We start from the raw sequence: 141,841 nt of genomic DNA on the forward strand, positions 1-141,841 counted from the left end.
TGAACCCAATTGAATAATTTAACAAAATAAATTTGAGAAAAATGTTTGAAAAACGTTTTAATTTTGGTCGAAATTGATGTTACGAAATCAAATTTTATAGATGATCTTTTACGTATTTTAAAGGTATATATATGTGCCCACGTGGACACATTAATATTTATAATGATACAATATTTGTGATGTCCATGTGAATATATATATATATATATATATATATATATATATATATATATATATATATATATATATATATATATTTAAAATACACTATCAAATAGAATAGGGATAAAAAATTATTTTCAAAATTCAATATTATCACAATAATCTCAATTAAAATTTGAATATATTTCAAAAAAAAATTTCAATAAATTTTAAAAGTTGGATCAAACGTGTTACTGTTAATATGAACAAAGAAAAGAGTTCGTCGTAATACTACTGAATTATTGTCCTAAAAAAATGGAGAAAAATTATTGTAATGCATTAATTACGGACAGATATTATATAATGTAGACCCACCATTATATAAATTGACTATGTGAATTGAAACAAAATGTCTAAAAAGGTTGTCAAATTCCAGGTATTTGATCTCATCTTATTATAAAAAAAAACTAATAATTGTCCCAGATATTCGTGGCATAACAAAATAATTGATACACATGCAATGTTTTATCTTCTAGAAAACACTTGAAATTATTTAATAAAATCTTCTTAACTTGTTGAAGTGTATTGATTAGATGTGATATGAAAAAGAAAAAAGAACATATGATAACACCCATAACTCTTTTGCACCTCACCTATATATTTTACTAATTTCACAATTTTATTCTTTTAGTGTTTTTTTATTTTTATTTCTACTTGAGCAAAAAATGATATAAGTTTCTGAAAGAAAAAAAAATAAAACTTTATTAAAGAGGTATTTTTTATACTATTGTTGATTAAGAAAAACTAGGCACGAGAATCACCGCTTAAATATATAATTTTTAAATAAAGAGGTATTATTTGCGTATAAAAATATTTACTTTGATATAATTTTTAAATATTTCTTATATTTAAGTTTGAAACTTAGAATTTTGGATGGTTCCATAAATATTATAGTCCACATGTGTTGGTAATTATAATAAAACTCAAATCAAAATTAAATTAATATTGATGCAAAAAGGAAATCTATTTAGCATTAAGAATGACAATAATATTAAATATTTGTTCTTTGATTTTACGTTGATTTAGACAATTGAAATACATAATTTAATTTTAATTTCCTTTAATATTTAGTCATGTAACTAATACTTATTAAACTTGTTTCAACATTTTTTTAGTACTTTTAAATTATGATCATTTTCATTATGACTTGTTAATTTGCAATTATGCAATTTTATTATTATTATTATTATTATTATTATTATTATTATTATTATTATTATTATTATATATATACACACACATTGGATATTTTAGTATCATTAATCATACCATTGTTTGTGTTATATTCAGAAACACCTTAGATAGTTGTATTTTGATAGGACTGAAGAAATATTTGAATTACAAATAAATTATATGTTTATATAAATACTTTAGCGAAAAAATTCAAAAATACCCAAGGTTGAAAACCTTGAGTGGTTTGATTTGGTTTATATATTTAAAAATTCAATACAATAGTTTGATTTGATATTTGAAAAACCCAACCAACCCGATCATATACACCTCTAATGAAACGAATAGAAAATTATGATATCTCGATTTAAATTTTAATAGAGAAAAAAGTATATAATAAATGCTTTTTTCAGAAAAAAAAAGTTTTAATATATAAAATTACCTGATATTTATATTTAACATGCTTACTTAAGCACCATGGTCATAAAATAAATTAAGAATCTTTGACCACTAGGAAGTTTATTCCAATTTAGGTGCAAATGACTAACCAAAATACATGACTAAATAAAATAAAGAGACAACCTCACAACTAAACTTGTCAACTGGCCCGGATCAGCCCGGATCTAGTTCATTAAAACCGATAAAGCCCAACTCGGCCCGGCCCAATTTGGAAGGTTTGGTCAGAAGATACTCCGAGATGAAAAATAACATAAAACAATAAATTATTAATTCAAATTAAATATTACAGTTATAGTTTATTTTATTTGTGATTCACAGTAAATATCTTTTTTTTGTCATCTCATTTGTATTGAAATATACTAATGCAAGATTCATTTGTGTACAAAAATATACAAATACAGGACCCATTACAGGATCCATTTATATACCGAAATATATAAATAGATCGATATACAATTTTTTCGTGTATATGTATATCAAAATATAAAGATTAATAGTCATATCAAACATAAAATTTGCTATGAAACGCAATTATATAAACTATAGATATAATATACAAATATAATTTTCATGTTTGCTATATGTGAAAATTGCTCATCCAGAAAAGGGTCTGGACCGGTCAGACCAACTTGGAGTTCGATCAATTCGAGGTCATATCAATTTTTTACACTTTGATTATATTTTTTATTTACTTTTTAGATAATCTGATGATATAAATATTATTATACGTAGGGGTGTACAAAAATCAAACCCATAAAAGTGTTAACGGTTTTTTCAACGGGTTTTTAATAATTTTATAAAAAAATTATTGAATTATCAGTTCGGTATTGGTTCTTAATATTGGGTAAATCGATAACCCATTAAGACTAGTAATTTACTACTTTTACTTGTACATAATATTATATATTAATTTCAATATCTTACTAGTTACTATATTTGTCATTTAACCTTCAATTTACACTTCATAATGACTTTGAGTTCACAAATTCACATAATACAAAACGTTAAAATCTAAAGTAAGAACCTTATTCTTCTTAATCATTTCCCTCCGTGTTACACATTTATAGTTCTTTTCATATTTATTATTATTGTTTCTATTTTATGAGTATTTGTAAAATTACATTATTGTGTTTTCGCCTCAAATTTATTAGAAAAGTTATATATTTATTTTATAAGTATCTTCTGATTGATTAAACCAAAAACTCTTAAACCAAAAATACATGAAAAATTATTAATTTAATTATTAATTTTACACATTTAAAAATTAAAAATTAATTAATCAAATTAATAATACATAAAATCAATCTCCGTCAACATCTATAAAGTATTAAAAGAGTGACGCTAAATAAATTAAAAGGATAGTGTGGAAGCAAATGGTGGGACCATAAGCGTAGATATGAATAGGTACTATTAAATTTTAAAAAATCTAATAAACAATTAGTGTATTATCTTCTTGTTTATGAAGATATTAGGGAGATCTCAAAACCCTAACTAACGTATCTTCTTCTTTATCACCTTTCAATTAAAATACCAAAAAGAAGATCAAAATATATCCATTAGAGCATAATTAGTTCAATGGACAATAATTATCTTTGGGAGATCTTCACTAATAACAAACAAAATATTAGTGAAGATCATGTTGATCATAACCACCACCTACTTCAGATTCAGATTCCTAATTTCCAATTAAATGGATTTTCCCAACAAGATCATCAAGATCTCATAGAAGATCATGTTGGTTCGTCAATTATTACGTCTCAGTTCCAAACAAGTTGTGATCAGCCGTATAAATCTTCAACCGTCAGCACAAATACTTCAATTATTATGCCTCAGTTTCAGAGAAGTAGTGATTATTTATGTAAATCTTTGATTAGTACGAAAAGTACTTCAATTATTACGCCTCAGTCCCACACAAGTTATGATCGGCTGTATAAATCTTCAGTAAATAGAAGTAGTACATCAATTATTATGCCTGGTCAACTCCAGACAAGTTGTTGTGATCGACTATATAAATCTTTTACTAAGGAGGGGTTAAGTAGTCAAGATGAATCAAATAAGCTCAAGAAAGCTGTGCATAGAAATATTGAAAGGCATAGAAGGCAAGAAATGGCAAATCTTGTTACTTCTCTCAGATCTCTAATTCCCATTGAGTTCATCAAGGTGAGATAACTACTCCTTTTAGACTCTGGCGTTACGTTTGTCAACAAACAATGATTAATATAGGTATTTTACCATAAAATTCATATTAATTGATGTATACTTTTTGGTTTCAAGAAATGATTTGGAAATAAGTAATTAATATTAAGGTAAAAAAAATGTTTTTAATATATCGACAAGTAAAAATTAAAATTTGTTTTTAAAATACGGGACATAGTTTTATTTTCCTCTCCTCTTTTTTTCTTTTTTTGAAAAAAAAAATGTTGAATATATGATCATTGACAAAAAAAAAATTGTTTCCAAGATAAAGTATATATATCAGCCTGTGTTATTTATTAATTCTAGTTTCTCTATATGTCTTTCTTTCTAATTTTTTTTGTAAGGGTTTCATTATATTGAGTACAAAAAAATTGAAGAACTTTTGCATTGATAATATAAATTTTTACATTATCTCTATAATTTAACATGTTATTTATCAATTTTTTTTATCAATGCTTACTACTAAAATTATTTGCAATTACCTTCTAATTATACTATGTTATTTATCATTTTTTATCAATGCTTACTGCAAAAATTATTTGCAATTACCTTTTAAATGACTTGATTATATAAATATCTTTTATTTCGTTAGTACACACACCATGAACTTTTTTATTTTTAAATTATAACATGATTTGAATTTTTTTTATAAAAATAGGGTAAACGTTCAGCATCAGATCATATGCATGCAGCCGTGAATTATATAAAGTATCTTCAGAAGAATATACAAGAGTTGGATAATACAAGAAAATGTATTATTTCATTGGATAATCAAAATAAAAGTTCAACAATTGTTGATACTTTTCAACAAAATAATAATTGTGTCACAGTGAATAAATGTGAAGATGGTATGGAAATTCTGATTAATGTCAATAATAGCAATAAAGAGGATATATTTTCTTTATCCAAAGTGTTGAGATGGCTACTTAAACAAGGGCTAAATGTGGTTAGTTGTGATAATTCCAAAAAAGATGAAAGGACTTTGATCAGGATCCAATGTCAGGTAAGAAAAAATTAATATACATATTTATATATTTCAATCTTGCAAATAATAGTTTGGTTATTAGTATTTAAAATATTAGTAAAATATACTCTTTTTTGTTTCAATTTATACTACTAAAAAGAAGCTATATATTTCATCGTTGATCCGTCTTTGTAAAATATATCTTTAAATAGGATTAGCAACGAATTTTTCTATTTAACAATATAAATTTATCCATCGCTAAATCCAATATCTTTAATTTTTATATATTTTATTTATATTTCGGTTCTGTGTATTTAAAATAATCACATTTTTATGTTAAATTATTAATTCAAAGCTTTCATTCTACATCAAATGGCTCTAAACATAGAAATGACATGACAATTGAGATGTTTTATACTATAAGATTCAAAATATATATGATGTGTTATACATGATTATAGTTTATAATGTCACAAAATTATTTAAAATTTTCTTTATATTCATAATTTTTTGTGTTCAGCCAAACTAAGAAATATGAGACAAAACGAAAAAAAGTTGATATTATGTACATCATAATAACACAAGGGGGGTAATTGGGTTAGCCTAATTTTCTCTTAAGCAATGGACTAGGTTGCTTTATTTGTTCCTTGGTTCTAAAATGTAGAATTATGAAGTGCATTAAAGTAAAAACACAATTTTTTTACGTGAAAAATATCCAATTCTTTTAATTATAAATTTCAAAAATGGCATGATAGTTTTTATTTCATATTTTATTATATGTTCTCTAAAATAATCAAAATAATATCCGAACAATGTCATTATAATTTATATAAAAAAAAATTGTGTTATATACCTCTAGAATTAAGGATACAAAATGTTGTGTTCATTTATAAGGAATATATTTACTCTTCAAATAAAATAATTAATCATTTTCTTGCAGGTGAGTGATATATCATCAGGTCTCACTGTAGTTGGGTTGCAAAAGAAACTGACTGATGTGATTAATTAAAAAAAGGTGGATTCAGAATTTAAATTTGGTAAGTTCAATTTTTAAAATTCTTAGCACTGATTTAGCTATATTTTTGAAGTCATGAGTTCGAAATATGTATTCCTTATATCATTTGCTACACTTTCATAGTTTTCACGTGTATATATCTAAACTTCTAAAGGATGAGTTTATTCCATGTAAGACTTTGATTAATTTTAGAATGAATTTATCTCGATTTGATTGGAGATTACAGAATCACAAAATAACTTTTTCGGAACTATAATGTTATTTTTATTTCATATTGAAAGTAAGATAATTAATATCAAGATAACTTGTTCTTCATCTAAACAACCCCTTAGTGTTGTGTTAGTATTTGGACCTATTATTGCATGCAGTTTTTTTTATTATAAGGACTTGATTTTAGTGCTAAAAATTGACAGCATATATATTGCTAAAAGTAAGACACCTCCAAGCTGGCTAACGTCCTTGCTTGCTTGTAAAGTTATATAAATACCAACTTTGTGTCTTAGAATTATTTGATTGCATAAGATATGGGCATATGATGAACAATTAGTGAAAGTGACGTACACAAATTTTTTTTGTAAACAGTGTCGATAGTGAAAGAAGTTAACAACTCAATAAATCACTATAATGATAAGCAGTGTCCTATGCTATATTGTTTATATTCCAACATTTTTCTTTGGTACCAGCTATCGCGACTTGGTGGATTATAGAGCCAGGGTAAGGACAAATGGGTGTACGAGCCTCGACAGTACCAACATTGATGAAAAAACCAAAAACTTAACCCCGTTGCATCTTTAGCCTATGTAGGATTTAAGATTAAGTCCAAGATTCAAGTCAAATGAACCTTCTTCCTCATCTCAGGGTTTGTTTCAAATGTTTGTTGTTCAATATCTCAGTACTCAAAAAGTTTAACTAGTTTCTCTTCCGACCTAGACTATTCTCGAACTTAAAAAGGGTATAGCTGTGGATATATATCATGTACCATTAGAGACAACTCTGTAGTTTAAACCAAAGGTCAACAATTTATAATAGGATCAAGTTTTTTCAATAAATTTCAAATTACTTGCAACAAAGTGATAAATTTTCTTCTTCATGACTTAAGCAATTACATTAAATGAAGTTGAACTATTATCATATAAATAAAACAATACATGTTATTCAACAGAAATAAAAAGTACGTAATATAATTTTCCGACAAATGATGTTTGTCTGACCACGCCAAATTAGTAAGGAAAAATTAAAACATACATATTACACACTAAGAGAAAAACACAAAGAAGATAGTATTTCTATAAACTATTTATTCTTAGATTAATTATTATTATTATGTATGAACTGACAATCTTTTACAAGATATTACAAGGTAAAAACAAAAATGTTTTGCTAGTCAAAAACAACTACACCTATGTTGTTTTTTTATCTAGACATATCTTGATCTTCTCTTTTCTTTGAAACAAGAAAAAAACAAAATACAAATACTTAGCTTATTCTCTTACAAAATCAGGCTTAGCTTAGCTTATCTCATACAAAATCCAAACAAACAAACAAATTGAAAACTAAGAAATTAACAAAAAGAACATTATTTTTTCTTGTGCAAGCACCTTTTGATGATGGAAGTTGAAACATATATGGTGCCTTCTCCCTTGTTCCCTTCAACTCTATGCACATTTATTTTAAACCTTACAATTTTTTTTTAGAGAAAATAATCACCCTAAAGCTCACATGTCATTCCAACTTTGAGCATTCGCTTCGTTGGGATATCGAATACTTTGTTACTACTCTGTCTTAAGTTCCTCTTGAGGAAATTGTATGCGTAGTTGATCACCATTCTTTTGGTTACACCAGACCCCTTGCACGCGACAACGTCTTGTTCTCCAACCAAATGAACCACTCCCATGTTGGAAGCTCTCTCAAGTACTTCGACGTCTTTCTCAATCAAGGAAGCAGTTTCTCCTTGATTGTCTCCATTTGCTGCAACTGAGAACATGTAATCTTCCTTGATGTAGTTCTTTAGCCTTTCTACCAATAACTTCTCGATAGGCTCTTCCTCATTGCGCATTTCATTGTATCCATAACGTATCACACAACGGAACACATAGAGGTCATATGGTTTCACCCTTCTGAAGAGGAACCTTTCTTCTAGTGGAACTTTGCTTATGGGAAGTGATTTGACAGAAGCGAACACGAGGACAGAGTGTAAAGCAGGTACATTCTCAACATAATGCTTGAAGATTGGGGGGATTCCGTGGACTAGTTCAGAGTAGAAAATGGCAAGACCTGGAAGGCGATGTGAACAGGTTGCATCCAATGTTTCTTTAACTTTTTCGGGAGAGATCTTGTGTTCTAGCTCGTAGTGATACTTCTTACGGTACACATAGTTCCATACGTACATGATAAACATTAGGAACAGAGCTAAAGCCACAGGGAGGTAACCACCTTGTTCAAACTTGTAAAGGGCTGCGCTTAGGTATACAAGCTCAACCGAAACAATGATTAGAATATAGACGATAATAAGAAGAATGTTGGTTTTCCATATCAAGATCATGACTAGTAAGAGGAAGCACGATGTTAGGAACATCACAAACACCACTGCTATTCCTGTAATCAAGCAATAGAGTGATCGAGTTAATAATATAGAAAAGAAGGCAAGTCCCCTGCACTTTTTACATGTTTATTTCACTCCGTAGAAGAAATAGAGTTAAGTGGCCTTTACCATAAGCATTGCTAAGCTTTTCAGTAGTCTTGAATCCGATAGTGGTAAGAACACAAGCGATCATGAGAAGGTTATTGATTTCAGGAATGTAGATTTGTCCATGATGTTTCTTTGATGTATGCACGATTTTAACACGAGGAAAGCATCCTAAAGCCAGAGATTGCTGGATTATAGCGAATGTCCCGGAAATCAAAGCTTGACTTGCAATGATGGCTGCGAATACAGCTATGACAAACATTGGCCAATATATAGGTTCTGCATTTAATAAACACAAGATGTCAATTCATTTCCCAAACATAACTACTACACACAAGTAACTGATGATATAAAGAACTTTGACACTACCAATGCAATTTTTACTTACTTGGAATGGACGCGTAGAAAGTGTTAGCAACATCACCAGAGTTTTTCATTAAATAGGCACCTTGACCGAAATATGCTAATATGAGAGCCGGGTATGTGACAAAGCACATACTTATCTGAACAGATCGAACACTGAAATGACCAACATCAGCAAATAGTGCCTCAGCTCCTGCAATTTGTTTTTGTTCAGATGTTATTTCATTTCTCTTCTGAATTAGTACTCAGTAAAAATTTCAAGGTTGTTGGAAGCAAATTGTTACCTGTTATACACATAACAACTCCGCCAAGGGAAACCCAAGCGTCTTTTCCATTTCTTTGGAAATAGGTCACGATGTACATAGGATTAAGTGCTCGGAAAATAGCTATATCATAGATCACGAAGTTGTAAACTCCAATACCAGCAATCAATACAAACCATAAGCAAAGTATAGGTGCAAATGTGTAACCAACTTTTTCAGTTCCAAATCTTTGAAACATGAACAGAAGTATCAAGATGGCTACTGCAAGCCAAACGATCCTGTCTGTATACCACGAAAACAAACAAATGATTAGTAAATCGAGAATTAAAACAGATAAAGAAGTTGATATTTTCATTAACAGATGCAAAATTTACCTTCAGTCATTGCGTCTGGAGCAGCTGCTTTAACTCCTCCAATTGCAGACAAAACTGATCGCATAAATTAGCTTATTAGTATCATAAACTCTGTTAATCTCCAGTGTTCTAATTCGTATTATTTCTGTTAGAATAAAAGAGAGGGAAATCAACAACGTGCCTGAAATACAGGGCGTTAGGACACCATCACCGATAACCATGGAAGTACCAAGCATTGTTGCAATTAGCAGAAAGAACTTCGCGAATTGGCTGTTTTCTAGCATCGACTTAAGTTGTGATGCCCTACGTGTACGTCTATCAGGCATATCAAGTTTAAAAGTCGAGACATCGCTGTCTTCTGCCATTGTACTCGGAATCAATCCCACCTTGGAATATCGGCATATCAATGAATATAAGGCGAACGTACCACCTGAAATTAAAAGACAAAATCATGAGTTAAAAAGGAAATTAAAGCATAGTAAAAGTGTGTAGGTGAAAAGTACTTACCATCTCCGTTGTCATTAGCTTGGAGAACGATGAATACGTACTTGACGACAGGGATCAAGGTGATCGTATACAAGATGAGAGATAGAGCACCAAGTATATCCTCTTCGTGTTTTACTCCTTCGAGAAAGATGGTTGAAAACACGTACAATGGTGACGTTCCAATATCTCCATACACCACTCCTATGCTTTGGAATGCAAGTTTTAGTAGCACAGACATTCCGACTACCTGCTCAACCACAAAAACATAAAAGGGCTAAATCTCAGTAGATCATAACAGCAAGGCCACTCTGCTACTTACAATACCATGTCTTGTATTTAAATAAGGTGAATCATAACACCAAGGCCACTCTCCTACTTACAATACAATGTCTCGTATTTAAATGAGGTAGCTAGCTAAAACACACCTTTTTGGCATCGGGCAATTTGCTTGCTTCGACATCCAAAGAGTCATGTCGTTTCAACTTTTGGCTCGAAGGCTTCTTTCCCTTGAGTTGTAGCTCCATAGGAACATCATCTTGGTTATCCTCAATGTTGCTCCCCATCTTCTTCTTTTTTTTAATTTATGAAAACGATTTTAATTTTTTTTTGTTTTGTTTTGAAAAAAGCTGATCAAATCAAGCAAAATTAAAATTGGTTGAGTTCCATTGACATGTAAACTTAATCACCAATGAATTGGTTGCTTAAAAAAAGAGAAGAAAAACGAAGAGAAACGTAGGTGGGAGAGACCAACGAAATGCAAATGAATGATTGATTGAATTCGAAATCAAAACACCTCAGAACTCAATCAACTACGAAATTTGTATGATTGATTGAGTTCGAGATCAAAAACCTCAAAACTCAATCAATTACAAAATTTTCGCAAAAGCGTTTCCCAACACTACAATTCTCTTATTACACCAATCTATAAAGTTGATACCAAAATCGACTGATTTAAAATATGTGAAAAATATATTATAAGAGAAAAAATTGGCCTAAGAATTCATATTGACCAATAAACATATCAATGGACAAACGCGTCTGACGCACCTATCTAATTTCTCAAACTCACATATGTCCTGTTTTTTTCGAATCTCATCATATGTTTTGTTTGTTAACTAATGGTCAATGTATGTAACTAAAATTCGAAAAATAACTAACTTATTGATCGATAAAAGGAGATAATTCTATGATAAATTTTTAGTACAATTTAATACATTGTTTAGTTATAAAGCTTTGGATCACTTATTTCGTGATTAGTAATTAGTATATCGTCTTAATAATTTTGGGATAACTTATATCTATTCAAACTCTTTTTATACATCACTTTTCACATTGTTGAGGATATTTTTTGTAAACAAACAACTTAATCTTATAAGTTATGCAAGTTAGTATTATTTTTTATACAATAAACCGAACATTCACTAATAAGTAATACATGGATACCTCATCTGATCATAACTAAATATTGCATAATCTCATCGTAACTTGCATTCAAAGTAAATGAACCCTTAGTGATATATATTCTATGTGGAGAATGGGAGGATTTGACTGGATTTGGGCGGGTCAAGATGGGATTGAGTTTATAGATGGACGGATTACTGATCCACCAAAAAGTTACTTGAGCCGAAATGGACTGAAGTGTGAGTCAAAACTCAACCATGTCAATTCTTTCTAAGTTTTAATTTATTTATTTATTTATTTATTTTTAATTCCTATAATATACATATTAGTACCTAAAAAATATTTTTTTTCTTTATTATGAGTATATATACAACATGTCAATATAAAAACCCTACCAATCAAGGGTCTCTTACCTTCGATTCTTCTATAAGATTTTATTTAAGTTTGAATCGATTCTTCGATTTAAAAAAAACGCGCGCCAAAACCCCTAACAAAACTAATTCGATTTGATTCGATGCCCCTATATGCTTCAAATAATGAAAATATAAAACTTTCAAATGTTTCTTCTTCTTTAAAGTAGTTAAATTACAAATTCTTCACGTATATTGTGCTATTATTTGTGAAAACTTTAATTGTCCAATTAGGTTCATTTATTTTAGCTAGCACTTTTTCATGTTCTTCTTCTTTCTCATAAAAAAATATTAATTGAGGTAATTAATTGTATTGATTAAACAAGTCATCAAATTCGTGGTAATTACAAACATCTCACATGCATTAAGGTTTGTTAAAATTAAATTGAAAAGGTATCTTTAATCAAATCAAATTTCACACATAACTAATATTAAAAGTGTCACACCTAGAACCCTCATCTAATTAACATTTTTTTTGTTCCTTTTTTTCACTTTGCAATTAACACATTACAACTAATTAAGAAATTCAAACACTAGAACATTACAAGATTGAAAAAAAAAAAGATCACCTATTTAACATAAATTTAGAAAGAAAAATAATGAATACTCATATAATTAAGAACACTAATATCCTCAAAAATCAAAATTAAAGAAGTTCATTTTAAAGTCCCTTTTAAAAATAGTACAAAACAATACAATCAACTTAACTAGTTATATAAGCAAATAAGCACCAGTAAACAAAAAATAGAAAACAGAAAAAAAAATCACAAAACATTTGAGATAAAAAAAAATAGAAAAGAGAAAAAACACTGACCTATTATGCCTATATAGGTGGAGTTGTTGCAAGTAAAGCTTAAGAAGTTTTTATTTACCCTTTTTTATACCAAGGTAGAGGGCTCAATTTATATATATTTGTTTCCTCCTTTTTTCCACTCTAGGTATTTTGTGATATTTTTGTTGAAATATTAAAAAATGTAATCAATTTATATAATTTTTTGGGAAGTGAAATAACGCGTATTGCTTTAAATAAGTTTGAATGGTGTTAAGATTGTGTTTTACATATAAAGAAATAAAATGAATGCATGGTTGAATCTTAATGATTAAGATTCAGATCATATAAACAAACACTAAGAGCCCGTTTTGATTGGATTTAAAAAAAACAGCTTTTAAATCAAAAATAAAAAGTCAAACTGAAATGATTCAAAAAATGAAAAGTAGGGAGACCTACTTTTGGTCTGACTTTTTTAAAGTTATTTTGAACTTATTTAAAGTTATTTTTCACCTATCCAAATACTTCCCAACTTATTTTAAATTATTTTTTATATTTATCGAACACTTATTCGAACAACTCTTAAATCAATTCAAACAACCTATAAATAAGTTGAATCTTAATAATTAAGATTAAAACCGCTATTAAATACAAACAGACGAGGCCTAGGTTCAAGACTATGTTCAATTCATGTGTGACAATTTTGTTTTGTTTTATTTCCATGAGCTAAAAATATTCCCTTGATAAATGAAATATTTTACTTATTAATTGAAAAAAAAGGACCATGTGGACAAAAAATGTCCTTGCAATAATGAGTTCATATCATACATCCTTGGGTTGAGATAGATAAAAGGAGGTATAAGCTATCATATAGACAAATATATGGGATTATGAGGATAAAATTTAATATAAGTATATATCGAAGTAAAGGTGTAAAGTTCATGAGAGTAGCGAAATATTATGTTTTTTTGGCCGATATAAAAAATTCATAAGTGGTAAAACTATTAAAATTATCCTAGTTCTTCATACAATTTTATCAAAATAATCAATAGTTTATAAAATTGCATAATATGCTATCATAAAGCTATTCTGAAAAAATACAACATTTATTAATCAAACTTTAGTTCAATAAAAAATAAAATTGAACATAAATTGTAGTGTACTGGTCTTTAATATAATTCTCCCATAGTACAAATTATCTTCTCTCGTTGAACTTTCATTTCTCGATGATATGATTGAGTTGTTATGTTGAATCATTTGTTGGTCAATTTGGTTGGTAAATAAATTTAACAAAAATAATGAAATTGATGAATATAAATGGTAAAGTAAAAATTGATTGAACGTAATAATAAATTCTTTAATTGTTACATGAGATATCAATGGTTTGAGAAGTAATGATATGAACTATTAATTTTATTTTTATATAAAATAAATGGTTGTTAGATATAAGAGCGTGTTTGACATGTCGGGAGGCGAGAAGCACTTATTTTGAGAAAAAAAAATTGTTGAAAAATTAAGTGTTTCATAAATTAATAAGAGTGTTTTTAAATGAAAGCAGAAACAGTTTTTCTGCTGTTGGGAAGAAGATAAAAGTTTCAGTTTTTTTTTCAAGACAAAAATATTCTTTTCATATTTACATATTTATCAATATATTTATTATTAATTAAATAAAATATTACATAAATTTGGTCAAATTTCATTTGAGAATTTTATTTTATTTTATTTTTATATAATAAATCTTATAATTCATTATTATTTTATAAATTATATATTATTTTGCGTATTATTTTGTAGCATTAGAAATAATGTAACAACAATATTTTTACAATTTAGAAAAAAGAAAAATAATCAATTAAAGAGTTCACCCTCCCAAAAAGGTATAATATTGATTGAAAATTTAAAATTTAAATATGTAAATTTTAATTTTAAAAAATAAAAATTTAATTTTTTTTTTATAGTAGACATTTAAAAGGGTAAATTATGTGGCTAAGCAAACTTATACTATTTAATTACTCATCATAGTTATAGTTTACTATAATTACCACCCACGACTAACATTATACATTAATTATATGGGCTGACCTCGAGTTTGTATAAGAAAAAGTTACATGAATTAATACATTTTAAAAAATAATTACTGATTTTAGCGATATTTTGTTTATGACCATTTATAGCAATACTGTGATAAATCTGTAATATGTATTAAAAGTGAATTATTTATGCAATATATTTGAATTATAATTGTTTTTTAAATATATTGTATTTGTTTGATAAAAAAATAGTCACGTTGTATTATAAGTGTATTAAAATGCGTGATAAGTGTATTATCCATCATTAAAACTTGTATTATATGTAAATAATAAATTATTCTTTGTAATATGTATTAAACTTGTATTATAAATCAATTAAAAGTGATCAAGTGAAAAAATGTCATTGCTATAAATGGTAAATATTTTTTATTATAGCACATTTATATAAGTTTCTCTTTGTATAATTAGTCAAGTTTGTATATATATAATTCGCCAAGATATACAAATACATATGTATAATATACAATTATTTAACCTACATACATATACAATTTGCCTCTTTCCCACTCTCTGCCCTCTCTCACTCGCATCTCTCCTCCCTCTCTCAATCTCGCTCATCTCTCTCCTCCCTCTCCTATTCTCGCTTGCCATATATACAAATGCATATGTACACAATTATATACATATACAATTCACCTCTCTCCCACCCTTTGCCCTCTCTCCTCCCTCTCCTAGTCTCGCTCGCCTTCTCCTCCCTCTCTCAATATCTCTTTCCATATACAAAAATATATTTATAATATACAATTATCTAATCAATATACTTATACAATTCACCTTTCTCCTACTCTTTTCCCCCTTTCTCTCACTTCTCTCCTCTCTCTCCCAATCTCGCTCGCTTCTCTCTTCTGTAACATGTAGCAATTTCAAATTGTAATTATCAAATTATAGCTATGGAGAGTAATTAATTATTTTGAAGTGACTATAAGTTTCTATATTTAAAATAGTTTCTCTATCAAAAAATTTTAATACTAGAAGTACATCAATAGTTGTCCTTTTTTTTTTTTTTGGTAATTTGACTATTAAAAGCATTTCTGAAAAAAAGATATTTAATCATACACAATTTGCTCATTTTTCAAATGAATAAGCCAAACAAATTGCTTTTTTTCTAAAGCACTTTTCTAAAAAGGCATTTTTAAAAAGTGCTTCTAAAAATGTTTTTTAACATCAATGTCAAACAAACTCAAATGTAATTAAATAATCTAAAAATCATGATTTTTGAAAAATTCATGTAATATGAAATTGCATGTCCGATTTCATTTTATGATTTGATGTCGCTGTATAAAATCACATGCCTAAAAATAAATAATATGATTATATAAACAAATGTATTAGATAATTTTAAGATAAATATGAGATAAATTAGTGAGTTTCACAGCGATTTTAAATGTGAAACCGTAATTTCCTGTTGAGTTTTGTAGTATTTTCCATCTTGAGAAATAGCAAGTGAGTCTAAACTTGCCATGTTTATGTAATAATTTTACTGGTGATTTATACAAATCTGAGTTACCAAAACCAAAAACCAATACTGAATTAATCAGCTTAAAAGCCACCAAATACCATATTTTGACATACAAACCACAGTTTGCAGGTCAATTAGGATACAACATTACATTCTTGATATAATATTTGGCAAAAGTGGCACCATCAAAATGGGAAAATTTGGTGCATGAAGCTTTATCTCTATTTACAGAAATGGCTATAGGTCAACACCAGAATGCTGCATGAGATACTGCAGCTTTGAATTCTGGGTCTTTGGCAAAAGTAGCAATCGACAAATCCCAGAAAACAGTGATTTACATGGATATCTACTTGTTGGAATTTCTTTGCCATCTTTCAAAGATTGGATTATCCACAACGCCTTTTGCAGAAGGACGACGTGTTGGATCTGGGTCCATCATTGCCTGAGAACATTTACAATTTGGACATAGAGAATTAGCATTTGCCTCTACAGATGACTATGGATTAGCGTTATCATACATGGCCACAGACAAACGAAATATATCATCTAACTACAGTTTAGATATACTCGGATTAAAATATATGGAATATTGTGCTTCAGATAGCGTGCTGGTTGTACAAGATGATAGATGATCAAGGCATATGAACATGAAGCATAAAGGAAAATACAAATCCAGAGACTTTTTAACATAGTAAAAGGGAAGAAGTTAATACCTTGAGTAGATTCTGAAATTGCAAGGAGTGACCCGGAAGAAGAGGCAATTTCCCCTCCCTGAGGTTTAGAAAATGAGGCCCTGATTCTGGCAGTGAAGACCCTCTAATAAGTTCATATATTGCAGCGCCCAAGGAGAATATGTCAACTTTGTCAAGATGATCATAGTTCTCATTAAGTATTTCTTGGGGCATATAACGTGCATCACCCTCTTCAATTGGCTGGCTCTTATCAAGAAGAGTTGCACATCCAAAATCACCAAGCTTATATACACCATTTTTCACATAAATATTATCTGGCTTTACATCTAAATGAGCGACCCCTCTCTGATGTATAAACTGCAATGCCTTGGCTACCTGCATATCAGAAAGCATCTCAAGTATCAATATTTTGACCTCAATTTGAACAACCATGTTTCCTCAGCCTTCCCACCCCACAAATAAAATACCCAGATACACGAACAAAAACAAGCAAAGGGAAGTCAAAAGCAAATGAAGTTAGTAGACAAAGGGTGAACTCTTAAGCATTTTGAAGAAGATCACGACTAAAAGCTCAAAATAGTTTACTATACAGGTCTTCGGCCTCTCAAAATTGAAAGCCAGTTCCAGTCATATCTCAAGCTAGAGGATAGTAATAAATCCTAAGATACATGATATAAAACAGCTCCCCTACCACCTCAAAGAGGGTTATTTGGATCACATATACAGTCAATGGTATCAGCTTCTATAACAGATATAAAACTGATCCTCTCTTTTTCTTTTTTTATACAGCCTATAGTCTGATCCTCTTTTCTCGTGTGAAAGCAACAAGCACCAACTCAATGCAGGATTTTTGGGTAATATTATATGCATTTGAATGAGAATCAAGTTACAAAAGTACAACCTACCAATGTAAATAACAAAATGGAACTAGATCTGAATATTGTATTTCCATGAAAACCTTAAAACATTATGAAGTGTTGCATCTTGTGTGCTCCATGTTTCAAGTATTAGGAGGGTGGATTAGGTTCTGACTTTGCTACAGTTGTTTTCCCTAAATAACAGATAGAAATCACAGTTATTTTAGCAGTTGAAGTTTCATGATTGATGATATGCTCATTGGTTATGTATATAGTAAGAAATTATCTCTTTGGTCGATGAATTATAATTGGTTTGCAAGATATATATCTTCCTTCTAACTTTATTTCAGACTTATAAGACAGTCATACTCAGTACATGACACAAAGTAGCTCTTAAAGATTCCAACAAGAGCCGCACCTGATACATTGCTTCCAAAACTTCTACCTCCGAAAATAGTTTACAATATTTTTTATTGGATAAGCTGTGGTCACAGAGCTCCATTTGGATGTAAAGGTGTTCATTTTCAAACCAAGATGAATAATAACCAACTACGTTCTCATGAGGTCCTGTAAGTATAAATAACAAAACATGTTTGAACAATAATCTCTGGGGTAGTTCAAATAATAATATCAGGAACAGAAGTAGATCAGCATGCTACCTAAAGCAGCCAATGCTTGCACTTCCATCAAAGCCTGTCTCCTGGAAGAACACAATTTAAATGCATAAGTATGACTGAACTATATTGAATATAAACAGCATGCTTGGCATCACATAAGATTCACCTTATGAAGACATTGTCCAAAAATACGTGCTCAAATCTATTGAAAATGTTTTACTTGGAGAAAACACAGTATGCCAAATGTAAGAAACAGTACACATAAATTATAGATGTAGAACATTTCCTATTGCATTCTTAATTCGTATATCATGCAAACCCCATAGCAATACCACTAAAGCCTCACCCCAAACTTCCACTGATATTAGATGCTACCAATTATATGGCCAACAGGATATCAGAAAATAACTAAGGAAATGTTTCTTTTAGTTATATGATATGTCAAGAAAAATATGCACACTCTGTAGTGTCATACCATAAAGGCCAGAGTGTTGAAAGAAAGGAAATATCACCTATCTGTGTCTTGATGTAACTGTTTAGTGCTATGTTTCACTGCATACATACATCCATCAATTCTCTTAAAGACTTTGAAAACACGGCTGAAGTTCCCACTACCGATTTGCTGAAAGAATGAAGGGTCTTAGATAGGTCCAGAAAAAAATTTAAGAAAGTATTAGTAGGAGTCAAGAATACACGCATCAAAACATGCCTCAATTTCGTGGAAATCAGTACGATACCGTGACAGACCATCATTACCAGAAATTGCAGGGTTAAAACCTACAGATCAAAGAAAGAGTAACATCAGGAACTTAACAGAAAACAACACAATAATTCTGCCATGAAGAACAAAAGATCACACTCTAATTTTCTTTTGAAGTACTAAATTGTTCCAAAGAAAATAGAATCCACCAATTATTCAAACTCACTGACCAGTACCTGGGTACTTGGATCTCCTGTTACCAAAAGGATCAGCATCTATCTCGGAAGCATCCCCGAGATAAGGGTTTCTAATGCACGGAGGAGGCATGACTCGATATCTTAAAGCAATAGCAGATTGTGACACATAACTGGGACCCTTTTCTGACTCACTTATCTTTTCTGATTTCATTTCGTCTGTCCCAAAAGTATCTGTAGGAATATCTACTGGCTGCTGCTGTCCAGATAAATCGGAACTAAAAGGCCTTACCGACGCTGTAAAGATGGGCATCACGAAAGGACCACATAAGAAAGTTAATTTACAACTTTACGATTAATTATGGAAGATAATTGTGCAAACAACAAACTTCAAAACATGCTAAAGTGGAGAGAGAGAGAGAAAGAGATCTCCAGATTCAAAGGTGTCCAACAGTAACAAAAAGAACGGCTAAAAATAGAAGCTTGATAATGCAAGGGATATTCATACACAATATAGTTTCTTAAACTTTCAGAGATTATTCTGTTCTAATTTTCTTCAATATCCGAATGTGCTATTAGTTTGTCCCCTTACCTTACTCGACGCCTTTGTCATGCCTCAATAGTAGAACAAATATAAGAAAAGAAAGAAGAGAATTTACATGATAAAAGTTAAAAACTTGACAGAGCCAGTAACGATTCCACAAATGAAAAATGAAGTAAAATGGACACCAAAGTACGAAATATTTCATACCTAGTCGCGGCCTCTTTCTTGATACACTTAGAAGCTTCTCGGGTGATTTGGGACAAGGAGTATAATCATCCTAAAAGAAATAGAGGGAAACGCACAGTATGACATACTGAAACTACAGCCTGTCATAGAGAAAAAAAGTCACAATTTTTAACACTCTGGTAAAGAAATTACCTTATCACCATCAAGCCCATTACAAATTGCAGGTGCATCTGGCGTTAGATAATCCGGGGTACTGCATTCCAAAAAATTATTTATAAGCAGAAAACAAAACTAGAGGATACAATGTGAATATATGATCTTTTATATTTATAAAATCGGGGGAGGAGATTACAAGTTGGGAATCAAACCCTTACCAACAAGGTGCAAGTTAAGTTAGTGAACCAACTAAGCTACTAAGATTCACCAATACCAAGATACGATCAGGAATTGGGGGTAAAAGTTAAAAAACAAAACCTAACCAATATAAAATTGAACAGTAAGCAATCAACTTATTACACCTTAATCAGTTCCCGGTCTCATATGGAACATCAAGGGACCAAAAAAAGGGCACAATCGGAACCAGTTCAAATCTCAGTGGCTACTCTACATCTTATTCCATTCAAACCCATATCCTTCTAATCGAAAAAAAAAAGGGAAAAAAGATTTACCAGAAGAAATCTTGACTGAGAATGAAGTCCTTTTCAGCAACATCGGCAACATCAGCATCATCATCAGCATCGAGATTCAACGGCAAAACTGAAGAGAACTGAGATTGAGCTGGCGGAATGTCATCAGAATCCAGAAGTTTCTGGAATCTAGAAGGATTCGGTAAAGTAACATTAGAAAGTGAGGAATGAAGCTGTTGTTGATTAGGAAGCGGAGGTTTTGCAATCCCAACAGTGAAATGCCTAGACAGTGAACCCTTGTTCATCCTCTTCTTGCTTTTTTGGTTGCTTCTCTGCTTCCTCCTTGTTCTATTTGGAGTTTTCCTCTCCATCAGCTGGAAATGGATCTTCTTGTAGAGAGAATCTGGAGAGAGTTCGAGCTCGGTGCTTCACCTCTGTAATGGTGTCAGAAATGGGGATTTGGGGAGATTTCAAATTTGAGCGGGTTTATATAATTGGGTTCATATTATATTTTGTAAAAATTTCATATATAACAAACTTATTACGTTAAATAACATTATATGGGAGCCAGGCGTGCTGTGTAAGCTTTTTTCATGGGCCAGTAAAGCAACTTTTAGGCCCAAAGCTTCGCTTGGGCCCAGTACCCACTACACCTTGTCTTGATTTCAAGTTTTTGTACAAATTGTTCTTATTTCGGGATGATCTTTAATTTTAGTTATCGTTTGATGTAAGAGACAAAAATAAAAGATAATGATAGGATAAAATTGTGTAACTTGTTTTTGTTTGTCATATTTGAGATAATTTATTCCACCACTCATATCATAGTAATATATAAGTTATTTTACGTACATGGTGAGATAAGTTATCCCAAAATAGCTAACAAGTTATCCCAAGATAGCTAATCCGGGATAACTAATTCTGGGATAACTTATTCACAACCAAATGACACGGTAAAGTTGTGCTCTTTAACTTTTGTTCACACTGCTCATTTGGTTGATGTGTTGTTGAATTATTAATAAGTTTTATCGAACTGGTAAAATTTTCTTGAGTGCTTTTTTGTTTGTCTTTGCTACTCATTCGATCAATTCGTTATTGTATTACCTTGAAGTTTTGTTGAATTGAGAAGATTATTGTTCACAAGATATGTCGAATATTTAAGTCTTGTAAATGTTTATAGTAGATTATCAAAATATACTTGTAATGTTTTATAATGCATATTATTGAGTTGCCTTTAAATTCAACTAGATTATCAAGACTTGTAATCATTTACATTATATGTTGTGATTAACTTGAAATCTATCCTATTGGTAAGACTTGGTTCTTGTTCATTCTGTTCACGTAATTTGAATTGATATGACTTTGTGTTATCTATATATTGTTTATCTTGTTTTCTATTCACAAAATCTATTGAATAAATATAATGTGTATGTGTTATTCAACAAGACATTACTTGAATATTAATAAAAAAAATACTTCAAATAAGCTCACATTTAAAACAAATCCGTTTTACACCACCATTAGAATGCAAATGCAATTTCTACACATGTATAACAAAAAGTGAGGGAGGATTAGGCTTTAGAAAAATTTAAATATCACCATTTTATGTAAAAATTTGAATGCTTTATTGAGTTCAGAAATTAAAATTTTGTGTAATCCTCTAATTCTAACCTCAGTTGATATGTAAATCGAGATTATTGCATTGTTACATACTTGAAAAGTTTAGTTCTTAAATCTCATATTTAAATGTTCAAAAATTGAAAAATTTAAATATGTTTAGATGGTGCTGTTTGAAAAACTAATTTAAGAAGAAAATATTATATTTTTCATAAGGAAATGTTTATGTTTTATTGGATAATTTAAAATTTTAAATATGTTCATATTTGAGAAATTCGTTACTCTACCTATAGTTTGCTTTAATGGTGCTGTTTGAAAGACTAATTTAAGAAGAAAATATCATAGGAAGTGTTTATGTTATGTAGAATAATTATAGTTTTGATTTGATTATATTAGGGAAGTGCAGGGATAAAAATTTGATATCGTAACTATAATTTTATAAAAATAAAATATTTTTCAGACGTTTTTGCATTATATTATATATAACAAATTTTTTCACGACTAGCTTTATTTAACTAAAAAAAGAAAAAATGTAAATTACAGTAGTAGTATCAGTATATATACAGTTCAACTCCACTCCTCACTCTAAACTTCCCACCACTGTTGCCCCAATTAGCTCCGCAAAATTGCGTCTCTGCTTGTTACCAGCTATGGAAGAGAAAGGTTCAGCTGCTAGTAGAGTATTTCTTCAGGTATTTCGAGATTTTCCTAACAATTTTCATCATTTTGCTCAAAAATCGGAGATTATCTCATCAGTATTGTAGTTTTAGGTTACCTGCAATTGTTCAGACGATTTTTTGTGTTGATTTTGAATGAATTTCGATGTTTTCTGTAAAGTTGAACTTGATTTCCTCAATTATAATGCAGGAAAAGGAAGATTCGAACCAGAGTTTTTCCGGTACCTTTCTTCTCCTTGAAAGAAAGCTTCACAGTAATAACCTAGGTCTGTTTGTTTGTTTGTTTTAATTGAATCTGCTTTGCTTTGTTTTAAATTGTTATTGTTAGAAGAGGAAGATATGGACGATGACGAATGGATGACAAATGACAATTGTTCCTTAGAAAACAAGGTAATGCCTAGTTAATTTTCTTGCTTACATTTTGAAATTCCTCGAGTTAAAACGTCAGCTGCCTTCTATAATGTTCTAGGTAAGCTGTTACTTTATTTTTAGTCTAAGACAAAATTTGTTTACTGTTAGCAGAATGGATATAGAGGAGTCGTATAGCCAATCCCAACTACTCTTATTGGCTGATTGATTGTTAAAACGTTATCACATAATTGTCTTGCTTACTATTCGTAGAAAAACAAATCTCAAAGTGGTTTGGAGGGTTAAGGTTTATGTTTTGGCTTTGATCGTTAGCAATTAACTTATAGTTGTGAGATTGAGTGTTTAGTGTTTATTCACAATGCAGGCATGTTCACTGCACAAATTTCCTAGTTATCAGTGAACCCCTTATTTTGTATATGAATTTGCTGATGAATACTTTATAATGCCCAAGACTTGGATGTTTCTTGTTTGTCAGGGAGGTTTAGGAGTCCTTTCCCAGCTTGAACGACTCACAGGTATTCCCAATGAAACTTCTCCACTTGATTTTTCATTCATCAGCACCCCCCTGCAAAATATTCAAAAAGATAAGGACATTTGGGAAGTTATCCATGTTAATCTTCTGCAGATGTCAAAAGACTTCATCATTCAACCGATACAGTGAACTCTGATCAGCTGGTACAGGTTTGAATTCACCTCCTTTTTTTTGTCATATGACCTACCTTCATTCCTTCTTTCTATTGTTCCTTTGGTCCTCGTCTTTTGCTCTCTGTTCTTTTTTTTTGGGTTAAATATGTCTCAAATAGTTCCTAGTTGACTTTAATGGGTCATGGTGGTTAAGAATTCAACATGGAAATTGACTTTTTGATGGGGATTTCAAGAAAAAGTTGCTCTCCACTTCTCCCGTTTCTTTTGAATCGTGCAGTTTAAGGAACAACATGTGGGGCTAAAATAACCTGGAGATACTCTTAGCATGGTGTAATATCGTCCGCTTTGGGCCAAAGTCGCACGGTTTTCCCAATAAGGGCTCAAACATTAAGAGTATCCATCCCTATACCTTTTATGTAGCTTCTTTTTCCTTTCAGCTACCAATGTGCGACTACCTTATCAGAAAAAAGAAAAAAAAATACCAACGTGGAACTTTGTTCAGATACGCAACACATAACTTATTAATTGATGGGGGAGGCCTGTATTAACATTATGTGTACCCCATCTACAAAAGGGATCTATTAGTAAGTGGAAATAGACAAAAATGATAAGCAGGAAAAAGTTCAGATGACAACTTCCTCTTACAGTTGCGGTTGCATTTTTGTCAGCAGAGGCGGACAGGTTTATGCGAAGAAGATGACGTTGAAGTTCCTTTGTTTAAGAGTCAGGATGGTAGCCTGATCAACAAAAATGATCAGGATGGTAACTTCATCAACAAAAATGATCATTGGAAGGCGTTGTCCTGCTCCTTAGATGATGAATTTTGTCACGTCACTAGAATTACATCCACTTGTAATTCAGAAGAGGAAATTATGTCTGATGATGAGGTATGACTGCTGATCTCTATGTAGATCGATATCACTAAAACTTGAATAATTAATATTTTGTCCAACCTATACTAAGTGGATCTTTGGAGGTTAAAAATCTGGCAGATGAGGCCTTCTACTGATGGAAAATTCAAAAGAGATGGTAAAAGTACAATGCTTAAAGTAAGTGCAGATTGCAAATCAGGAGCTTTCTTCAATAAAGATGCTGGGTGTTCATCGGTATACGGGGCCTCATCAAAATTGAACAGATCATCTAAAGGTATTAGTATTTCTGTTGACTTCATTTCCCTATTTTGCATTCTTTGTCTTGATGCTAAAGATGTCATCAACTCCCCCAACGAGAAGAATGATCTTAATCAAGCATTGCTGTTACTGACAAGCATAACAATGTAATCCCCCCCCCCCCCCTCCCCCAGCATAACATGTGTAATTGTGGTGTTTCTCAGGAACAAGTGAACTCCAAGTAAAATAGAAAAGAAATGGATGCATCTCAATATTGAATCCTCGAGTCTGACATCTATGACGGCTCTTTTTTTTTCCTTGAGATCTGTGATTGAGTTTTCAAGCTGTAAATTTTTGAACGACTTTTGATATCAACTGCAGGAAGCCCGGGCAAATCTAAGGCCAAATTTTTGTTCCAATCCCGGCCACAGAAGAAAGACTATGCTTTGGTTGTCCATGATAGTTGTGAAACCTGCATGCCCTTATCTGTGCTTCCACTAAATGCAGAATTAGACATGCAAAGAAAAAATATAGAGTCACTGGATGACTTATTGGAGAATTATGGTGGAAATGAAGTACAACAGTTCGAGGAGAATTTGGTCTCATCTGAAGTAGCGGTTGTACATGATCCAAATGAGCATTCCATGGCTGAGGTTCTGGATCACTTTCAGCATACAAGTTCCTCACGAGGCAATCCTAAAATGGTTTGCTTTCTTCTTCTCCAGATCTCTTTTCTTAAAGATCTCAGCAGCGCTTCCGTATTACCATTTTTACTGTTTCAATTATGTTTTTGAACGTAAGAATCATGCTTATCCAACAGCTGCAAACAAAAAGACCTGGATCACGGTTCTTATGGAAGAGAAACTTATTGCTGCTTGGTGACAGAAACATGAGCAATGGCGAACAACCTGAGGAACTAGATAGTGATCCATCTAGTGATGAGGATGTAAATGTAGTTAATCTTTTACTGCTTAATCATCACGATCAATTGCCATATGTAGTTCTCTCAATTCCTTTCTTTTTGTTTCAGGAAGTTCCCCAGATTCTGAAGTCTGCTATACCTCAGAGGACCATGGCTGACCAATTTCATCTAGCGTTAGGAGCTGTATCCACAAATGAGAGGCTATGTATTGCAAGGCCTAAGCAATTCGGGTGAGTTATGGAACTAGAATGTATCAGTTATGAGCATATTCTGCATGTTTTCTATGAACAGAAACAGAAAAATATTCTTCAAATTTTATCTTTTCTTACTTGTATTGATAAGTCATGCAGTTTATCTGGAAGGTTGCAGCACGTGATGCAATGTGAAAAGGACAGAGATACATATTTTTTGGAGAAGTCACAAACACATGCTGCTTCAAGTGGTAAAAGGCCAAACTGTGTATCTCCTGTCTCTTGCTTGTTTCTGACCTTCTCCTCTGCTGTTAATTCAGGTGCAGAAAGCTTCATTGATGTGAGAATTTTGTCAAGTTCTTTGGAGGCCAAGCTGACTGTTTGTTTTTGTGCTTTACATGGAGATGAAGAGGTACTTGAACTAACTATTGTACATTTGCTAAACAGAAGGTTAAAAGTATGAGTATGTCTACTTTATTGAGGATACAACGTTGCTTTCAACTTTCTGAAGGTCCTTAGCGTGCTTTTCTTGCTCTCACTAGTTTCTTAAGTAGAAATTCCCAGTACTTGTTTTGATGATAGCCAATTTTTACTTGGTGCCTGGAACATTTACCATTCTCATATAAATGGACAACTTCTAGAAATTCAGCATGTTGCATGGCACAAAAAGTCGGGTAGGGTGGCCTAGGACCGTGGATACTGCGGGTAAAGAACTTTTACTTTCCATTATAGGTGGTAGCTTTTGGGTGAAGTGTCGTAGTTTCTTAACTTACTATACACCATTTCCATCCGAAGCACTGTAAGAAATAAGCCTGCAAATTAAACAAACAATGTGGTAGTTAGTTTTTTTTTTTTTGAAATGTGTAATCAGTAAGGAACTCCCAAAATTATATTTATCACAGTGTTCAATAATTGCATATTTCACTTTTTTCCCCAATAATTGCAGTCGTTTAATAATATGGCATTTACTGTGATCTGTATAAACTTTTTCAGAAATGTATTCCTTGTAGTATCTACGACTTGACTCTTACGAGCTTCAGATAATTGAGGGACCATGGAGACGTTATATTTGTTCTATGATTTCTTTCTTCTTTTGTTTTAGATCAATATTTTTCATCCTTTGTGCTTAAACCACTTCTTGGTTTCTTCTTTACCTCGTCCGGATCAATATTATTTCTTAATTCACAAAGAAGCTTGCAAATTTAGGGTCAGAATATGCCCATGATCCAAATGTCTAACCAAGGACGTTCGCTGTCACTTACGATCTATATACGTAGTTTGTACTGGAGGATTATCTAATGCAAGATTGAATAAATTGATATATGTTTAGGTTTTATCTGCTTTTGTTTAAATACAGAAGGAGGGAAAAAAGTGATCTCGACAAACACAAATCAGTACTCATTCCCCAAGCACATAGGTCTAGAAGGGAAAAAAAGAAGTTTCATACCATCTGGCTAGTCATTTTGTCATATGGGAATTTTTAAGAATGAAGGTTGGGGTCTTAACATTTATTAACTGTTTATTTTACTCTAACTGGTGTTGATGGTTTCATTTACCAAACAGAATAGATCTGTGGTGTTGGGTGATGCGATTGTCAATTTTATTTTTCTTTGCAGGGTTCTGAGTGCCTGAGCAATCCTCGAGAAAGGAAGGGTACTGGTAGAAGGGAGTTTACTATCATTTTTAACTCAAGAATTTGTAAAGATGTCGAACTTGAAATAGGGAATGTTATCCGCATACATCAACCTTGGTAGGAGCAGCTCAAATATTTTCTTTTTTCAATATTTGTTGTTTTTGTTTGTTTGGATAATACTCTTTTCTCGGTACCGGTTTGAGTAAGATGGCTCTTGGCACCCAACCTAAATTATTGTGATTGAAACGCCTAGAAGGCTAGAACAACTTTTTGGTAGAAGTGGAGTAACTCTATACATTAAATTTTCTAAAAACAAGAAGACAAAGCTAGATTGATTTTAGTCCCTCATAGCATGGAGGAAAGTTCTGATTCTGTCCTTGTAAATTATTAACTGTACCTTTTACTAAACTTTCTTGTATTGCTTAACAAATACTAAGTGATTCTTTAACAGACTGACTTTTTCTGGTGCAGGAAGGAGGTACATGTGAACGAGAAAGACGAGGCCATCATTTTGTGTGCATATTTCTCTCAGATTTAGTCTTTGGATCACATTTTATACCAAGGTAATAGCAAGGTTCCTTGAGATAACTCTATTGTTGTACTTTGCACTTGCCCTATATTTTCTAAATAGATAAAAATATAGAAGTCTAATTTATCCATTTTCGCCATAAATATTACTCATGACTACTGCAAAATGTATGAATGCCTTGAAACAAATTGGTATGCATCTGCAAGTTTCCTGGTACATCCCCATGATGTATCCAAGATCCTATAGTTTAAAAGGAATTTTTATATTTTAGGAAAGAATAGAGATGGAATGTAATTAACTCTAAACACTGTAGGATTTATGTAATTTTTACAGAAAAATAAAAATAATTCTGAGTGTTGAAGTTTACACCTCCCATAGTTTGAAGTAGTCAGTCTGTATTATCCAGCCTGTTTGTTCAACTTTAAAATGCACTTAACAAATTGGTTTAGTCAACATATAAATATAGTTGTGAGGTCATTAATTACCTAATTAGATTATTAAATTGTTCTTTCTCCATCTTATAATCATGGTATTACTTAGCCTCTAATCTTGAAGCATTTTGAAAAAGGTTTGCTTAGGATCCAAGACTTTTTTGGATATATTGATTTTTTTAAGAATGAAATCAAGAAAATTTTACCCTATATTTTACCCTATATATACCCCTCCATATAACTTCATTTCATCAACTTGGAGCAATCTATCATAATCCTAATTTATTATTCTTGAAATAATGGCAATCAAAGTCCATGGTATCCCCTTGTCAACTGCAACCATGAGAGTTATTTCTTGCCTTATTGAGAAGGATTTGGATTTTGAGTTTGTCTTTGTTGATATGGCCAAAGAAGAACACAAGAGGCACCCTTTCCTTTCACTCAATGTAAGCATAATTTATTATTCTGTAGAACAACATAAATATTTAAGAATTGTTTTAAATCATAAAATTCGAAAGTGTTTTTTTCTTAAACATCGTGCAAGTCAAATGGTGCTACATAAATGAAAAGGTCGAAGTACATTATTAGCATGTTTGATCAAGTTTTGGAGAAGCTAAAAGTATTCATTTTTTTAAAAAATGTTTATTTTAGAAATTTGAGGTGTTTTGGTGTTTTTTAGTAATAGCAAAAACTGAAAAAAATATTGTTTTTTTCTAAAAACACTTTTGAAACTTTGGTCAAACACAAATGTTGCGGTGACAAAACATTTGCCAAATTGATGGCAAATTTTAATTGTCATCATCCAAAATACTTTTTCGAGTAACACTTTTACCAAATACAATACTTTTTAAAATTAATAATTTCTAAAAGTTTGGCTATACAAACTATAAATCTATTTGGTAGTGATTTTTACACATAAAAATTTATATTTCGTGTCAAAAATACTTAAATCAGTTGACTTAAACTTCTTATTAATCCAATTTTTTTTTTTCATATTGTAATTTGAGATCATGAATTCATATCATATATTAAAATGACATTTCTCAATGGGTGCAGCCTTTTGCTCAAGTACCAGCATTTGAAGATGGGGACTTGAAGCTCTTTGGTAAAGTCTTTAGCTATTCTTACAACTAGTAAATTTACCTGCGCTTTGCGCGGGGATTTGATATCACAAAATTTATAAAATAATAATTTAAATCTATCAGTCATTAAAACTATAATACTATATTATCTTATATATAAGATTACACGATAACAAACATTAATAATGTAAAGAGAGATGAAACTTATTACATCTTATCATTTTTCTTGAGATAAGTGTAACTTATCTTATCATTTATCCTTAATAACATAAGTATAAATTGATGACTTCAAAAATACATACCAAGATTTGTAACATAAGCAATGGTGTCAGTGAGTCACTCAACACAAACCAAGTACACAAATATTTAGTTGATAAAGGTAACTTATCTTATCATTTATCCTTAATGACATAGGTAGAAATTAATGACTTTAGTAATACATACCAATATCTGTAACATAAGCAATGGTGTCAGTGAGTCACTCAACAGGAACCAAGTACACAAATATTTAGTTGTGAAAAAGAAGAAAAAAAGAAGAAAGGTTTAGAATTTTTGTTGTTTTAAAATAAGAGAAAATCCCTCTATTTATAGACAACAAAGGGTGACCTGCACAAATGTTTATTGTGCTTTATCGGAAAGGTTGCAACTCTTCTTAAAGGTCACAACCTTTCATAAAAGTTGCAACTCTTCATTAAAGTCGCAACTTTTCACGAAAGTCGCAACTCTTCATTAAAGTCGCGACTCTTCATAAAAGTCACAATTTTACACAAAAGTCGCAACTCTTCATAAAAGTCCCAACTTTTCGTGAAAGGGGAAGGCTAGTTTAGGAAATAAATAAATTTAAAAGGGAATTCTTGTTTGTGAGAGCGCCATGTAGAGGGACCTAAGATTTTCTTTTATATATATATATGATATGATTTATAGTATATGTCAGCACCAAGGTGTTAAATTTGAAAAGATTTAAGTTATCTATACATAGACATTATAAATAATTTTTATACTATCGATGTAATCTATCATGTTGTAGTAGGTTATTCATTATACTTACTAGTTTACTAGTAATTATTAATGCCTGTAATATAATTTTTTTTAGCATAATATATAAAAATGCCTTTTACTTTGGCCTTATCTGGCTTATATGCTCTCTAATTTGAAATTTGCAAAAGTAAGACACTTAAATTTGTATATATATAATTGAATAAGTAGACACACATGTCATACATGACAATTTGCAGTCTTACGTGGTGCCTTAAGTGTATTTTGCCGCGTAGAACATGTGTGTCTACTTGTTCAACTTTATACAAGTTGAAGTGGTTATTTGTATACATCCAAAGTTGGAGAGTACACATGTCAGCTGAGTCCAAATTAAAGAACACTTTTATGTATTGTGCCAATTTCTTTTATATTATAATAAAGTTGGGCCATAGCTAGTAAAACAGAAGGGGTTCAACTAAATCCTCTCCGCCGAATAATTATATTTATGCAAATAGAGCAAGACCAACTGTTATATCCATGACATAAAAGGAAGATTTTACTAGTGATAAAGGGGTTCATGAGTTCAATCTTAACTTTGACATCCTAATATATATTTTTGAACCCTTTTTATATATATATATATAAAGAAGAATTAACTTAAGTAGTCACCACCCAATCGTTCAACACATGTATAACTTATGTATATCGGTTGGGAAATGTAGACAAGTGAATCCATACAGTTAATTATGTAAAGATTCCTTATATGAATTCTTGATTCTACCATTGCTGATAAGTGACCTTTTCTTTAAAACTTATCAATTGGAATGATAATATGTGCACTTGTAATGCAGAATCAAGGGCAATCACTCAATACATTGCTCATGTTTATGCTAGCAATGGCATTCAACTAATACTCCAAGATCCAATGAAAATGGCCATTATGTCAGTATGGATGGAAGTAGAAGGCCAAAAATTTGAACCACCAGCTTCAAAATTAACATGGGAGCTAGTCATAAAACCAATGATTGGCTTGGGCAGTACCGATGATGTTATTGTGAAGGAAAGTGAAGAACAATTGTCTAAGGTTCTTGACATCTACGAAACTCGATTGACAGAGTCAAAATACTTGGGTGGCGACTCCTTTACACTTGTTGATTTGCATCATATACCAAATATATACCACCTGATGAATACAAAAGCTAAGGCACTGTTTGATTCGCGCCCTCGTGTGAGTGTATGGTGTGCTGATATAATGGCTAGGCCAGCTTGGGTGAAGGGGTTGGAGAAGATGCAAAAATGAAAAAAAGTCATGAATTAATGGATGATCATAATTCATATATATGTTTTTGTTTTGAAGCATTTGTGTCTTAATATGTTGTGTTTCTTGTCTGAAGATGTTTGTCTTGCAATACAATAAACAGTGATCTATATCTATGTGATTTTACTAATTGTACTGATGTAAAATATGCTATGTTCCGGTCATTTATAAAATAATTGCGCGCTATATTTCTGTGATAACATCTTTTTACACTGTCGGGTGTATCTTACTTGAAAATCTTATAATAATTTGGCGTTTCTAGATTCAACTTCGTCTCTTTCCCTTTTCTTAGGTAAATAGGCAAACTGTTAGAATGGGTTATAGTTTCATATTGATTGAGGAATGAACTGGTAGTTTATTTATATGGATTTGAACAATTTTTCTACATTTTAGGGTTTAATTAGCTCAAAACAACATATTTTTATGTGATATCAGAGTCAAATACTCTACCATTTGAATTTTTGATTCACGTTTCAATCAAGTCCGAACATGAAGGGGGTGTTAAAAGTGGATTATAGTTTTTTGAGATTATGCTCTTATCTGATATCTGGTGGCATCTAATCCACAACAGCATCAATTGGAAATAATATTCTTGTTCCACTAAAAAGTACTTTTCCTCCAACTTTGTTATCTGGAATCCAATATGTTAACAACTATACAAATAAATCATCCAAATTTATTGCTTCGAACTTATATTATTTCTGCACAAACACTCATCACAGAAGATGGGATTTTTACAGGAAGATTAAAAATAAAATAATTTATCGTGAATCAGTGAGAAATTTGTGTTACAAAACATAATTCTTTCACTATACCAACTCATTAGGAAAATGCATGATAGGTTACAAATTCTCATTGAAATATTGAAAAACTTCCTATTTTTTTATGTGTGGAAATACTACTATTTTTTTCTCTTCTTACTGAGATCAATCAAAATATCTATGGAATCACGTTCTAAATATTTTTCAACAGAAAATTACAACGATAAAATAGTGATTTTTTATTATTGATAAAAATTTAACCATATAATTTTCCGACGAGAGGGGTTCAAGTGATACGAGCAAATACTGATATATACACCATCCACATCAACAGACATAAGGAATATATGCTTAATAAATGGAGATATCTATCATATATTCCATCTCTAATGCTTTTCTCATTTCATGAAGTTTTTTTCTATAAATTTGTTTGTATTTTGTCCACAATTTATAAGAAGCTTCAATATCTTAAGTAAAACATTTCAACACACCAAAATATAGGATGAAGCCTCACCATTTCTCTGAAGATGATAAATCTTTGATTCACAAATCAAAGAGAACAACCAGAGAAAAGCTCTCAAAATCAAAACAAAATTCCAAAGAAAATCAAAATCAAAGAAGAAAGAGTTCAAACATGGAAGATCCCATTAGAACTATCATGTTCTTGGGGTTTTGGACCCATTCTTAAACATTAAAAGGGGATTTTCACACTGTATCGCCACCGTCCAAAATAATTATCTACGGATGTATAATATACGCTAAATTATACATCATTAGTGTATAATTTATGTATATTTATAAGTTATAATTATTTTCGGAGGACGGTGAAAACCAAAAAGAATCGTATTCCCTGTATTCAAAATATGTACTCCCATATCTATTTTGTACAGTAAAACTATATTTCTTAAAAACAGACTCTTTCTCTGTAATTTTCAATTCAAAAAAAAATCTTTAGTCATTTCATTATATAGAGAACATATATACTTATCATCCTGCTTGACAAACAAGTGAATAAGCATACAGAATCAGGAAGCTCTAAAAAATCAATAAGATATCCACAGATTAAAAACAAAGCACCTAAAGAAGATAAGAAACCTTTGATTTGTCATCACAAGTCAACAACTAAAACAAAAACCTAATTATTCCATAAAAATTGCTCCATCCATTTCAATTTACTTGTCTTGTTTTTATGATAAAGTTGCCACATGGTTTGATTACGCATAGATTAAGATGTTATAGTGTTAGGTGAACACTCCATCAACAATTTCACGGGATACCTATTACCTCTCCATCGGCTAAATAAGAAGACAGCCCAGAAGAAAACCCACAAATACAGTGAGGAACATCACTCTAGCAGTTGACTGTACCTTGCACTTTTGTCTACTCTATGACTCATTTAGCAATATTCTCGACCTAAAGGGTTGCATGCAAATTTTAATGCCAACTAATTCAGGACTATAAACCACAAAACAACCAAAACTAAGAAGAAATGGGCTTATATAAATCACTGATTTATGATATTTCCTCCCATAAAGAAATTAGGTAACTGGGAGCTCATATAACAACGCAAGAGAGAACAAAAATCTGGGAATAATATCCTCCGGATTTTGAATCATCTGACCAAATAAAAGTGTCCACAAAATTTAACCCATAAGTATCCTTTATTAATCACTTCTTAATAATGTGCATAGTACAAAATTTTCCATGCGGCAACTAAGTTGATTGAAGGGATTGCAATTCTGTAGCACAGGCTTCAACAATGAAAAAGCAAGATAAAATCGTAATGGATGAACACTTATCTCCATGTTACTTGAGTTTTTCAAATAGCTTTGGGGCAACCTGTGTAACAATTCCATAAAAAGTTTAGAAACAAAACGAAATGCTAAATAGAGCAACAACGGAGAATAGAGAAATAGAGCTTACACATTTGTCAATGCATTGCCAATAATCAAAATACTGTCCAGTGCAATGCTTGCTCCCTGATTCATCACCTTCTATCCTTCTAGTACATGCCTGTAGGATGCAAAATACCCAAATAAGAGCCACAAAGTATGAAAGTCAGTACAAATTTTAAATACATTTGCACAAATTCAGAACAAATGAACGAGACATAAATGTTCAGGAAGTGCACAGAACAGTTAAATGCAATTGTTCTGAAGATCAAACGAATACTACTGTACAGTTATCTAAGGTGGTAGTTGTCACAAATCAATTAGATATCATCCTTCAAGCATAACACACAAAAATCCCAGATTCCCCATGTCCAAAGCACATCCTTTGCACAAACCATTAAGTTGATTAAAAGATTTAGGCAGAGGGAGTAGATGAATAACAAGAAGTTGAAAGCCAAAACTAACTCGGAAAGGTTTAACGGGATCGAAATTAAAACTCTGAGTCTTTGATAATCAAAACCTTACAGCACTGTGTTCTTCATAAAAAATTGTTACAGCAAATTGTTGGCAATAGAAAGAACAATGGACCCGATAGACACATATGGTACAGAAAAATGAGCAGAGGAAACAAAAAAGATCATAGAAATACTAGCATTCTGCTGACCAGTTGAATCTGGAGAGCCAATATGAGAGGAGGTCGGTGGGTGTACTTGGAGGCCATAAACATGCCTTTTTGGCTACTTGGAAAGACCAAGCAGTTACAGATTAAGTCTCTTCGTCACATGTTGGTTCATCCCATTAGAGTGACATAACAAGAAAATTCTCCTGGCTTACTATATCAGTTGATTTGGTAATTAGAGTAGCTGAAAGTTCAAGTGATACATACTATGTTAGGTCATATGTCGGCCATAGTACTTGATGTTTTCCAAATTTACAATTTTCAGGTCTAACATGACATTGCCAAGACATTTTTGTGTCACTCTGAGTTCTTGTGGAGACCGTACAGGATAATGTTAACAATAATAAAAATTAGCCTTCCACCACCGCAAACAATCAAGTCCAAGTTACAGCTCACCCAATAACGATTATATAAGAACAAGAAAATCCCTTTGATATAACTGAAAGGCTGTTTTGTTATGGTGGGAATCACCTGATAATCCTTTAGTTGCCTTACACACTTAGGCTTGCAAGATACTTCCATTGTCGCCTTTGGGTCAACAACTTCCTCGTCCGACCTGAACAAAGGAAACCAACAGCAATTTATCTTCAAAGAGATGGCAATACTTGTGTGTGTGTGTGTGTGTGGGGGGGGGGGGGGGGGGGGACTCACTGAGTGTCACTTGTCATTAATTACAACAGTCTAACTCTGTGTTTGTAACATGAGCTCGATATTTGTAAGTCATTGAGGACTATCGTGTAAGAATAATATCAGATGCTTCTGACATAATAGTTACTCCCTCCGTCCCATTTTATGTGGCACCATTTCCTTTTTGTGTCAGTCCCAAAAAGAATGTCACATTTTCTTATATGGTAAGTATTTAAAGGTGCAATTCCTCTTTTACCCTTGTTGGTCCCACTTAATTTTACATAGTACTCTAATACGTTTATGAGAAAAGAGAAAAGTGAGTCTACTTTTGAAGGACAATTTAGTAAACAATTCAAAGTTTTCATTTTTTTAAAACTCCGTGCTAGGTCAAATTGTGCCACATAAAATCGGACGGAGGGAGTATTAGGAAATATAGCATGAAAATTTCTCTCCACCTATAATGTCTGCAAGGAATACAAGCTTACGAAGAGGGCCAACACTATTCACAAACATCTCAATGCAGTGCTCCTTCGATTAACTTAATGTAAGCTAAGTAAAAATGGACAATGGTGTTTCTCGCCAACTAGTTACATCAACAAACACACTGAGAACATGGTATATCACAAGCAAATACTTGTGCATAAAACAAATTTTAAAAAAAGCAATCACAAAGAAGTTGAGCCTTTGACAGAGCATTTATGGAAGGTTTCAACACGGAATGTACACTCCAAAACTTTACTTCACACTAAAAGCAATATAATACTATCCACTACGGGCTAATAAATGGATAGAGTTGTAAACCAATCAAATAGGGTAGAATATATAGTTGCGTACAAATTATTAGAATTGACACATGAAAGTAATCTTTAATACATGAAGTTACACCAATGAATGAATAAGGTAAAAATAATTAGCTGTTGCATCAGAGGGAGGATAAGGATTATGTCAAAGGCTCAAAGCACTTCTGATTAACACATGAAATCAAGTAGTATCTGTAGAAGTTCGGTAAGTGTGCATTTGCTCAGCATAGCGCCATATACATGCTAATTGCCTGATATGCGCATAAATACATATATATCTGTTGGAATCTGTGGCACACTTGAAGTCTGTGCATATTATTTAAGGAACTTCCACGTATTTTTCATTTTTAAAGATAAATGTCTAAGATCTAGAGAATTGAAATTTTAAAATGTTTTATGCAACAAAAGAAATAGACGATAGCAAGCTAACATGGTTGAAGACTTTAGTCCCATGACATTGATGTTGGACTTTATTAACCGAATCCAAAATATAACAGGATAAATTGGTACTAGGACACTCGCACCCACTCTCCAATCAAATCCAATGAAGGTATTTCAATAAATGACGTACTGCTTCTCGAAGAGATACATAATTCATCCTTCTACTTCGGAATATTAGCTCACTAGTCAATACTTTTTAAACAGACATACAAAAAATGGTAATTCTTTGCACATTAGAAAGCAAAAACATTTTGAGTAAAATCAAACTATTTTTTCCTCTCTTTTTGGTGGCTGCAAGCATAATTGAACTACTATTTTTCTACATTATATAAACAATGGGAAAAATCACAAAAAAATAATAATATTACAATAGGATTTCCAGCAACTTCATTTCTCTCAACATAGAGGTCCAACTAACACTTTGCTCTTTGACAGAATAAAGATGACCATTCTATTTGTGTTTTTTTACTGTTCTAGATAGAATTTCCATCAACTTCATTTCTCTCAACATAGAGGGTCCAACTAACACTTTGCTCTTGGACAAAATAAAGATGACGATTTTATTTCTATTTTTTTTACTGTTCCAGATCAAAATTCTATATAAATTATTTAGGGAATCTCAATTTCTACAGTGTATAATTGAAAAACTATTTAAAAATCACTCACATATATGGTAAGGAGAATAAATTACTCATAAACAGTGAAATCCTATTAGAATAAATGGATTATACAAACGAAACGAAACACATAAATCACATCAAAATTTAATTACTTTAATAAAGAGAGAATAGTTTCATTATAAATAGATCAACAGTACTCACATGGCAACGAGATATTGGATACGAAGACTTTGATTCTACAAAAAAACCTGCAAATGCAATTTTTACACTAATCAATTTTGGATACGAAGACATTGATTCTACGAATTCACCAGCAAATGCAATTTTTACACTAATCAATACAAAATTAACCAGCTATCAAGCAAAAAAAACACAATTCTCCATGTGTGCGAATGCAACAAAACAAGATAAAATAGCAAAACCTAATATTATGCAGATCGAATGAACACATAAAGAGGAAGCAGATCAAATGCGTAGAAGAGGAGCAACCTGACTTTTCTCTGAATGAGGTGCGAATGGTGAAGAGAAGACAGAAGAGAGAGAGAGTTAAATTAAAAAGGCTTTTTTATTGGGCTTTTTGAATTGGTCTTCTAGCTTTACCCATTAAAGGAAGTAGAAAACTTATGTACATATATATGATAATAAAAAAATATTTATCATTTATATTAATAATAATATTTTTTTATTTGATTATTTTTAGTTTATTTATAAAACAAGTTATAATAATAAATAATACATTTATCACATATTTTAATATATTTATAATACAATATGATAATTTTTACCAAACAAACACAATATATTTCAAAAATAATTATAATTCAAATATATTGCATACATAATTCATTTTTAATACATATTACAGATTTATCACAATATTGTTATAAATAGTAATAAACAAAAAATATCGCTAAAATCAGTAACTATTTTTTAAAATATATTAATTTATGTAATTTTTCAATGAGGTATGGAGTAGGTTGTACAAAATCGAATCGAATTGTAAATTGAGTCAAATCTTTAAAAAAAAAAATTGACTAGTGATTTAGTGTTGAAAAAAATCGATTATATTTGGGTTGGTTTGATTTCAGCTAAAAGAAACACAACCCGGGACCAAACCAACCCGACATTATATATATAATTTTAAAATTTTTATTTTATACGTAAAATAACTACTTTGATATAATTTTTAAATTATCTCTTATGCTTTTACATAGTTTTAATCTTTTAATATATTTATTTCATGTTTGGAAGTTAAAATTCTTAATGATCTAATAAAGATTATAGTCCATACATGTTGGTAAATATAATAAAGTTTAAATAAAAATCAAATTAATACTAATACAAAAAGAAAATCAATTCAACACTAAGAATGACAATAATATTGAATATTTATTTTTTAGTTTTACATAGATTTAGACAATTAAAATACATGATCTAATTTTACTTTCTTTTAATATTTAGTCATGTAACTAGTACTTACTAAACTTATTTTTAGCATGATTTAGTACTTTAAATTATAATCAATTTCATTATGACTTATTAATTTGCAATATTGTTTTACGCGATTTTATTATTTATTTTTTTGTTGGATATTTTAGTGTCATTAATCATATAATATTTTGTGTTATTTTCTTGAGAAATAACTTAGATAGTTGCATTTTAGTAGAAATAAAGAAATATTTAAAGTACAAGTAAATTATATGTTTGTATGAATACTTTACTGAAAAAATCCGAAGTTGAAAACCTCGAGTTTTATTGCTTTGATTTGGTTTGTAAATTCAAAAATCCGACACAAATAATTTGATTTAATATTTGAAAAACCCAAACCAATCCGGTCATGTAAAAGTGTCCAATTTTGTGTATTTTCGATAATTCTTAAAAATATAGTTTTAAGTTGAAAATAAATTGCAAGAAAAAATTTGTGTTAAGTCGAATTTATGGTCAATCGAGTACGTTCACTATCTCAAAATATTTTAAATTTTTGACTTGTAGGAAAAAGAAAAGTTAAGGAACTTTGATGGACAAGAAAAGTTTCATCTATATGTATTAAGTATTAACTTTTGTCTGGGAGGTACAACTTGTGATATATTTAATTTCGTTGTCTTCAAATATAATAAAATTATATTTAATAGTAAAAAGTAAAAACTAATTTATGCCCGATGAGCAACAAGACCTGCGCGTCTAACGAATTTTCTAGAACTAGTTTTTTCATTGTGAAATTAATCCTTTACCGGATATTAAAAGACCAGATTGATGACTATTGTAGTTGTTATCAGTCCATCTCCAAAGTAAAAAGTGTGATATCCAAAGTAGAAAGCGTGATATGAAAGACAATAGTGCCCATATTCGGATTGTTAAAATGTAGGCTCACTCGTTCTAAAATCATTTGCATTGTCCTAACGATGTTAAATTACATCAATAGTCCAAAGATTAAAATTATTCTATCAATTAGAGATTAAACAATTTAATTTATTGATTTGCCACAATTGCATTTGAAAGCCTATCATGTGAGGGTAAGGTGGTGATGTCCATTGAAAATTTGGTACTTCTTAGGCCGTTTTATGTACTTCCTATCAATTTGCACTTTTCAACCATTACTTGAATATTTTCCTTCCCAACATCAATAAAGTAAATACGTAGGCTAAACTTTCTATTTGCATGACCATATTTTTAGCCATTTTTGAGACAAGACAACCGATTCATTTTGGATAAGACGTCTCCTCTGTCTTCATCTCTAATGGCTATTACCCCTCCCGCAGCATAGTGAGAATATAATCATTTCACTCGATACTTGTTACCTCTCCATCGACCAAATAAGAAGGAACATACGGTATAACGAGTAAAGTGCAAACAAAAACGCACAAATACAGTGGACAGAACAAGCAGCTGACTGCATTTGCACTTCTGTCTACTCAAAGCAACTCATTTATCAATATATGCGCAGGATTCAGTGAGCACAAGACGAGACGTTTTCCCCCATGAAGCCATCAGGGAATAACATCCAGGAGATTCTCAATAATTCGAACGAATAAAAGGGTCCAATTCAACCCACGAGTATGATTTATTAATCACTTTTTAAGATGTGCATAGTTCAAAATTTTCCATGCAGCAACCAAGTTGATTGAAAGGGTTACAAGTCTTCAGCACAGTGAGGAATAATATGGTAATGACTTGTTCAACAACCAAAAAGAAGATAAATTGCAAGGGATCAACAACTTATATCCTTGTTACTTGAGATGGTCAAACAACTTCGCAGCAACCTGTGCAAACAGTTCCACGAAAAGGTAAGAAAACAACAAACGATAACAACGGAGAAAAGAATCAAGAGGCAGCACACCCTGAAAACCCCAACACAAAAATGCCAAACAACCGGAAAAGGGAGCTTACACATTTGTCGATGCAGTGCCAATAATCAAAATACTGTCCAGTGCAATGTTTGTGCCCTGATTCATCACCTTCTATCCTTTTGGTACATGCCTGTAGGATGCAGAATGAGACCCATAAAGTAAGAAAACCACTACTAATTTTGAAGCAACAAAGCTGGCCTTCTTCAGAAATTCATTATCCACCCCCACCCCGCCAAAAGACAGGAAAAAGGGAAAGAAGGGGGATATGACAAACAGAAAGATGAAAATAATCAAATATTGCAAGTTAAAAGTTTTTGGGACTGCAACTAATGACAAAGTGCAAGTAATCTTGTCCTGTTTAATAAACATTAATGTGACATTTGCCAAAAAGAATTGTCAGATCAATAAATAAAGCAGGTCAACAGTTAACCATCATAGAGCAGTGGGAACGATGTGCACCCAATAAATAACCAACCCTAACTAACACTTAATGTGTTTTTCAAGATAGAAAATGATACACCTCGTGGACTAAATATCCATCAAACTTAATCCACAAATGAAGTCCCCTCTGCCGGACAAAACAAAAACACAAAATATACATGTATATCTTGATGAAAGTAATATATACTTCCCAGGGAGGTTAGTGAAGGAATATCACCTTCATTCTAAGGTGCAATACTTCCACATCCATTAGTTAAAATTAAAAAAAAAAAACAGATCATACGCAATTGTTCTGAAGATCAAATATGTTACTGTATTGTTATATGAGGTGCACAGTTGGCACAACTAAACGAGACATCATTGTTCTGGAATCCTTCCAAAAAAAAAAAATCTTTCACTTCTTGCAGAAAGAGAGACCAAAATCCTTCCAAAAGTTAGAAACTCAGACTCCCCAACCAAAGCACATTCGTTGCACAAATAATTAAGTTGGTTACAAAGATGTTTGCAGAGGTAGTATATGAAGAACAAGTAGAAAAATAAAAAATAAATTGGAAAATGTTTAATGGCATCAAAATTATATTAGAAATCAGAGTCTTGGAAAAAGAAAACCTTGAAGCAACACTCCTCATCATCAAAAACTCTTACAGCAAACTGTTGGCGATACAAACAACAAAAGGACCCCATAGAAAGCAATCAAACAGAATAAAAGGCAAGGTTGAAGAGAAAATCTGATTGATGTCTTGCAATTCCTCTTGGATCTAAGAACATGCTACACACAAAACAAAGAAACAAAAAATCATACAAATACTAGCAACCGCTAACCAGCTGAAATCTAGAGTGCCTAATCTAAAGAGCGAGAAGTATTTGGAGGCCAGAAACATGTTTTTTTGGGGGGCTTCTTAGAGAGACCAAATAATCACAGATGAAGTCCCTATATTGGTTCATCCCATCAGAGTAACATGCAAAGAAAATTCTCTTGACCTGCTATTTTAATTGATTTGAAGTAGATCCTGGAATCAGTACATACTTAAGAGTAGTAGGTCCTGGAATCAGTACATATTATGTTCATAATATTTGATATTTTCCAAATATAAAATTTTCAGGTCTAACATAACATAACATAATGCAAGACATTTTTGTGCCACTCTGAGTTCTTGTGAAGATCATAATTACAGTACAGAAGAAATAAAATATGAAACTACACTAGATTCATGAAAGATAGAAAAGGTATTAACTTACTTAGTTCCAGATTTGTATTTTTGTAAGAAAACACTTTGTTTTCAATGTTTTAGGGAGGATTGTTTTAGGTCTGATTTATGGAAAATAATGGTTTTGTGGTTCTTACTTGGAAAAATTTATGTGTATTTCAATTAGTTCAGAAGAAATGGTTTTAAGGGAAAAGGGAAAAGTGAACTAAGAACTGATTAAAAAAAATTGAGGCAGAAAAAAAGATTTAATAAGTTTGTTGTCTTCTACTTAAAAAACCTAGAGGGTAGTTGACATAAACAGGCCCACTTACGACAGCGAGCCCAGAGCTGCGAGGACTGCAAATCCTTTTCTCCCTGTTCAAATCCGAGTGTCGCATGATCAACGAAAATTTGTCCACATTAAAATTTACCATCTGGGGCTGTCCGTGTGATATCCATAAACTGCTCAGCAACAGTCAGATAAATGGGAAGGTTGGAATGGAAACATAGGATTGATTGAACTCTTCTTTGATATCAAGGTAACATAGATATGAATAATCATAGACTTTGTTTGGAGAAGAGAAGAAGAATGGGACCTATCATGGGACATACAATGCACTACAGACATATGATCATTACTCTACCCTTCACCACTTAAATACGGGGCTTCCTTTTGCATGGTGTGGAGCTTCAACCTACGATCTAAGCCACAAATCCTCCCTCTTTTGCCATTCGAGCTTTTGATCTGAATACACTTTAAACGAATAGCTTTGTAGACGATCCATCTAGAAGAGGGGTATTCTTACAACCTTTCTAGTTATTTTGTTCTTTGTTTCTATCTAATAGGATCCTGAGGAAAAAGAATTCATTTCCACCAAGCTAAAACATTATGTTGATGTCTCTATATAAACGATGGTTTAAGGCTAGACTAACAATACCAAGAGCAGTCATCCATAAACCCAGATTACTAATACAACTTATGTAAAGAAATGTATTTATTGAAAAAAGCAACCCCAAAAAGACGACGAGATAAATTCCCACAACACTAAATACAAGAACTTACGAAAGAACTAGAATCTTGCTAAGGTATCTTGATTGAAATCCTTGTAAATAGTATTTTTTTATTGAAATAGTATTCTTGCTTATTTCGATGATCTTTGATACACAAGAAAGAGTGTGGGCATTACTAAATTGTAAAAAAGTTTGTCCTTGTCAATATAGGATTGTCTTTCATTCTACTTTTTACTAATTTTTCAGAAAATCTCTCATTTTCAAATTTTTTTCATTGAATTTTGAACTATAGGAAAAGATCAGATGCATTGGTAAGAAACATACCATTGTGTTCCATTTGAAGGCACTTATCACTAGAATGTCTCGAATTCTCAAACTAAAGGAAGATTCAACTGCTATACCCATCTATGAAACAGTGTATGATGATGCTAAAAATTACAAAAAAAAAAAAAATAGCCTTTCACTAACATAAACGATGTCATAGCTCATCCTGATATTGGTTTAATCAGTGGAAGTATTGAACACCCAAAATAAAGGAGATAAAAGTTCCAATAATTAAATTAGAACCAAAAGCTTTTGAAATAACTGAAAGGTTATTTCATTGCATTGGGAATCAACTGATACCCCTTTAGTTGCCTTACACACTACCCAAAATAAATGAGATAAGTAATAGTTCCAATAATTAAAATAAGAACCAAAAGCTTTTGAAATATCTGAAAGGCTATTTCATTGCATTGGGAATCACCTGATACTCCTTTAGTTGCCTTACACACTTAGGCTTGCAACTTACTTCTAATGTCGCCTTTGGGTCAACAACTTCCTCGTCCGACCTTGAACAAGAAAAAAAAATCAGCAATATATCTTCTAAGAGATGATAATATTAGCAAAAGCTCAAACTTGGAAGAAACTATCCTACAAGTATTTTTTTTCTTTCATGCAGAATTACTTTTTTTGGGTGTAAATTAAAATATCCTGAATGTAAATCACAATATACACCAAAACTTGAAGAGTAAAGCATACTTCAAAAATTACTTACCCATATAAAATTACAGATACAACTAGAGAAGTATTTTTTTCTTTCATGCAGAATTATTTTTTTGGGTGTAAATTAAAATATCCTGAATGTAAATCACAATATACACCAAAACTTGAAGAGTAAAGCCTACTTCAAAAATTACTTGCCCATATAAAATTACAGATACAACTAGAGAAGTGGTATTAGGGGATTGTAGACTAATCAAATTTGCATTCAAGCTTTTTCACGTATCTTGCCAAAACAAATTCAGTAGTGACTGAGTTGTCACTTGTCATTAATTACCAAAACGCAGTCTAACTGCCATTTTAACAACGGCTGAATATTTGTAAATCATTTTAATGATTAGTCTAAGAGCCTGTTTGTTTGGGCTTAGTCTTATAAGCCAAAAATCACAATTTAGGAATTCTAACTTACGGACTATTTTACTGAAACACAACAAAAGCGCTTAGAAGCACATCAACTAAGCAATTCAAACAGGCTCTAAGAATAATATAAGATTCTTCTGACACTAGTTATCAGGAAAGCACCAAGAAGAAGAAGACTCTGACAGAATAGATTTATCGGAAGCTTCAACATGGAGTGTACACTAGAAAAGTTGCTTTTCACTAAAAACCAATAAATATAATAATATCTATAGAATAATATGCAGCTGTGTCCAAAATATTAAAATTGAGACATGAAAGTATTTTTTAATACATGAAGTTGCACCAAAGAAAGGATACGTTTAAAAATAAGCAGTTGCATCAGAGGAAGGATAAGGATTATCTCAAAGCACTTCTATTTAATAAATGAAATTAAGTAGAACTTGTTGTGTTTTCAGTAAGTAGCAGTGCACCATATTTCCTGATATATGTATACATACATACATACATACAGATGCGCTGGAGTTTGTGGCACTCTTCTGTGCATATTGTTAAAAAATCTATTAAGTATGTTTCATTTTCAAAAATAAATGGCTACGCGTTTAGAACAAGTTGAAATTTTAAGTTCTATGCCAAGAAAGAAATGGGAGCATGCTACCATGGTTGAGAGATTTTACCCCGATGACATTGATATTGAAAGTAGAAACTTGAAAAAGAATTGACTTCTAACATTTACAGATAACACCAGGTTAGTCAATACAGTCACAACGTATAAGCTGATAGTTATACTACAGAATGTCGTGAAAGAAGCACACTGGACGGGCGTGCTTCGACCGTGTCTCCGACGCACGGTTGAATAGATATCATGAACGCGAGGTGCAGGATTAAAGGTAAAGTAAGTTAAGCTTCTAATTGTTGAAGGCTATGGTGAAGTCCTAAAACTAGTAACAATCCAAATATAACAGGATAGGTTCGGGTATGGATACTCACACTCACTCTCTACTTAAACAATTTCCAGCCATGACAGAGAACATAATTCATCCATCTACTTAGGCTTGGCACTTCTACTGCTTACAAAGAACATGACATGTCTCTAGATAGGAAGATATGAGATTAAGGGCAGAAGGTAAGTAGGTGGTCTAACGTTGTCTAATTTCCTTATCCGTATTGTTCCTATTACTTTCCTACTATTTTATTTTTCAATTGTGGTATTATTGTTATTTCCTTTGCTTGAGTTATCATATTGATTGTTGTTGTCACTTTTTCTCTTCTTAATTGTTTTTCAGCATGACTTTTTTTGCTATTGTATTTCCCTTATATACTTGCTTTGATAAGGTTGTGTAAACATCACCCTCCCAGACAACACCCATGGGATTACACTACTTAGGGGATTACACGGGGTATGTTGTTTTTCTTACTTAGGAATATTAGATCACTAGTAAAGCCTTAAATAAATGTATTAACCTGGTAAGTATTTGCACATTGGAAAACTAACAACGAATCAGTACAATCAAACTGTTGATTTTGCTATATTATATAAACAATGGGAAAAAATCACAAAATTTTATAATATTATTAAATTTCCGAAAAACTTCACTTCTCTCAACTTATAGTTCCAATCAAGAACAAACCACAAGTTGGTTAAGTCAAGCACTTCGCTCTTTAGAAAAATAAAGATGAACTAATGATGACGAGTTTGTTATCTTTTTAATTGCCCCAGATCAAAGTCTTCTGCATTATTTTTATTGCAATCTCAATTTTTAACAACCTAAAACCCGCACACCCACAGTTTAGAATCGAAAAAACTATTTAAGACATATGGTATGGAGAACACAAGTTACATACTATTTGTAACTTACTAGTAGAGTGAATCGATTTTACAAACTAAATGAGACAAATAAATCACATCAAAAGTAAAACTAAAATCAAATTACTAATGAAGAGGGAATAGATTCATTATCAATAGATCAACAGTTACTCACATGGCAAAGAGATATTCGAGACGAAGACTTCGATTCTGCAAAATCACCTGCAAATGCAACTTTTATACTAATTAATACAAAATTAACCAGCTGAAACACCAAAAATCCTCCATATGTACAAAACAAACAAAAATATTGAATAACAAAACCTAAATATGCAGATCGGAAGAAAAAAGTAAAGAGTAAACAGATCAAAATGCAGAGAAGAGGAGCAACGGGTAAACCTGACTGTTCTAGAATGAGCTGCGGATGGCGAAGAGGAGACGGTAGAGAACACAGAGTTTTTTAAGAAGGCCTTTTTCTATTGGGCTTTATGATAGTTCATCTTCTAACTTGGGGCAGGTAACGCCGGGTTTATGGCCCAAATTGTTGTAGGATATATATAAACAAGATTAGGATTTAGGCGTGGCCGAGTCGTAAAATTATTCAAAGTTATAAGAAATTAAAATATGTATAAATTTAAGGAATCCCTGTAATACAATAATTATATTTTATCCCGACAAATTTAGTATATACTAATAATTCCTTATAATTGTTGTGGCGTGATACATTAGTATGTTGTGATATATGGTAAATGATACACAGTAACTTAAAACTGTTAAGATTAAAAGGGGAAAAAAATGGAACATTTAAATTTGTTATCTAAATCAGCTTAAATTACGGTAACGGTTCATTAATAAGCATTAATTCAACACGTAATTGGATACAAAAATCAATTGAAGTAGACAATGTTATCAAGAGGATACGGGCCAAATCTATTTTTTGATGGAGAAAGTATACAACACAGAGTGAGCATAAGTTTTTCCTGGATTCACAATTGTGGAAGGGAACTTTGGATGATTTACAGTGTCAGGGTACATTTGAGTCTCCAAAAACAATGCTAAACGAAGCTGATATACAAATCCACCTTTCCCTTTTACATTTATGATCCAATTTGCAGTGTAGAAATGTACACAAGGCGCAGTCGCTTGGATATTCATTACTCTTCCTGATTTCTTGTCATAAACTATTGCCACTGGTTTCATTTTCTTATTGTTGTCTAGTACATAGTTTCTATCATATCCAATTTGGACTTCATCGATCCTGCTCCCTACCTTATATTTTGTCCCGACAAATTTAGTATTTATTAATAATCATTTATAGTTGTTGTGGCGTGATACATTAGTATGTTGTGATGCATGGTAAATGATACACAATAACTTAAAACTATTAAAATTAAAAGGGAGAAAAAATGGAACATTTAAATTTGTTATCTAAATCAGCTTAAATTACGGTAACAATTCATTAATAAGCATTAATTCAACACGTAATTGAATAACAATTTCAAATTTTGAAAATTCAAGATTATATCATCTAGTTTGAAGACATTTTTATGAACATCCAATTATTAAACTTATTGACTGATACATGATAACAATTTTCAAAAACTCGTGATACATAGAAAATCATATGATACACATCAAATTCATGTATCAATGCATCGTCTAAACACTATAACACACTGAGTTGATATGTATCAGCAAGCACACTTGATGGGGCAGTTATTAAACTTATTGACTGATACATGATAACTATTTTCAAAAGCTCTTGATACATAGGAAATCATATGATACACATCTAATTCATGTATCAATGCATCGACTAAGAACTGAACGGGAGAGAAGAACTGAAAACGTGATGGAGTAAGAACTGAACGGGAGAGAAATTGTCCAGATTTTTAAAATTTCAATTTTTTTAAATTTTGAAATTCAAAATTGGGTGTTTTAATTAAAATTAATTAAAATTAATAATTCAAAATTCAAAAACTGATTTAAAAGGTTGAGTGTTTTAATGGAGAAAATTCAAAATCCAAAAACTGATTTAAAAGGTTGAGTGTTTTAATGGAGAAAAAATAGGCATTAAAATGGGTAATTGTGTATTATAGGAGAGAGAATGTTATGTATCTATACACTTATACTAAAATTTTAAAAAAAAATTATGTAATATTTAAAAAAAGAAGGGAAAATTAGAGAATATAATACTTATAGTTGTGTATTTAAGTTATTTTTCCTTAAAATATTTGATTCGTTTCTAAATAGCTATATCTTTTTTTACGAGTCAAGCTTTTTTTGTAAATGGTTTTTCTACCTCGAAAGTGAAAATAATTGTGTATATTAAATTCTTTTCAAATCTCATTTTTTGGATTATATTAGGTTGTTGTTAACTTGTTGTCGACCGAGAAAATTAAGAATTTTTTTTTTTACAGATTGCTGAAATGTTTTTAAAGAAAATGGTGACTTCAAGCCATCAACTACAATATGTTCCTACTAAATACTTTTAACCTAATTAAATATACGTTCAGTTTTATTTGTTTATTATTTTAAAAGGGAAAATTATATAGCAAAGTGAACATGTGATATATATTTACGATAAATCATTATAATTTAAACAAATACAATTTATAGCTATAAGTATGATTTTGTAAGTAACAAATTTCTCTTTCCTCTCTTTCTCTCTCCTTCCACTGCGCTATCTCTCGTCTTCTCACTCCTCTCACCCCTCTCGTCCCTCTCTCTCCATCCTAAACAATTGCAGCCCAAAAACATTCTACATAACATGATAATTATATTTTGTATTATGTATCAAATGTATTTGTTTTCTATATCATTCATATATATATATATATATATATATGTATGTATGTATGTATGTATATATGTATGTATGTATGTATCAACTGTATTTCTATTCTATATCAATTGTATTATGATAAGTTGTGTTCTTTATTGTATTCGTCAATTCATATTGTGTTAGTTAATGTAGTTGATACAATTATATTCCATATATGATACAAAATCAATTGTATTTGTGTTAAAAATTGATACAACTAAAACAATATACATTTATCATCTTTGTTAAATTACAATGTATCAATTGTATTCATCCAAGTAAAGGTGAGATTTGTATATCAAATGTATACAAACAATTATTTATATTTTGTATCAATTGTGTATTTTTTATACAACAAATGCAATATGTATTCGTCTGCTTTCCTCCCTGTCGCGATCCCGCTCGCCTCTCCTCCTAACATGCTGGTGAATACAATAATTTTTTATATATTTGTATTCATTTGATACAAATCAGTTATATCAATTGTATTGTGATACAACAAATATAACAAATACACGAGATATTCAAACTCTCTCGCTTCTCTCCTATCTACTCTCTCTCCCAAATCTTGCTCTCCCTCTCTCCCCTTCTCCTAATAAGGTTACTTATTGATAGATCAAATGAATAATTATGTTTAATAATTTAACTTATCGGATATCAGATTTTAAATATACTAATCCACTAGTCAACCAATAAGCTATCAGTTGGTACAGTATCATATTAGAAATAAACACATTGTTATCTGGTGGTATATTGGTTTCACTAGTTCATGCACCCTTCGTTCACTTTGACTCACAAATATATTTATCTCGCATCAAAGGAGCTATTTTTTTTAATATAGGTCAATCGGTGTGAGAAGCATATGAAAGTGTAAATTTTGAGGGTGTATGCATATAAGTATTTACTTAATGTAACGATTCAAAAAAAAAAAAGAGAATTATGTAAATAAGAATAAATAGGTATTTAAGGGCATAATTGTCCTTTCACGTTTTAAATGAATAAATAAATAAATAAATAAAACAGATTTGTATTTATTTATTTTAATGTTATTTGACTAATTCTTGAATTAGTCTCCTAACCCAATTAGCCCTCTCTCTCTCACGCTTCTAAACTCCCTCTCTCACGTTCTCCATCTTCCTCACATTATTTCTGCCAAAATATCAATAATTTTCATGCTTGAAGAACTCACAAAAAATTTTTTAAGCAAAAGAAAAAGTAATCAAAACGTCAAGGCTAAGAGAGGTGTGGTGAGTGAGGTGTACGTTGAAGTGAATTGGGAGTGGTTTGGAGGAGTTTTCCGGGCAGCAACATTTAAAGTTTGAACATCGATTAAGGTATGGGTTTTCTTCTCTCTTGGATCCTTTCCCAAGAGGTTCCTTACGATTCAAACTATTCATCTCGAAACTAAGGTTGTTCCCCCGTTGCATGTCCCTGTCACTAGCTCCCTATGATCTTAGGTTGGGTATTCTTGTTGATAGAATTTAGGGATACTTGTTTGTGGTGATAATCTCGTTTCGAGTATGTGTTCATGATGATGTGATTATATTTTATGTTTTTCGAAAAATATGAATGTAAATATGTATGTATTTGTGCAAGATTTTGATCATGACTTTGAGTTTTTCTTTAGCATGTTAATAGATTTGAGATTACTCGTGTTTTATGTGCAATTAGAGGCTCTTAAAAATCGTAATATTCGTAATATTCACATGGTTGAAAGGCTATAAATTCTAGTCACAATAAATGATCAAATCATCCCCCTAAATTTGTCTTAAGAACATTAATGAATGTATAAGAAAAAAATGCTAAATTAACCCGTAAAAAGGATGTGAAAAATTATGGAGTAGTGTCCCAGAATCTGGAAATAAGTTTTAGACACATTCTGGAAAATTTGAGCAAAAAACGAATAAAAAAAAAATAGGTGAGGTCTTCAGGGATCGAACCCGAGACCTCACCAACACATGCCTTGATAAAATAATTAAAAAGGAGTGTTGAAGACGGGGCTCGAAATGGGGGCTGGGACCAGCGAAATTCGCCAAGAAAAGAAATAAAAAGGGGGCTGGGGGGAATCGAACTCGCGACCACCAGCCACGCGCGAAAAAAGAAAAAAAAAGGATTAAAGAGGGAATGCTGGGGGCGGGGATCGAACCCGCGACCCCCAGCTATGCGCGGAACGAATTAAAAGGGAGAAAAGGAACGCGAGGCGTGGGAATCGATCCCACGACCTCAGCGCTGAAGGGAGGGCGCAAATAATAGCGTGAGGCTGTGGGGATTCGATCCCACAACCTCACTGCCACTCTCCTATTAAATAAAGAAAAAAAAAAAAGAATAGAGGGGCTATGGGGGTTCGAACCCACCACCTCACAGCCTCCTCTCCAGCGAAAATGAGAGGAAAAATAAGGGGGCTGTGGGGGTTCGAACCCACAACCTCCCTATTCAAGCGAATTTAATTAAAAATAATAATAATAGTAAATTAAAATTCTAATTAAAGTTGGAAAATTAATTCTCTTATGTAAACATTGAGATTTAATTTAGAATTTTAATTAAAAATAGAATATTAATTCTTTTATGTAAATATTGAGATTTAAATTGGAATTCTAATTAAATTAGAAAATTATTCTTTCATGTAAATGATTGAAATTTAATTTAGAATTCTAATTAAAAATAGAAAATTTATTATTTCACGAAAATGTTGAGACTTAACTTAGAGTTCTAAATTTATGAATACTAGAACTAAAATCAATGAAAAATATAAAGGATATCCAAATAATTCAAAATTTGGGTTCTCGTGTCCAAACCTCCGTATTGATACATAAGTCATACGTGAGTGAAATATTCAAGAATAATATCATCTACTTAGATCAAAAATCAAAGATCTTGGCATATATACAAGATACATAAGTCTTGTAATACATAATCTTAGAAAAACAAGAATTCACTTAACGAACTATAAATGAAGCCTCATGGCTTGTATGTATAGATATATAAGTTTAACATACGTTCAAGAATAAGTGAACCTAAGATATACATAATGAAATGAAGAATGTGGTGACAATCATGATGTGAGGTTAATGCATATGATGAGAGCAATCTTAAATGAGCCTAAGTAAATGTTACCGATACATACTCACCAATGAGAGTGTAAGATAATGAAGAGACCAGTCTCTATGAATACTCTAATAAAAATATTGAGTTTAAAACACTTAATACTAATGATGAGATGAGAAGTCATCTATTGAGCTATGATGTCCTCATACTAGAAACAAACTTCTATGATGTATGAGTTGAATGTAATGGAACTTTATACCGAGCACCGATAGGCTAGCTATGAGTGGTGATGCCTTCTTTCGGGAAGGGCGGAGGTTCACGTAATTCTCATGAGATGAGACTGTCCGGCTTGCCGGGTATAGGTCTCCATACATCTCCTAGTCTTTGAACCTATATTGCCACTATAGGGATCTGGCGGGGTTAAATTCCCATATACGCTAGCATGTTATTGAATTGCTTTGGCCGGTGATTCCACCTCTTTTCGGTGTGGGGAAGACACTGGATTTCATGATGCTCACATGATCTATGTCGGTTAAAGTTAAAGTTCCCAATGAATGAATGAGGCCAGCCTCAAATGAATCATATAAAGAAATGAATGATACCGAAGGTGTTAGGATAGGATAATCAAGAGGTGGGCTAGATTCAGGTAATGACATTAGGTCATTCCTGATCATTGCACAGCAAACCCGATGAAAGTCTTAAACTACATCCTAGGTATAGCTGGTGTTCACACTGGCCTATGAATGAATTGAAATGAAATACGAATGAATGAGTGAAGCAGACTCTGTGTTTGCCAAAGAAGGCTCCCTAGTTGAGGTCCCATATGTTGAGCCCTCATTTTGGAAAGTCTTAAAGTTAAGTCTATGATAATAAGGTCCCATGGTATACGAATGAATAATATGAGAGGAAGTATGTGTTATATGTTATGTGTTATATGAATATGTTATGTTTTGTGTGCCATACGATAATTATAATGATGCATGTCACTCTCATGGCATAACCTTCCCAATCTCAATTTGGCAAGTCCACTGACTTGACTTCCAAAAATCATGTTGTTAGGAAAGAGCTATTCTTTCTCATGCATGTCCCTGGTGTGTACTTGCATATACTCATACTTAGTACAAGTGTGTACTAATTCCATACGAACATCTACTTTTAGGTGCAGACACAGGTGGACGCTAGAGCTACAGGTTCGTTGTCGCAGCTATCCGGACATCAGTATTCATCCGGAGTTTGGTAGGTCCTCCATGCTTTCGAGGATGCTACTGTTTTACATTCTAGCGTAGTTTTAGAGTTGAGCTAGTGGAGCATGTCCCACTAGCGTTTCTTTCCTGTTTTGGTTCAAACTTTGTATTGGTGCTATTTTGGCCGATATACAATTAATACTTAATGAATTATTTCTTTCAGTTGCTTATCTCTTAAATGTTAGATGGTTGATGGTGAACGATTACGAAATGTTAAGAATGTTCAGTAAGTATAATTAAAGAATCAAAAATTTCAAATTTTTCCGCTAAAATTAATCTATGTAAAGTAAGAATGACGTAAGCAGGCTTGTCTGCGACCTCTGAGAGGTCAACGACGCCGGTCTCGTCTGGGGTCTAGATTCCGGTCGTGACAAAGTTGGTATCAGAGCGCCAGGTTAAATTCCTCGAATAATGAGTTCACATCAACCACATTGAGTAGTTTCTAAGTCATGGTAGTGAAGTGCACCACTATCCTTGATTAGAGACTGCATGATGCGTAGGAAAGACTTCCCTTCTTCTTATCTTATTGTGCTTTTCCTAATGTTTTAATTCTTGGTGTTACGAACGTGTCTAACATCAACCTTGTTATTTTCAGAGAATGAATACCTGGGGAACTAAGGGTCTGAGGACGGGAGCAGCAGCAGCTAGGGGTAATCAGAATCCACCCCAGGCTCCAGCTGAAGGAGTGGCCATGCCAGTGAACCCAGCTGGGTTGACTGATGCGGAGGTGAGGGCATCTCTAGCCCAGATGGCACAGGCCATCACGATGCAGGCCCAAGCTATGACTGCCCAAGTCAACCGGCAGGATGTTCTGAGGGAAAACCCACCGGTTCGCAGCATAGCTGACAGACTGCGAGACTTCACGAGGATGAATCCTCCAATTTTCACAGGGGCTAAGACTTCAGAAGATCCTCAGGAATTTATAGACGAGTTGCATAAGATACTGGTGGCCATGGGGGCCACTGATATTGAGAAGGCTGAGTTGGCTTCCTACCAGCTCAAAGATGTTGCACAGACTTGGTGCAAAATGTGGCGAGATAGCCGTGTCCTAGGAGGGGTGCCAGTCACCTGGGAGCTGTTCAAGACAGCATTTTTGGAGAGGTTCTTCCCTAGAGAGATGAAAGAGGCCAAGGTTGAGGAGTTCATCAACCTCAAGCAAGGATCCATGACTGTCAGGGAGTATTCCCTGAAGTTCGTGAAGTTATCAAGGTATGTACTTCCCTTAGTATTTGATAACAAGAATGATGAGAGTACTTAACTTTGTTGAAATCATCCAGGTATGCTACTCCCTTGGTTTCTACCAGCAGGGAGGAGATGAGCAGATTCCTCACAGGAATCAATGGAGACCTGGAGGAAGATTGTCGGGCTGCGATGCTCCATGATAATATGGACCTTTCTAGATTAATGATGCATGTCCAGCAGGTAGAGGACAGCCGAAAGAGGAGAGGTGTACGTGATGTTAGGAGGCCTAGGCCTCAAGATCAGGCAGGTCCCAGCCATGGAGGCCATAGAAACACTTTTGGCGTCCGCGAGCAGCCCAAATTCAAGAAGGGGCAACAGAGTGCTGGAAATTCTGACCCTCAGATAAATACAACGCCTAGAGGAGGCAGACCCGAACCCAAGAGGGACAATGGAGGTGAGATGCAACGTCCAAGGAAGACTTGTACTAAGTGTGGCCGAATGCACCTTGGAGAATGTAGACAGGGCACTAATGCCTGTTTCGGTTGTGGTAAGAGTGGACACATGGTCAGAGACTGTCCCCAGAACAGAGGTCAGGCTGGGGGTAATGCTCAGCCTAGGCCTACCCCACATAATGCAGCAGCAGCCGAACCTCCGAAGAGGAACAGATTTTATGCCTTGAAAGGTAGGGAGGAGCAGGAGAAGTCCGCTGATGTGGTCACAGGTATGCTGCAAGTATTCTCAACTTCTGTTTATGCTTTACTTGATCCAGGGTCTACGCTTTCCTTTGTAACTCCTCTGCTTGCCCTTACCTTTGAAATACTACCTGAAGTTCTGCATGATCCTATAGTGGTTAGTACGCCTTTAGGAGAAAATGTGAGAACCGAAAGGGTATACAAGAATTGCCCAATAGTTGTGAGTGGCAAGGCTATGTGTGCAAACTTGATTGAGTTACCCATGCATGATTTTGATATTATTCTTGGCATGGACTGGATTCACAGCCATTATGCTTGCTTGGACTGTCGTAGTAGAGTGGTGAGGTTTCGTTTCCCTAATGAAGAAGAGTTAGTCTGGGAGGGGTACAATCCGATTCGTCCTAACCCCTTGATTTCAAATCTTAAGGCCAATAAAATGATGGCCAAAGGGTTATTATGTCATCTAGTGAGTGTTAATGATTTAGATCATGATGTTCCTTCCATAGACTCGGTGCCTGTAGTAAATGAATTCCTAGATGTGTTTCCTGAAGATTTGCTTGGAGTCCCTCCCCTTCGAGAGATTGACTTTGGTATCGACTTAGAACCTGATACTAAACCAATCTCAATTCCTCCTTATAGAATGGCTCCAGCAGAACTCAAGGAGTTGAAGCTGCAGTTAAAAGATCTCACGGATAAGGGTTTCATTCAGCCGAGCATATCCCCTTGGGGCGCTCCAGTGTTGTTTGTAAAGAAAAAGGATGGGACCCTTAGAATGTGTATCGATTATCGGCAGCTCAACAAAGTCACTATAAAGAATAAGTACCCACTTCCCAGAATTGATGATTTGTTCGATCAGCTCCAAGGGTCTAGTTTCTTCTCTAAGATTGATCTTCGTTCAGGGTATCATCAGCTTAGAGTTAGGGATAGGGATGTCCCAAAAACAGCTTTTCGTACCCGTTATGGTCATTATGAGTTCTTGGTTATGTCATTCGGTCTCACGAATGCACCTGCTGCATTTATGGACCTCATGAACAGAGTTTTCCGTGAATACCTTGACTCTTTCGTCATAGTATTCATTGACGACATTCTCATCTACTCTAAGACCAAGGAAGAGCATGAACAGCATTTGAGACTAACCTTGCAGGTACTTAGACAGCATCAGCTGTATGCCAAATTCAGCAAGTGTGAATTCTGGCTGAGATCAGTGACCTTCCTGGGCCATGTTGTGTCCGATCAAGGTGTAGAAGTGGACCCCAGAAAGACTGAAGCAGTTAAGAAATGGCCAAAGCCTCTTACACCCACCGATATCCGTAGCTTTCTGGGATTGGCTGGTTACTACCGCAGGTTCGTGGAGGGATTTTCTTCCATTGCTGCCCCACTTACAACCTTGACAAAGAAGAAATCCAAGTTTGAATGGACGGACACTTGTGAGAAGAGTTTCCAGGAGCTCAAGGACATACTCACTTCAGCCCCGGTGCTTACTCTGCCTAAGAGTGGCGAGAATTACACTGTCTATTGCGATGCATCTAGGGTCGGTTTGGGATGTGTTCTTATGCAGGCTGGTAAGGTGATAGCTTATGCTTCCAGACAGCTCAAGGTTCATGAAAAGAATTATCCCACTCATGACTTGGAGTTGGCAGCTGTGGTGTTTGCGTTGAAGTTATGGAGGCATTATCTATATGGAGTACACGTGGATGTGTTCACGGATCATAAGAGTCTCCAGTACGTGTTCACGCAGAGGGAGCTGAATCTACGGCGACGCAGATGGTTGGAGCTGTTGAAGGATTATGACATGAAGGTGCACTATCATCCAGGTAAGGCTAATGTTGTGGCTGATGCTTTGAGCAGGATGAGCATGGGGAGTACAGCCCACGTTGAGGATGAGAAGAAGGAGCTAGTGAAAGAGGTACACAGACTGGCCAGGCTGGGTGTACGGTTGGTTGACTCTACTAGTGGAGGTGTTTCAGTTCACCCTAGTTCTGAATCATCCCTGATAGTGGAAGTCAAGAAGGGTCAGCATCTCGATCCTGTGTTGATGGAGATGAAGGACTCAGTGTTGTTAAAAATGAATGAGTCTTTTGCTTTGGGAGATGATGGCATACTTAGATACCAGAACCGGTTGTGCGTACCAGATGTAGATGATTTACGGACCAAGATTGTTACAGAGGCCCATGGTTCCAGATATTCCATACATCCAGGTTCCACAAAAATGTATCATGATCTTAAGCAGATTTATTGGTGGGATGGCATGAAGAAGGATATTGCAGACTATGTGGCTAAGTGTCCTAATTGTCAGCAGGTTAAGGCAGAGCATCTTAAGCCTGGTGGTCTGACTCAGATTATTGAGGTTCCGACTTGGAAATGGGAGGCCATTAATATGGACTTCGTTGTTGGTCTTCCGAGGACTAGGAGGCAGCATGACTCTATATGGGTTATTGTGGACAGACTGACTAAGTCTGCCCACTTTATCCCTGTGAAGTCCACTTACAGGGCCGAGGATTACGCGAGACTCTACATTGATGAGATTGTGAGATGGCATGGGATTCCTTTGTCTATTATTTCAGATAGAGGAGCTCAGTTTACTTCGCATTTTTGGAGATCTTTCCAGAAAAGCTTAGGCACGCAGGTGAAACTTAGCACTGCCTTTCATCCTCAGACAGATGGGCAGGCAGAGCGCACTATTCAGACATTGGAGGACATGTTGAGAGCGTGTGTGATTGACTTTAGAGGTAATTGGGATGACCATCTACCTTTGATAGAGTTCTCGTATAATAATAGCTACCACTCCAGCATTGGGATGGCACCATTTGAGGCATTGTATGGTAGGAGGTGTAGATCTCCAGTTGGGTGGTTCGAGGTTGGAGAGTCATCTATTTTGGGTCCAGAGATCATTCATGAGGCCTTGGAGAAAGTTAGAATGATTAGAGACAGGTTGGCTACCGCTTACAGCCGACAAAAGTCATATGCAGACAACAGAAAGCGACCCTTAGAATTTAACGTTGGTGACCAGGTTTACTTGAAGATATCGCCTATGAAAGGGGTGATGCGATTTGGTAGAAAAGGGAAGCTTAGTCCGAGGTATGTGGGGCCATATGAGATCCTACAGCGCGTGGGTGAGGTGGCCTATGAGTTAGCATTGCCTGCGGAGCTAGCTTCTGTTCATCCAGTCTTTCATGTCTCTATGTTGAAGAAGTGCCTAGGTGATCCAGCATCGATCCTACCTGTAGAAGGTTTGGGGGTTGGTGAAGACTTGTCCTATGAGGAAATACCTGTTGAGATCTTAGACAGACAGGTCAAGCGGCTGAGGAACAAGGAGATTGCCACAGTGAAGGTGTTGTGGAGAAACCATCTTGTTGAGGGTGCTACGTGGGAGGCTGAGGCCGACATGAGATCCCGATATCCACATCTTTTCAACTCTTGAGGTTAGGCTTCCTACTCGTAAGACTATAGTTCCTTATCTCTTCATATTTGTTGCTATTGGCTGATTGTACATAGCAATTAAGTTATGATCTCATTGGCATTATGAGGTGAAATGGTAGTGTCATTCGGGGACGAATGTTCCTAAGAGGGGGATAATGTAACGATTCAAAAAAAAAAAGAGAGAATTATGTAAATAAGAATAAATAGGTATTTAAGGGCATAATTGTCCTTTCACGTTTTAAATGAATAAATAAATAAATAAATAAAACAGATTTGTATTTATTTATTTTAATGTTATTTGACTAATTCTTGAATTAGTCTCCTAACCCAATTAGCCCTCTCTCTCTCACGCTTCTAAACTCCCTCTCTCACGTTCTCCATCTTCCTCACATTATTTCTGCCAAAATATCAATAATTTTCATGCTTGAAGAACTCACAAAAAATTTTTTAAGCAAAAGAAAAAGTAATCAAAACGTCAAGGCTAAGAGAGGTGTGGTGAGTGAGGTGTACGTTGAAGTGAATTGGGAGTGGTTTGGAGGAGTTTTCCGGGCAGCAACATTTAAAGTTTGAACATCGATTAAGGTATGGGTTTTCTTCTCTCTTGGATCCTTTCCCAAGAGGTTCCTTACGATTCAAACTATTCATCTCGAAACTAAGGTTGTTCCCCCGTTGCATGTCCCTGTCACTAGCTCCCTATGATCTTAGGTTGGGTATTCTTGTTGATAGAATTTAGGGATACTTGTTTGTGGTGATAATCTCGTTTCGAGTATGTGTTCATGATGATGTGATTATATTTTATGTTTTTCGAAAAATATGAATGTAAATATGTATGTATTTGTGCAAGATTTTGATCATGACTTTGAGTTTTTCTTTAGCATGTTAATAGATTTGAGATTACTCGTGTTTTATGTGCAATTAGAGGCTCTTAAAAATCGTAATATTCGTAATATTCACATGGTTGAAAGGCTATAAATTCTAGTCACAATAAATGATCAAATCATCCCCCTAAATTTGTCTTAAGAACATTAATGAATGTATAAGAAAAAAATGCTAAATTAACCCGTAAAAAGGATGTGAAAAATTATGGAGTAGTGTCCCAGAATCTGGAAATAAGTTTTAGACACATTCTGGAAAATTTGAGCAAAAAACGAATAAAAAAAAAATAGGTGAGGTCTTCAGGGATCGAACCCGAGACCTCACCAACACATGCCTTGATAAAATAATTAAAAAGGAGTGTTGAAGACGGGGCTCGAAATGGGGGCTGGGACCAGCGAAATTCGCCAAGAAAAGAAATAAAAAGGGGGCTGGGGGGGATCGAACTCGCGACCCCCAGCCACGCGCGAAAAAAGAAAAAAAAAAGGATTAAAGAGGGAATGCTGGGGGCGGGGATCGAACCCGCGACCCCCAGCTATGCGCGGAACGAATTAAAAGGGAGAAAAGGAACGCGAGGCGTGGGAATCGATCCCACGACCTCAGCGCTGAAGGGAGGGCGCAAATAATAGCGTGAGGCTGTGGGGATTCGATCCCACAACCTCACTGCCACTCTCCTATTAAATAAAGAAAAAAAAAAAGAATAGAGGGGCTATGGGGGTTCGAACCCACCACCTCACAGCCTCCTCTCCAGCGAAAATGAGAGGAAAAATAAGGGGGCTGTGGGGGTTCGAACCCACAACCTCCCTATTCAAGCGAATTTAATTAAAAATAATAATAATAGTAAATTAAAATTCTAATTAAAGTTGGAAAATTAATTCTCTTATGTAAACATTGAGATTTAATTTAGAATTTTAATTAAAAATAGAATATTAATTCTTTTATGTAAATATTGAGATTTAAATTGGAATTCTAATTAAATTAGAAAATTATTCTTTCATGTAAATGATTGAAATTTAATTTAGAATTCTAATTAAAAATAGAAAATTTATTATTTCACGAAAATGTTGAGACTTAACTTAGAGTTCTAAATTTATGAATACTAGAACTAAAATCAATGAAAAATATAAAGGATATCCAAATAATTCAAAATTTGGGTTCTCGTGTCCAAACCTCCGTATTGATACATAAGTCATACGTGAGTGAAATATTCAAGAATAATATCATCTACTTAGATCAAAAATCAAAGATCTTGGCATATATACAAGATACATAAGTCTTGTAATACATAATCTTAGAAAAACAAGAATTCACTTAACGAACTATAAATGAAGCCTCATGGCTTGTATGTATAGATATATAAGTTTAACATACGTTCAAGAATAAGTGAACCTAAGATATACATAATGAAATGAAGAATGTGGTGACAATCATGATGTGAGGTTAATGCATATGATGAGAGCAATCTTAAATGAGCCTAAGTAAATGTTACCGATACATACTCACCAATGAGAGTGTAAGATAATGAAGAGACCAGTCTCTATGAATACTCTAATAAAAATATTGAGTTTAAAACACTTAATACTAATGATGAGATGAGAAGTCATCTATTGAGCTATGATGTCCTCATACTAGAAACAAACTTCTATGATGTATGAGTTGAATGTAATGGAACTTTATACCGAGCACCGATAGGCTAGCTATGAGTGGTGATGCCTTCTTTCGGGAAGGGCGGAGGTTCACGTAATTCTCATGAGATGAGACTGTCCGGCTTGCCGGGTATGGGTCTCCATACATCTCCTAGTCTTTGAACCTATATTGCCACTATAGGGATCTGGCGGGGTTAAATTCCCATATACGCTAGCATGTTATTGAATTGCTTTGGCCGGTGATTCCACCTCTTTTCGGTGTGGGGAAGACACTGGATTTCATGATGCTCACATGATCTATGTCGGTTAAAGTTAAAGTTCCCAATGAATGAATGAGGCCAGCCTCAAATGAATCATATAAAGAAATGAATGATACCGAAGGTGTTAGGATAGGATAATCAAGAGGTGGGCTAGATTCAGGTAATGACATTAGGTCATTCCTGATCATTGCACAGCAAACCCGATGAAAGTCTTAAACTACATCCTAGGTATAGCTGGTGTTCACACTGGCCTATGAATGAATTGAAATGAAATACGAATGAATGAGTGAAGCAGACTCTGTGTTTGCCAAAGAAGGCTCCCTAGTTGAGGTCCCATATGTTGAGCCCTCATTTTGGAAAGTCTTAAAGTTAAGTCTATGATAATAAGGTCCCATGGTATACGAATGAATAATATGAGAGGAAGTATGTGTTATATGTTATGTGTTATATGAATATGTTATGTTTTGTGTGCCATACGATAATTATAATGATGCATGTCACTCTCATGGCATAACCTTCCCAATCTCAATTTGGCAAGTCCACTGACTTGACTTCCAAAAATCATGTTGTTAGGAAAGAGCTATTCTTTCTCATGCATGTCCCTGGTGTGTACTTGCATATACTCATACTTAGTACAAGTGTGTACTAATTCCATACGAACATCTACTTTTAGGTGCAGACACAGGTGGACGCTAGAGCTACAGGTTCGTTGTCGCAGCTATCCGGACATCAGTATTCATCCGGAGTTTGGTAGGTCCTCCATGCTTTCGAGGATGCTACTGTTTTACATTCTAGCGTAGTTTTAGAGTTGAGCTAGTGGAGCATGTCCCACTAGCGTTTCTTTCCTGTTTTGGTTCAAACTTTGTATTGGTGCTATTTTGGCCGATATACAATTAATACTTAATGAATTATTTCTTTCAGTTGCTTATCTCTTAAATGTTAGATGGTTGATGGTGAACGATTACGAAATGTTAAGAATGTTCAGTAAGTATAATTAAAGAATCAAAAATTTCAAATTTTTCCGCTAAAATTAATCTATGTAAAGTAAGAATGACGTAAGCAGGCTTGTCTGCGACCTCTGAGAGGTCAACGACGCCGGTCTCGTCTGGGGTCTAGATTCCGGTCGTGACACTTAATAAATATACATACTGTAAAAATGTAACTACGACAATTCTTAATGAGTTCACGGTTTAGCCAATAAGGAAAGTGAGTAATCTGCTCCCACTTCGATAAGCCTTTAACTAAAAGTTCACTCCATTCATCAAGCGTTAATCCGATAATTCAATACCAAAAAAAGTTAATAAACCAATTTTGCGATTGGCTTATTAGTTACGTTTCATTTTGAACAGCTCAATTTCTGATCTCGCTCGCATCTCTCCTCCCCCTAATACGTATCTATAATTTATAATTAAGCGAACTATAACTATAAATCTCTAATTAAGCCTAAACCATAATCATTTTATAAGAAAAATTTCACTTTTCCTTTGACACTTTGTATAAACCAAGAAAAAATCATTTTATTCTTAACATTAATTACTTATTCTTCAAATCATATTTCAATATTTAATATTAAACCCCAATTAATATGTGTATTATGATAAAATAACATATCATTTCTCTTTTTTTTGAAGTATGCAAAGTTTAAAATGAAGAAATAAAATTAAACGAATTTTTTTTTATGTATAAAATAAACACCTATAGAAGAAATGTTAAGGAAATAATCAAACATTTTTGAATTAATATTTTTAAAAATGATTAAACATTACAAATATTTTGAGAGTGAGGAAGTAATAATAATCCCTTAATAAAACCAAATTTTAGAATTAAAGCCTTTTATGAAAACCACAAGAAGTGTAAGGTGTGGTGCGAATGGATAAATCTTGACATGGCCATTACAACTCTTCCCTCCTCTCATCACCTCCATTTCTGCTTCTTCTCTTCATCATCTTCCAAATTCTCAATCACTACACAATTATGCCTAAATTTTCCCCCGAAGAATCGTATTTCACTCGTCATTTGTTCTTCTTCTACTTCGCCCCCTCCGCCATCATCGTCGTCGCCCCAAGTCAGTGAACCCACTCCCACTGCTGAGTCCTGTGTCAATGCCGGCCTCGACCTCTTCTCTAAAGGACGGGTATTATCTTAATTCTGTTTCAATTTCATGGCAGAAGAAATTCCTTAATTATTATGTGATTGCATTGTTTTTCAGGTCTATTATAAACAATGATAAGGTCTGCATATACATTATGCTTTATGAAACTCCTCAGTATTGTTGTTGTATTGTTATTTTTGTTGATTTAGACAGAGAGTGTGTCGATTGAGGTTCGTGACCATAAAATTTTTGTTTATTTATATATATTTATTTTTTTAACAAAGATATACTTCAATTGTAGCTACGCCACTAGTTGTAGATATCAAATAAGTTAAGTAAGTAAATAAAAGGGATTCGTTTTAATTTATGCAATTTAATTTGATAAATGACAATAGAGGTTTTGATTTCGAGTTTTAATATCCCCATCATTTGATCATTTGCAGTCATATTATTCCCTTCTATTTGTTACCTAATTTTCCTCAAGTGTTCTCCAAGAGTTTGTTGTTGGGTATTTGACCTGAGTTTCTTAGCATAAATAGGTTATAAAGTTTCCGTTTTTGAGTAGTCATTTTCTTGTAGAAAAAAGTTTAGTACTCTATAAATTGAGGCTCGTTCCTTCTAACTTAATCAACATTCACAATGTAGTCATAGGGGGCTTTGAGAGTTTGGTTAGGGCAAGTGTTCTCCAAGAATCTGCAACTTGAGCAAGTTTACTAGTTTGACATGTCTATTCAAAATTTTCCTGTTTTGAGTAAATCTTATGGTAACAGTTGTACTCAGAGGTGTATCTAGGATTTTTAGTTTATGAGTTTTGAATATATCATTTTACACATAGCAAATGAACTTTTTGAAACATAACTATGAGGTTTGAGCCAAAGCTACAGGGTTTTGTTGAACCAAATGGCTGAAGGGGTGGCTCTGCTCCTACACTTAACACCCACCCTAATCATGCTTTATTGAAAATTGGTCGTGAGTGGACTTTTGACAGTGACTTGAAAAATAGGAAGGTACTTTCAGATTTTATCTGTAACAACAACTAGATTTCAAAATGCGTATGACTGGAACTTTATAATAATGCTAAGATTGTAAATTTGACATCAAACAAGAACATGTGTCACATGAATTGAGATAGATGGACTAGGAAGGAGTATAATTGGAAAGTAAATTTCTGTCTAAAACTGAAAGTGTACCAAAAGATTGATGATTCAAAGATTTTCCTACTCAACAAGTTTTTCTGTTAAATCTTGTGCACATCAGAAGCTTGAATGTCTGAGTTATAGTTTCTTGTGTATCTCTATTTGATCCTGCATAGCAAGCTTAAGGATAGTATCTAGTAGGTTGAATCACAATTATTACTGGAAAAGCTATCAATTTGTTAATGTCATTGATCAAATCTTCTTTTTGCTTTTAATCAACAATTTGTCTTTTGTGAAATTACCTATTTAAAATCTATTCAGTTGGCTTTTTTTTTGGTTATTTCTCACTTAATTATGTTTCCAATAATCTGCATTTTGGTTTGTGTACAAACCTCTTGCAGTTGGTTACAATTTCAATCTGCAATATGGGCGACATGCACCTTATTGTTCACTAAATTTGATCTTTCCAGGTGAAAGATGCTCTTGTGCTATTCGACACAGCACTTACTTTAAATCCCAACCCTGAGGAGGCTCAAGCTGCATTTTATAACAAAGCATGTTGCCATGCCTACAGGTATATCTCTCCTTTGCCTCTTTCATGGTTGAATTGATTAAGCTGGATCTTATAAACGGTTATTTGTTTGAAATCATGTGAGACATTGAGAAAAAAAACATATTTTCGACTTTCTTCTCGTGTAAAATGCAAGTAAAGGAATTTAAAATTTCTTAATCACAGTTTTAGCTTTGTGAACTGTAAGTTGAGGCACCTGTAGTTTCTTAATCACAGTTCTTAGCTTAATTGTTTCATTGGAAGGATCACTAAAACCAATGTTGAATCTTCAATGAGCGTCTACTATACTTATTTATTCTTCTTCACTCTTTTATTATTTCTCTATTTGTTTAATAATTTATTTTTCTTTATTAACTCAAGGGGGGAAGGAAAGAAAGCTGCTGAGTGTTTACGCACTGCTTTGAAAGAGTATAACCTTAAGTTTGGCACAATCTTAAATGATCCAGATTTGGCTTCCTTCAGAGCATTGCCTGAATTTAAGGAACTACAGGAAGAGGTTTGTTTCCAGCTGTTGATATAGTTCTTTAGTTTTCGTCATGCTTGGATGTCTGAATTTAATTCAGCTCCTTACCACATTGACTATGTTACAGTATCTCCAGAACTTCGTAATGCTCTAGCTTTGCTTCATTGTTTCTGAATCTCATAGTCTTCTATTTACCTCACAGGCTAGGTTAGGAGGGGAAGACATAGGTTACAGTTTCCGTAGAGACCTTAAGCTCATCAGTGAGGTACAAGCACCGTTTAGGGGGGTCAGAAGATTCTTTTATGTGGCATTCATTGCTGCTGCTGGAATTTCTACATTTTTCACTATACCCAGGTTAATCCGTGCAATTCAAGGTGGAGATGGTGCTCCTGATTTAGGGGCGACTGCAGGAAATGCTGCTATAAATGTCGCTGGTAAATAAGGACTACCTTTGCTACGAATCATTTAGTTCACTTCTAAAGTTCTAGAAATTATTTTTGCTGGCTATATTAACTTGCGCTTTTAAATGAAAAGAACTGTTTCTCAAAAATGATTAACCTCTTGAACCAGCACTCTGCAGGTATTGCTGTTTTTGTGGCTTTGTTGTTTTGGGACAACAAAAAAGAGGAGGAACAGCTTGCACAAATATTGCGTGATGAAACACTATCAAGGCTGCCTTTGCGCCTTTCAACTGATAGGATTGTTGAACTCGTCCAGCTAAGAGACACCGTGAGGCCTGTTAGTGAGACAATTTCCCCTTTACTCTTCCTGTCAATTTCTAGAAGTTGAGTGGAAAACGTCCGGAGTCCTTCAATTTTACCTTGAAGAATGAGATGTCCTGTATGAGATGTCCTGTCACTAGTCTAGTTCTCGTTGCCATGTATCCTGCTTAACAGATCAAAAGATATTGTTTACCTCCTTCGTTTGAAGAATCCATTTCCATCACATTTACATTGTCGGAGGATAATTAAAGAGAAAAAGTCAGTAACATATTTTGCTAGGTTTGCAACAAATGTCTTTGTTTCATGAGCAAAAAGCTATCCCATTACGTATTTGTTCTCTCTGTCTCTCTTTTTCCTTATTAAAAATTCCGGACTTGAACATATTCTCTCCTTGTATTTGAAGTTTGACCAATTTGCTTGTTAGGTTATTTTGGCTGGAAAAAAGGAGACAGTCTCTCTGGCTATGAGAAATGCTGAGAAATTCCGCACTGAGCTTCTTAAACGCGGGGTCCTTCTAGTTCCTGTTATTTGGGGTGAAGGTAGGGAAACAAAAATAGAGAAGAAAGGTTTTGGTGTTTCGCAAAAGGCAGTCGCTTCCCTCCCATCCATAGGGGTAAGATTGAAGATTTTTAGTAGCACTTAATGATCATTTTAAACAACATGATGCTATTGCATGCACATCAAGTCTCAAAGTGCAAAATATATATTTTTTTTACATGCTACAGGATTTTTGAAAGTCGTTTCTTGTTGCTCAACAAGCATAAGACGATAATCTTAATGGTGCATTTATCTCATTCAGGTTCTTATTTTTGTCCAATCTGTAGGAAGATTTTGACCAAAGAACTCAGTCAATAATTGCAAAATCAAAACTGAAGTCAGAGATCCGGTTCAAGGCGGAGGTCGTTTCACCTGCAGAGTGGGAAAGGTATATCTACCTGTTCCAAATACTCTTGAAACTACTCATCCCATCATGGTCATGTGCATTTATGTTTGTGCCACTTTAATTTATTGTACATCCCGTTACACAGTTTGATCGACTGAATTGTTTTCCCTTGTACCAGATCTATTGTCTGACATCAAATCTATTTCAGGTGGATAAGGGATCAACAGAAGTCTGAAGGTGTTACTCCTGGTGAAGATGTCTACATTATACTTCGTCTAGATGGTCGTGTTCGACGATCAGGAAAGGTCAGTACTTGTTGCTGCAATTCTCTTCTTTGGTCCATTAATCCTGACTCAGTTATATACTTATATGCATAGATAATCAGCACATAAATTGATCATGACATAACATAGATGACTGAATCCATAAAAGTATAATTTACTACTCATACGGGTTAATTCTTCGATTTTAATATCGACCAACTCTGCAGGGGATGCCTGACTGGGCTCAAATTTTAAAGGAACTGCCTCCAATGGAAGCAATATTAAGCAAGCTAGAAAGATAATACAAGTTCCTCTTGCTGAGTGCTAAAATCTTTTCACTACCTGGTGTATTTTCGGTCAGTCTCCTTACTTGAAATATAAAAGGCACTAATTGATGCCTGTTGAGCTTGTCTGTTTTACGTTTCCATTTTTTCACGAACATATACTGTACTATAATTCTATAAATTGATATTGATATTTGCCAGATGAATATCCAAAGGATATGAAATCCCATAGGAAATAGAAATCCAAACAATGGAACTCATAGTTATTCATCTACTGCTGAAGCTAGAGGTGGATCCATGATTTTAATTCAATATATACGAATTATCACTATATGACACTTTTTATGACACTGGATCTGATATTTAGCTTTAGTTAGCACTTTTATCATTGAAGGTTGGTTTGTTGAACAACCTTTGGCGGAAAACTATATTGCATGCATATATAGGTCAAATTATCAATCTCACTCACACAAAAACACACATTAAACCTTGAATATACTTAGTGAAATTTCTGGCTTCGCAAGTGCATACAAGTGAATCCACCTGTGCTTGAAGTCTTGGTTTTTGTTACCTTATTGAAGGTTGGGACAATCAACTGGACAAAGAAGGAAAAAACAAGAGAAAATATATCTAATGGGCTAGGAAGTAATTTCTGCTATGTAGTTGACTTCTTTGAGAAATATTATTATTATTTATTTATTTGCAGACGTTCAAACTGAGTTTTAGTTTATAATTTGTTAGTACATCGATCTGTTTTAATATTAACCTAAGTCTTTTTTAATAAAAAACGAGAAAATAAGAAACTATATAAGCTGGAATGGTTCCAACAAGAAAGATATTCTGAACCTACTCCAATAAAAAAATACCAATAACTTTGCCAGGAAGACTTTTTCATATTAAACTACAGTATAAGGTGAAGGCAGACCATGATTTGAAATTCATGTATATTAAATTTTAGTCTTTTTTGAGTGTTATCGAATTCTAAATTAATAATCTATACGTATTAATAAATTGCTTGAAATCAAAATTACTGAATTCTGTCGAACTGTCTTGGTTGAAGAGACCAAGATGATTGTGCATTATTCTATTCCTTTTAAAATTTGAGTCCCTCCTTTGCCTGCACGGTCACTCTGCTTGATGCATTTATTTAAAAAAAAAATTCAGTACTCAAATATTTGTGTAATTTTTAGTATTAGATTATGAATATTTTAAAATCTCGAGAATAAATGTGATGATTTACTATTGTACAAGGCACCTAGACATATTTTATTTCTAGTATTTCTCCCGGGACTTTATTCTAAAGAGCAACCATGGTGTTAATTTCTTATTTTTGCTTATGTAACATTTGACATATTTTAAGCCTATATAAAAAGTACTATACTACTAGGGCCGTTCAAAATTGAATTGAAACCGATAAGTCGAACTGATAAAAAAGTTATTGATTTATAGTATTGGGTTATTGGTTTAGTGGTTTTGATAACGGTTTTGATTTTTTTTTGTTATCGGGTTATCGGTTCTTAACGGTTTAAAGTTTTTTCTTAACGGGTTAATCGATAACTCGATAGTAAATTAAATAATTATATTTATACCATTTTGTATATAAAGTTCTCGACTTAGAGTTTAATTTCCTACTTTTATTTTTAATTGTCTCAAACACTTGATTATTCTACAATGTGAAAGTGTTTGCTTTTGAGCGAGATGTAACTTGTGAACTCAAGTACATGGTTTATTTGGTTTGTCACCTTGTTTCTAAGTGATTTTTAATATTTTTTTGTTTGTGTCAAATCTTAACGATTAAATCGATAGCCGAACCGATAACGATAAAAAACTGATAACTCAATATCTTAATGGTTCTATCACGGTTTAGCATCTCTACAAACTGATAATCAATAAGCCAATTCGATAGACTTTAAAATCAAATCGAACCAATCGATACATAGCCCTATATACTACTATTAACCATAACATTATTTAGAACATGTTTGAAGTCGGTGAAAAAATTGTTTGGACTCTATAAATAATACAATGTTTTTCTTTTTGGATTAGCTTTCTCGTACCTTGATTAATTTTACGGAATATCTATCACATTCCGCTATAAATAAATATCAGTTAACTCTGTCCACTAAAACTAAGACAAATTGAAAAAATTTATTACTGAGAAAACCAATATTAAGCAATTTTGCCTTCTCTTTGATTTTTGGCCTAATATTACTCTCACTATTTGAAAAAGTGAAAAGTTTTTTTTTTTCCTAAAATGTTTGTACAAAAAAGAAAATCTCTCAGAGAAAAAAATATGCGAGTGAATTACAAAATCAATTCTCGTTGAGTTGAAGTTTTTTTTTTTAAAAAAAAAATAAAATAAATTTAAACACATGGAGTATATCCATTTTGCATTGGAGCTACATATATAATAAAGAATAAAAACGAAACAATTTGCTAAAGATTAAGTATGAAAAAAGATATTAAGATAACAAAGAAAACATAATTAATTAAGTTGCCTATTATAATAATAATATAATAATTGACATCATTTTCTTTGGTAGGTTTTGAAAGGTTCATCTATTTTGATGATGACTTGAACTTTCCAACAGCAATGAGTAACGCGTTTGAACTGGTAAATAAACGAAACCCATTACCAAAGAAGCTTCATTTTTCATTTGAATTTAATATCATATTATTATTATTATTATTATTATTATTATTATTATTATTATATCCATTGAAATTAATATTATTTCTTCTCCGACCATAATAATACTTGATTTGCCTTACGTCCACTATCATTTTATATTATGATTAGGTCTAAGATTAGGACAACTAAACTCTTTTACTAAATCAATATGACCATATACTTCTAATAATAAACTCTACTTTCCCCTAAATTTCATTATATTTTATTTTTTTTATAGTGAAACTAAGTTTTAATATAAAAAAGAAATTGTTCATATTCAATGTGTATGCTACATGCATGAGAATATACATTATTCAAATAATCGAGATGCACACAAAATGATCTGAACACTATTAATATAATAAAATTACATAGAAGACATGATTTTTTATAAAAAAATTTAAGTGAGACCTTATATACCTTTATTCTTGGATTTCTTATTATTGTAATTAGCAACACGTTACGTTATTGATACAAGTGGTAACATCATGTGCCTTCATATGGTGAAATAGTTTTCGAGAATGTTGGGATTATAACCACAATGATGAATCCTTTGGATCACAACTATTAACTATTTTCCCACTATAAAATCTCAACTTTACACTTAAATCCTTCCCACATAATTATATACCAAGGAAAATTAGTTTCACATAGAAAAATTATATAAAATATACAAGTTGAAAATTATTTTTATATATATTAAATTTTAAATATCTTTAATTAAGTTTCGCGACTTTATCATTGCCTTTTCCGCAATATATATCTATATTATAGTATACAAAATGTTTATTACTCTAAAAAATAATTTTCATCCTACCAAGTACCGACCACACTTGATGTTTAAAATATACTGAGAGCTTATTTGGATTGACTTTAAAAAATAGCTTTTAAGTAATAAATAAATAAATAAATAAATAAAATAATTTTTAAGTTAAAAATAAAATAAAATTCTAACTTAAACAACTTGTAAATCAAAAAATAAAAAGTATGAAAAGGCCTACTTTTCATTTTTAACTTTTTAAAAGTCATTTTAAATTAATTTTAAGTTATTTATAATTTTATCTAACGCTCTTAATAATTAAAAAATGACTTAAAAATTGATTTGATAAACTTTTAAATCAATTCAAATAGGCTACGAGTCAAATATATTTTGTACATGTTATTTATATTTTGAGAATGGCACTTTGGTAAATACAGGCAACATGGACACCATTTCACGAGAAAGGCCAAAAATATAGTACTATTCCTAATCCCGCCATATTGTCGTTGTGCTAAAAACAGTAAGAATATACCAACAACATGGTTGCGTGCGAATGTTTCGCTCTTAATCAGAGATTTTATATATATAAAAATATTATTAACGATATTTAATAAGTAAGAATATACCAAAAATATGAATTGCGTGCTGAGTATTTCACTTTTAATCAAAGATTTTATATATAAAAAAATATCATTAATAATATTTAATATTATATAATTTAAATTTAATGGAATTTTAATATGTGTTGGAAAATTTAAATTACAGTGGGAATATGGCAGCACCAGTAGTAGTAGTTAGAACATACAAAAATTAAAAAAAAATCAAGTTGTTGTATCTCTCTATTGATATATATATATATATATATATATATATATATATGAGTAAGAGAGAAGGAAGATAACGCACCGATCAGCATTGAAAAATTTATCAACAATGGCTGCGAATTCCTTTTGTTCCATTTTCATCATCTCTTCATTATTGATCGCAGCTTTGATCATCTCCGGCGATGCTACCGGCGGCGATTTCGACGTGAGCGGTTGGATTCCGATGAAATCCGCCGATAGCTGTGAAGGTTCGATAGCGGAGTGTATGGCTGCCGGAGAATTCGAAATGGATTCGGAGAGCAACAGGCGTATATTAGCAACTACTGATTATATAAGCTATGGTGCGCTGCAGAGTAACAGTGTTCCGTGTTCTAGAAGAGGTGCGTCATATTATAACTGCAAAACAGGTGCTGAAGCTAATCCGTATACACGTGGTTGCAGTGCTATTACTCGTTGCCGGAGTTAAATTAATTAACGATCGAATTAATCGATGTTAATTAATTATTAGTAAGTGTAATTGTTTTGAATAATTTCGTAGTGTTTATATTGTATACTTTAAGTAGGAGTATTTTTCTTTTCAGTTGCAATTTCAAATAAAGTGACAGTGGTGCTTTGGCAGTGGTTTATGGTTAATACAATGTTCATTTGGTGTTTGTTAATACATGTATTATTCTCTACTTGTTTTTGTTTTTTTTATTATATTCGCACAAATATTGTTGCAAACTAAAGGAAATATTGACGCAATTGGTAGATTTGTTATTAGGTGACTAAGGAGGACATAGATTCGAATTGTGAAAACAATATCTTGTAAAGATAGACTTTGTGGTTCAGAGCTCTTTTTATAAATTTCCCACATAACGAGAGCTTAGTGCTATAAGATGTCTAGGGTTCTTTTCATAAATTCCCCATATAACGAAAACTTAGAGCTATAAGATTGTGGCAAACTAGCAGTAGTACCGAAAAATTAATGACAATATTTTCTTTGACTACGATTTTTCCGGTAATTTTGAACGATGAAGATTGTCATTGTACTATATATATTATGTAACTGTTATAAATATGTAAAATTCTTTTCAAGAAAATATCAAATAAATTGTCAAAAAATCACCGTAGTTCAGCACTAGTTAACTTGTGGGATTGTCATGTACTCTACAGGCACGTTGTCAAATTCAAAATCTGATGAATCATGAAGAGGGACGTAAACTATATGCCAATTATAGGTAGAACTTTTCCATGAGCAGGCACAAACGACCAGCTAACCTCGACGAAAATGACTAAAGGTCCTTAAATCTTGACAATAAATAGTACACCATACAGATTTAGATAAATAAAATAGGTTGACCTTCTAAAATATTCAAGTCTAATTCAGATTTGAGCTAATGAAATCCTCAAATGTTGAAAACCCCCAGAAAATATTCATCCTTGATGCCATTGGATGATCTTCGTGTGGTTGTTACCAGCTTTCTGGTTTTGTATACCATCTAACAAAACTGTAAGCATTAACACTACGAAAAGAAACAGAAAAACAAAAACTTTGTTTTATCAGTTGTTTTTTCTTTATCTGCCATTCACATGCATAACCAGATAGTGCTTTATCTGGCCTTCTTCTTAGGTGTAGATTTATCAGTTGTTTTTTCTTCGACGTACGGATATTCTGGTGAACTTATCCATAGACCGGCCAATATGATCAAATGGACACAGAGGAGGACAAGTGATGAGTAAGTGTTGGAGGGGAAGACATTCCAGCAAAACTCTACAGCTGCGAACAAGAATAAACTGCAGTACAACACGAAAACTTGTCAACAGAAAATACCAAAAAAATAAAGCAAACAGAGAAGTTTGAGTATTAAGTTGTATACCGTAGGAGGGTTGGAAATGGTGCTTTCCACAATAAATATGGTAAGCAATAGAAGTACCTGCAAACAAGCTCTAGGACATCAATGGTTTTATCTTAATTCAATTAAAACTTTGACACAGAACCCAGGAACGCAGTGAAAGAGCGAGTAATCTTCCAAATTTCCATTTGCTTGGCAAATGTTAGTCAAGGCCTTTATGTCTTGTTTGGTGCCATGCTAGCAGGGGAGAGGAGCTGATTTTTTGTGATCTTCACCGACTCACCGGGAAAAAGTTACACACAGAGAGGTGGTCAACTACTCAATGAGCATTTTATATTTAAATACACTTCTCCCTTAAGTACATGCTGCAGTCCCGTGAACTACTAACAAAATGCACCCCAAAATTCTCTGTTCTTCAATGAGATGCTGAAGCATCTCTATTTATTACTATGTCTGTCTGAAATGCATTATTTATTTTAGTGTGGCACAATTACTAAGTTAGAATAAAACAGTTTATCATTCTGATTTCTGATTAAACATTTCAATTATGTCCTCTTGAAATATTTGTTGTACTTTTATGAGCAGTTACCACCAGAACTGAGCTCAATACAAACATAAGATCATAAAAGCATGCATCTATCTCAAGCTGAATATTATTGTTAACTATTCCAAGAATCAAAGCAAAATTATCATTTACTAAAGCTTTTCAAATGTTTAAATATATGGAAAGTTGCATATTTAAATTAATGTGGACAATTAAAATCTTCTTCTAATTCACTCTGAGAATTAGTTCAGCTAACCCTTAATAACACATCAAGACATTTGTGTTAAGAGGTGAGGAGTATGAGATCGAATCCATGACCTAAAGAAAGAAATAAGCTGCAAAAACTTACCAAGAATAAAATTGGTAATGGAGGGATCGGGCACATATAATGCCAATGAAATTCCCAACAAACATAGTCGTCACAATATCTGAGAATGAAATAGACACAGACCAATTCAGCAACCAAAGATCATGTCAAATCAAGACAAAACTAGTGACAGTATAACACTTGACAGCCTTTTTGAGTATAGAAAAATCACAAAATAAATTGTGCATGTTGCTTACGGTCAGCTTGAAGGACTTTCTTGGTTGAGGAAGGATTTCTCTGAGAAACTCTGAGCTTCAGTTGAATGATTTTAGAACGCACAACAGCAAACAGTCCTCCTTCATGCCTGCAAAAGATGAAAAAGGAAAAATGCAGTCCAGTAGCCGCTAACTTATTGCCTTTGTATGTAGAGAAGAAAATGATATAGTTATCATATTATGACTTTTCTTTTCCTACTTCAGTACTGGAATATCAACGCCACTACACTAGATGTAATGATAATATGAGAAATACTCACCTGCACCATCTGTAATGAGCAAACACCAATAGCAGACTGAGATGAGCAACTAGCAAAGAGAGAGCAAAAGCTTTAGAAACAAAGATGTCTTCAGGAACAAATTTGAAGTTGACAGACCTGCAACAAAAGAAGAGAGTTACGATAAATTGTTCTTTGTAAAGGATAGCACAACATCATGACATGAGCATAATGTTGCACCAACACAGTTGATAGAAATACAGTTCTTAGCGAATAAGATTATTCTAAAAGGCATACCAAATACAACTTAAAATTTATAAGGATTTGACTGAACTTTAGTTAGAAGATCAGAGTAGGCTTAGGGTAAGAGTGATATTCAAGGGATATGGGGAAAAAAAGTACTTTGCTGTCTACGTCCACTGAAAGAAACGAGCCCACTACCCACCCGAACTCCCAAGGGACGAGACAGGGAACAAACTACAGCCAGCAGTAAGAACATGCATCTCCTACATTTAGCAGACACCACCAAATACCAGTGTATTGTTTGATGACATTTAAGGTAAAAAGTGCATGACAAATACAATAATGTTGTTTCATATAATGATAATGCACGGTTATATAACAGTGTGTCAAGTGAATAGATACACAATCTCTTATCACCATATTAATGCTGATTTCATAAATATCCAGGGGTATAATGTTTATTCATTTTGCACATTAAAACAATTTTACTGAAACATAAATAAATCCAGAAAGAAGGATGACGGCAATGTTAAAGACTCAAAAGTTGCATGATATTTTTGATATGGTGCCTCAGAGTACCCATTATGCACAGATTGTGTTTAAGAAAGTACCAGAAGTGGATGAAAACCCGACCAAGATTGAAAGCGTTTGATAAATATGAAGCTGGATGTGACAGGATAAAAGGAAGCCCTATGAGAATCTGCACCAATCACCAATCACCATGATCATTGGTAAAGAATTTGATCAGAAGAAGCTCCATTCAACAGAAGTATACTCGTAACCGACTCACCTATGCATATGAACCACAAACTCATCAGTCGATCTCTGAGGAAAGAATAGAAATAATATTGTAACAATTAAAAGAATGCCCAAGAGCATTGAAGATGGAACATATAGATCACACAAAAGTTAAAACATCAAGTTTTGTTCATGAGTACGCCGAAGAAAGCGATACCTTGATCCTGGAGCAACCACAAACCTCCCCTCCCCAAATAACGAAACATGCTTAAACTATTTTCCATAACAACATTTACAAAGAACACAATTGCAGTCATGAACACAATAACAAAAGTAAAGATAAGAAAATCATGCCGCCCGCTGAACATCATTGCATTAGAAATTAGAAAGGGAACTTGGAGATTACCCACCTGCACTAATGCAGCCCCTGCTAAAGCAGATATAACTCCAACAATATCCATTGCCTGTATTTCAAGTTCCCACCATATAACACAGAAGCTAATCAGAGATGTAATTCAACGTCCTACAGAGATTATTAATGACCTATACTGTCCCAATAGTATACCTTCACCATGAGGAGCAACAGAGGTGGTGCATACAGGAGCACATTCATCTTTATGGAAACAGCTCCGCTGTACTAAAGAGAAGACCATTGATCAATCTTAACTGATGGTTTTTAATCAATGATATAGAGAAAAATTTAATCCAACGATTAAAATGTCTAAGCAAGCAAGAATATACCTGAAAATTACCAACCCTAGATGCCATTTTTGGCAGATAATTGAGACCAATGCAGCATGGAGGAGAGTAGTGGCAAAACAATCATTAAATAATCGAAGAACAAAGATAGAGTGAACTCTTTTCGACAGAGAAAGCAAGGAGAGAGCCCACCAAGGTACCTGGAAAAAATATGTTTCCGATTACTCATAGCATATCTTAACTCCAAGGAATAAAGATTTTCTACTTAGTACAAAGTGGTTGAATTCTGAATATTTACTGAAAGAACTTATTAGAAGTTTCAAGGCTAAAGCTAAATCAGAAAGAGAAATGGTTATCAGAAGAAAGTAAGACATATTGCGGACATTCTCCTCTTGCTACAGTTGAAAGCCAACCTTAATTCAGTGTGAAAAGATATACAAATTCCCAAAAGTTTTGGTCGAGACTCCGTCTTATTAGAGATGTTCAGACAAATTTTTACAGATGTCCTCAATTACACATTACAACTTCCTCTGAACCACACATAATTATTTGTGGAAATTATTTGAGCAAAAATTCTTGATCTCCTTAGCATAAGATTTGAATGATATTGATAAATGGTCTAACTACAGTCCCAAGATTCACTGTTCTTTAACTTCTTTATTTAGAAATACCTCCCAGAGACGTAATAACTTGTCAGCCTCATCATATTTTTCCTCCATAAATCCCGTTGAAGTTCAATTTTGATTTATCGTTTACCAAGATACCTCCTTTAAATAAAGCTCATCTGTGTAAGCTTAAAGAAGGTGCATTTTGTCACCAGGTCTCAAATTGAAGTCTAGAATTTTATTCTTTATAAAATGATAAGGTTTCATTCATAAGAGCACTAAGATTATCCTAGAGTTCAGTCTATAGTGGCAAAAGTGAGAAGATAAAGTATATCCATGTATAAAACTATATATAGGGACCTAGAAACTCAAATCTTTTGAAAGTGTATGCAGACCTTAGCTCTAAACACTCTACCCTCCCCAAACCCCACTTTGTGGTAATACACTAGGTATGTTGTTGTAGTCAACACTAACAAATTTCACCACTGGATCCAGTCTTACAGCAGTCACAATACAACTCTTTTTCAAGAATACATTAGCCTAAAACATTATCCATAAAATTCAGAATTACCAGTTCCAAAAAAGTTATCCATAAAATTCAGATGAAGAGGACGCCTACCACATCAGTCTTCAAGTAGATGAACAAGACAATTGCAAGATCCAGCACGTAGAGAAAGCCAAAAAGAATCTGCACTGGCATGAGAAAATAGAAATCAACAACTGGCATGCAAGTAACGTGACCATATACCGAAGGACATAATAGTGTACGGATTATCCAATGAACGAGCTGAATATGCCCACATTATACAAAAGTCACAACTAGTTAGCTAAACAAGTGACTACACCTTATGTATGTATGAACCTTCCAGAACATGCAAAACCCAGAAAAAGGATACTAATTTTTTTTCTCATGCTGGAATCTACTTTAAGCTTACACCAGCCACACAAGCATAGAAAGTGTACCATTGCAATTTTTTCTAGTTAGTATTAAGTTAGAGGAAAAGAAAATATTTACTTCAGATTGTCATTATTGGAAAAGAAACACTCTAGAAGATGGTATACTTCCAAGAGTAGTAGCATCTTCAAAGAAAAGTGCATCACGCCTCACGGGCATGAATATCTAGCTGGAGTTCCAAAAATTATGACACAGAGTCGAAGCAAAGCAAGAGTTAAGATTGTTAATGTAACTGCTTAGAAATCAAAGCCTGCATAAGAAAACACCTACTTTACTAGTTCACATCATCAATACAGATGCTATGCTTCCATTTTATTATTTGTTAACACATAACAACTATTGTCTCACTTACTTAAAATTCAGTAGCAAAATCTATGAAATTTGGAAGGGGACAACCAATTAACTGCATTTACGTGCTCTTTCAAATCTAATCAAATTTGAAAGTGGACAATCACAATCAATCTAACAACTCCTTACGCAAGTTCACTGGCTATCACCGCAAAAAAAGGCACCTCACGGAAATGGAGAAAGTAGGAAAATTACCTGAGCAGGATAGACTTGACCTCCAGTAACATATTGTATAGCAGAGTAAATATAAAGAAAGCCTGCTGGGTAAACTAGAGGCCCCGTGTCACCTTTCAAGTTACTATAATCCCTCTCTCCTTCGAGAAAACCAGTAACCTATTAAACCAAAAAAAAATAAAAAATCAATCAATCAAAACTATATAAGTAAGATATCAATAAATCACACTATAATGTCAAATACTGGTAAATATTTTGCCTTAATTTGTCATTTAAGCCAAATTACTGATCAGACTGAATTCAACTCAAACCGTTGCTACATTACTGAACAAGACAAACAAACAGATCAAAATGTTGAACTCTCACCTGAGACATATAAGCATCCCAATCAATTTTCGTATCTAAAAAAAGGAGAAATTGAGGAATTTCACAATTTATGAATTTTATGATTTCATACACACATAAGAAAAAAAAATGGAAATGAAGTGTGGAAAACTGAAACTTACATGGAACGTAAGCGATAATCAACGCAACGAGGATGGCATCAGCAATGAGTATTGCAATAGCAAAAGGTATTTTAGGATTTTTAACGAGTTTTTGAATGAAATTCTCCGATCTATTACTCTTGCGTATAGCAGCTGCTTTGGCGGCCATGGCTGCCGGAGCAGGAGAACTGACGATCTCGGCGAAAAGACGACGTCTTAGGAATTTGGGAATTGGGATTTCCTTTGCTGTTTAAAACGCAGCGTTTCATAGTTCTAAAAATATGGAGAAATAACCCTGATCTATTTGAAGTTGAACAAAAAGGTCCTCAATTTTTTTTATGTTTAAAGAGGCCCCTGAACTATTAGAAGTAGAATTATAGTGCCATATCTGTCAACAAATAGCACAATTAGGCACCTGATTCTAAGAATTAGACAAAAAAGACCCTGATTTATTAGAAGCTGAACAAAGAAGCCCTCTATTTGTTTTTTAGTTTAAAAGGGCCCCTGAACTACTAGAAGTAGCATAAAAATGTTTAAACTAGTTTTTAAGCAAATAGCCCATTTATAATTTATCCACATAATCATGTTAGGGACCTTCATGTCCAACGCATTCCCCTTAAATATAGTAATTTATTGACTAAATATCAAACTAATCTCCTAATTTGAATTGGGATAATTATATAGAATGACAAACTAATAATGTAAAATAAATACAGTATCTATCGTTTGATTTATTTGTGTTTCATAGCAAATTGTTTGTCAGTCGCCTCTCTCACTCATATTCTCGCTCGCTACTCTCTCTCATATTCTCGCTCGCCATTCTCCCTCTCTCGCTTATACAATAGAAATGTATAAATTGTGTTTCTCTTTGTATAAAGCGAGAGAAAATTGTATATACACATGCAAATACATATATCTCCGTCCTATTTATAATCATACAATACAATATTTTCCTGGTCAAGTCTCTTTTGTCTTTCTCTCTTTCTCGTTTTATACAAATTCAAATTCCATATAATTTCTCTCTTTCTCGTTTTATACAATTCGATTCAATTGTATATTTCCTGTCGAAGTTTATTTTGTCTTTCTCTCTTTCTCGATTTATACAAATTCAAATTATATATAATTTCTCTTTTTCTCGTTTTATACAATTCGATTCAATTATATACAAATTCAAATTTTATACAGATATACAAACACATACAATTGAATTGAGAGGCTAACAACGATTTATACAAATGAGAGGCTAACAACAATTTATAAAAATGATCTGCCAACAAAATTATACAAATCATAAGAGGAACTAACGAATTATACAATTGCTTCTTTTGTATATATGTATAGCGAAATAGGCATAGTTCAGTTGTATATGTATAGCGAATTATACATATGCATGTTCATATGGAATGCAATTATGTTCATTATACTAATCACCTTAATAAGTTCACATACTTTTTTTTTTTTTTTGAAGTTGATGTGTATAACTAAAAAAAGCATATTTAATTAGCGAATGCGAATCTGGATTATCTTTATTTAAAATAGAGCTACTCTTAATTGAGATTATTTCAAGTATCTAAATAAATATCTTGGTAATTTGAAGAAACTAACAATATTAAACCTTAGTTTTTTAATATTTTACTTATTTTTATGTTGGTATATTTTCAACCGATTCATATTTGATCTATTCATTTGCCTTCCTAACTTGAATCGTGTCAGCTAATAGAAGATAGGTATACTTAAATATATTATCGAATTTTGAGAAAAAAATTATTTATGTCATCTATTAAAAGAATAATTGAATGACACAAATAAAATAAATTTTAATAAATGACACAAATAAATCTTTTTAAAACTTTGATGGCATACTTGAACTTTTTCCTTTTTAAAAAAATGAATAATTAATGACGTGGTCAAATCATAATTGACCACATGCAACACAAAAGTTTTGTAAAATCAATTTTTTATTTCTGACAACAAATAATGATATTGATTAGTAAAAATATATTTATTTATTTCATTTATTACTTTTATAATATCAAGAAAAGATGAACATTTTCTCTTTTAAACAAACGTCATGTCGTTGAAAAATGAAAAATCATTTCTCGGATACATAAATAGAAAGAGTTGATAAGATAAGACATAAAGTGTGTTCACCAATAGCGTTTTATGAGTAAAATTTTATGTCTTCTTATTTATTGTTGAAATTACTATATTACCCATTCCGTTTAATTTTATTTATCCACTATATTAAAAATATATCAATTTATTTCATTTACTACTTTTATAATATCACAAAAAGATAAATAATATTTCATTTAAAAAAATGTCAAGTCGTGGAAAACTTGAAAAAAATGCTTCTCGAATACCAAAATAGAAACAATTGATAAGATTAGGCATAAAACACGTTCACCAATTATATTTTACACGTAAAATTTTGTTATTTCTTATTTATTATTAAAATGACTATATCACCCCTTCTGTTAAATTTTATTTGTCTACTATATTAAAAATGTATTTATTTATTTCATTTACTACTTTTATAATATCAAGAAAAGATAAATATTTTATCATTTAAAAAATGTTAAGTCCCACTAGAAAAAATGCTTCTCGGACACCTAGATTGAAAGATCAAATAAGATTAGGAAAAAAACGTGTTCACCAATATCGTTTTATGAGTAAAATTTTGTTACTGTTTATTTATTGTTAAAATTACTATATTATCCCTTCCGTTTAATTTTATTTGTCCACTATATTAAAAATATATTTATGTATTTCATTTATTACTTTTATAATATCCAGAAAAGATAAAACATTTTATCTTTTAAACAAACGTCATGTTGTTGAAAACTTGAAAAAACGCTTCTTAAATACCTAAACAGAAATAGCTGATAAGATTAGGCACAAAACATGTTCATCAATAGCGTTTTATAAGTTAAATTATGTCATTTTTTTTATTGTTGAAATGACTAAATTACCCCTTCTATTTAATTTTATTTGTCCACTTTATTAGAAATATATATATTTATTTCATTTATAATATCTAGAAAAGATAAATACTTTTATCATTGAAAAAAGTTCATGTCGTTGAAAACTTGAAAAAACGCTTCTCAAATACCTAAATAGAAAGAGCTGATAAGATAAGACATAAAACGCGTTCACCAATAGCGTTTTATGAGTACAATTTTATTACTTCTTATTTATTGTTGATATGACTATATAACTCCTTCCAGTAATTTTATTCGTCCACTTTATTAAAAATATATTTATTTATTTCATTTATTACTTTTATAATATCAAGAAAAGATAAATATTTTATCATTTAAAAAAAGTTAAGTCGTCGAAAACGAGAAAAAAACTCTTCTTAGATACCTAAATAAAATAATCGATAAAATTAGGCATAAAACGCGTTCAACAAATAGCGTTATATGAGTAAAATTGTGTGTCTTCTTATTTATTATTGAAATTACTGTATTACCCTTTCCATTTAATTTTATTTGTCCACTACATTAAAAATATATTTATTAATTTCATTTATTACTTTTGTATAACAAGAAAAGATAAACATTTTATCTTTTAAACAACCGTCATGTCGATGAAAACTTGAAAAAATGCTTCTTGTATACCTAAATAGAAAGAACTAATAAGAATATATATAAAACGTGTTCACCAATAGGACTTTATGAGTGAAATTCTGTTATTTCTTATTTATTGTTAAAATGACTATATTACTCCTTTCGTATAATTTTATTTGTCCACTATATTAAAAATGTATTTATTTATTCCAATTATTACTTTTATAATATTAAGAAAAGATAAACATTTTATCATTTAAGAAACGTCAAGTCGTTGAAAATTGAAAAAACGCTTCTCGAATATCTAAATAGAAAGAGCTGATAAGATTAGGTGTAAAACGAGTTCAGTTATAGCGTTTCATGAGTAAAATTCTATTAATTCTTATTCATTGTTGAAATGACTATATTATCCCTTGCTTTAATTAAAATTCTATTACTTCTTATTCATTGTTGAATGACTATATTATCCCTTGCTTTAATTTTATTTGTCCAATTTATTAAAAATATATATTGTTTATTTTATTTTATTACTTTTATAATTTCAAGAAAAGATATACATTTTATCTTTTAAACAAACGTTGTGTCGTTGAAAGCTTGAAAAAACACTTTTCAGATATCTAAATAGAAAGAGTTGATTAGATAAGGCATAAAATGCGTTTACCGATAGCGTTTTATGAGTAAAATTTTGTGTCTTCTTATTTATTGTTGAAATTACTATATTACCCATTTCGTCTAATTTTATTTGTGCACTATATCAAAAATATATTTATTTATTATTTTTTAAAATATCAAAAAAAGATAAATATTGTATCATTTAAAAAATTGAAAACTTGAAAATACGCTTCTCGGATACCGAAATAGAAAGAGTTGATTCACCAATAGTAATTTATGAGTAAATTATGTGACTTCTTACTATTGTTGAAATTACATTATTACCTAGTTTTATTTGTCCATTATATTAAAATATATTTCTTTTTATTTTATTTTTACTTTTATAATATCAAGAAAAGATAAACATTTTATCATTTTAAAAAAGGTCAAATCGTTAAAAACTTAAAAAAAGCGCTTCTCGTATACCTAAGTAGAAAGAACTGATAAGATTAGGTGCAAAATGGTTCACCAATAGCGTTTTATGAGTATTATTTTTTTATTTATTATTGAAATTACTGTATTACTTCTTTGATTTAATTTTAGTTTGTCCACCATATTAAAAATATATTTATTTATTTTATTTATTAATTTTATAATATCAAGAAAAAATAAATATTTTAACATTTAAAAAAAACATCAAGTCATTGAAAACTTGAAAAAAGCTTCTCAAATACCTAGATAGATAAAGATGATAAGATCAGACATAATTTTATTTATCCACTATATTTTCTATTTGAAAACTATATTAATATTTTTCAAATAAAAATTACATAAATGTTCAAAGTTCATATAAATGAGTCTTTTCTCAAATTCGATAACATATTTAATATTTTTTGGGAAAATGCCCAAGTATCCCCTCAATTTATGCCCGAAATCTCAGAGACAACACTTATACTATAGTAAGGTCCTATTATCCCCCGAACTTATTTTATATGCAATTTTCTACCCCTTTTAGCTTACGTGGCACTAGTTCGAAAAAAAAAATCAACCATTGTTGGGCCCACAAGATAGTGTCACGTAAGCTAAAAAGGGGTAAAAAATTATTAATAAAATAAGTTTAGAGGGTAATAGGACCTTAGTATAGTATAAGTGTGTCTCTGAAATTTCGAGCATAGGTTGAGGGGTACTTGGACATTATCCCTATTTTTTTTAATAACAACATCAATTAGTGTTGTGAGTGACTTCTCTCCACGTGTAGTACTTCTTTCCACTCTTCATAACCTCTTTCTGCCAAATGTCAATTTTCTTTTAATTACTAATCTTCATCTTTGCTTACACATATTTCACGCCTACAAGGGATCGAACTTACAGGTAACAAGTGCAATTCTTATCACATCCTAAATATTACTAATATTGAATAGCTTACCAAAATAATTATATACATTATATATATTTTTTTTATGATAGTTCATATTAAACTATTATTGAGTTTGTATTGTCGTTTTTTAATTGTTATTTCAAAAGAAAATATTAATTAAAAAATTTAAATTTTTTTAATTGAAAATCTAATTAATTTAAATTCACACCATGTAAGTTATATTTATTATTTCTTATATATACTCAATTTACCATGTAAGTTATATTTATTATTTCTTATATATACTCAATTTACTAAACTAAAGTCTGATTATACGTTAGATATTCACAATAAAATTTGATTATTTTTTACTATTCGAAAGAAAGTGTCAAATCCATATGAAAAGAAATTTATACTCAAAACTCAAAACCTTTGGCTTAGATATAAACAGTCTCATATGATACATCATATCAATACCAAAGCTATTATTTTATTTATCAATAATTATTTATCTATTTTTTTTTTATCATTAGTTATTTATTTATTTATTCTCATAAATAAAAGATAATTTTCCCCTATTATATCACTTTCAATCAATTCCTTTATAGAAAATATGAAATTCCTTAAAAAATTTAATTCATTTACTTTATAATTATAAGAACAAAATAATAAATTAGTCATATTAATCTGTTATTTTTAAATAAAAATAAATAAATAATTAAAAACTAAGTGAATATACTATTTAAATAAAAGTCATAGTACATAAATATGCTCTTTAACTTGATTTCGAATCACATTTATGTCCTTCAATTTTGGGTTTGCACAAGTAAACATTTAAACTTGTATAAAATTGAACAAATAAACACGCATGTTCCATATGTTATTTTTTATCCAACATGATATTCTACGTGTATTATGCTATGTAGAACTCATGTGTTTATTTATTTAAAAGTTAAACAGTTAAAATATTTGTTTGTACATTATGAAAGTTTAACGTCAAAATTAAAATTTAAAGCTATTTATGCCTAAATAAAAATGTATATATAATGAGCAAATATAAGAGGATGGATATAAATAGCGGATCCATCTTCTTTCAATATCATTCCATCACCTGAAATTCCTCCTGACCCTTCTTCTTCTTCTTCTCCAATTCTACTTCCTTTTACCTTTTGCACTCAAAAAACTCTTCAGTTTCCTAAAAAAGTACATTTCGATAATGGCTTCTCAGCAAGATGAGCTAAAACACAGAAGTACTACGAAATCACAACAAACAGAGCAATACACAAAATCTGCTCACGATAAGGATTCAAAATCGAACAAAAACATCAACAGATCAACAAGAAAACAGATCGCTAAACGAGGCGTCAAATCATTGACAATCGCTTTATCAATTCCACTTCTATTAACCCTAATTGACATTTCTCTATTCGGATCAAGTTACCAGTACGTTTCAATGGAGAAGCCTTTCTGGTTTCCGCGTCTATGGGCTTTACATTTAGCCTGTTTAGGTTCTTCTCTTCTAATGGGTCTTTCTGCTTGGCTTGTTTGGGCTGAAGGTGGGTTTCATCGTCAACCTATGGCTATAATTTTGTATTTAGCTCAATTAGGGTTGAGTTTGGCTTGGGATCCAGTTGTGTTCAAAGCAGGTGCAACTAGAATTGGGTTAGTGTTATGTGTGGCTTTGTTTGGAGTGTTGATTGGTTGTTTTAGGGCTTTTAAAAATGTGAATCCTATTGCTGGGGATTTGGTTAAACCTTGTTTTGGATGGGCTGTGCTTTTGAGTTTAGCAAATCTTAAGCTTGTGTATCATTAGGAAGAAATAAATTAATATAGACATATGCACTTGTTTTTTGTTTTGTTTTGGCTTGTGAGGCTTATGTACTGTAAATTTACATGTTCTATATTTATGTTTTAATTAAATTAAATTTACATGTGTGTTCTATATTTTATGCTTTAATGAAAAATTAAATAAGCTTTTGCCTGTTCCATTATATGGCTATAATTCGAAGCAAACAGAACCTACTACTACGTTGTTGGTTAAATTTATATTACTCAGCTAGTAATCAAAAGCTATAACTAACACTTGCTATTAATATTAACCTTAATTATGTAGATCGATTTTTAGTTTGTATAATTTGTCACAGTTAGTATAGTATAATTTGCATGTTTTTTTTTTTATTTCGATTTTATTACTATATACTACATTCAATAATTTTGGTTTTTAATTTTTTGATCTCGTATAAACGTGTAACTTTTAGTTTTCGTATAAAATAATTTGTATCACTATCAATCTATTATTTCGGATCTTATTATACTTATACAATTCAAGACTCTTTACTCAATTATGGGAAAAAAATACATTTGTGCAATTCAGACTTTTACTACTTAATTATGAAAAAATAATAATACGAATTTTATAAAATGAAATGCAAATTATAAAATTATTGTCCCCTCTCCTCTCCCCTCCTCTCGGCCTCACTCGGTAGATAAAATGTACAATAATTACATACTTGCTTGTTCAATCGTTTTATTTTATGTGTCACTTTTTGAATTTCAAGAGTTAAACAAATATATCACCAGAGTTAAACAAATATATCACCTTTGAGATTTCAAGACTTAAACAAATGTATCACCTTTGAAATTTCAAGACTTAAATAAATGTATCACTTTTGAAATTTCAGGACTTAAATAAGACTACATTTGACAAGTAAATTTTTTATAGATCTTTCAAACATTTGAATAATCAATTTCATGATACTTTCTACGTAATTAATAAATACATAGATTCCATTGCAAAAAATTAAAAATTTCATGCACAATTAAATTGTTTCGACTTTCAAAACACAAAAGGCAACCATTTAACTGATAATACATATAACTCTATCTCTCTCCCACTTTCTGCTCCCACTCGTTCGCTTCTCTCTTCTCTTTCAATCTCGCTCTCTATTCTCCTTCCTATAACATGTATCTACGAATTGTTACTAGGAAATTGGAGCATAATGAAGCTATTTTTGAGTGGCTATATAAGTTTCCATATATATTGGATTATACCATAGTATAATCTGCAGAAATGTGTTGATGCATTATATCATAAGCTTCAATTCTTCAAGCAACATGAATAATGCAAGTTTCTGTTCCTGCCTAAGCACAAGAAAATGACGCGAGCAAATGTGTAGCACTAAATTTCTAGTCAGTGCGACCAAGTTTCCTCAGTGTCACTGAGATTCTCTTCTTTTGATCAATCTCTTGACCTTGCCATATTTGGAACCCAGGTTTTCGATTTATTTCGTGTTTCCAAAGATAGCGTGCTTCTCCCCACATCAGAATAAGACAACCTGGTGTCAAAAGCACCGGCACTTTGTGTGGTGGATCTTGAGCTGTGCATGTTTCATTTTCGACTCCAGAAAAATGCATTACGCAGGATGAATCTAGAGAAACAATAGCTATTCCATCCTCAAACCGCATTAGATCAACATGTGCGCAGATACCCTGTTATAAAGCAATGTGGTAATTCATCACCAGAATTCCACTGTAAAGAAAAGGATGCTGATCCTTTTCATGAGCAAGTTATACTACATCAAAATTTTATGGTTGTATTTTTTTATGATGAGGAAAATCCGCGGTCGCTATATTATGGATGCACATAGGTAATAGAAGAGGTAACCAAGCAAGTCTGGTTCGACAAGTTCGACCCAGAAGAGGTCCTTGCTTTTGCTGGCAAGCGGTTTTAAAACTTGAGACAAGTCTAGTGCGACGAGCTCCTTGCTTTTGTTGGCAAGCAGGTTTCGAACTTGAGACCTCTAACATAAAAATCCCAAGTTCAACCGCTGGACCACCCTAAAGGGTTTGATGGTTGTACTACTTACTCAGTAGCACTGTAATTTATCATGGTACAACAATTACCACTAAAAAAACAGTTATGTGAAAGGATAAAGTCGCACCTCACCTGGTTGATACATGTTAGCTATAAGTTGATCAAATAGAGGTTCCCTCCATAACAGATCTTGTGGAAAAATACATGCTTCCTTGCCCTTTTCACAGTTTTCCAACTCTGCAGCATAACTACCGAAAAGAATCACCTCATGGATAGACCTGGAGAGCTCAACCGCCCATCCTGGTAGGTCGCCAAATCTCATAGCCTGTATGAGATGAAAATACATGTGATCAAGTGCATTGATAAATGACTACAGGTTAAAAGAGTCGAACAGGGTGATCTAATTATGATTTATGAGAAATTCAAAAATTTGTAGTTGGTTTACAAAAATGCTAAACTAGTCACTTAAACAAAGGAAAAGAAAATGTTAAACAGAACCAACAGCCCTGCTGTCTTTCTTAGAGAACTGCAGGATGAACTTTTCCATTGTTCAAGTACATGACAGATATGCGTTGCAGTATGCTCATTCGAAGGTTAATTAACAACTATAGGGTAAAAACAAAGCTGAATGCAGAGTGTAAAGTTTTTAAACTTTGAACGAAGGATATTGGTTTGATGCACACGGTCGAAATAGCGTACGAATCAACATCGTGATGATTAGTACTTTCAGAATCTCTTTTTTTAAAAAAAAAAAATAAATTCTTGAGCATCCAGCACTTTTGGCTTATATATGTTTTTTTAATCCAAAATCTCTTAGGGGTTGTTTGGTAGGGGATGGGATTGACAAAGTTATCCCACCATATAATGTGATAACTTATCCCATCATAGCAGTATAAATGGTGGGATAAATAATTCTGAAACGAACTAATACCCCTATCCAAACACATAAAATCTCACATACCAAACAACCCCTCAGTATTCAAGTCCTTGTTTTGATAAGTCTCCCCAGAATGAATACTAACGTACAATTATAAACGGCAGACAAATAAATGAAAAACATTTATTCCATTCACGATATTCAGAGAGAAATGTCACAAGTTCATCTTCTGCCTCAAGTGGTAGTCATAGTATTCTCAAGATTTAGCGCCAGTAAATAGAGAAGTTACATTTTGACATAAAAATTACTACTACAACAATCATCTTATTTCAAATGCTCTTACACAACTCAAGGGCATAAGTATGAAAACTAAAGATTTAACATGAATATAGTGGTCGTCGGGTAATATATCCTTCAGCCAAATGACACAAGATTATTGATCACACTTGATGAACATGATTCCCAAGTTGATATGTAAGGGAATAAGATATAACAAGTTAAAGGGAATAAGTGTATTATACAAGAATACCCAAAGGTTTGAGGATCCAACAACACCTGATTGCTTGAAGACTCAGCAAACCATCCTTCTGCAACCACAACCATCAAGAAGCAAATATAAGAGCTCTGCCTGATCAAATACATTTGTCTTACTCCTTAGCCAAATGAAACCATTGAAATATCACTGATAATACATGCGCAGCAGTAAATTTACAGGGAAACCCGTGATAAGGAGCTCCCTGATGACTGCTTAAACTGTTCTCTCAAAAGCATTGAGCTATAATTGAAACAAAAGGCCATTCACTACATTATTATGCTGAAACTTTATATACATATAGTTGAAAATTTCTATATGCAAAGAATCTTTAAAATGCAAACTTTATATGTATATGAATACCTATATATATATATAGGCCAAATCATCTTTAAAATGTGTGAGTATATATGTTTGTACATAAGTAAATTTAGAGGCAAGGCTAGAATTTCGAGTGTGTGGGTTCCAGGTTCTGGAAAAGACGAGTTTGTTGGGTTCTGAATAAATTATTTATACATAATAAGTGGACTTTTAAAAATCGTTTTCCGGAAAAAACGGCATTCAATCTTTTTTTTTTAATGACCAGGAAAACCCGCCGCCGCTACCCTTTGGTGTGGACAGGGTAAGACAATTGATTCTATGCAATAGCTCGCATGCGACACAAGAGAGATAACCGCACTAAAGCAAGCCCGTTGCGAGCTTGACTCGGAAATCAAACCCCTTGCTTTCACTGGCAAGGGGTTTCAAATTTGAGACCGCCAACATGGAAATTGAACTGGCGTTCAATCTAATAATTGAATTTGTAAAAGGGGTCAAAGGCAAGTGAGTCAAGGCCAATCAAGTTCATTTCCCCTATGACTAAAACGTCAAGGTCGTGATTTCTTTACAAGTACATAACTTCCAAAATGGGAAATGAATTGTGCAAGTGGGAGAGGTTCTAAATCCTTTTTCATGGAGAGGCTAAAATGGGGGAGAACTATCAAATAACTAAAACTTCTTGGTGTTTTCTAAGAAACCATGCCTTCTATTGCCTGCAAAACCTTCTTTATAGACCAAAAAACTGAACCGTCACCTCAATGTGAAACGATAGCACTCTTGGATATTGAAAAGACTATTTCATAGCAAGTGTGTATGTTCTAACTTCTCACTTGAAGCTGATTGCAAGGCTTCTTTTGGTTGTTCGGTTGCAAGTCAGTCCCAACCAGGAGCTCAAGGCTTCCTCCGACATACCGGGGAGAGCCTCACCATTCGCCCACAAACGTTCCTTCATATTTGGACTTACCATGTGTAGCCACATGATTTCGCTTCTTTATTAAGTCCGATTTTTCCCCATACAAACACAAATACAGTGTCTAGGCTAAAGCTACTAAGTTTCTCAGAACCCGTAATCGCCTTGTTGCTCCGCCCTGTGTATATGCAAGGCCCGCGTAGGTAGTCTAGAAGAGTAGTAAATGAATTATTCAAAATTCTAGGTCATTGTATAATAATGGATTCAGAAGGAGTGCTATCTAATTATACGCATACATTTTACTTCAATTTGATATATATTCGAAAAATTGAACCAAAAAATCCGCCCTAAATCTGCTTTGAAACAGTATGAATATGAGCAACAAAGAGAGGGGCTATTACCTTGTTGGATTGATGATAACAACTTTGATTGTTGATCAGGAGATAAAAAGTCTTTGCACAGCCAAAGGCCATCAATTTCACTGATTCTTTCCCAATTATGAGTTTCTCCGAACACTGACCTGATTAGGGCTTTTCCATTGACCTTATTCTCAACAGAATGAACATGGAGAAATTGTTCTTCTTCTTCGCCTTCGCTGTTTGATGAATCGCCAAATGCTTCTGTTAGAATCATCTTCAGCTCATCCATATTGTTGTATAATCTGCGGCTCTTTCTAGTTCAATTTTGCCTTGAAAATTCTTATGCTATGAATCCTAGAATTATGAATTGTGAAATTACCTAAATCTCAATGTTATGATGCTATCTCATGCTTCTTTTATTATATATCTAACCCATGGGTCAACCCTTAAACTTGGTATGAAATTTTATTTAGACATTTTAATTGTGCAATATTTATTTTAAACCCCTCATGTAGGATTTCATTGTGTTATTTTGATACTTTTTGTTGACAAGACATGGTGAGTGTAATACACTCAAAGTTAGCCCGTTAGGAGCTTATTTTCAGGCCAAAAAATATTTTTAAACACTGTTCATCTTCTTCCCTCAATCTTTGTGATATCCACTATACACCATCAATTAGGGTACTGCAACATCGCCATTAATCTTGTTAAAATCAAAATAATTTTTAATTTTGCAAATCTAAAAATCACCACAATCATTATCTTCTTCTCATTTTGTTTCTTTAGATCCAGCAAAAAATTCTTCCGTTGTTAGTTATAATTGATTCTTTTTTAAAGTAAAGAAGAGGAAAAAGTGAACTTTTATAAATTATTTTTTTCAATGTAATTAAGATTCTTTTGAAAGTGTTTCTTTAAAAGACGATAGAGTGAAAACGATTGAAGTTGGAGTGGGTGGAGTAAAGAGGATGGATGCTCTAATGGGGGTGGAGGAGCGGTTGGGTTGGGATGTGTGGGGTGGAGAGGACAACAGTGAGTTTCTTGAAAATTAGAAGGGTTGAATTTCTTTTAAAAAAATAAGGAAAATGCACAAGTACCCCCTCAACTTATGTCTGAAATCTCAGAGACACACTTATACTATACCAAGGTCCCATGACCCCCCTGAACTTATTTTATAAGTAATTTTCTACACTTTTTTGGCCTACGTGGCACTAGCTTGAAAAAAAAATAACCAGCGTTGGGCCCACAAAATAGTGTCACGTAAGCCGAAAAGGGGTAGAAAATTATTAATAAAATAAGTTCAGGGGATAATAGGACCTTAGTATAGTACAAGTTTGTTTCTGAAATTTCGGGCATAGGTTGAGGGGTACTTGTGCATTACTTGTGCATTATCCCTAAAAAAAATTATTATTTGAGTTTTAAATGCCACATGTCAACACATGTCATCAAGTGAGTGGTTATTTATCTTTATATTTAAAATCATTAGTTCAGAATTATTTTTTTACATATATGACATGACATGTGTCTTTGTTTAATTCATCACTTTGACATGCCATCGCCAAGTGTATTACACACACTTTGTATTTTTGGATGATTATTAAAATAGTGTCAAAATGACACAACAAGATCCTACATGAGGGGTTAAAATGAACATCGTCCAGTTGAGGTGTCTAAGTGAAACTTTGTGCCAAGTTTAAGGGACCATTGGTGGGTTAGACCTTTATTATAATGGTATGATTTGATATATGTCTTTTATGAAACGCAAAATTGTAATACATAAATATAATTTCATGATATGATAATATAAACTTAAGTTATTAACTGTATTTATTGAAAGTCATGAATATGAATTTTTGGGCTAATCCATGAACATATGAGCTAAAGAGAGTTATAATTGATCGGAAGTGCATGAATCTAAATGATGAACGTATAAAACTTCATTTGTCAACGCTGTTAAGGATAATATCATTGATTCGGGGGAATTGTTCTTTTATGCCCCTGATAAGGGATAGTTATACTTATGGATACACATGATATGTACATATATGTCTCACACCCAACGAGGTATGAAATATCATAGTTGATTGGGTCGAGATCAAACTTCATGCATTCACATAGTATTTGTATCAATTATACTGACAGAATTTCATTACGATAAAGAAATATATGATAAAAAGATGTACCATTAAGATAGTGTTAACGACATTATCGCTTAATCTTCATATGTTATACTATGCTTTATGTTTTTAGTGATCTGGTATGTACCGATATGTTTACATACAATACTATTTAATATGTACTTACATCCCTTTTATCGAGGGTGTTGCATATACACATACATGTGATCAAGTCGCTCACTAGGTCCCATATTTTCTGCTAATTGGGGAGCCTCCTCTCTGTTTCCCAAGACTTAATTTACGTATTTCTAGTACTTTATATTTATGTGTTTGAAGTATATCAATGGTCTTGTCCTAATAGATACTTCTCAGTCATGTTTAGAGATTTCATAAGAGATACATGGTTATGTTTCAGATTGAATCTTCATGTCTTTTTTTAATGATTTCAATTCCACAATTTATGTGTTATACAAGTGTTTTCTTTTACAAAACTTGTCTCTTTGATTGCTTTTAAACTGCACTTTCACTCATGTCTTGATGTATGCTCATGTCCAATGCCAGGTTATGGGTACGCTTAGAGCAACAATTACATCGAGTGTTGGTCATGTTCAATGTGTAGGCTCAAAGCGACATATTACAAAAATAGTCTTAGTTATTAAGTATTCAAATCTATATATATGATCTTAATTATTCTAACAAGTACATTTATATTCTGTCATTTTTCATCTTAGTGAAAACAAATGAGGTTTTAGTCCATTATCCTAAATGTAGATTTAAATACGTACATTTATATTTCGACTTTTACTTATTATGTTCGAAAAATCAAGAGATAATTTACAATCTTATGATTAGTATGGAGAATAGTTTACAATCTTATGTTTAGCATGGAGGAAAATATTCAAAAAAAAAATGTTCTTCTATTATTATTTTTATGTTTAGTTGGTCAAAATATTTAGAAAAAATAAGATCTTTAAACATGAGGAAATTGACCTCTCTAATGGAAAAAAAAACAGTTACGTAAGTGTTATTCCAAATTTATTGTCTCCTTCCCGCCCATTCAATCTCCTCAACTCCCACCCCTTGATTATCCCCTCCCCCCACCCCCCATACACCAATCGATTCAACCTCTATCATATTTTGTTAAACAACATGTAGATTCTCTTGAATAATATTTTCTTCCTTAGTTATCTACTAAAAAGTAATTAAAAAACACTTTGTTTTTCAAGATGACATTTGCTGGGGAAAACTTATTTTTCATACCAAACACATCTGACCTGTTTTTCTAATCATTATAGAAGTGTTTATATACATTACAATGAAAAAGTGGGCTAATACTGGAATTTATGGTTTCATAAATGCAAGTGTTGTTGATAAAAATACCACATCGTAATGTACGTGAGTAAGCCAACAGCTACAAGAAATATATAAGAGACTTATGACTAACAAAAGATTCACGCAGCCACGTAGTGAGCACATAGCGAACTATTCTTTCGCCTTTTACTAAAGAATACCGTGTGTGCGCTGCAATTAGTGGCATACGCCAATTTTTGGAGGGATTTTCTTAACTGAAGATCCCAACAATACTAATAACAAAATTTTCTGGGTTGTTTATAAAGTAAGTTGAGACCCTCTAAATGTGGTTAAATTACTGTGGAAATCGAAAAAATGTGGTTAAGATTACTTTGAAAGTTATTTCAACTGTCAATAGTTTTCTTAAATTATGCTCCTTTCGTCCCAATAAATGTGGTTAAATTAATGTGGAAGTCGAAAAAATGTAGTTAAATTATTTTGAAAGTCATTTTAACTGTTATTATTTTCTTAAATTATATTTCTTCGTCTCATTTTATATGGCAAAATTTTTAAACAATTATAATATATATAAATATAATTTCATGATATGATAATATGAACTTAAGTTATGAACTACGTTCATTAAAAGTCATTATGAACTACGTTCATTAAAAGTCATGAATATGAATTTTTGGGCTAATCTGTGAACATATGACCTAGAGACAATTATAGTTGATCGAAAGTGCATGAATCTAAATGATGAACGTATAAAACTTCATTTGCCAACACTGTTAAGGATAATATCTTGTTGATTCGGGGGAATTGTTCTTTTATGCTTCTGATAAGGGATAGTTATACTTATAGATCCACATGATATGTACACATATGTCTCCACCTTAGTTGATTGGGTAGATCAAACTTCATGCATTCACATAGTATTTGTATCGTTTATTATATTTTCAGAATCTTATTATTGATTAAAAAAAAATATGATAAAAAGATGTACCATTAAGGTAGTATTAACGACCTTATCTCTTAATCTTCATATGTTATACTATGCTATATGTTTTTATTGATCTGGCATGTACCGATATGTTTAGATACAAATACTATTTAATATGTAATTACATCACTTTTATCGAGAGTGTTACATATACACATACATGTGATCAAGTCGCTCACTAGGTCCCATATTTTCAGCTAATTGGGGAGCCCTTCTCCGTTTCTCAAAAGACTAAATATACATATTTCTAGTACTTTATAATTATGTGTTTAAGGTAATACCAAGGGCCTTGTCCTAATAGATACTTCTCAATCATGTTTAGAGGTTTAATAGAGAGATACATGGTTATGTGTCAGATTGAATTTTCGTGTCTTTTTTTAACGATTCCAATTTCACAACTTATGTGTTATACAAGTGTTTTCTTTTACTGAACTTGTCTCTTTAAATGCTTTTAAACTGCACCTTCACTCATGTCTTGATGTATGCTCATGTCCAATGTCACGTTATGGGTACACGCTTAGAGCAACAATGATATCGAGTGTTGGTCATTTTCAATGTGTAGGCTCAAAGCGACATATTAAAATATAAATAGTCTTAATTATTCAGTATTCAAATCTATATACATGATCATAATTATTCTAACAAGTACATTTATATTCAGTCATTTTTCATCTTAGTGAAAACAAATGAGGTCTTAATCCATTGTCTTAAATGTAGATTCAAATACGTACATTTATATTCCGACTTTTACTTATTATGTTCGAAAAATCAAAAGATATTTTACAATCTTATGATTAGTATAATAGAGAATAGCTTACAATTTTATGTTCAGCATGGAGGAAAATATTCAAAAAAAATGTTTTTCTATTATTATTTTTTTATGTTTAGCTGGTCAAAATATTTAGAAAAATAAGGTCTTTAATGAAAAAAATAATAATTACATAAGTGTTATTCCAAATGTATCGTCTCCTTCCCGCCCATTCAATCTCCTCAACTCTCACCCCTTGATCATCCCCTCCCCCCACCCCCATACACCAATCCATTCAACCTCTATCATATTTTGTTAAACAACATATAGATTCTCTTTTGAATAATATTTTCTTTCTTAATTATCTACCACTAAAAAATTATTGAAAAACATTGTTTTTCAAGATGACATTTGCTGGGAAAAACTTATTTTTCATCCCAAACACATTTGACCTGTTTTTCTAATCATTATAGAATTGTTTACATTACAATGAAAAAGTGGGCTAATACAGAAAGTGGCCCTCTCAAACTTGTAAGTACTGGGTCCAACAAAGGCACAAAGCCCATATACTGGAATTTCATAAATGGAAGTGTTGTTGATAAAGTACCACATCGTAATGTAGGTGAGTAAGCCAACAGCTACAAGCAACATATAAGAGACTCATGCTAATAACATATAATTTATGCAGCCACGCAGTGAGCACATAGCGAACTATTCTTTCGCCTTTTACTAAAGAATACCGTGTACGCGCTGCAATTAGTGGCATACGCTAATTTTTGGAGGGATTTTCTTAACTGAAGATCCCAACAATACTAATAACAAAATTTTCTGGATCCCAACAATACTAATAACAAAATTTTCTGGGTTGTTTATAAAGTAAGTTTAAGACTCTCTAAATGTTGTTAAATTACTGTGGAAATCGAAAAAATGTGGTTAAGATTACTTTGAAAGTCATTTTAACTGTTATAATTTTCTTAAATTATACTCTCTTTGTTCCAATAAATGTGGTTAAATTACTTTGAAAGTTATTTTAACTTTTAAAATGTTTACTAAATTATTCTTAGTAAACTTACTTCTTTTTTTTTCTCTTAGTACTATTTTTAAAATGAAGTGGGACCAATAAGGATATTACCTTTAAGAAAATGTGACATTCTTTTTGGGACTGACAAAAAAAGAAATGATGCCACATAAAATGAACGAAGGGAATAATATCATGGTACCTAATATTGGCTAAATATTTGGGGAATAATATTATGGTACCTAATATTGGCTAAATATTTGGGTAAATAATTCAATATGATAAACCAATTTTAAGTTAGTGTTACTAATAACCCAACGAATTGCGTTATTAGAAACACAAACCTTGGTAAGTTTAACCCTATCAACAAAATTTAAAGTATTGACCCCTACAACCTTATACCTATCAACATAATTAAAAAAATTGAAATTTCTCTATCGTTATAATATATAAAGTTATTATTGTAATCGAAAGATTAAAAATTTAAATTGTGAAAATAGCTTTCCTTGCAAAATATTTTTCAATTCTTTGCTAACTTAGGAGTTAGGTGCACATGCATAATTCAACACAATTATCAAAAATCAAATTAGTATGCCAATAACCCCAATATTTAATATAAAGTAATAATCAAACGAATGGTGTTATTAGAAATTTAAATAAGAGAAAAAAAAACTTATATACATATGAAAAGTCTAATTATTTTTTGCCCTATTATCAAACACAACTAAAGAATTGAACCCCAATTGTTTTTACCTATCAACAAAATTAAAGAGTTCAACCCCTTGCACCCTTATATCGACACATTAAAGAACGAACTTTCATCTGCTGTTATAATAACTAATAAAGTTATTATCATGTAATTAAAAAGTCACAGTTTAAATTATAAATTATAACCTCTTATTTTATATTTTATTTTATATTTAATTTTTTCTTAAATTTTACACCTAACGAAAATTTAATCTACCAAATTATTAAAAAAAATTACCCCTTTCACCCTTATGGGTTTTAGCCCGCCAACAATGATGATATTTTAACCTATCGACATAACTAAAAAAAATGTGAAGTGTACAAGACATAGACAAATAAAGAGAGAACCTTATCGCTATCTTATGAGCAAAGAAAAGTATGAAATGATCAAAATGAGCCCATAACTCTCCAGAAGGGCATAATTCAAATAAAAAATCAAGAAGATGGGGAGACATACACCAACCTCGATTACCGTGTCATGTACTAGTTTCATTTTTCGAGAGTCAAATTATTTTACATTTAACTGAAAATTTATATATGAAATTTTTAATTTTTTTTATATTTATAAACTACATAAATATATTTGTACAAGTCACAATATTTAATAGTTTAAAATATTTAATTTTTTTATAAAATAGTTACAAATTAAAATAGATTTATTTAAATTTATAAATATATTTATACAAGTCACAATATTTAATAATTTAAATATTTTTATAAATTAAAATAAATTTATTTAAATTTCAAAATTCAAACGCACCTCTGTAAATTCTACCAATTTTTCAATTTTCTCATCAATGAGTAGGTACCGAACAATGTAAGTGATAATATAAAGTATTCCATCTTTCTTTATTTTAATATTATTAATACTATAACTTTGATGATGATCCATTTTAACCAGACATTCCTTTTAAAATAATATTTATCATAGGTATATTGTTGTTAAATTAATTATATTTTGAAAACTTCAATTTAATTGTTAATACATGCAGTCATCTAATAATAAGAATTGTACCTTTGATTTACTAAAATCGATAGGTAAAATACTATTAAAAAAAACTTTAAGGAATAAATAATATTTCCTATGTTTCAAAAAAGAATATTTTTATTTCTTATTTAATTTTTTTCAAAAAGAATTTAATTTTAACTTTCCACGTGGCATGTTTAAGACCACAAGATTTAAGAACATTTTGATACATTTGACATAACTTTAATTTAGAACCACAAGATTTAAAAGTCTTCTTTCTTTTCTTAAACTTCATTCCAAGTCAAACTAGTTCATTCTTTTTTAAACGGAAAAAATATGAAATAAGAGAATATACAGTATACTATCTCATTTTTAATATTTATATTAGAACCTGACTAATCTAAATTCACACAAAAAAGTAATGCATTGAAGAGTAACTGTCTATTTTTTCTTTATACGTCTCTTTAAAAACCATAAATAAAAATGTTACTTTTACTAATTTATGCTTTAAAAAACTCTTTTTGAATTTTACATAATTATTTATATTTTCAAGTAAATTAATTAAAATAATTACCTTTTTAAAGAAAAAAATAAAAAAATAATTGAGGACAACTATAAATCTAGACAAACTAAAATGAATCTTCGCATAAAAGTTAATACCCGGGATCCGATCCTATTAAATTTAATTATTTTTATTAATAAACAAAATAAAAATAAAAATAAACAGGTTATATACGTGATTCTGTCGAGATTCTAGAACAGCTAGCTAATCACGTGAGAATAACCTACTTACTGAAAAAGTGACATGCATTAAAGTGTAACCGATAATAATTAAAAGGGTTAAAGAATTATACTCCTTTCATTTTATAAAAATGTTGGTTTAAAAAAATTAAAATAAAATAATTTTTTTAGTTTTAAATTAAAGTTGTACCAAATGTATTAAAAAATTGATTGTATGGTGTTAAATATATCACGTGAAAAGTTGAATTTAAAGAATTGTAAAAAAAGGGGACTTTTTTATTTAAACAGACCAAATAAAAGAGTAGGCTATTCTTTATTATTAAACGAAGAGAGTAATATTTTAAAGAGAAAACAACATTTATATCAAAAAAGAAAAACTATTTATAAGTGGTTATCCTCCTTATTTTCGTATTAGTGGCGAAATCAACAATTTCACAAAGAGTGTCCAGATTAAGCACAATAAGAACTCTTTTAAAAGTAGAACTAATGAGATTCGAACATATAAGCAGTTACTCATTCCAAAGAGGCGAAATCACTAGGCAATAACAACTTGTTAGGTTAAGAGTGTTCAAAATATGTTATTTAATAATTTCATATGTCATTTTACTTGTATTTTTTTTTCCCGACGAATCGTGTCAATTTGGACACTCTGACCATAATGTGGCTACCCCACTGTTCTCATACCCCTATTCTTAACTACTAATGTGTCCTTAATATTCGATACCATCAAAGTATATATATAGATAGACACACACTCGTGGTATCAAAGAGGAAGAAAAGTGCAGTGATTCACTTATTCTTTGATACCATTAGAGTAAAATTTTAGAAAAAGAGACAGTGTTTCAGTGAAAACTCTACTCAGTTACTCTTTAATATCATTCTGATGACATCAAAGAAGAAACTGCTCAATTACTGATTAATATCATCGAAGTGTATTCAAATCGTATCAAGAATTAAAAAAAAATTTAGTGATTGAACAAGAGGAAAGTAAGGTAAATAATTTGGATTATGTGTTCCATCAAAGTAAATAAATTGAGTAAAGTCTTAACTTAGGACAATTTGTGTAATTTTCCTTATTTAAAAATTAACAAAAAAAATATTATTAAATAATTTCTTTCTATTTATGGTCATGAATACTAATCACTTTAATTAAGAATATTTATTCACTTTATTTTTGTGTTTTAAACATTAATTGAAAACCTGTAAAATTTTCATCGACTTCTCCGCACACGATTATTACGTGCCCCGTCCGCTATAAAAGAGGGCTTGCCAACTGCCTGCCTTTTCGAAGCTCTCCTGTACAAACTCCATTACTTAGTTTTTCTCCATCTCTACCATGGCTGACGCAGCTGCAACGCCGCCTACTGATCCAGCAAGCACGGCGCCACCTGCTACGACTGATCCAGCAAGCACGACGCCGCCTGCTAGTACTGATCCAGCAAACACGACGCCGCCTACTAGTACTGATCCAGCTGATCCAGTAAGTATACAATGTCTTCTACGTTTATCATGATATTACAGTTAAATCAATTTTAATTTTCAAACACACACCGTTGTAGCGTGGTTGTAACTTCATATTCTGTTATTCAGGCTTCACATATTAGATCTAAGTTGTTCAATTACTCAATTTAATTGCCAGAATGAATTGTTATCTTCTTATTTTGAGGTGTTAAATTAGGAATGAGTTGTTGTGCAATGCCTTCATGGTTGCCAATTTCATCTTCGCAATACATATGGTCACTCGACTGATAAAAAATATATCGAGAAAGAGTAGTTAGATTTGATTAAATGCATTGACAGGTAGAATACTAGTATAATTTGTTGAATTTAATTCGAGATGTGTTTTCTCAACATAGGTGAGATTCAGAATTTTTGAGTTTTAAATCTGTACCTGATTTGTGTTTATAATTGAAGGTAGCAGAAGATGAGAGGAAACTTAAATATCTGGATTTCGTTCAAGTTGCAGCGATCTATGTGATTGTTTGCTTCTCAACTTTGTATGAATACGGCAAAGAAAACTCCGGTCCGTTGAAACCTGGTGTACAGGCCGTAGAAGCCACTGTTAAAACTGTTATCGGACCGGTTTATGAGAAGTTCCATAACGTTCCTTTCAATCTCCTCAAGTTCATCGACCTAAAGGTTCACCTTCTTTCTCCAAAATGAATTTTACCCATACTGTCTACACCATACTTATTTTGCAGCTGAAAGTTTGCTGGAATTGAGAAGGTATTTGTATGGCATTCAGAAATTGTCTTCTCCAACTAATCGAAATCCTAGATCTAGCTCAATCTGGAAGAATGTGCATGGACATGCACATGATAATTCACTAACATAGAAACGAATGTTGTAAACTTTGAACTCGAATTTCAGTGGCAAGGATTTGAAAGTTTGAATCTATGCAGGTTGCAGACTTGATGACAGAAGTTGAAAGCCATGTGCCTTCTCTACTAAAGCAGACATCATCTAAAGCTCTGTTAATAGCTCAGAAGGCTCCAGAATTAGCTCGAGATCTCGCCGGCGAGGTACAGCACGATGGCTTAGTGGACACAGCGAGCAACGTAGCTAAAACACTCTACACAAAGTACGAACCCACAGTCAAGGAGCTATACACAAAATACGAGCCAGTGATCGAGAAAAATGCGGTTTTGGCATGGAGATCTCTGAATAAGCTTCCTTTGTTCCCTCAAGTGGCTCAGATTTTAGTGCCGACGGCTGCTTATTGGAGTGAGAAATACAATCAAGCGGTGACATATGCGTCGGAGAACGGCTATACGGCGGCGCATTATTTACCGATTATTCCCGTAGAGAGGATCGCGAAGGTGTTTGAAGGCGGCGCCACCGCTGAAAACGAGCAGTCCGTTCCCTTGACCGACGGCACTGTTGCTCCGGCGCAATGACCATTTTACATTACTGTACTGGGGGGGGGGGGGGGGGGGGGGGGCTTAATGGGCCGTCAGGTTAATAACTTGGTTTATGTTTGTCGGTAGTAATTGTTCATCTTTATATCGTGAGCCACTTCTTAAGTTCCTTAATATATTGTATTTAGTAATTATCCTAAATCACCAAATTTAAATTCTTGAACATATCATATTGTATCAACTTTTAATCAAGCAGGTGAAACAAAATACAAGAATAAAGAGGTTTTAGGGAGTATCGATGGTAAAGAACATCAAAAGAAATGATTTGATTTTGTAACCTTTCACAAAGTTGAATAAGACGTGCGTTTATTAGATTTCGATCAGTCTAGGAAAATATTTGTACATTGTCCCGAGATCATTTCCATCATATTTTTAAGCCTCACGTGTTTAAATCGAAGAAATTTTCACATATAGCCACTTAAATATAATTAATTACTCTCCATAGATATAGTTTGATAATTATAATTTGTAGCTACATGTTATATGAAGAAAAGAGATGAGCGAGACTAGGAGAGTGACGAGAGAGGCGAGAGAGGGGAGAAAAGAGTGGGAGAAAGGTGAATTATATATGTATATTGGTTAGATATTTGTATATTATACCTATGTATTTGTATATATGGCAAGAGAGATTGGGAGAGAGAGGAGAGAGGAGATTGGGAAAGGGAGGAGAGAGGCGAGCGAGACTAGGAAGAGAGGTGACTGTATACATATGTAGGTTAAATAATTGTATATTATACATATGTATTTGTATATTCTGGCGAATTATACATATACAAACGTGACTAATTATACAAATTCGAAGTCGGCCCATGTAATTAATATACAATGTTTGTCGCGAAAGATAATAATAGCAAACTACAACTATGATATGTAATCAAATAGTATAAATTTATTTTATTACGTAATTTTCTCTAACCACCACCCTATTTTATTTTTATCTGACACGAAAAAGTAGCAACAATATACATTTTTTTAAATGACTCAAGATCCATCATGATCGTTAGTTGTTTCTCCATATTTGCGTACAATATGCAAATAGCTAATGATATCTACTCGTACTAAAAAATGATGAATTGCTTCTATGCATATCTAGAAAATTAAAATATGAATGATTAATTGGTAAAAATGGTGAAGTAACATTTTAAAATAAAATGATAAGGTATAATTTTTACATTGATAATATCTATCACTTCTACTTGAAACATTTTTGCAATAGTTCGTACATAATTCTAAATGCTTTCTAAAGTTCATGCTTTACAAAAGAGTGAAATGACAGATTCAACCCAACCCCCCCCCCCCCCCCCCCCCCCCCTCTTTACTTCCTTGTCCTCTATGTAACACAGCATAAACACCTTTTGAGATAAGATTGGCACCAAAAATGAAAATCAACAAACAACTCAAACAAACATTTACTCAACAACATATTCAATGTAATCTCAAATAGGATATGAGAATAGTTACGTACGCAGACCTTATCTCTATCTTGTGAGAGTAGAGAGTTGTTTCTCGACTCGGGTAAAACAATCATTTTCTCCAAAAAGAGATCAAAAAATGACTTCACAAACTCGATAAGAAAAATTTTCAAGCAAATACTTCTACTACTATGAGATAGTACATCTATTATGTCCTTGCCCAAGCATAAGCCATTAGTGACCTTAACCAAATTCTACTCCAATATTGAACCTTGTAATATCACCACTCAAGAAGTATCAGTCGGTTCAATTAATATCATGTTATAAAACAATAAATATCAACAATCAAGGAAACTCTGCCTTGTGGACCCTTGTTTGTAAGATGTATGTTGTTGAATAGAAGTACATTAAATGAGAAAAAGAATCACAGTTGTTCAATACATTGTAGGAAGCATATAAAGCAACACAAACCCCTTCATTTCATCTGGCAAAAAAGTACATTCAATCACTCAAAATTGACTTATAACTCATAACAGTAGGAATCCTAAATAGATGGGAAATTAACAGAAGCATTATTCAATGAACTGACAAAGACAATATGTCATCATGTAAGGTCTAATGAACCAAAAATGCAATGCTGATATGGAAATGAAATTTAGTAGATTGAGTACTTCTCGCCAGCATCCGGCCAAAGCTTCCTGTAGATGCCAATTGCAGTTGGAATAATAGCAGTAAGTGCAAGAGAGAGATGGTCTGAACTGCTTGTCCTCACGGTTACTTGCCCACTGAGCTTGTTATTGATTCCTGCTCGAACAGCTACCTTCGAATTGCGTCCCACAGCGAATTGCGCCATACTGTTGAAACCTAGAGCCAAATCACCTCTCCACTTTATGACGGACATAGACAATGTAGATTGCACCTGACCGATTGGGAAATCTGCCTCCCTCCTCTGCAGTTCAAAGTTAGCCCCATAAGCTGTGTCACTCTGAGATCGAACAGTGCCAGCACTGCCAACTAGGACGTATTGCTTGCCTAAGATGATTTGATCTTCAACTTTAAGTCCAGTGACCATATTTTCACCTAGAAATGTAACAGAAATTCCGCAAGCAGTCTTGTTCTTCTTCAAGCTTTTGAATTTGGTTTCTCCTCGGACAATATAGGCAAGTTGCTTCCCTATGCTTTGAATATCAAAGCCAGCCATGGTTGATCCATTTTCTCCGTGCTTAGCAGCAATCGAAGAGTCCAAATTGATACTGAAATCCTTCTTATCTTTGGTGATTTGCACAGTAACTGCAGCAGGGAAACGACTGGCAATGGCTAAACTTTGTTCCACGTTAACACCATCATAGCCACAATCATGATCCCAACCATGCGTGTCCAGAACAGGCCTTGCAAGGAACTGTGATGTGGGCTCCAAGAAGCGGTACCTATAGGCGGGATTATCACTATCAAAAGAAGGTGGAAGGGCCATGTCAGGAAGGGGAACTGCTACGGGAGCTGCTGCACCTGCATCAGCTTCTTCCTCTGCATAACCATTGTCAATTGCAGCCTCTTTTCCCTTACTTTTCATCTCTTTCATTCTTTTTAAATCTTCTCTCAACTGTTTCTTCTGAAGGAGCTTGACCCTGTAGTCATACTCCTCAAAGTACGCCTTCCTCTGTTCTTTGCTGAGCTTAGCAAGCTGAGCCTTCCGAAGAGGCTTGAAGGGAGGAAGCTGGTCATACTCATCTTCTTCTTCTTGGTCAGAGTCTGACAAATCATCTAAGTCAATGTCTGAATCACCGTTGTCACCACCCTGCTCAGCAGAAAGCTTTGGATGCGCACGTGACTGCAACATTGAAGAAAGCATGTAGGGAAGAGGTGGTGAGCGTGTGCGGAAACCAAAGAGCTTACGGTGATCAAATGGATCTTCAGGCTTTGAAAGTGCACTTGCTTCAGATAAGATCTTCATTGAGTAGCTTAATAGTAGTAATTGAGGCCTCCAGCTCTGGCCATTAGGTAGTATCTTATGTCCATCCCTATTCCTCCTGCAAGATGGATGATTTTCTACCAGAGAGACGGGATTCATCAGACTTGGACTCATCATTCGTAAATCGCCTACTGCTTGCCCGATGGACTGCTGAACAACATGAGATCTTTGAGTAACAAACACCTCATAACTTAAAGGGGATCCAGAAGGTCCATCTGGAGGTGCAGAAGCTCCATGTGTGAGGGTGACTATGGCGCTTCGCCATATTGAAGGGCCAAGACAACTTGTGATAGTCTTCAGCATAGGAAGATCATTGAGATCTCTAGTTTGGGCATCCAACCGATCGACATAGAGGTAAATATCAGGGGGATTCTTCTTAGTCAACTTCTTTACTGAAGACAAGACATTGCGATTGAAACCCTGTTCCATCGCAGAGGACTTGAGGCCAGGTGTATCAAACACCCGAATCTTAACACCATCTACAACACCACTGATCTCTTTCACACTGGTGGTAGCAGGTCCAAAGGCATCAATTGATGTTTTTTCCTCTCCAAAGATAGAGTTTATGGTAGCGCTCTTACCCACCCCAGATTTGCCAATAACCAGGATATTCACAGAGAAGTCCAAATCATCTTTCCCCTCTGCTTCAAGCTGGAAAGCTTTCATCTTGGCAGCCTCAACGCTAAAAAGTGGACTGTTTTGCCTTCGTGCAATAAGTGTCATCCGGTACAAAACTTGTGCAGCTATGGGCTCATCAGAAGATAGACCCAACCTGTGAATAAGCCTCAAAAACTTGACCCTGATCTGCTGTAGTTTGTCCAGTTTCTTCTTCTCTTCTTCACTCAAGTTGTTCTCAGATTCTCCACTGTTCTGGAGATTGGAATGAGTAAAAAGATTGGGTTGGCTTGGTCGGGGAGCTGGCCTCAGTGACCGGAGTGATGACCCAAGACCAGCAGGACGTTCAACAGAGAACAGTCTTGATCCATCTTGAGACGTGACTGTTATGTTGCCACCATCAGAATCACCACCTGTTGCTGCTTTTAAAAGAGCAGCTAAGGCAGCTGAATCAAACAACTCCTTCACATCTCCTTCTTCATCAGTATCAGCCTCCTCATCTGAGTCGGTGACAATCTGACCATCAATATCCTGAGAAACCTCAGCACCAGCATAGGAGCCACCACCAGATTCCCTTTCCAGCTCCTCCATAAACTGTTTGGCAGCTTCAGAGCTTCCAAAAATCATACCATCTGTCTCTCCATCTGAAACTGAGCCTTCAAGGTTAGCTTCTTCATCTATATGATCTTTAGCTTCTCCTTCTTGCTCTGAGCCAGTGATTGACCTTGATATAGCAGATGTTTGACCAGAGACTTCAACTTCCACTACATCTCGCTCGACGCTTTCTCCGGAATGGTCACCATTGGCATATATAGTTCCAGACACTGCCTGCTCAGGTTCCACTTCAACATCCTTGGTGTCCAGACTTTTATTAACAGTTTCAGGATCAGCTTCTTTAATTTCCTCAGTAACAGCTACCACATCACCAGTCTGAACAACTCCAGAATCAAGTTTTCCAGCACCAACAATGTTATCCACAGGCTTTGATTCTGCAGTTGCAACAGTATCATCCACCACAGGCTTAGGGTTCTGTGCATCTACTTCATCAACTGTCATTTTAGCCACTTCTTCAATAAGTTGTCTGGTCTCACCAACATCATTTACTGATGTCACATTTTCATCATTGGTACCTTCAATATGTTCTTCCACTTCCTTGCTCTCGTCCACATCTCCAACAACAGCAACCCCTGGCCCTGAGACATTGACTTCAATAGCATCCACAACTGCATCTCCTTCGGAAGTAAATTTCTTACTACCTGTTTCAGCCAACAAAGATTCCGACGGTTGTTCAACAACCACCTTATTGAGTTTTTCGGCATCATCACTATGTATAGCTCTCTCTTCAATGACCGAGGTAGGTTCTTCGGCCTCCTTCAAATTGGATGAAGCAATAGCAACCTCTTCAAAGACCGAGGTAGGTTCCTCAGACTCCTTCAAATTGGATGAAGCAATAGCACTCTCTTTGATGACCGAGGTAGGTTCCTCAGCCTCCTTTAAATTAGATGAAGCAACACTAGTTAAAGCTTCATTCTTTTCATCCTCCACAATCTCCTTCACCTCCTCCTGAATGGACCTATCCTCACCCCCTTGCAATTCTATCTTTTCATCCTCCACAGTCTCCTTCACCTCCTCCTCGATAGACCTATCCCCGCCCTCTTTCGGTTCCATCTTTTCATCCTCCACAGTTTCCTTCACCTCCTCCTGAGTGGACCTATCCTCACCCTCTTTCAATCCTGCACCAACCGCAACCTCACCACCATTATCTTTCACCTGCTCAATTGAATTCAACTTATCAACCGAGTCAAACTCTTCAGTATTACCCTCCGAACCCTCGATTCCCGTCCCCAGTGATTTGGTAGCATCAGAGTCAGTAGAATCAGGTAAACTATTCCCAATAACAGGAACAGAACCACCAACATCTCCCCCTAAAGCCTCAACATTTTCAACACCCTCACTCATAGAAACCTCAGAAACAGGCTTCTCAATTTCCGCAGAACCCACAACGGAATCATCCAACTTCTCTTCCCCAATAGTTTTTTCTAGGGTTCCCTCATCTGGGTCAGCAGGAATTGGCAATTCTTGCTGACCACCCACAATAGTTACATCACTAGCGCTTTTACCCTCACTATTGCTATTACTATTAATATCGGAATCATTGATTTCTACATTAATTTTGGAGACATTTTCAGTTTCAGTATGATTAGAAGAAGAATTGTTGATGGGAGAAGAACCTGGAGAAGAAGAAACAGCAGGAGGCGAAAACGTCGCTTCTTCAGAATCCATGGCGCCCAACAAACAACAACAACTCCGCTACTCAACTGTGAAGAATTGAAAAAAGTGTAAAGATAACAAAGTTCTCTGTGGAGAGAACAAAGAGGGGTTTGGTTCTTGTGAGATAAGAGTAGACGATAAGGTTTATACTACTAGCTGCATTTTGGTATTGGCACACTATGGGCTTTGGGGTTTTTGAGATTTTTCGGGTATTTCGGTTCGTGAATTAAATTATTCGAAATTTTTATTTGATACACGTTAATTAAATTTAAATTATGCATTATAAACTATATTTGAGAATGACGTTTTCAATAAAAATTTCTTCATATTCAATATAATATAAGATATATTGAGATTATAAAATTTGAGGTATAAAATTATCAAATTTATCATTAGTAAAATGATTAATTATATTTTTAATTAAATAAAGTATATGATTTCAATTAATTTTGATTACTTGTAGAAAATGTGGAAGAAAAAGAATTAACTAAAAATACTAGAAATGTCTGTTAAATTTCACAGATTATTTATTACAAAAGAAATTATATTAAACACCAAAAAAGATACTTTTTTACTTCATATTGTAAATTAATGAATAAAAAATATAGTTCAAAATAAGTGAATTTTTTGAAATTTTAGAATATTATTAACACTTTTTGCTAATATTTATTCTTAATTTAATGAGATTGTTAATTATGTTTCTTTTTCTAATAGAATAATTCGAAAATAATCAAAAAGATAATAGTAAAAAATAACTTTTTATTTATGTTCTTAAATATTTTTTCGATAAATGTATCAAGTCCATATCATTCACTTTTAATATGAACTAGAAAGAGTATATATAATGGCCTATTATTTTTAAATATTTTCTGAATGTTTTTAATTATAGAAATCATGATCTATAGTAATTTTATTTACTTAGTGAGTGTGTTATAAAAAAAAAGATTGAACTATTAAGGAATGAACATAGAATTTTCTCATTGGTTAGAAATTTTGACAAAACACCACAAAAGGGTACACTTCTAAGTGTTATATAAGTTTTGAAGAAGTGAGATGAATTTCAAATATAAAAAGTGAATTTAAATCAAATAATAACTTCAAAAAAATTATTCTTCATTTTGAACATATGTGTCTTAATATTAAAAAACGCATGCATATACTTTCTCCGTCCAATTTTAATTATTATGATTTCTTTTTTAAATCAAATATTAAAAACTTTAACTTACATGTTACGATATATTCTTTCATAATATTAATTTGTAAAAAGTTGTAACTTATAATATCTTTTAATATATTTTTGAATATTTAATTCTTTTTTTTAAAAAAAATATCAAATCAATATGATCTAATTTAACTTCAGAATTAGTCAAAATCCATTTTCGTAAAATATAGTATGACAACTAAAATAAAATAAAGAAAGTAGAGGTTGGGCCTTAGAAAACATTAATAACAAACCAAAAAAAACATTAATGACAAACCAAATTTCCAATGTATATGTCGAAAGTCTACTTGTAGAAGAAAAAATGCCTAACTTCAAAAATAAAATTTATAACTTTGTTTTGAAATGGAAAAAAAAAATGTGACTTGTGAATTAAATGCACATTAGGAGTTTGAATTTGACATGAACTAAAGCCTAATGAGGTAGTAGGACAAACTTAATGTTAGGTTATTAGCATTTTAATATTAATATTTAACCTATTAAATTGCTTTATTTTGAAGTTATAAGAATGGATGACTTCTACATCATCTATTAGCATTGGTTATCCATCAATGTATTTCATTCTTAATTCCTCCATTACTCCCTTTGTAACCTATGTAACATATGTAACTCCCTTTGTAACATATGTAACATATGTAACTCCCATTGTAACCTATGTAACTCCCATTGTAACCTATGTAACTCCTAAGGCCATTATCTTCACTATTTACTATCTCGTAGTATAAATAGTGGTAGTCTTCATTTGGTTTTAGAGACACACAATTCATAAGAGAAAACAAAGAGTGAAAGAGTTAGTCTAAAGAGAGTTCTTATTAGTTGAAGGGAGGTGTTCTTTTTTTGTGGAGCTTTGGACTCAACTTTTGTCCACAGTTGTTGAGTTATACTTTGTAAAGGCTGTTGTATCCTGGAGGGGACAAGTCAAAGAGGACTACTGCTGGACCGGTGAAAACATGGGCTTGAATCTCCTTAAAGAGAGCGAGATATCCGCGCCTCAGCCTGAAGAGATTACTTTCTTCATTTTATTTTCAATTGTAATCTTGCAATTTTATTATCTTGTAAGTTTTTTTTCACTAACACTTAATTTATTATTTTACACATATTGAAGTTTTGGATTTAGTTTAAGCATAAATTTTATTAGTAACTATTTAGTCAATATTTAAAAAGTGCATTTAGGAAAAATATAGTATTAAAAAAAACAATTTTGCATGCTAATTTATGAATCGTTTTTTTTTCTTATTAAAAACATGTTCAACGTCTTTAATTCTTTGAAATAAATAGTTTTTTTTTTTACTTTGAAAATCGAACAAAGTATAACAAGATAGAGTGGTTGTGATGGATTTAGGATGGGGCGAGAGTATTCACCTGCACCCTTTTGATAAAAAATTAACTATTTATATAAAGTATTTTTTTTCAAAATTTTAGTGAATATATAGGATTTAAATACCTAAGCATAAGACTGAAAGTTACCTTAGTAATTTAGGGACTTCATAATTCATTTTTAAATAGATATATCATATTTATTTTTCTAACCTACTTAATAAAAATTCTGAATCAGTATTTAAAAATACAATTTAATTTCACAATCTTACTGAATAATTTGAATTGCATATTTGTTTGGTTGTAACTGCAGGCTTTGGATGGAATGATGATAAATGATAATATTTTTGGTCTGACTAAGTTACTTTTTTAAAAAAAAAAAAATTTATAATATCTTGAGGGATTTTAATTCCCCACAAAACCCTTTTTTTTTTTTGAGTATATTCCATTTGCTTTTTAAAATTTTGTCAACATTGGGTTTTTACTGATTTTATGTGGACCTCAACTTCCTCATCTTTAATGTATGGCCTTCTCTTTTTTTTAGGCTTCCATGATATTCCAATTCCCTAAATTATCTATAAAACTATATATTATATATTTTAAATAATTTGATTTTAAATTTTAAAAAAAAATTTTAGCAATTGATCTTATGTTTAGTGAACTCTATAATTTTTGGATATGATGATATGAATATGTACTTATGTCCTCCTAAAAATTATTTTATTTGTCTCAATTTGTATGACATAATTAAATTTTCGAGAGTTGAATGATTTAGTTATATCTGTGAAATTAGACATGTAATATGTAAATTTATCAAAGTAAATTTTACATATTTGAAAACTACGTAATAAATACTATAAGACATTATAATTGATATTTGAAAGAGGGAAAATGGTCGGAAAAATACTTCAACATTGGCCAAAATAGTTGTTTCGATATCAAATTTTATGGAGAACCTTTTACCTCATGCACTTTTTAAAAGTATATTTTAAAGATATATATGTGCCCACGTGGACACATTACTTTTCAAAATGATGCAATATTTATGATGTTCACGTGGACACATATATATCTTTAAAATACATTTATTAAATAGTGCAAGGGGTAAAAGATCATGCATGAAGTTTGTATTGTAGCAACAATTGTGATCAAGCTTCGAATATATTTAAGACCTTTTTTCTTTTAAAAATATATAAAATTATTGAAATCTCAAAATTTGCAAAGTATCACATAACTTAGGACAAAAAAAAAATATTTGTCACGAAGGCATAAATTAAAAACCTAACACAAAATATGGGTAAAAGTGCAAGTGACCCTAACACTTGTTTGGATCATTGTTATCAATTGTATTGTATTGTATCGTTAATATACCTACAATGGTTGTTTTGATTGTTACTTAAAATATATTGTACTGTATTGTTAAATTTCGTTGTTACGTAACAATGGAAATCCCTATTTTATGAAACAACTAATTTGGTGTGTTCCCATTGTTACTAGTTTCTTAATCTTTACATAATATTTCAAAATACTATTTTACCCTTTACCTTAATTATTTAAACCTAGTCAAACCTCCTACCCGGAAATAATTAAGGATATTTATAAATTACATTACTGTATGATACAGTCAAACCAAACAATTAAAATGTTACTAAACAAAACAAACAATACAATCTAACCAAACATTGTATCTACCATACAATACAGTACAATACGATACAATACATTATGAAACAATAGATAACAATAATCCAAACAAAGTGTAAAATATTTTCTTGAACGGAAAGAAAAAATCTTCAACTTTTCCCCTTTTTGGGCTTTCTAAAGAAAACATCTTCACATTTTAATTGGGCTTTGCAATCATGTCTTTTGGTTTGGGCCTTGCATCGTGAGGCTTCTTTTCTTTTATAAAAGTGACTTTTGATATAAAATCGAAACATTTTGTGAGGTAGATTATTTTGACATTATTATTTAATTTATATTTTTTTTAATGTATATTGTATGCACATTTTAGACACTTTATTTGAAATTAGGTTTTGGTACGTCTATTGTCTAATACTGCATATGAGTGATGTTTATGCATTTATAACTGAAGTTTTAAAAAAAAATGGTTGATCTTCATAATTTCACATGAATTTTAGTCATATATAATCAAAGTATTTTTATCTATCAATTGTTGCTTGTACTGTTATCGCATGTATATAAACTTCATACATAAATAGTTGAAATTAGACAAGTCATTTTTCCAACTCTTTAATGAAATCAATACGCTCCGACCATAACATGCTGGATACAATAAGGTATCATCACCTAAGTCAAATTTTAAAAATATATCATAATCTACCTTAAATGTCAAACAAAAATATAACAAACTTTCATAAATACGTATTTTCTTTTTGAACAGATTCAAAACAATAATTTTCATTTTAAAATATCATTCATACACCATAGATGCTAAGTCTAGAAATAAGTTAATTTCATCCTGAGTTAATACTCCAATAAAAAAAATCATTTCTTCATCCTCAAACTTAAAATCTCACATTTATACGATCATATCATGGATAATACGTTAACAAATTTTTTAAAAAAAAATCATAAAATGAGATATAATTGAAAATCTTTCTACCTCACAAAAATCGATGTTTAGTGAATGATATGAAATCAATTTTTTTATATAGAGAGATCTTCACATTTGCGATAAAACTTTTGTAACTACGAGTCCATCAGAAGAACAATACTTCACACTACAAAAGCATAACTTTTTCGTACAATTTCAACAATTCATTTCGCTATGATTTTGAAATTACTATGCAAATTTAATTTTTTCAATCAAACACAATTTGGAGCTTACTTGCTTCAAGGTACCATTTGCTAAAACTAGGTCAAAACATCAAATTTTTAATCAAGCACTTAAAATTCATTTGAGACCTCCCAAAATATATATCAAATATGTAAATCAATCATGTTTTTATGAACATGCTGAAGTCATCAAATCTTCTTTTCGAGGTCATGTTATTCAGATATTGATCATGGTCGATTCTAGATTTTAAAAGAAATTCACTAAAAATCAACTTAATGATTTAAACCACTCTTTTGAGTGTCTTGTAAATCATCCTTCAAACCTAATAGAGCATCAAAACTCAAATTCAAATGCATTTAATCAAAATATATATTGGCTTTTGTCAAACTTCTCGTTTTCAAACTTTTTGAAATAAAATTTCTTCTCCAAAACACATCTAATCACTTCAAAAACTATGTTGCTCGTACGTGTAAGTAGTAACTAACATAATAAAACTACGACAAATATCAAAATTGAAGAAAAATATATATTCAATAGCATAAAACGGTCATACATATCGCAACAAAATCTAAAAGTTATAATTAAGATCAAAGAAATTTCAACTCTTTCATCGATCAACCATACCACTCCTCAACTAAAATAATTTTACAAATTATGATGATTACTTTAATAATTATAGTCTAAGAAAAAGTCTTACAAATGTTACAATTAACTTTATTTTCTATTTTTGTTATGAATATGAATAAACGATATCCAATCAATCTCTTTTCGATGATAATAAAAACAAAACAAAACACATATTATTGACCGATAATGAAAAGAGGAATTTCACATAATCATTCTAAATTGTTGGTCACATTAGAAAAAAAAAAATACATCACAAAATACAATTCTTCCTTAATCTTTCACACAGAGCAAGTTGTAATACTAATAGTTTAAAAATAGGTTTCAATATACAATGATTTTGACCATAATTAATATTATATATCATAATATAATGTATAATATTGTATGCATGTTCATGCTAAACAAGAGGAATGGAAGTACAAAGAATAAAATAAAGTAGTTAATACTAAAAAATAAATAGGTTTGAGAATCTTTTAATTTACAAAATTCAATAAAGTAGTTAATACTAAAAAATAAATAGGTTTGAGAATCTTTTAATTTACAAAATTCAAAAAATAATTTTAATTTATATAAATTTATTGTTGGTTGTTTCTTCCTTAACCATTCATTGTTCCCAAGGAATAGCAAAAATAGAATAAAATAATGGTAAAAGTGTGTGGTTAAAGAAAGGCAAAAAAAAAATTAAAATTATAAAATAATAACAGAAGTGTATATAGTGCCCAATAGTTGTGTTTTCCATCTTTAACAACAAACAAACTAATAAAATATTCCAAAAGAGGATAAGACAATAAAAATTGGATACAATATAATATTTTAGCAAATAGAATTTTTTTTAACTAAAATAATAATTCTATATTAAAATTTAGGATAAAAAATTAAATTTTTATTTAATATATAATAAAATAAGTGTATCACAAATTTGTGTAAAAGATAAGAATAATATAATCATAGATTGAAGTTGAAAGTTAAATTGTTCGTGTTAATTACTAACTTCATTTCAAACAATTTGATAAAAGAGAATGAGAGATATATAAGATTATTGATAACAAAAAAAAAGAGGTGGATATGAGATAATTAAAACTTAAATTTAACTAAGGTTAAATTATAAATTTAATTAAATTAATAAAGTTAAAAATATAATTTCAAAATTGAATAGCAAAGACATTCATTACTAAGAATGTCAAGAGTTAAATTGCCCAACTTTTTAATAAATGAAAACTTTTATGCAGAATTTTAGAGATATGTACCAATGATTCTTTCTAAAGAAATAGATTAAGATTTCAATTGAAAATTATATGATCGATTGAGTTCAATTGATTCGTTGAAGAAGCAATGTTATTAAAGAATTCAATTCTCAATAAAATGTTAGGTTCAATGTATTATGACATTATTTGTGTGACTCGTTAAAACGTAAGTTTATAAATTTTCAATATCAGTATGAGCATAAATTTTTTGTGCTCAAGCATAATTATTTTTTATTAGCTCTCTAATTATCTCTTTACAAATTTATCCTCGTAACTAACAAACAAAACCTTCTAATAACAAATCATTAATAATATATTTGATAAAAATTGCAAAATTTCAAAAGCTACAAATGTTTAGGATGCAAAATGCTAAGTATTTATTAAATTTTGATGACTAAAAAAATGTCTTAAATATACTAACAACCTAAACCTACATCCTTCAATTATCCATATGAACAAAAATTATTTTAAATTTGTTTAAAATGTGATAATTTACGTTATATCGTTTAAACATATTAATGAACTAACAATTCCCATCAGTTCTCCATCGAAGTCTCCAAATTTTACATTATTAATCACATTTTTTGCACTTAAACACACAAAGGAATTAGTACTAGTGATACTCGAGAAGATATTAAAAGTGATTTATATACAATTATCAAATAAACATGAATCAGAAGATGAAAGTTAAGTTAGGTGCATAAGAATCATATGTGACAAGAGATTATAAATCACATTCAAATTAGAACTCTAACAATTTATTTAATAATAAATTTACGTTCATCGTTTGACTGATATTTTAAATCATATGATTGGATGTATCAAATACCACTTCCTTTATTAGACTAAGAAGAAGAAGAATTAAAAAGAAGTCTAGGAAACAATAAGAGAAAATAATAAATTACATTATCATTGAAAGCAATCTCCGCAAAAAGAAAAAGAACTAACTCTATCATCTCAAATGTCATGTTCAAATCGTATATCAAAAGATGCTTTGATTTCATGCACTTCAATATTATCCTTTTTAACTTTCAATCTTTTTCTATTTCATATTGATACCATTATACGTATTTGTGAAATTTAGGGTCTTTAGAAGAAAAAAAACAATTGAATGATAACATTGAGAGATTATAATCATTTAATTATTTGTGCATGTCAATCATAGTAGTTCAATTGATTGAATACATAAAATTTTACCTTGTTAGTAAGTGTTCGATTTTCAAATTTTATTATTGCACATCTGGCCTATGAATGTCTATTTAGTGATTTAAAAGCCAAAGAAAAGCAAATAATCAATTCAAATATGAAATACAATGTTGTTATGAGGTGATACTAAATAGTAATAATAATAAGAAATTGAATTTTATTATTGGTCCGTCCAATCTATATACGTCTCATTTAGGAATTTATAAGTCAATTCGAGTATGGATCATAACAATGTTATTATGAGCTAATAGACATGTAGTAATGTAAGAAACAAAGTATTGTTACTGGTCCGTCCAACCTATGTATGTGTCATTTATAGAGTTAAACGACAAAAAAAGAAGAAGAAGTAAATAACCCATCCAAATATGAATTACATTGTTGTTATTTTTTTTATTTGTCACTCGATGTCCGGAGTCTACATTGGAGTTCTTACTGAATCATAGATAGATATGTATCGATCACTCTATCAGATTAGTTTTTGTTTCTTTTTGAAAGAAGCACAAGCAAATAGTATTTCAATTTCTTTGGCAAGTGAATACAACCAAGTCATTGACTTTGCTTTATCTCTTTCTCTTTTTTCTTTTTACTTTTATGTTCGTTATTTAAAATTCACTAGCTTGATTAATTCGAATGTTGTTATCACAAGTTTTTTCATTTTCAAACCTCGAAATTAAGTTACAAAGCTTCTTTGAATCTCTTTTATTATATGAGCGTAAGGAGAAGAAAAAACTACGCTTTCAATGAAATTTGAACTTTCTATCTTGTAAGTGAAAAGAAAAGAATTGCGCTCCGCAGGGTCCATTCGGGGGTGACGCTCCTAATAAGATTTTCTCCATACCCATGGTTTGAACCTGATACCTCTAATTAAGGATGAAACAATCTCATCAATACCTATTAGTCAAATATTTTATATTCGGTGTCCGAAGCCCACATCGAAGCCCACGTAATAATTTGCTTTTTTTTTTTTAATAAAAGATTAAATAATCTAACCCTTATTTTTCCAAATAAAGTTTCTACTTGCTGCTAGCTGGTCCTTGCCAGTTGCCATTTTAAAAACTTTAGCTGCATATAAATTCAGCAACAAACGGAGCTCGATAACTGATATTCACGCAATCATTTCACCTTTTCCCCATTTTTTTCTCTCACACATAAACCCAAATCGTTTTTTTTTGCTTCATTCTTCTCTAATTCTTTGGATCTGTAGAAGAAGAAGTAAAGAAGATCAAACATGGTTGAGACCAGAAGAAGTTCTTCTTCATCAAAGCGTTCGCTTTCACCATCATCATCTTCTCTTCAGAATAATGGCAAGCGGTCTAAGGTTTGGCTTTTTTTTCTTATCTGATTATGAATTCAGGATTTTGGGGGTTATTTCCGTGTGAATCGATGTTAAAACATGCAAGAAAGATTTGGGGTTGTTTGAATTTTGTTTAATAATTTAACTAGAGTTTAAATCTTTGATTTTTTTGTTTTGTTTTGGGGTTTCTTTTTCTTGAGTTGTTTGAATTTTGTATGTAATTTGATCCGCCTTGTAGGCGGTGGAGGCATTGTCATCGACTAATGATACCCTTGGGATGAAATCTCAGGGTGGGGTAAATGATTCAGGGCCGGAATCTGCTGAGCAAGAGGTTCGATCAGCTGATCTCGTAGGAGCCAGTGTTTTGAAATCATCGGATGATGCTGCTGCTACTCCGGCTGCTGCTGCTGCGCCACAGAAATCGATGGAAACTGAAGGGGCAAACGAGCCTTTGGTATCACCGATGACTTTAGGTATGTTTTTTTTTTTCCTTTGCATGTGCTTCGATTTTATCGAAGTTTTGATCTTTCTGATGTTTTCTGAACTTCTGTGTGATGGGTTTAGGTGATTCTGCGATTGATGTGGATAAATCCAAGTCAAACGGGTCGGCATTGAACCGGGGAAAGAAGCGGCAGCTGAAATCTAATGGTGCTGCATGGGGTAAACTTCTTTCGCAGTGCTCGCAGGTGGGTTCTGAAGCTTTCTGTATGTTTATCTTTGATTCTTGCAGGTGGGTTTTGCTTCTTAAGCTCTCACTGTGATTATCTTCTACTCTTGTAAGTGGGTAAAGTAGTAAAGATTCAAGTAAAATCTCGAAATGAATAAGCAGGACATATGTGATGTACTGTTGATGATTTGACACCAAAATTAGTATTCCATTAACCAGCTTACTGCCACGGGTAACAAATGAGTAAAGTTTCAATTTTTGAGCAACCTTAAAAAATTTATGGATGTGGACAAGTGTAAAATCTGATTTTGTGGGAAGGGAAGGAGTTCATAAATCTTCTGATGTAATGTGGACAAGTGTAGAAAACGGGGAAGCCGGGGGAGGGGTAATAGGCTAAACTCTAAAGTGATCTGATAACAGGTAGAGGAACATCATGACGTCGAACACAAGGAGTGTAGATGATCTCTTGAAATGAGTAGCAGCGAAAGCCAGATAGAAGGTGGACAAAATTTGGCAAATCTGCAAAAGACAAACACTGAAGATGTATGAAATACAATTGTATCATCGTTATGGGGACATCTTTCTTTTTTAGTTGAAATCATTGTTATGGAAAGTTAGATTAGTGTGCTGGACTTTCTTGGTAAATTGGCATCAGCATTGTTAATGAAGTGGGACAAAAGGGTGCTCAAAAGTATAAGGTGCCTCTCCAGACACATTCTTATGAGATGTACCTTCAAACATGTCAATTTTTGTGTGGTTTCTCAAGGATTACAGCGACTGCATACATGGCCTACTGATCAAATGAGGAGGGAGATTTGGGAGAAACAGAGTATGAAGTATGTTGGAAATGTCATTCCTGGGTAGTAGCGAGGGCATATCATTTTGTTAGATATGTGGAAGACAGGATTCAAATGAGGAGGGAGATTTGGGAGAAACAGAGTATGAAGTATGTTGGAAATGTCATTCCTGGGTAGTAGCGAGGGCATATCATTTTGTTAGATATGTGGAAGACAGGATTCAAATCTATCAACTTGCATTGAGGAAATCCAAAATTCACATGGAGAAATGGATATGTGGTCCATATCTTTATCATTTTCTGATCTCCAAAAAATAGGAGGAAAAGTTTCTCATTTTCATCCAAAAGGGTTTACCGAGGTCTTTCAGACCAATCTTTTTTCTTACTTTTGGTTGATACGTAAATGTATTTCCTTAGCTAGTACCATGAAGGTACTGCAGAAGTATAAGAAAGGGAGCTACGGTTTCACAACTATCTGTGTAGATTCATATACTCCAAATACTCAAAGAGGAGAGCCATAAGCATCATGTCTCTTTTTCAGAGTACACACTTACAGAGACTATGTCTGTTTCCACTTGTCAATAGAGTCCTGCACAAGACTCTAGTCCTCTTCAGATCTGGTATTTGTAGGTAGAACATCAGAATTTAACGAGAATGTGAAATCTTGGTGTGGTAGTTACTCCATTTTGGGATGACTGCAATGTATTGGTGAGAAAAGTGAAGTTGCGGAGGAATGATTGGAGAAATGGAAGTAAATGGGATCTTTCCATTTTTTCAAATGGAAGATTTCAAATCTATTATGGGCATTGAAGTTACTGGATTAAAAGGATTAAAAGAAAGACCTAAGCGGCGATGAGGAGATTACAAGAGAAATGACACATTAAATGGTTATAACAGGTGATAGCGAAATGAAGTTCTTCTTTGAAATGACTAACGCTCATTACTCATAGAAGAGATAATTTTGTGAAGTATCTTATTATTGATAGAGCGGAGGCATTAGAGCAGGAAGATATTAGGAACGAACTCCAAAGTTTTATTGCAACCTCTATAAGGAGAGGGAAGATTTGGGGATCAATGTTGAACTAAGTTACTTTTGAGACTATAGGGAAGATTTGGAAAAACTATTCAGCAAAGAGATCTTACTTTCAAGCACTCAAGGTCTGGGACGTTGCTTGGGAGATAACGTGCCCGGTACGGATGGCTTCACTGTAGCTTTCTTTACACCAATGTGAAGAATGGAATTTGTTGGGAAGAAGTGGTAGAAATGCCCGTTCCACTGGTATTAGCATGGACTCTTTGAAAGGAGTTTTTCTTTCCCATCTTAATTAGAAATCTGAAAAGGTTAGGTGACATTTAAAAGATATTTGGCCAGGCTAGTATGGTTGAAAGTGTGGCCTGATATAAACAGTCTGGGACTCAATCAGATGCAATACTGGCAGACTACAAAAATCAGGGTAGTAGATGCATAACTTTTAGGAAGAATCTGAATGATTGGGAAGTCTGGTATAGGCATCTTACTACTTTTTGTTTTCTGGAAAGTTGTACAAAAAAGACAAGATGTAGACGCGTAGTCTGGTATGGGGACTTTAAAATTCTAAATGTTGCATTAGGAAAAATCTGAATGATTGGGAAGTCTGGTATAGGGATCTTACTATTTTTTATTTTCTGGAAAGTTGTACATAAAAGAGAAGACGTGGATACATTGTCTGGTATGGGGATTTTAAATTTCTTAATGTAGTTGCAAAATCTTGACCTTCATTGTTGATTAAAAGGTGTTCTTTTTGTTTTTGTTAGGCTGTTGTTTTTTGTTTTTATTTTTAATAAATTTAATTAAAGACTTGTTCAAAGAAGGATGGATTTGACATTCTGAAAGGTCTCATTATGCGTAGAATCCATTTTTCTTCTGTGGAAGTTTGTGTTGTGTGCTGGAAAAGATCTTCCAGAAAAGCATAAGATTGTGTGATGTAGTGTCTCAACGTTGTCCAACAAGCCAACATGAGTATCCAGGCAGGTGAGATGAGTGCTGAAGAGCAAGTTGGCTTTTTATGCTATTGTGTGGACTAGTGGTCAATAAAGTGAGTTTAAGAGGCATGAGGTGTCAAGCTCATATTTCAGCCGAAGTAATAACAGTAGGTGATTTATTCCCATCTATCCCAGACTTGGTGGACAGAGGTACTCAGTACCTGAATTAGTAGGAGGTAATGGGTATGTTGTTGAAGTAGTCAAGGTGCACCCAAGCTAGCAAGAACACCACATTATAAAAAAAATCTTTAAATTATGATAGTTATGGACATGGTAGGGTTGGTATTGGAAACATGTTGAAAGTTGAGTTAGACTTTACACAAAGGTGCACCTTATAATGTCTCCAGACTGCTTTGATCTGATTCATTCACTTAAGTCTGGTTGTAGTTGTTCTTTTGATATGGAAGTTTGAGAGACTATTCTATTTTTAGTGTGTCAAGGAGACGAGGCTTGGTGTTGGCCACTCAATTGTCTGTCTTTCAACATTAGCCTTATGGAAGTTAACAATTAGAAAGTTTCTTTATACTGTTAAAACTTAAATATACCCGAAATGTTTGCACATATTATCAAGCTCTTTTCACTTTTCAATGTAGGCGGAATCACTTTACATATTTACCGTTCCTTATATCAACAGCATATTATATGCCAACTTGTTGATGGGTTTTCTTCTGAAATTAGGCCACCTAATACACTAATTAGCTTCTACTTGCTTTTGCAGAATCCTCATCTTGTCATGCATCGCCCAACGTATACTGTAGGTCAAAGTCGTGAAAGTGACTTGTGGATAGGAGATTCTACAGTTAGTAAAGATTTATGTAATCTCAAGCACACTGAGACAGAGGTAAGCCTGAGTTTTTCTTAAGACACTATTTTATCCTGGCTCAAAAATTGTGATTCTTCATAGTTTAACATTGTTTTCTATTGTTTCTCGCTTTTAGTAAAAAGATAACCACATTACTCATTCTGTTTATGTTTTCCTTATGACTAGAAAGGGGTATCCATTACTCTTCTTGAAATTACGGGGAAAAAAGGCGATGTGCAAGTCAATGGCAAGGTCTACCCAAAGAATTCTACTGTTCCTCTCAAAGGAGGTGATGAGGTTGTTTTTGGCTCATCTGGTCAACATGCTTACGTATCCTTAATTCATTATGTATGAGAGTTCATACTCATGTAAAAAATTTGAAACCCATTTGGATGTTAGAACTAGAGTTACCAGCATTTCCTTGACTTATACTTTAGATCTTTGATAACGACTTATCTGCTACAAGTTTGGCCCATCCTGTTAGCATATTGGAAGCTCATAGTGGATCAATCAAGGGACTCCATCTTGAGGCAAGGTCTGGGGATCCCTCCACTGTAGCAGTTGCATCGACCCTGGCATCTTTGTCAAATCTACGGAAAGACTTGTCCCTTCTCCCACCATCATCTCAAAATGGTAAGGATGGAAAACAAGGTTCAGAGGTGCCAATACTACCCTCTGCAAGTGGTCTGAGTCTGACAGAGAAAGATGATTTAGATACTGATATGAAGGATGCTTCTGATGGTAATGACGAACCTGGTGTTTTGGTGGATGAGAAGAATGATGTAATATCTCCTGGCGTTGAGAATGGTAACTTGAATCTTGATAATGTTGTACTAGATTCAGTTGATGCAGAGATTGGGAAGGTGCAACCTCTCCTTCAAGTGCTTGCTGGATCTTCTGCTTCTGAGTTCGATTTGAGTGGTAGCATTTCCAAAATTTTTGAGGAGCAAAGGAATTTCCGAGAACTACTCAAGGATTTTGATCGTCCAGTTTCTGCTTTAACTAGGCGCCAAACATTTAAAAATGCCTTACAGCAAGGAGTAGTTGATTTCAACACTATTGATGTCACATTTGAAAATTTTCCATATTACTTATGGTAAAAATTTGATCTTACCCCCCTTCCCCCCCTCTTTCCAGTTTTCTGGTTGGTATTGCTTTCTTTTCTGTCTTCTCTCGCACCAAAATTATGTTTGTTCAAGTTGAAATTGGCACTTGTGTATTTCTGGAATGTGTTCCATTGATTTCTATACTACATTTTTGTCTGACAGTGAAAATACAAAGAATGTTCTGATTGCTTCCACTTATATACACTTGAAGTGTAACGGGTTTGCAAAATTTGCATCAGATCTTCCCACAGTGTGCCCTAGGATTTTGCTATCAGGTCCAGCAGGTAACTACTGCTCCATAGAAATCACTTATCTGGCTTTGTTCAGTTCTCCTGCCCTCGAAATCACATTTTGACTTGCTGCTCACAGGTTCAGAGATTTATCAGGAGACATTGGCCAAAGCACTTGCTAAGTACTTTTGTGCTAAGCTAATGATAGTTGATTCTCTCTTGCTGCCTGGTGTAAGTGTCTTCTATTACTTGGCTCATGTGTCCTCATTTGAGGGGCTCATACTTTTTTACCACTGGTTACACCCAATATGCCTCTTTATATTAGTTATCTTGCTTCCTATCGCCTCATTTCATGGGAAGTTAGAAATGTAGTTGAAAGTTTTGAAAGTTATACGAGAAATACGCGACAAGCTAAGACTGTTCGGATTACAGGCCATTTCTGGTTTTCCAATTCCTTTTTTAGTAATAAATTGAATAGGAAAGTCTGTTTATTGGGGTTGAAAAAAGGAAACTTTGTATCTAAAATTGTGAGACCAATAGCTCCTTTGCATAATAGCCAAATTTTTCTTTTTTCTAGTGTAACCATCAAAAGATAAACTATTACATGTATTAATGTTCATTTCATCTAACATTTACTGACAAAATATATGCAAAATGGCTTGAAAATAAGGAAAAAACAGCTTTGAGTAAGGGGGGAAAGAAAGGAAAACATTTTGGTTTGAGCCTTGGCCTCGAGAACAATAGGTATATTACTTCAATGGGGTATTACAGAATGGGACAGAAACTTTGGCTGCAAATTTGTTAGTTTGCTTGTGTGAATCAACAATTTTCCTTGTTTCATTTGGGATTTTGTTAGTATGCTCATATAAATCAACACTGATCATCCACACTGCCCACTGCAAGCCAGATTAGAAGTAAATGGGGAAGTGCTTGACGGCTGGCTCAGGGCAATGCAATCTAAAGTTTTGCAAAATTTCTAATAATCATATGGATGGTGGTCAGACTATTGAACAGCTGCCCACCTGAGAATTATTGGGCAGTGTTAAGTGAAATGGGAGTGATTGTAGTTTGAACATTTCTGTTATTGTTGGTGTAAGAACAGGTTAATATGATCGAATTTTTATTACCCTCCAATTCATTTCCTTTTTCTTTAATATTATGTAGGTTTCAAGTTCCAAAGATGTCGAGCCTGTTAAAGTAAGCTCAAAACCAGAGAGAGCTAGTGTATTTGCTAAACGTGCGGCGCAAGCGGCAGCATTGCATCTGAATAAAAAGCCGGCTTCAAGTGTTGAGGCTGATATAACTGGTGGTTCAATTTTAAGTTCTCATGCTCAGCCCAAGCAGGAGGCATCGACTGCCTCATCAAAAAACTATACTTTTAAGAAAGGTAATTGTTTCTTTGATAGTGAGAACTCCCTCTCTCTCTCTCTCTCTATATATATATATATATATGTCAGGCTAGAAAATATCCTTTGTAGGTGGCAGTTTTGTGCTTAATGCAAAACCGTCATATTGACAGGTGATAGAGTGAAGTACATCGGATCTTTAACATCAAGCTTTTCTCCGTTACAATCACCTATAAGGTAACTGCAGTAAGTCTGTTAATTTATTTTCCAGTGATATTAGTTCAGTAAGCTCATTCAATCTCATACATAATATGATTGATGATGCATTTTGAATCACTTCTGAAAACTTGCTGTTTGAATAATGATCTCTGTTAGGATTGAAAAACAAGCTATTGGTCTACTTGTTATTCTCTGTGAATAAAATGCTCTCTGTCAGGACTAACTTCTTGCTTAGTTCATTTTCTTGTGAACAAAATGCTGTCTCTATTGAGATATGTCGGTCAGTCATTTCTTTATTTTAAAATCACTATAACATGCATGATTGCAGGGGTCCAACATATGGTTACAGGGGCAAAGTGGTTCTTGCATTTGAGGAAAATGGGTCCTCTAAAATTGGTGTCAGATTTGATAGATCAATTCCTGAGGGTAATGATCTTGGTGGCCTGTGCGATGAAGATCATGGGTTCTTTTGTGCTGGTATTTCTCTGCTGCTGGTTTATATCAGAAAGTTCCATCATTTATTTGTTGCCTGTCCCAGCTATGTCGAACAACAGAGCATGCCGTTTTTGTGACATGATCTTTTCTTTTTCCGCAGCTGACTTGCTCCGTCTTGATAGCTCAAGTAATGATGAAATTGATAAACTTGCTATTAATGAACTCTTTGAGGTATTTTCTAATATTCCTTTCCATGATACTATTCCACTTCTTAACCGAGTGTGATAGCTTATTTATATGTTTTATCTGTATAGGTTGCTTTAAAAGAAAGTAAAAGTGGCCCTCTTGTTTTGTTCATCAAAGACATTGAGAAGTCTATGGTGGGTAATCCTGAGGCCTATGCTGCTTTCAAGATTAAGCTCGAGCATTTGCCAGAGAATGTTGTTGCCATAGCTTCCCATGCCCAGTCGGACAGCCGAAAGGAGAAAGTATGCAAGGCATAGTTATTCTGCATTTCTTTCTGATAAAAAATTGACTTGCGATGCTGATAGCCTTACTTTTTATCTGTTACAGTCGCATCCTGGTGGCTTGCTATTTACAAAATTTGGAAGTAACCAAACAGCATTGCTTGACCTTGCCTTCCCAGTATGTAACACTTTCTCTTCCTTTTCCTTTTGTTTTTGGTTTTCCCTTTTCTTGTTCTCAGTGTTGTACCTAAGAACTATGAGGTTGTGAGGCACTTTAGCTGCACGTCTTAGGGGGAGTTTGTCAATGTGCTAATAGCCTCATATGGATTTTCTTTATTTTGTTATTACCCATGACTGACACTAGGAGTCTCCAAGCCTTTTACATTTGGTCATTTACGAACTGCATAGTTAAAGAGCATACAATACAAAAGAGACTCCTTTTCCTCAATATGCTGAGATGTAGGAGTTGTCAAATGATTGGGTGTCAAATTGGGTTTTAAAAATATGGTGCCAGCTTTAATCCACAAAAACCCATTCCTTGTACTTCATTCTTATACAATACATTCTTCTCTACTCTAATGGGTCTACCGCTCTACTCTCCACTTAAATACCAGACTTCTGTCTGTGGTTGGGTTCGAGCCCATAACATGCACCTAATTACATATCACCCACTGCACTCTTACCACTAGACCAAAGCCCTCGGAGCCGATTCCTGTCCATATTTTATATTTCTCAATAACCCAAACTGCATTTACCCATCTGTGTCTCTGTCCTCAAGTAATTATTTTTTTAACACACACATGTAGATACATATATATGATGTGTCTACACTTGCAAATGGTTTCATATAATTATTTGAAAGTATTTTTGTGACAAGTCACAAAATTCAAATTTATCTTCTATTTTCCTGTGGCTGACATTAAGTTCTGAAAAGTATTACACTCATATGTTTGCATGGTTGAGCATACAACTCAAACTCTTTCATACATTACATGAAATTCTCAGGCATAGTGTCAAATTTGTGGATTAGATTGGGTATCGGCAGGAGTAGATTGGTTTTAGTAATCAGTACAGACATTACCAAGCCACCTGACTCCCATTTAATCCATATCCTTGTTCTTTTTTCTTATACAGCACAGATATTTCTGTTCTTACCCATCTTATACTAGGCATACATTTCTACTCTTACTCATATTTCTTTATCTTTCAATCACTGAAGCTACTACCACCCACCCAGTGTTGAGTGTTGTCAATAGCAGTAAACTCAAAAGCTCTTGAGATCACTAAGGGAATTAAGAGCAAAAAAAGCGTGAGGCCGTGAGCTTTAATGAAAAACACGCGAAGGGAGAAAAAAGTACAAATATATATGTTTAATTCAAGACTAATGATTATAAGCTTGAATGACAAATATATGAACAAACAAATTGACTTTTTTTTACAATAAATTGAAATATCAATTGTTTAGTGTTGCCTCTTCAGAAGAGTCTTATTTCAAGGAAAAGCATGCCTCGGAACACTGATGATGACAATGAAGTGCACATTAAGTGAGGCAAAGCACGCCTTTGACAACACTGCCACCACCTACCAATTTCCTCTAGAAATTTAATTTCATATGTGGTGTTTGTAGTAGATGCATGTGCATGATGTGTCTGTAAGTATGAGGGAGGGGAGTTGCAGAATGTAAGGTTACAAAGAGGGACAGGAAGGAAATAGTGTAGTTTTTATTTTTAGAACGAAAAATACCTAGTTTCTTTTGCGGGAGTTGTTTGGGAAGGGAGTTACAGAATGAAAGGTTACAAGGAGGGACAGGAAGGAAATGTGTAGTTTTTATTTTAGAACCAAAAATACGTAGTTTCTTTTGCTGGAGTTGTTTGGGCATTAGAGGTGGCAAGTGTGGCGTACAAAGAAACTGACTAGAGCATGTTATTTAATGTTTGTGGCTTTTTCCTTGATCAAATCCTTTAACTTCCATTCTTTCCCAACCATCCCCCAACAGAAACTGTTCATCTCTTAAACCCACAGGCAACTCAGTAAAAATGGATTTTGAAACCTATGCTTAACCGTTTTTATAAACTAAAGATGCCTAGGGGCTTGGGTTTACCTGCAAAATGGTTGATATTACTGCATTTAATGTCATTCCTTTCCAGGATAATTTTGGTAGGTTGCATGATAGAAGCAAAGAAACCCCCAAGACGATGAAGCAGCTCACACGACTGTTTCCCAACAAAGTTACCATACAGATCCCTCAGGTAACTTTCAGTTTATGTTTAGACGGCCAACTGCATTAATTTTGATGCAAGCATTTAATATAGGTTTTGTGGCAGGACGAAACCTTATTATCCGACTGGAAGCAAAAGTTAGATCGGGATATGGAAACTATGAAATCTCAGTCAAACATTGCAAGCATTCGCAATGTGAGTGCTATTTACTTACCATCTAAGGGGAAAAAAACTTTTTCTTAGATCCCTTCAGTTTTCTCCATTTGTGGATTCTGTAAGCCCATATGAAATATTCTATGTTCTGTGAAATTCTAATTACTTACATAGGCAACACCATGGACATTTCTTTAGCACGTCAATTTTCATTTTCGTACTGTATTATACTGGGTTCACCCGAAAGTCTAAAACCACCTTCTCATCAGTGTATCCCTTGTGAGAAGAGGCAGTTAATTTTGTTTGACCACTCATGGATGATGGACCTAAAGTTGTAAATAATGCTTACAATTGACAGTTATGGTGATTGTGTAAGAAAGAAGAGTATGATGCTTATGAAATTGCATCCTCAATGAACTGATTTATAGAGTTGTTCTAACTATATGAGTGATTTCAGGTTTTGAATCGATTCAAAATTAATTGCGATGACCTTGAAATTCTATGCATAAAGGATCAAGCACTGACAAATGAAAGTAAGTAATTTCTCATAGTTTTAGGCCTTAAAGATTTGAAATGCTTTAATTGATCATAATAGTCTGTCATGTTTATTGATGTGGTTGTCAAGGTGTTGAAAAGATAATCGGCTGGGCTTTGAGTCATCACCTTATGCATAAATCTGAGTCTGCTATGAAAGAGACGAAGCTAGCTATCTCCAGTGAAAGGTCAAATTTGATTTCACCGTAGTCCATAATGTTGCAACATGTAGATTAAATGTTCTCTTGGTTCAATTGTGTAGGGCGAAGTTCTTTTCGGTTAGTTCACATGTCACTGAAATGTCTTTTTTTTTTTGCAGCATTGCTTATGGGCTCAGTATGTTTCAAGGCATTCAGGGTGAAACGAAGAGTTTGAAGAAATCCCTCAAGGTGAAGGCTCTAGTTATTTTTCTCTGACTGTACAAATTTACTTATTTAAAGGTGCTTCTTATTCTGAATTTTCTGAACTGTGAGATGGGTGCTTGATTTTCAGGACGTGGTTACTGAAAATGAGTTCGAGAAGAAACTACTTGGGGATGTAATTCCGCCGAGTGATATTGGTGTTACTTTTAATGACATTGGGGCGTTGGAAACTGTCAAGGATACTCTGAAAGAACTGGTGATGCTGCCTCTTCAGCGACCAGAATTGTTTTGTAAAGGACAGCTGACCAAGGTAAAAGGAATTTGCTTTATGTTGAAGTCCATTGGCATCTTCATTACCCCATCTCTCTGGGTTTTTTTTTTTTGGGTTTGGGGGAGGTTTAGGTTATTAAAGCCTGTTCATCAAGTATGCACTTGTGTTTCTGAATAAGATGGTATCTGCAGCCTTGCAAGGGAATATTGCTCTTTGGACCTCCAGGTACTGGTAAAACAATGCTTGCGAAAGCTGTTGCTACTGAGGCTGGTGCAAACTTTATCAACATATCAATGTCAAGCATTACATCCAAGGTACTACTGATGTGGTTTCTGCCATTTCTTTTTTGACTTGCCCTTCTTAAAATGGTTGACAACTTTTTCTTGCCAGTGGTTCGGTGAAGGGGAGAAGTATGTCAAAGCAGTCTTCACATTAGCTAGTAAAATAGCTCCGAGTGTTATTTTCGTTGACGAGGTTGGTGACATTTTCTGCACAATGCATCCATTTTTGCCCCAAATTTATTTCCGAAATAGATGACAGTTTGATTTCCCTTTCACATCCATACGAAGTTATTAAGTTTTCTTCTTTATGTCATTATTGTTTATATTTTCCTTTTCCATCCATTTCTTCATGTCTACTAGGTGGACAGCATGTTGGGAAGACGAGAAAATCCGGGAGAGCATGAAGCTATGCGGAAGATGAAGAATGAATTCATGGTTAATTGGGATGGTTTGCGTACAAAAGATAAGGAACGGGTTCTTGTACTTGCTGCAACAAATAGACCCTTTGACCTGGATGAAGCAGTTATTAGGAGGCTTCCCCGTAGGTAAACTTAAATTTAATTATTTTTTTGTGATTTATGTAACTGATTGATTGATCATGATGTCTCAAGTGTTTTATGGTAGTGATGCCGTAAGTGTACCTTTGATGCAGGTTAATGGTAAACTTGCCAGATGCTTCAAATAGGGAGAAAATTTTGGGAGTTATTTTGGCGAAGGAAGAATTAGCCCCAAATGTCGATTTAGAAGCTATTGCTACTATGACGGACGGGTATTCAGGGAGTGATTTGAAGGTCTGGATCAATATTACTTGTACTGCATTTATTAATCCATGTTGCATATCATACTTACTGCCACTTTGAATTTCCAATCCCAGAATTTGTGTGTGAGCGCTGCGCATTGCCCTATTAGAGAAATTTTGGAGAAGGAGAAGAAGGTCAGTCGCCTGAGTTCTGTCTTGTTGTTCTTTCAAAATTTGGTTGAATTGGTGACCTGGATCCACAACATACAAAAAATGCAACTATTACTAATTTTGTTTGGAAGTTGTTTAGTTATGCTTCATGATGTGTGTGTTTCATTTCGTGATGTTGGAAATTATTAGGTCATCATCAACTGCGAGGTGTCTTTACACTTTAATCTGCTAATCTTTCGATTTATTTTTATTTTTTTTTTAACTTTTGGGGCATGATTTCAGGAGAAAACATTGGCAATTGCAGAGAGCAGGCCATCACCGGCTTTGCATAGTAGTGCAGACATTCGTCCTCTTAACATGGATGATTTTAAGTATGCACATGAGCAGGTACAGTAGCACATACTGTGATTTGTTAAGATAATTTTTATGTGCTGCATTCTACTTCCTTTGTGAAATTTACTTGGGGTTCAGGAGAAAGGTTGGTAACTTTATTTATTGCCAAGTAGTGAACTTGGGGAGTTGGGACTCTCATGGATCCTTTAGGATGTTACCTGTTGCTGATCGTCAACATTAGATAGATATATACTCAAGTTTAAATTTTATTTATATATTTGCTGGTGGGAGATACAGATTTGGATTTGGGAGCTGGCTTCATAAAAATAAGGGGTAAATCATATTAACTGGGTGAGTGTTGTTGGCTCTCACGTCTTATTACATGCTACTGGTGAAATAGTTCAAACGGAATTTGGTTTATGTGGATAGGGATTCTGTATCTGCACTGGCTGGCCCTTAATCTGACAAGCGAAATATAGAGATACTCCAATACTCCTCTTTTACAATGGTGGTTTTTTAATGATGTGGTGCCACGTTATAAACCTTGTGTCCTAGTTTATTAAGCTAATTGCTTTGGTCCCTATTACAGCATCACAATCTTTGTAATGGTGCAATGCCTGCTAATTGTGTGTATAGAAGTGACTAAGAGGATGTCCATTGGGTAAAGCCGTGTTGGAGGTCCGAGGAACTGTGATACTTGGACCTACGAGCTCAAATGCCATTCTTTAGGCAACTAAACATATTGTGGTGCCTCTTTTTGGTTAATTCTAGAGCCTTCCACATAAACCTGAACTCATCTCATCTTATCCTTGTGATTATGCTTGCACGCTCCAGAAGAGCTTATCTGTAATGAAGAAAAGAAGTTGAGATAATGCGATCAAATGACCGTCACTCTTGATGACTCCATAACAGCAGCTAATTTGATAACGTCAATCAAATATCTTGCTGCATACGTGATGTTGGATGTTGATATCTTTTAGTAGATTCATGACTTGTTTGTGTGTGTTGACAAATGCAGGTATGTGCCAGTGTGTCATCAGAGTCTTCAAATATGAATGAGCTTCTCCAGTGGAATGATTTATATGGAGAAGGTGGATCAAGAAAGAAAACATCTCTCAGTTACTTCATGTAGAGGAGATATGTTTAACTATATAGCAAGGCATTGGTTTATTTGTTTTCCTGTTCTGCAACCCGCGCGTGGATAACCCATTTCAGGTTCCCCAAAGTCCAATTGGCCTTGGCCCCTGACCCCCCCTTTTGTATCATACTTAGTTGATAGGATTTTTTTCCAGTTGCAAGTCCTGAAGTCTCACCCAATTTTTCTCATTTTTAGCTCTCTTCTCTGTACATATGAGTTGAGTAATTTAAGAAAAAGCATATCCTAATATTCTTTTTCTGCATTTGAGCTTTTTTGTATAGTTTGATATCTTCTGATGGAGTAGGCCTTGTTCTATTGAATCTTTTAGTTCACTTTGGATAGCATTTCGACTTCGTTGAGCACGGACACCACCTCAATCCCTGCTCTCTCTCTCTCTCTCTCTGTGTCATGAGATTCACTGCTCAACGTTGTCCTCAGTGAGTACGTCTAGCATAGGGTCACCGACATCGCGTAAGAACTTAACCGCCTATTCACTTTTTTGGGGTAGATTGTACCCATTTCTTACAGAACATGAAAACAAAAGAGAAGGAATAACACATCTGTGTATGTGATTTTTCTTCTTTCTATTTGGTTTTCACGTAAATGTTTCCTTTTAGGGTATTCCAAGTTCCAATAGAGACATTGATTCCCTTTCCTGCAACAGAGATAGCGTTACACCATTAGTGCAGGTCGCTACTTGTGTGTCAAAGGAATTTGCTAACCTTGGGACATTTGTAGTTTTTGATATAATAAATTTAGAACTCAGTTATTATTAGTTAAAACTCGTCTTTGTAAAACCCTAGCTTCGCCTTTGGTGTACCATAACACTACCTATCTGAAGAAAATGAAGATATGAGATAAACAAGAGGCAAAACTTTCACTACCAAGTTTTGAGAACATAGTTGCCGTCTTGCTGATAATCACGCTCTTCCCTTGAAATGAATATGAATTGCAATAACAAGACTCGAATTTGGCCTCAAACTGACAATTAAACATAACAATTTTGAGTATGCACATCTAGACACCTCAACTTGTTTCCATTGTGTCAGTTTTACACTTCAACTTACAAAATATACTCCAAAATTTATATGTTACATCAGCATCAAGTGTTCGTTGCATAAGACACACTGAGGATGAGTTTGGAGTATTTAGTTGAAGTAAGACCAAGTTAACATGTTCTGTTCAGATCAAGTTTTTGAAGTAGTTGTTTGTCCAGTGATATTGTGTGCCTAATGCTGTGAATGATAAAAGAGTGTGAACCTGAATCACTCTGTGAGGTGTGATGAAGTCCTGGAGTAACTCCACAAGATACAAGTAAGCCAAGTACACATTACTGTCAATACAAAACATAAAACCAAATAGAGTGTGCAGTATTTTGCTAACAAAATCATAAATTGTCTATGCAAATGACCTATGCATTTCAAAACAAGAACAACATATAGAAACACAACTTGTCTTAACACTAGTAAATAGTAAAATACCCTACCTTAAAATAACATGTAAAACTGACTAAAATTTCATGCAAAATGGAGCTTTGACACCAGCTAGGGCAAGAATAGATGCTGGAATCCCCACAAGGAGTCACCACATATTAAACCAGAAGCCACTGCAGATCCAAAATTTTTTGCCTTCTGTTTGTTATACATTTGCCAACAGAAAAGGATCAATGACCCTAAACACATGTCAATGGCAAAGTACCCTCCAAGGTAAAATGGTATAGCCATACACATTGGACTAGGAACGAATCGATAAATTCTGTACTTGGTCTCACATTTCTTCAGCGCCTGAGTGACTAGGTTGATGAGTATTGCAGCTACAAAGAAACAAACAGAGAGGATGAGGCAATGAGTGGGTAGACTATCAAAACCTTCGACTCCAAGTAAAGCAATCCCACGATACATGAGAGCATATGGTGCAGGGTATGGACCGTTTGGATCACCTAAGGGATAGGCAGGGTTGAAAATTGAGAAGACTAGAGGGGTTATGATGCGACCCATAGCAGTTCCAATGAGTTGGCTAAAGAACATGGAACGCGGAGATGAAAGGGTTAAGTAACCAGTTTTGAAATCTCCCATCAAACCAGAAGCTGTGTCTACTATGCACATCATCAAACCACATGAAGCTAGCCCAGCAATCACACCACCGTTATCCAAACCAACCCAATAACTAGACGTAAGGATTGCAATTTTTCCGTAATTTGAGGCAAGGGACCAGTCAGTAAGACCAGCTCCATAAGAATTGCAGAAGGCCAAAATAGGAGCGATCAAATATGCAACCAAAACCATATACCATTTGAGTGAGGGGAAGATAATCGGTATCACAATGACAGATACAACTACAATACAAGCGTATCCCACAGCTGCTGCCCAGTTAGGAATCTGGTCTTTCAAGAAGTACTCGTTCTGTATCTTATTGTCATCATCCTCTTCTTCATCTTCTTTCCGAGGATTCTTCCTCCTCGTGAAACTTAAGATTGTAACCACCAACATGTAGGCAAAATGGTAAATACCATCACCAAGCATCATGGCAATCGCGATAAATACTCTGTATCCTTGAATACCATGAAGACTTGTCGCGGATAAATCAGCAGAGTACCAAATCCCTTTCTTTGCTTCAATCATTGGCCACATTACAACCCATGATACTATAGCACCAATTAGCAATGATATATTGACCATGTAAGGGCAAAGCATACCAACTCCAACATACGTAGACGAAAAATCAAAATAGAACCTTTTAGCATAAGCTTGAGCACCAAATGTATGCAAGCTACCAAATCCACACCCTTCATCCCGTGCAACTAACCACTGAACAGCCACGAATACAAAGCTGAACCCAAACGATTTGAACAATGAACTCACTTGTTTCTTCGCGAGGTTAGCTCCTTTTGGAGTGTGAAAACAGTTGATAAGATATGCAGTTGCAGTTCCACTAGGATATGTTAACTTATACTTCATTATCATCAACTTTCTCAATGCCACGATTGAGAAAAGCCCCGCGCAACTAACCACAAATAGATAAGGAAACATCCAACTAACAGAAAGTTTCTTAGTATTATTCGGGGTATTTCCTGCCCCTGATTGTTCTGCTATATACGGACTCATTCCCAACATATAACTTGCTGTTCCGCTGCTAAATGCAATGCCAGAAGAAGCAACGACACACGTCTGTATAACAGTATTTTCCTGCCTAGTAAAAGGCTGCTTCAACAATCCAAACTTTGTCAATAGCAACAGTCCATGATCTAACCCCCGCGAACCCTAACAGTCCAGCTGCTACATTGAGAGAAGGGATAACACCAGTTGTGAGATTGAGTTTGCAAACGATGAAGTTGAAGACAATGCTCAAGATCAGTCCGGTCACCATTGATCTCCACGTTATCTGTTTCTGCCACGGAGGAACATATTCGTCCTTGAATGCATACTCTCTTGATTCCCCTCGCGTACCTCCTCCCTTCTCTTGATCCTCCTCATCTCCATTTCTCACCATTTGAACACTACATTGACGAATCATACAACACAAAGTAAGTGATATGTCTAGTTTCTGAACACGTGTGTTACACCTGTATAATAAGTGATCGAAAAGTCGGAAGGAAGAACACAAAGATTGCTCATGCTAGTAGTTTTTCAATTGATTCCAAAGTTTAGTTGTCCATATATACTCAATCCAATCAAAAAATGTAAATGCTATTCAAAGTATATAAATAAATCAATATTATATAAGTAAATTTTACTCGAAAGCGCGTGAATTGTGACCTAACTTTAATTTTTACCCTCATTTTTCAATCAACAACAACATACCATCGGTTTATTAGCAATTTCGAAGAAAACATATTGAACCACAACAAAATAGTGCAAAGTCTAGTATATAAATGAATCAATGATATTATATAAGTAAGTTTTACTCGAAAGCATGTGAATTATGATCACACTTTAATTTTTATTTTTCGATCAACAAGAACAACATACCCTCGGTTTAATAGCAATTTCATATACAAAGAAGAAAACGTATTGAATCACAAGAAAATAGTGCAAAGTCTACAGCAAGGAAGCAATAACTACAAAATATTGTAATGATCGAACAATAGAAGAATAAAATACTAAACACAATATTAAATAACGATGGATATCAAAAACATTTTTTTTCGATCTATGTTAGATTAATTTATTCTATTCTATCGACAGAAAAATGAGAAGTTATACATTAAACGTGATCTTCTTATTTTAATGCTTTTTTGAATAACTCAAAAAATATAAAAATAAACTCTTATCAAAACTTTTCAATCAATTTATATTATATTTCAAAAATATATAAATAGGTAAAAAAGTCTTCAATTGAGCAAACACTATTTTCGATTGTTATTTTTCTTTTCACTGAACAAAAAAGAAAATAAAAAAATCAATTAAATTCAAAATAAAAATAATCAAAAGTAGAAAATTAGGAGAATTTTGAAAGTAACTTTTCTTTACCTTGATAGATAATTGAAGAATGATATAATATTATAATTTTGAATATACACTGATAAAACTTAATAAATAAGGGAAGTTGAGAAAATAAAATATTTAAAGGTGTAATCTTCTGCATTAGGAGAGTTAATTCACCAAAAATATGTCCAATCTAAATTCATTAAATTTCAAATCAAATATTAAATGAAAAGTGAATCTTTTTACTTATTTACTCTACCAAAAATAGTTGTTAAATAATTTTTGTCCAATTTAAGAAATGAAGAGATAAGTTTATCCTTTTATATCTATTTTACTCTTATAGTTATTAAATAAATTTTATCCAGTTTAGAAAACGGAAAAATATTTATCCTTTTATATCTATTTTACTCTTACTATTTTAGTATTTAAAATTTATTCTTCTATATTTATTTTACTCTTACTATTTAGTTTTCAAAATTTTATCCTTTTATATATTTTACTCTTACTATTTTGTATTCAATATTCAGTATCTAATATATTTTTCAAAATATTAAATTCAATTTATTTAAAGGATATTAGTAACATTTCTTATTGTTTATTATGTTAAAATTATATGTCAAGTTAATAATGGATAATTATTTATTAAATAGAAAGATTAATAGTTATATGATATTTATGCAATTCACTTTTTAAACTTAAATTCTTTCCACTTTTTCTATTTATGGAAATAAAAATACAAATGTTTATTGAAGACAAAAAATAAGATAAAATTATCACTCTAATACTTTATCTTGTATCCTTATTGATTCCGCTCAATCCGTTATTGTGAATAAAAGTTAAAATAAGTGAGTACTAAATTAACTTTAGTGATGAAAATTTGATAAAAATAACAAATTCTTTTCTTATTTCTTAAACTATGTTCAAATTAAATAACGTCACATAAAATTAAAACAGGAATTTCAAATCAAATAACGCCACATAAATTAAAATGAAGATTGTAATAATTTAAACTTTAAAATCGATTATAATTTTGATAATTTATATAGTAATCATTTCTTTATTAAATTAACTATTCGTCAAATTTTCAACTCGTGATACGAAAAAATATATTATAAAGTGTAACTTCATTTGGCATTAATATATCTCATAAAAGGAAAATAAAAAGTTAAAATTAAGTTACTAAATATTTATTTTATGATACCAAAATATAATTATTTTTTATCCTTTTAAAATAGAGTTCACACTGACAAAATAATCATTTAATTATTTATCTAATATTTAAAATTTTAAAATTAACTAAATTTCATGTATTAAATCTTTCCAGGTTAGAAAAATGTAGAAATTCAAAATCGACTTAATTTTATATTTTAAAAGAACAATTACACTTTACTTGTCATACAAAATAATCTTACATTTAGACTTTTGATTAAAAAAACACTTTTTTATTATTAAAAAAAATGCGATACACGAAGCATTTCACATTAATTTTTTTTAAAAAAAAATTTACATACCTAAATACAAATATCAACCACATCCTACCAAAGTAACGCTCACGTTAATGTTTGGAATATCTCAAAAATATAAAACAGATACAAATAAAATACAACACCTTTTTAATAGAATTCTTATAAAATCTTTTAATCAATTTATATTACATTTTCAAAAATATATAAATAGGTAAAATTGAATAAAATGGTACCTTGATAAGTAGATGAAATCTTGAAAAAGCCTTCAATGAATTTTTCTAACAATAAATAAATATAACATGTTACACTTCTCTTCTATTGTTTTTAAAACTTCTAATTGCTAAATCTTCTTTTCACTGAACAAAAAAGAACATAAAGTTATGTTTAATTTTATGTCATGTGCACGAGTTGTCAACTCTTCGAATGTATTGGGCTTTAAACCTTGTAAAATGTAGCAAAGACCTCAATTCATACCTTGGATGCGCATTTCAATGCTAGGAATTTCACTAATGTGATCTTTGCAGTTGAGGCTCAGACTTCTCCAGCGATTGATAAAGTCAACAACTAACTCATCTTCACCTTAACGAGTCTTTGTAAGTTCAATCATACTAACGACACGTCTCATGCTATAGAAACGATTAAGGAACACTTGCTCTAATCGCTCCCAAATATCTATAGAATTAGGTTCAAGATTTGTGTATCATCAAAGGCATTTTCTTTGAGAGATTGAATGAACTCTTTAATAAGATAATCACCATAAATCTCAGCAGCATTGGAAGTCTCAATAAAGTGCGCTATATGTAGTTTGGGGTTTCTTTGTCATCAAATTGTTGAAGCTTAGGGGTTGATAACCCTCAAACATTTTCAAGTTATCAATCCTTTGTGTATATGGCTTTGCATATATGGGAGAAACTTTGGATGAAAACTCATATTTGTCTTCGATAGCCTCTATGATAAAGTTCTTTAATTGATCAATTGGAATCAAAACTTCAACTGAGATATGAATCTCTTTGATCTTTGTTTGTTTTATGCAAGACTCTCCTTCGTCTTGAATTTAGAAAGCTTTAGAGGTGATTGACTTGATCTTCTTTCAATTATGTTATCCATCTTATTTGTTAGCTTGAAAAATTTAGCATCTTGTTTGTGTGCGCACTTTGTCTAGCCTTCAATTACGTTAGTTAAGCTTGTTAGTTGTTCTTTTATAGTAGAAGTCATTTTGATATTTTTTATGCTTGAAAAGTTGAGATGAGAGGTAGAGATTGTCCCACTGGGCGTGCCAGAATTTGTAGACAATAAATTCCCGTCAAGAAAACAATAATCAACAAAGG

The 141,841-nt window shown here is 32.8% G+C and overlaps 16 protein-coding genes, 2 non-coding genes and 1 pseudogene across 34 annotated transcripts; 11 read left to right on the plus strand and 8 right to left on the minus strand.

Moving 5' to 3' along the window:
* The first annotated feature begins 3,281 nt into the window (after positions 1–3,281).
* On the plus strand, positions 3,282–7,075 carry LOC101254030 (transcription factor bHLH120-like). The gene is made up of 4 exons (XM_010328292.4): positions 3,282–3,990; positions 4,685–5,029; positions 5,931–6,027; positions 6,689–7,075. The coding sequence occupies exons 1-3, from the start codon at positions 3,406–3,408 to the stop codon at positions 5,997–5,999; spliced, it is 999 nt and encodes a 332-aa protein (XP_010326594.2). The 5' UTR covers positions 3,282–3,405; the 3' UTR covers positions 6,000–6,027; positions 6,689–7,075.
* A 213-nt stretch (positions 7,076–7,288) lies between these two features.
* Positions 7,289–11,098, minus strand: LOC101253720 (potassium transporter 5-like). The gene is made up of 8 exons (XM_004247395.5): positions 10,582–11,098; positions 10,178–10,403; positions 9,852–10,100; positions 9,692–9,745; positions 9,339–9,599; positions 9,080–9,247; positions 8,716–8,970; positions 7,289–8,600 (listed from the first exon to the last, which is right to left on the minus strand). Exons 1-8 carry the CDS (start codon positions 10,717–10,719, stop codon positions 7,714–7,716), a joined length of 2,238 nt encoding a protein of 745 aa, XP_004247443.2. The 5' UTR covers positions 10,720–11,098; the 3' UTR covers positions 7,289–7,713.
* A 5,258-nt stretch (positions 11,099–16,356) lies between these two features.
* On the minus strand, positions 16,357–21,232 carry WEE1 (protein kinase WEE1). Its single transcript, NM_001247946.2, is given in 10 exon segments — positions 16,357–16,727; positions 16,999–17,352; positions 18,253–18,401; positions 18,494–18,534; positions 18,964–19,073; positions 19,161–19,228; positions 19,388–19,642; positions 20,097–20,166; positions 20,268–20,328; positions 20,744–21,232. Coding segments are annotated over 10 exon segments (1,533 nt in total). The 5' UTR covers positions 21,073–21,232; the 3' UTR covers positions 16,357–16,631.
* A 1,619-nt stretch (positions 21,233–22,851) lies between these two features.
* On the plus strand, positions 22,852–29,242 carry LOC101258897 (uncharacterized). 12 transcript variants are annotated; one of them, XM_019215772.3, is made up of 15 exons: positions 22,853–23,007; positions 23,183–23,213; positions 23,321–23,382; positions 23,837–23,876; positions 23,987–24,042; positions 24,675–24,893; positions 24,999–25,152; positions 25,497–25,819; positions 25,936–26,067; positions 26,146–26,267; positions 26,388–26,479; positions 26,549–26,640; positions 27,845–27,978; positions 28,333–28,424; positions 29,134–29,242. In XM_019215772.3, exons 1-14 carry the CDS (start codon positions 22,966–22,968, stop codon positions 28,397–28,399), a joined length of 1,566 nt encoding a protein of 521 aa, XP_019071317.2. In that variant the 5' UTR covers positions 22,853–22,965; the 3' UTR covers positions 28,400–28,424; positions 29,134–29,242. The 12 variants fall into 12 exon arrangements, 10 of the variants coding, with proteins under 10 accessions (XP_019071317.2, XP_069144998.1, XP_010326589.2 ...); XM_069288897.1 differs by having other exon boundaries at positions 26,388–26,476; XM_010328287.4 differs by having other exon boundaries at positions 25,936–26,061.
* Positions 28,902–32,396, plus strand: LOC101253422 (glutathione S-transferase PARB). Its single transcript, XM_004247394.5, has 3 exons — positions 28,902–29,267; positions 29,878–29,926; positions 31,730–32,396. Exons 1-3 carry the CDS (start codon positions 29,121–29,123, stop codon positions 32,176–32,178), a joined length of 645 nt encoding a protein of 214 aa, XP_004247442.3. The 5' UTR covers positions 28,902–29,120; the 3' UTR covers positions 32,179–32,396.
* A 2,203-nt stretch (positions 32,397–34,599) lies between these two features.
* LOC101252923 (cytochrome b-c1 complex subunit 6) lies at positions 34,600–38,629 on the minus strand. Of its 3 annotated transcripts, none has more exons than XM_004247393.5 (5): positions 38,506–38,629; positions 38,218–38,264; positions 36,000–36,084; positions 34,881–34,970; positions 34,600–34,796 (listed from the first exon to the last, which is right to left on the minus strand). In XM_004247393.5, coding segments are annotated over exons 2-5 (210 nt in total). In that variant the 5' UTR covers positions 38,220–38,264; positions 38,506–38,629; the 3' UTR covers positions 34,600–34,763. The 3 variants fall into 3 exon arrangements, with proteins under 3 accessions (XP_004247441.1, XP_010326585.1, XP_069145001.1); XM_010328283.4 differs by having other exon boundaries at positions 38,439–38,618; XM_069288900.1 differs by having other exon boundaries at positions 38,218–38,262; positions 38,503–38,580.
* A 2,406-nt stretch (positions 38,630–41,035) lies between these two features.
* LOC101252432 (cytochrome b-c1 complex subunit 6) lies at positions 41,036–47,740 on the minus strand. Of its 2 annotated transcripts, none has more exons than XM_004247390.5 (5): positions 47,607–47,740; positions 47,383–47,429; positions 44,748–44,832; positions 41,404–41,493; positions 41,036–41,276 (listed from the first exon to the last, which is right to left on the minus strand). In XM_004247390.5, coding segments are annotated over exons 2-5 (210 nt in total). In that variant the 5' UTR covers positions 47,385–47,429; positions 47,607–47,740; the 3' UTR covers positions 41,036–41,243. The 2 variants fall into 2 exon arrangements, with proteins under 2 accessions (XP_004247438.1, XP_004247439.1); XM_004247391.5 differs by having other exon boundaries at positions 47,532–47,627.
* Positions 47,741–54,918: 7,178 nt separating this feature from the next.
* On the plus strand, positions 54,919–63,794 carry LOC138338642 (uncharacterized). The gene is made up of 5 exons (XM_069289620.1): positions 54,919–55,529; positions 55,598–56,784; positions 57,400–57,538; positions 57,959–58,129; positions 63,743–63,794. Exons 1-5 carry the CDS (start codon positions 54,919–54,921, stop codon positions 63,792–63,794), a joined length of 2,160 nt encoding a protein of 719 aa, XP_069145721.1.
* A 427-nt stretch (positions 63,795–64,221) lies between these two features.
* On the plus strand, positions 64,222–69,013 carry LOC101252117 (protein LOW PSII ACCUMULATION 1, chloroplastic). Its single transcript, XM_004247389.5, has 9 exons — positions 64,222–64,527; positions 66,092–66,195; positions 66,553–66,688; positions 66,858–67,089; positions 67,236–67,393; positions 67,802–67,990; positions 68,202–68,302; positions 68,469–68,565; positions 68,751–69,013. The coding sequence occupies exons 1-9, from the start codon at positions 64,279–64,281 to the stop codon at positions 68,823–68,825; spliced, it is 1,341 nt and encodes a 446-aa protein (XP_004247437.1). The 5' UTR covers positions 64,222–64,278; the 3' UTR covers positions 68,826–69,013.
* A 1,432-nt stretch (positions 69,014–70,445) lies between these two features.
* Positions 70,446–73,721, plus strand: LOC101251815 (rapid alkalinization factor). The gene has a single exon (XM_069289085.1). It carries the CDS (start codon positions 73,172–73,174, stop codon positions 73,526–73,528), a length of 357 nt encoding a protein of 118 aa, XP_069145186.1. The 5' UTR covers positions 70,446–73,171; the 3' UTR covers positions 73,529–73,721.
* A 612-nt stretch (positions 73,722–74,333) lies between these two features.
* On the minus strand, positions 74,334–80,816 carry LOC101251511 (dol-P-Man:Man(5)GlcNAc(2)-PP-Dol alpha-1,3-mannosyltransferase). Its single transcript, XM_004247387.5, has 13 exons — positions 80,510–80,816; positions 80,370–80,404; positions 80,025–80,162; positions 79,146–79,214; positions 77,964–78,121; positions 77,788–77,854; positions 77,633–77,686; positions 77,096–77,184; positions 76,284–76,400; positions 76,006–76,112; positions 75,791–75,869; positions 74,922–74,978; positions 74,334–74,838 (listed from the first exon to the last, which is right to left on the minus strand). The coding sequence occupies exons 1-13, from the start codon at positions 80,655–80,657 to the stop codon at positions 74,655–74,657; spliced, it is 1,302 nt and encodes a 433-aa protein (XP_004247435.2). The 5' UTR covers positions 80,658–80,816; the 3' UTR covers positions 74,334–74,654.
* A 1,269-nt stretch (positions 80,817–82,085) lies between these two features.
* LOC101251222 (translocator protein homolog) lies at positions 82,086–87,993 on the plus strand. The gene has a single exon (XM_069288901.1). The coding sequence runs from the start codon at positions 87,222–87,224 to the stop codon at positions 87,816–87,818; it is 597 nt and encodes a 198-aa protein (XP_069145002.1). The 5' UTR covers positions 82,086–87,221; the 3' UTR covers positions 87,819–87,993.
* A 1,034-nt stretch (positions 87,994–89,027) lies between these two features.
* Positions 89,028–93,320, minus strand: LOC101250926 (uncharacterized protein P8A3.02c). 2 transcript variants are annotated; one of them, XM_004247385.5, is made up of 4 exons: positions 92,858–93,320; positions 91,252–91,283; positions 89,947–90,144; positions 89,028–89,494 (listed from the first exon to the last, which is right to left on the minus strand). In XM_004247385.5, the coding sequence occupies exons 1-4, from the start codon at positions 93,102–93,104 to the stop codon at positions 89,192–89,194; spliced, it is 780 nt and encodes a 259-aa protein (XP_004247433.1). In that variant the 5' UTR covers positions 93,105–93,320; the 3' UTR covers positions 89,028–89,191. The 2 variants fall into 2 exon arrangements, with proteins under 2 accessions (XP_004247433.1, XP_010326581.1); XM_010328279.4 differs by having other exon boundaries at positions 91,218–91,283; positions 92,858–93,206.
* Positions 93,321–96,386: 3,066 nt separating this feature from the next.
* LOC112942257 (U5 spliceosomal RNA) lies at positions 96,387–96,503 on the plus strand. Its single transcript, XR_003248343.2, has one exon. It is a non-coding gene; the product is annotated as a U5 spliceosomal RNA (small nuclear RNA).
* A 2,153-nt stretch (positions 96,504–98,656) lies between these two features.
* Positions 98,657–98,773, plus strand: LOC112942253 (U5 spliceosomal RNA). The gene has a single exon (XR_003248339.2). It is a non-coding gene; the product is annotated as a U5 spliceosomal RNA (small nuclear RNA).
* Positions 98,774–102,594: 3,821 nt separating this feature from the next.
* LOC101250630 (stress-related protein) lies at positions 102,595–104,526 on the plus strand. The gene is made up of 3 exons (XM_004247384.5): positions 102,595–102,923; positions 103,358–103,582; positions 103,846–104,526. The coding sequence occupies exons 1-3, from the start codon at positions 102,780–102,782 to the stop codon at positions 104,338–104,340; spliced, it is 864 nt and encodes a 287-aa protein (XP_004247432.1). The 5' UTR covers positions 102,595–102,779; the 3' UTR covers positions 104,341–104,526.
* Positions 104,527–106,229: 1,703 nt separating this feature from the next.
* On the minus strand, positions 106,230–110,843 carry LOC101258595 (translocase of chloroplast 159, chloroplastic). The gene has a single exon (XM_010328278.4). It carries the CDS (start codon positions 110,638–110,640, stop codon positions 106,429–106,431), a length of 4,212 nt encoding a protein of 1,403 aa, XP_010326580.2. The 5' UTR covers positions 110,641–110,843; the 3' UTR covers positions 106,230–106,428.
* Positions 110,844–120,063: 9,220 nt separating this feature from the next.
* LOC101250339 (uncharacterized) lies at positions 120,064–134,870 on the plus strand. 2 transcript variants are annotated; one of them, XM_004247383.5, is made up of 27 exons: positions 120,064–120,356; positions 120,622–120,805; positions 120,897–121,018; positions 124,536–124,658; positions 124,806–124,949; positions 125,057–125,715; positions 125,888–126,009; positions 126,095–126,186; positions 127,120–127,342; positions 127,475–127,538; positions 127,849–127,997; positions 128,116–128,186; positions 128,270–128,443; positions 128,529–128,600; positions 130,570–130,671; positions 130,747–130,836; positions 131,252–131,327; positions 131,420–131,516; positions 131,648–131,717; positions 131,821–132,000; positions 132,153–132,275; positions 132,352–132,435; positions 132,603–132,787; positions 132,895–133,033; positions 133,117–133,176; positions 133,435–133,539; positions 134,504–134,870. In XM_004247383.5, exons 1-27 carry the CDS (start codon positions 120,267–120,269, stop codon positions 134,615–134,617), a joined length of 3,714 nt encoding a protein of 1,237 aa, XP_004247431.1. In that variant the 5' UTR covers positions 120,064–120,266; the 3' UTR covers positions 134,618–134,870. The 2 variants fall into 2 exon arrangements, with proteins under 2 accessions (XP_004247431.1, XP_010326579.1); XM_010328277.4 differs by having other exon boundaries at positions 120,065–120,356; positions 120,571–120,805.
* Positions 134,871–135,485: 615 nt separating this feature from the next.
* LOC101258303 (probable metal-nicotianamine transporter YSL7) lies at positions 135,486–139,014 on the minus strand (annotated as a pseudogene).
* Between the last annotated feature and the right edge of the window lie 2,827 nt (positions 139,015–141,841).

The sequence above is a fragment of the Solanum lycopersicum genome, chromosome 9 (genome assembly GCF_036512215.1).
Source record: "Solanum lycopersicum chromosome 9, SLM_r2.1".
Lineage (NCBI taxonomy): Eukaryota > Viridiplantae > Streptophyta > Magnoliopsida > Solanales > Solanaceae > Solanum > Solanum lycopersicum.

What these genes read in the sequence shown, in the direction of transcription:
- LOC101254030 (XM_010328292.4), top strand. Translation starts at nt 3,406, where the DNA reads ATGGACAATAATTATCTTTGGGAGATCTTCACTAATAACAAACAAAAT. An exon ending in TTCCCATTGAGTTCATCAAG is followed by an intron (nt 3,991 to 4,684) that starts GTGAGATAACTA and finishes TTATAAAAATAG; the next exon opens with GGTAAACGTTCAGCATCAGA. An exon ending in TGATCAGGATCCAATGTCAG is followed by an intron (nt 5,030 to 5,930) that starts GTAAGAAAAAAT and finishes ATTTTCTTGCAG; the next exon opens with GTGAGTGATATATCATCAGG.
- LOC101253720 (XM_004247395.5), bottom strand. Translation starts at nt 10,719, where the DNA reads ATGGGGAGCAACATTGAGGATAACCAAGATGATGTTCCTATGGAGCTA. An exon ending in AGCTAATGACAACGGAGATG is followed by an intron (nt 10,101 to 10,177) that starts GTAAGTACTTTT and finishes TTTTAATTTCAG; the next exon opens with GTGGTACGTTCGCCTTATAT. An exon ending in CCTAACGCCCTGTATTTCAG is followed by an intron (nt 9,746 to 9,851) that starts GCACGTTGTTGA and finishes TTATGCGATCAG; the next exon opens with TTTTGTCTGCAATTGGAGGA.
- LOC101258897 (XM_019215772.3), top strand. Translation starts at nt 22,966, where the DNA reads ATGGAAGAGAAAGGTTCAGCTGCTAGTAGAGTATTTCTTCAG. An exon ending in ACTCTGATCAGCTGGTACAG is followed by an intron (nt 24,043 to 24,674) that starts GTTTGAATTCAC and finishes CATTTTTGTCAG; the next exon opens with CAGAGGCGGACAGGTTTATG. An exon ending in AAATTATGTCTGATGATGAG is followed by an intron (nt 24,894 to 24,998) that starts GTATGACTGCTG and finishes AAAATCTGGCAG; the next exon opens with ATGAGGCCTTCTACTGATGG.
- LOC101253422 (XM_004247394.5), top strand. Translation starts at nt 29,121, where the DNA reads ATGGCAATCAAAGTCCATGGTATCCCCTTGTCAACTGCAACCATGAGA. An exon ending in ACCCTTTCCTTTCACTCAAT is followed by an intron (nt 29,268 to 29,877) that starts GTAAGCATAATT and finishes CAATGGGTGCAG; the next exon opens with CCTTTTGCTCAAGTACCAGC. An exon ending in TGGGGACTTGAAGCTCTTTG is followed by an intron (nt 29,927 to 31,729) that starts GTAAAGTCTTTA and finishes CTTGTAATGCAG; the next exon opens with AATCAAGGGCAATCACTCAA.
- LOC101252923 (XM_004247393.5), bottom strand. An exon ending in GGCAACTAAAGGATTATCAG is followed by an intron (nt 34,971 to 35,999) that starts GTGATTCCCACC and finishes TGCATCCTACAG; the next exon opens with GCATGTACTAGAAGGATAGA. An exon ending in GGCAATGCATTGACAAATGT is followed by an intron (nt 34,797 to 34,880) that starts GTAAGCTCTATT and finishes ATTGTTACACAG; the next exon opens with GTTGCCCCAAAGCTATTTGA.
- LOC101252432 (XM_004247390.5), bottom strand. An exon ending in GGCAACTAAAGGAGTATCAG is followed by an intron (nt 41,494 to 44,747) that starts GTGATTCCCAAT and finishes TGCATCCTACAG; the next exon opens with GCATGTACCAAAAGGATAGA. An exon ending in GGCACTGCATCGACAAATGT is followed by an intron (nt 41,277 to 41,403) that starts GTAAGCTCCCTT and finishes CTGTTTGCACAG; the next exon opens with GTTGCTGCGAAGTTGTTTGA.
- LOC138338642 (XM_069289620.1), top strand. Translation starts at nt 54,919, where the DNA reads ATGAATACCTGGGGAACTAAGGGTCTGAGGACGGGAGCAGCAGCAGCT. An exon ending in AAGTTCGTGAAGTTATCAAG is followed by an intron (nt 55,530 to 55,597) that starts GTATGTACTTCC and finishes GAAATCATCCAG; the next exon opens with GTATGCTACTCCCTTGGTTT. An exon ending in CTGGCCAGGCTGGGTGTACG is followed by an intron (nt 58,130 to 63,742) that starts GTTGGTTGACTC and finishes CATTTTGAACAG; the next exon opens with CTCAATTTCTGATCTCGCTC.
- LOC101252117 (XM_004247389.5), top strand. Translation starts at nt 64,279, where the DNA reads ATGGCCATTACAACTCTTCCCTCCTCTCATCACCTCCATTTCTGCTTC. An exon ending in ACCTCTTCTCTAAAGGACGG is followed by an intron (nt 64,528 to 66,091) that starts GTATTATCTTAA and finishes TGATCTTTCCAG; the next exon opens with GTGAAAGATGCTCTTGTGCT. An exon ending in GTGTTCGACGATCAGGAAAG is followed by an intron (nt 68,566 to 68,750) that starts GTCAGTACTTGT and finishes CCAACTCTGCAG; the next exon opens with GGGATGCCTGACTGGGCTCA.
- LOC101251815 (XM_069289085.1), top strand. Translation starts at nt 73,172, where the DNA reads ATGGCTGCGAATTCCTTTTGTTCCATTTTCATCATCTCTTCATTATTG.
- LOC101251511 (XM_004247387.5), bottom strand. Translation starts at nt 80,657, where the DNA reads ATGGCCGCCAAAGCAGCTGCTATACGCAAGAGTAATAGATCGGAGAAT. An exon ending in CGGGTTTTCATCCACTTCTG is followed by an intron (nt 76,401 to 77,095) that starts GTACTTTCTTAA and finishes CTTTTGTTGCAG; the next exon opens with GTCTGTCAACTTCAAATTTG. An exon ending in CATTACCAATTTTATTCTTG is followed by an intron (nt 74,979 to 75,790) that starts GTAAGTTTTTGC and finishes GCTTGTTTGCAG; the next exon opens with GTACTTCTATTGCTTACCAT.
- LOC101251222 (XM_069288901.1), top strand. Translation starts at nt 87,222, where the DNA reads ATGGCTTCTCAGCAAGATGAGCTAAAACACAGAAGTACTACGAAATCA.
- LOC101250926 (XM_004247385.5), bottom strand. Translation starts at nt 93,104, where the DNA reads ATGGATGAGCTGAAGATGATTCTAACAGAAGCATTTGGCGATTCATCA. An exon ending in GTTATCATCAATCCAACAAG is followed by an intron (nt 91,284 to 92,857) that starts GTAATAGCCCCT and finishes TTGTGGTTGCAG; the next exon opens with AAGGATGGTTTGCTGAGTCT. An exon ending in CTGAGTCTTCAAGCAATCAG is followed by an intron (nt 90,145 to 91,251) that starts GTGTTGTTGGAT and finishes CATCTCATACAG; the next exon opens with GCTATGAGATTTGGCGACCT.
- LOC101250630 (XM_004247384.5), top strand. Translation starts at nt 102,780, where the DNA reads ATGGCTGACGCAGCTGCAACGCCGCCTACTGATCCAGCAAGCACGGCG. An exon ending in GTACTGATCCAGCTGATCCA is followed by an intron (nt 102,924 to 103,357) that starts GTAAGTATACAA and finishes TTATAATTGAAG; the next exon opens with GTAGCAGAAGATGAGAGGAA. An exon ending in TCAAGTTCATCGACCTAAAG is followed by an intron (nt 103,583 to 103,845) that starts GTTCACCTTCTT and finishes GAATCTATGCAG; the next exon opens with GTTGCAGACTTGATGACAGA.
- LOC101258595 (XM_010328278.4), bottom strand. Translation starts at nt 110,640, where the DNA reads ATGGATTCTGAAGAAGCGACGTTTTCGCCTCCTGCTGTTTCTTCTTCT.
- LOC101250339 (XM_010328277.4), top strand. Translation starts at nt 120,267, where the DNA reads ATGGTTGAGACCAGAAGAAGTTCTTCTTCATCAAAGCGTTCGCTTTCA. An exon ending in CATCTGGTCAACATGCTTAC is followed by an intron (nt 124,950 to 125,056) that starts GTATCCTTAATT and finishes CTTATACTTTAG; the next exon opens with ATCTTTGATAACGACTTATC. An exon ending in ATTCTCTCTTGCTGCCTGGT is followed by an intron (nt 126,187 to 127,119) that starts GTAAGTGTCTTC and finishes AATATTATGTAG; the next exon opens with GTTTCAAGTTCCAAAGATGT.